Source organism: Thalia democratica, chromosome 4 (genome assembly GCF_965202585.1).
Source record: "Thalia democratica chromosome 4, ktThaDemo2.hap1.1, whole genome shotgun sequence".
In the NCBI taxonomy this organism is placed as follows: domain Eukaryota; kingdom Metazoa; phylum Chordata; class Thaliacea; order Salpida; family Salpidae; genus Thalia; species Thalia democratica.
This window is the reverse complement of record NC_139168.1, coordinates 84,436,607-84,564,562: the sequence shown is the minus strand read 5'-3', so window position 1 is coordinate 84,564,562 and position 127,956 is coordinate 84,436,607. Positions and strand designations below refer to the sequence as shown.

Sequence of the window (127,956 nt, the reverse complement as noted above, 5' to 3'; positions counted from 1 at the left end):
GTTTCAATTTACTCACTACACCACATAGCGACTAAAACTATTTATAATGTTTTATAAAAAGCAATTTGTAAAGAATAGACAAATTTTTAATAAAATCCTTAAAAACGTTTTCAAATACATTTTGTAATCTAAACAGCTTGATCATTTCAGATACTAAATAATCATTTAAGTCTATTCAAGAAGTCAAAACTTTTAATAGGTAGTTGTACATGTTACGTGCAGTAATTACAAAGACACAATCTCTAAAACAGGTCTGTCTTAGCACAACTAATACTTTTTAATATAATTTAGATTTAAGAAATACAAAAACTGCTTAGTGACTAAAATAGTATTTATCTATAGATAAATATTAGAACATTTAGTAATGCATTATAAAAAAAAATATTTTAAATAAATAACTCTTTAGTTTTCCTTTTTTGGTGTTAAGCTTACTAAAAGACAAAAAATTTTGAGGTATATTAAAATAAGCTAGCAAAATTACGATGATAAGTTAGTTATGACAAAACGTAGTAAACATACTGTTTATAGTTTCTTTTTTATTAGTTTCAACACCAAAAAATTAAGAATACTACAATACAAGTTATTATAAACCCATACAGAAATTGTGAAAGTTAAAGGTTGTGATTTGAAGAAAAACACTTTGATAAAATATAGTACATTTATACTACAACAACAATAAAATAACTTATATGATTTTTGCATTTTTACAAAACTTCTAATAGTATTTATGATAAATAGATAAAAGTTTAATAGTTCTTTTAAAACTACAGAGATAATTTTTTTTCATATCTTAAACTTAAATAAATTAAAACTACAAATATAATAAGTGACTGTTTATATTAGAAGTAAATATTTTAGTTTTTCAAATTTTAAAACCAAAAAAGTTCGATACAATACTAAATAACATCTTAGTTACACTTTGCATTTTTAGCTAATTTATTCATTTTTAATAAATAGAAAAAAATTTAAATATATAATATGTATTCTATTTACGATCACGCTCTAAAGTATCAAAAAAATACTAAGACAATGGAAACAGATAGATAGATAAAAATAGCTAAAAGTTATAATTAGTAGCCAGTAAATATTTAGAATTATTATATTATGATTTGTTATCTTATTTTGTATTTTTACTTTAATTTAACTAATTTAGACTTAATAAGTACAAATATTATATAGTTTTATAACAGTCGGATTTAACATTAACTATTTTATCTATTATTAGCCTATAAAAATCTATAGCAATTATTTTTATTTTTATTGGACACGTGTATTTTCCTATTTAAGCTTCTATTCTATCCTTACAGTATTTATTTTTTTCAGAGCTCAATTAAAGTGTTTTGACTCTTTTAACACACAGAAACATATGTCAGTGTAATACAAGAAAGATATTGTATAGTTTGTTATTATTAAAAACAGCTAGTTAAGTTTTAATTATTATTGTTATAACTCTATGAATAAATATTTTTTATTAAAATTAAATTTGTTAAAACTATAAAATTTACTTTAACTAGCTTAGCTGTTAAATTCTATCTTTATATTATGCTTATATATAACTCTTAAGTATAGTTTGTGAAGAATTGCATTTATGTGTAAAATATTTTATACATGTTTACTTAAATCTAGTTTAATTGTCCTTTACAAGACGTTAAAAGGTAGCCAAGTGGTGTGGAAATCGATAATCGAAAGGTTTTTTGTACTCCAGGTCGTAAAACCAAATATTTTGAGCGTCATTTTTTTGTCTGTCAATAAACTACACATAAATATTTATTAAATCAAAAATTTATAGTACTTAAACTAATTTTGTTTTTTAAACAATACTTTCTCTCTCAAAAAATATACTTTTTACAAAATTAGATTGTCATATAATTTTTTATTTATATATAAAAATTTTTTACTTTTCTTTTACGCTTTCTTTAACTTAAGTTTAACGCTTTAGTTTGAAACTTATTAGTTTTGTTAAGTGAATCTATTGTCGAGCTTTGCTAATCCAGTGAAAAATGATATAAAATTAGGCGTTTTGATGTTTATATCAATAAAAGTAGTATGAAATGATTTCAAACTGTTTTTTTGATTATTAAAAAACTTTGCTTTATTTAGCACCTTGAAATTAATTTTTTTAGATAATAAATTTAGATATGTAGCTTAGTTACCGAAAGACTTTTTTGTAATCAGGTTTATTGACCACTTTTATGAGTGTCAGTATTTTTTAAGTTAAATATTTTTATTTGAAAAGTATTTAGAAAAGAACTTTCATTTGAACATATTAATTTTAAGTTTTCTTATTTTAGAAAATTTTGAACCTAAGTTTAGCATTGATGAATGCTGTTTTTTGAAAAAATTTTTAAAAAGCTTATGATTAATATATTTTCAAATTTGTTGTAAATTATCTCTAATCATTGCAGTTTGTAAAAAATGTGCTTATGTTTTGCAATTTAATTTTTATCCACTAGTGCTGCTCACTGTTTTTGCAAACTTGTTTGGAATTTTACAGCATCATCACATAAGTAATTCATTCAAATCAAGGCAACAGTGAAAATAGGCAACTGTGAAAATAGTGAGTCATCCAAATTTAAAAGCTGTAGTAGAATTTACATTTCTTTAATTTATATTTACTAGCAAGCTTCTAGTACTAGTAATATTCAAAAAAAGTGCCCACAATATTTGTATTACTTCATTAAGTTGTTTATCATTAAAATAATTAAGTCCAAGCTGTTTAAAAGTTTGAATTTTAATTAACTTATAAAAATACTTAGTTAAAATTTTTATAGACTCAATTACTTTTTGGTTGTGAACTTAAGTTTGTGGATTTACCAATGTTTTGTGGTTTCAATATTGAAATTTGAAACACTTTAGGTTTTTTAAACTAAATGCCACCAAACTTTTTTGTTTTGATTTTGTTGATAATAAGTTGTTAATTATTATGAATGCAATGGCCTTAAAAGACTTCATAGCAATTTTAAAAGAAATGCAAGTCTTATTGTTATATATATATATATATATATCTAGGTAACTAGTGTTAAAATTGCAAAAGTGTTTATATTTGGAAATAATAAATAATTTTATTTAAGTCAGGTTAAGGCTCTGCACTCCTTTTGTGTAATAATAACATATTTCCAAGTAAACTTGCTGTATACAAACTTCTTTTTGTCTACAGTTGCGGTTCAGTTGTGGACAAAAACATTATTAACGGATAAGTACTGCACATACCAGGGTTGCCATACTCAGGGAACTTACGGAATTCAGGGAAACTCAGGGAATTTTCAAGTTGTAGAAAATCTCAGGAAAACTCAGAGAGACTCAAGCAAACTCTGAAATTTTGATTCTCTTTTTTAACTGTTGAAAAATCAGGGCAGTTTTGGTTTTTTCAAAATATTTCAGGGAGATTTTAATATTTTTTAAAAAATCTCAGGAAATTTTTTTTCTAGATCTAGAATAACGTTTTGTTAATCCAGGTTCAATAATTTGTTCAAAAAAGTTTATTTCATTCATTTTTAAGTGCTTATTTAGAAGTTTTTCAGTCATGTGGCAAGCTGCTCAATATTCTTAGAATTAACATGGTAATTAAAAAAAATGGATTTGAAAAAAACTCAGGGAAACTCAGGGAAGTTTAAGGTTACTCAGGGAAGTTTCTGGTCTATCAGGGAAGATTTTTTGACTCAAAGAGTGGCAACCCTGACATATAGCTAAATTATTTTTATTTCTTATGTTTAAGGCCCCCAATTTTTTTTGACCAAAATAATAATAATGATGTTATAACAAATTTTTTTTATTGAATTGAAAAAAAGACTCAAATGTTTTTATGTTAAGGTCATAAATAGACTAATTAAAAGTATTAGAAAGTGATTTAAAAAAGGTCTGTGACACTTTATTTACAAATTTTCTTATTTGATTTACAAATAGATCACTTAATTATTAATTTTAATTATACCAACATTGTAAATTTAAAATAATATTTGATAAGGTGTTTAAAAAAGGTTTTTAACATTTTTATAAATAATTAAAATTAATTTTATAGTAAAGAACATCATTTGAATTTTTTATTTTTAACCATAGTTTTAAAGTTAATTTATTATGTGCATTTTAAATTGTAATTAGTTTAACTTTATTTGCCTTTTTAATTTTGAAACGCATGTTACTATTATTATTACTATTATTTATTTTAAGCACACAATAGTTTAATTTTTTGTCATTAAAGTCCACATGAGTAATAAATAGGCTTAAGCTTGAACCACTGTTATATTGTTTTAGTAAAAATTGTTTTACCAAGATTAAAGTAACTTAAGTGTATCTTATTGAAGTAAAAAAAAAGTGAAAAGTTTTATCAACCCATTTTATAAAACAGTTACTGTGATAGCATTTTATTCTTTTTAAATTTTGTTAAGGATGTGTAAGTAATATAATAGTTAAAACAAGTTATTTTCTGCCAAATAGATTTCAAAATTTTAGCAAAAGTTATTTATTTTAATACTTAATTTTTCTAAGTTGTATAGGTTTTATATAGCTTTAAACTTTTTGTTGTTAAAAAAACATCAGATTGCTAATATTTTTCTTAGCAAAAATTTGTTAGTTAATTTGGTTAATTTAATTTAAAATAGCTTTTGCTTTAGCAGTTATTTATTTTAAGGTGAATTTGTCTGGTAAGTTTTTCAAGTTTCTATCAGGCTAAATGTTGTTTATTACTTTAGAAGGTCTAGTAAATTTAATAAAGTAGTTTCTTAATAACATAAAAAGTAGTATAAAATTCACCGATATTAATATAATATCATCTTGAACCATTAAGTCCTCATTTTTAATTACTTGATTTATAATAGCCTAAAAATCTAATTGTTTGTATAAACCTTTTTTTTTTGCATAGAAAAGTAATTTAGACTTATTAAGATTTGTAATGAAATAAAGAAAGAAAACAATTAGCTTTTGTATTTTTTTAAGTACATAGACCAGTGGTTCTTAACCTATTTTTGAATTTTTACCCCTATTTTGAAGGTTATTATCAAATTTATAACTTTTTTGAAGGTAGTTACCAAATTTAACCCCAATATACAAAGTAGTGTACAAAAAATTTAATTAAAAAAAACTCTATTTTTTGAACTTTAAATCTGTTAAATATAAAAAAATGGAAAATTAAAAAAGGTTAATTAACTTGGAAAAAAACAGTTAGATAATAACTTATAAACTAAAAATACAATTATTAAACACTAAGTTACTTAATTTGTAATAAAGAAAATTTACCCCTAAAGGCAAATTTACCCCAGGTTAAGAATAGAATTATGGTTGATTATTTTTGTTTTGTATAAGATACTTTCATTAATGAAAAATAATTTTAAGCCTAATAATTTTAATTTAAGTAGTAAATTTACAACTAATAGTTTAATTTTAAACAATAGTTATTATTTATGTAACAAAATTTTCATATAAAATATAGAATACTTATTTTTGATAAAAAATAAAATTCAAATAAAAAAAGTTCATATTACCTTCTTATTTTAAAACTTAACTGTTTGTTTATTTCTAAATAAATAAATAAAAATATAAATTTGTAAACTAGGTTTAGTAACTACAATTAACTTAGTTTTTGATTAAATTTATTTCACTTTTCAGTTTTATGTTTTAAATTTGAATTTGAAATTCATAACTTTAAAATTACTTACAAAGTTGATTTTGTTATATTAATGAACATTGATTTATAGTTACTGAGTTAAACTAATAAATATATACAAAGTTTAACAAAAATATATTCAAAAAAAAAAATTAATATGTATATAAAATTTAACAAAAATGTATATTAAAGTATACTTTTTATTTTATATTTATATGACAAAAATTTTATAAAGAAATATTTTTACATTTTCTAAAATTTATTTAAAGTAGTTATTTAGTACTTGTTTTATTAAACAATGTTGTTTAATCTCAAGTACAGTATTTATCAAATTTAAATAACGACCAATAAGATAATTTAATTTAAACCTACTGTTTAAACTTTTAAGGTTGTTTATAATTTTTTTAAATTTAGTTAAATTTAGCTAATTTTCTTTTTATAGGTAATCAAATTGGAAAAAATTTGCTCAAATTACAATTTTAGTTAACTTTAACTCTCTAGTTGATAATATCAAATCTAGTTAGTTAGATTAATGAACCGTAAAACTGTTTATAAAACAGTATATGTTTTCAAAGTTTTAACTAAAATTTAAGTATTGTGTTTGTATTAATTTGTTATTTACATATTAATGTGAGAGTAATCAGTTTTAAAATTGCTTACAAGCTGTAAAATTTAAGTTATTTTGATGAACTTAATGTAATAAAAGACTGAAACTTAAGTTCAATAGTAATGCTTTATTTGTTTGTTTATTTTAAACTGTTTATAAATTTATTAATTTTTTTTCCTTGTCTTGTTTTAGTTAATCAGAAAGCAAAGTATGTGTGAGTTTACACTCAGCTTAAGACTTAGTCTTAATCATGTCATTTGTATTTGTAGAGTTATGGTCATCACCCATTAAAATCTTTAAATAAAACTGATAGATATTTTTTTGGTTTAAATAAGTTATTTATAGTTTCAAACATAGTAAAAATATAAACTTATAGTTTAGTTAATAGTGTTTATAAATATCAAAGTTTTAGTTATTAGTTAAAAAACTTAAATTAAACATTATATTATTGTTGTTTAAAGTAATTTAACAGTTTATATTTCAAATAAATTTTTATTCAAAAAATATTAGTTTTTAGCGTTATAAAGAAATTAAAAGTAGTAAAATTATTTTTTAAATGTTCATAAACCTTTGATAAATGTATTATAAGCTAATTTATAATAGTACAATAAAAACTTTACACTTAAAAGTTTAAAATTAAATGTTGAAATGTTTTAAACGTTTTTTTAACAGATTACAACCTAATGAGTCTAAAATAAAAAAGTTTATTTAAAAGTATATTTCTACAAAAGTAAAATTTTGTGTTGTATAGTAGCAGTATAATAACAGTTATTTTAGATTAAAATATTTTGTTAGGATTTGTTTATATTCTTAACTTAAAAGCATTTTTATTACAACTTAATTTAATGAATAAAGCTAATAAAGTTTTAAGAAAAGTATTTTGTTTAAAGCATGTTTTTGTTTTTCTACAAGTTTCCATACCATGTAATGAAAATACTTATTTTGATTAAAAAATATTATACACATGCTTACAAACCTAATTTATAAAAAGTTAATAACTATAAATTACTGTCTTAATACAAATTTTTCAGTCAGAAAATTTTCAATATAAAGAAATTTAGGAATATCAGTTATTTTATTTGATTATTTATTTTTGTGTTGTATAAACTTAAAATAGCAAATCAGTGTGAAAAGTTGTTTGTTTTTGTTTTCAGTTTTAATAAATATTTTCTATTTAAAAACAAATAAAAATACTTATTATGTTCTTTAAAAAGTGGTTTAGCCAAGTTTTATGTTTTTTATATTTTTAAGTAAACTGCTGTAAGTTTAAACTAACAAAAGTTATTAGAAAGTTGATTTTCAACTACATCTTGATTTATAACATACAATGATTTAATTTAGATTGTTTCAAAAACAAATGTGTATGTAAATCAGAAGATAGTGATTTCAAGTTTAAACTTTATTTGTTTGTTTTTTAAATAAAATGTTGGATTACATAACTTTTAAGCAATGTTATAATAAAGTGAAGTTTTAGTTTATGCATTTACTTTTATACATGAAAACAAAATATTTTGATTAAATATAGTTATGTTTAAAGTTAGTTTGCTCCAGTAAATTATAAATAAATAAATTTGTCAAGCTTGTATTGACACATGTTTAATATTTTTTCATTTGATTTTGTGACCATTTTTCTATTTTTGGTTTTTCATACTATTAAAGCTACATATACATTAAAAAAGTAGATAGTATGTTATATGAATCTACATAATTTGCCCAATTTTAACTGTTTCAGATTTAGTTTAAAGTAAATGGAAAATAGATTGCATTATAAAAACTTTATACTTTTAATTTTGTTATTTCAGATATAATTAAAAAGTAAATGGAAAACAGATTGCATTGTGTAAAACTTTATAATTATGATTTTATTATTTCAGATATAATTTAAAAGTAAATGGAAAACAGATTGCATTGTGTAAAACTTTATAATTATGATTTTATTATTTCAGATATAATTTAAAAGTAAATGGAAAACAGATTGCATTATATAAGATCCTCTCTGAGAGCTGGGTCAAGATCCCACAATAATCTCACAGGTTAGATTTAAATTATTATATTTTTTTTTAGTAAGTCTTATATAATAAACCATATTTTTTCTTATTATATTCTAATTAACCGAAGATATTTATAAATATAAATATCTGAAACAAATAATATCAAATACTTACTATAACACATGCTACCTTTTGTTCAAAAAATCTTTGAAATTAATTTGTCAGCCTGTAGTTAGGTAAAAATATGTAATAAATGCTTTTTACTTTATTTTACTAGTGTATAATAACACAAATGTTATACTGTTATAAAACATAAACATGAATATTTTATGATACTTACAGGTTTTATTATTTGCTGTATTACAACTCATATAAATTATTAATTTCATGACAGTTTATATGATTTTAAATGTTTATAGGTATTTTGTTATCAGCAGTAACAAGCTGTTTTAATCAGTTTTAAATAATTTATGTGAGAAAATAAAATTTATTATTTTTTTTGAGAAATAAAGTTGAAATTTAAAGTAAAACATGAGTTAAACACAACTCAGAATTAAATATTTATTAGATTTAGTGTAAGTGTGAGAATTTCACATGTTGTTATATGTACTGTTGATAATAAATTATTTTTAATGATATAAATCTAAGACAACATATTTATGAAAATAGGTTAAAGATAGCTTTCCATCAAATATTAATTTTATACAGATTAGTCATAGATATCTCACAATATACAATATGTTAGAATTATTTGTTATATTCATTAGTATAGACATTATTATGTTTGTGATTTATAACATGTCTATAAAATTATTCTTCAAAATACTTTATATAATAAACAAAATTAGAAACTAAACTAAAGTTTTGTTAGCTGAACATTATTTTTAAGAATATTGATTGAGCTTTGTCATATAGTAGTAAAAATTGAGTTTAAACTACTGTAAAGAAAAATTTTAAAGTTATACTCACTTATAAAAAAGTTTTCAATAAAGTTATTAACTCAGCTGGTTTTACCATTTGGTAATTACACAAAATGTTTTTTTCTATAACTTTATAAACTTGTAAAAATATTTGAGTTTATGTTTAACTTAAGTTCATTAACAATAAAGTCAGTTGTAACAAGTGTTGAATTTATGTTGAATAATATTTAAGTATTAAGTTTAAGAAAAAAATTGTTTTAATATAGTATGTATAAAAAGATTAAGAACCATTTAAATATTGATTAAAAACACTAATATTGAAACTTCAGGTTGTAACTGTTTAATATAGTTTATATAAAAGTAAATAAAAAACAAGAAAAACTAATATAATGTTTATATAAAAATATAAATTAAAATTCAGGACGTGTAAGTGCAGCTGAAAGACTAGAAGCAGACAAGAAAAAATATGTCAAAACAAAACAATTGCTTGATACAAAAATACTTCTAAATAGTGGTAAGTTTATACTTGTGTCTTTATTATATTTTTATAAACCATTTAAAATGTTTAGAATATTAAAACAAATTAGTTTTAACTTAAATACCAATTATCAATTAACCAAGAAACTAGTTTACAAATGGTTTTTTAATAAAGTAGATTAATTTTTTTTGTTATATTATAATTAGTTTTCAATTACATACTTTTAAATAAAGTAAGAATAATGTTGTAAATATAATTAAAACAAAAAGTTTTAGATAAGTTTTTATTAGCACGCAAGTACATTAAAGTTTTCAAGTTTTACCAATTTGAAATACAAAAACAAATATGTACATACTTTTTCAGCCACTCCATCAAAGAAAAAGGACCAGGAAAAGTCCCAAAAACCCCCAGTTCCAAAACCCAGGACCAGGTCTAGAATTGACTCCACACAAGACACACCCCAACAACCAGCAAAACACCAGTTACCAGACAACAATGAATTCAAAACACCCCTCAAGCCACCCCATAGCAACCAAAAACCACCCCACAGCAACCGCAAGACCCCTCAAAAATTCCACCCACAAGAAAGCCCAAGGGTGCTTAGGTCTCATACTAGGGAAATCCCGGAACAAAAAGTTCCCAGAATGTCAAGGTCTGCCACCAGGACTGTAAAGAACAGGTTTTTTAAATATGTTTTTTCTTATTTATTAGGAATAACTTCTTATTTACTTTTTAAATCTATTTAGTTTATAATAATTAAAAATCTATAATAATAGTAATAGTTATAAATAAAATAAAATACGATTAGCTATACACTTTACAATTTATATTTTATAATTCATTAAATTTTTAGGTCATCTAGCGTCGGCCCCAGAATATCAGACATGACAGTGGGGTTGACTAGCCCCAGAACCAAACTAAAGAACGCCAGGGCGGGGCTGAAACCCGTTAAAAATACCCCAACCAGGGGAAAGTTCCAGAGGAAGAAGCTTTTCGACAAGGTGCCTGAGAGCCCCAAGAAAAATTCCCTTGACAAAAAGAAGAAGCCATTAACCGTGATTGAGAATGGGTCTGATGTGAGGGAACCTGTCGTGAAGGTTGCCAAGGAGCCGGCTGTTGCCAGGGATAGTTCTGTTACCAGGCAGGGAAAGCTGAATGCTGATGAGGAAGTTGTCATGCTGGCGAGAAAAACTTTCAGCGTGAAACATGTGAATAAAGAAGAAGATATGAGAAGCAAATCTTATTCTGCAGGTTTGTTTAATATAAATTAAATACTATACATAAATAAATAAAATAAATGTATAATATGTATAAATAAAGTACTATACAAATATATAGTGTTGGAAATATATAATATATTAATAAAATAATTTAATGATAGTAATCTTTGTATTATTATGAGAAAGTAAGTTTTTTAACAGTGTATCAAGTAATTCAAACTAAACGTTGTACAAGTCAATATACTTTGGTGTTTTAAACAAATGTTTGCATAACGCTAACATTGTTTAATTTGTAGATAATTATCATAAAAAACAAAACCATGTTAAGTTTATATCAGTCAAAACAAAAGAAAAATGTCCATATAATTAAAAAAACGAAACCAAGATTTTATTGTGAGAAAAACAATCCACAAGTTTTATTATCTTTAGTTTATTTCAGCTGAAGGTATACAATTTTGTTTATTTAAAACATTGAAGTGTACAACTGTCATTGATAATATCTTATATTCTTTTATATTAATTTGTAAGTATTTATAGAAAAAAGGTCAACCCAGTTACAGATAAAAGTTTTGAATACAAAACTTCAACTGTCATAGAAGATAAGATAAACGGATATGTTTTATTTTATATCAGTAAAATTTCTCTTTGATATATCGCCACAGCATTAATATCTTTAACAATGTAATTTATTATTTTGCTTTGTGAGAAAATATAATATTTATCTCGATATTAAAATAATATAGTTCATTGTTAAATTTGATTAAAATCAACGGAGTTATCTTTTGATATCTATTTGTGCAGTATATTTAAACTTAGTTGGCTTGTTTTTATCTTAAAATGATAAGAATTCACAAAAATGGGAGTTAATTATAATGACAGATTTTATTTTTAGATTGTTTAAAATTACTTCTTTGCACGTATTATATTTATAAATGCTAAATTTATAACTGGAAATAAATAATTTATAACTTTTAATTGACCAAATAAAGGTTAATAAACAATGTATCAAATAAGTCAGTTTTTTTCAAATGAAAATAACTGAACAAAAATAAAATAAAGTTGTTTAAAATTTAATACTTACATTGTGAATTTCTTCATTATTAGTTTTATCAAAACAATTACTCATAAGACAATTAAACCACATTTAATTAGATAAGAAATAAAATAATATCTTATTAAAAACTACTTAATTATGATCAATAGATTTAATTGATTTATTCTCAAACCTGCTTGTTTGGTTCTACAAAATACCTTAAGAATGATAAAAGTTTTTAAAGCCAACAAAGAACACTATCTCTAATTTAAAACTAATATTGAAAGTCTTGATATGTATACAATGAATTAAACAGTTTCAAATAAACTTTGATACAGTTTAGAATTTTTATGCTCTACATTTAAATTTAAAAAGAAGTATATTTAGTAATCAATTTAGATTTCAAAATTTTTGTACATGGTAGTCTTAACTTTATTTTATATGAAATTAAAAAAAAAATGTTTTATAAAATTGGTTTAACAAGTAATGATGCTATTTGTTTCAAAATAATCAAAATATAACTTTGTTTGCAATCTATCACGGTATAGTTAAGATAAATTATCTTATCAAAATGATACTGCCAGTAGATTAAAATGTTTATTTATATCTATCAAAAACTTTTGATTAATTCTAACTAACTTTGATTTTTCAATAAAAGTTATTAGTTTAAAGTTTTCTTGTGTTTTTGAGTTGCTACTTGAAAATAATAAAGTAAATATTGAAATAGAATACAATAGCTGTAATAACTTAATTTAAACAACAATAGATAGCACCTGTATTGCGGGTAAAAGTTCCATTTCGTAAAATTTAAACAATAAAAAGTTACAAACTATACTTTCTGAATATTTAAAACTTCTTACTTCTCATAAAGAAATTATCATTTTGGTGATATTGAACATGTATTTGTCCTAAAGTTAGTTCTTTTGTTGTTATCATTAACATGTATACATGGTTTCGCAACTTTTAAATAATATTCTGGCCAACTACATCATACAAACTAATACTGTTTGAATAACTATAGTGTTTTTTAACTTTTTATTTTGTGTACTCATATTTTAAATGTGTTATATTGCCTTATATTTAGCAATTTGTTTTATCAAATTGTGGTTCTACAGCTAAACTGATTATATTAGATGAACTTATTGGTTATTAGTCTATTAATTTTGGTTCTTACTTAAATCTAGCTTAATTTTTGGAATTGATTTTCAAGTAACTAAACATTGATTATGATCAAATGTTAATTTCATGGCGAAATTGTATTTTAATATTTAAAATGAATTCGTTACATAATAGAGAATAATTTTTCTAAATATACGAACATTTTTCTAAATATACATATGGTTTATATAAGAGATCCCTATATTTGACAAAAGTATTATCTTGCATATAACCTTTTTAAGTAATATACCATTCCATTCATTTGCATATTCTGAGAAAATCACAATTTTGTGGAATTTGCTTAATGCCAAGTTTCAAGTTTGGTTTACAGTTGAAAATAACTGTTGAAAAACTTAATGCATCAATGAATATTATCCAGAAAAATATTTTTAGTTTGTATGGATAGTTTGATAAAATTCTGAGTAATTGTATCTTTGGCATTATCTTTGACATTTTAGAAATATAGTTTTATAAAAATGTTTAAAAACTTGATTAAAAATATTTTATGTGTATATTAAATAATACTTCAGTGTTTAACTAATTTCGGTAAAAAGACATCCACAATACCTTTTGAATAATTTATAACTCTATCCTATCATATGACAATATGTTAATAAGTTATTTTTCAAAATTTTTCGTTAGGTGAAACACTCAATAATGCATCCATCATATTCCTTTGAATAATTCATGTATTTCCTTAATGTGCTATATACACTTGATATATGACAATACGATATCACATTTTAAAGAAAAATAATGAACTTGCATATATACACATGTTAATCTTCACGGTGCGTTAGTTTTATTAAACAAACAACAAGAATATTCATTGCATGAGTGGACATTTCCATTTGGAATGCTTGTGGTTTCCTGTTGAGGTATTAGGAATGAATAGTTGGTATTAGAAAGTGCGTGATAAAATTGTTGGGACGGAAATGTTGTGTAATTCACAAGTTTATGTAATGAAAAGCTTTTATAGGTCAATTTTAAGTTAAGTTGTGAATTTTTTTTTGTATTGTCGTTGATTCTTGTATGACAATTGTTAAAGTAAGTGTGAGCTTTACAATGAGTGCTTGAAATTAAATATGTGTTGTTAGAATTGTTATTGAATTATGGAATGACAAAATTGTAGGTTGCTTTTTTGGGTCAATTTAAATTCATTTGAATTACAAGTTATTTTAAACCCTTTAATTCAAGGCGTGATAGAATTTTTGGGATAGTTATTTTAGTTACATGTACAAATTGCTTTAATTTAAAACTTTATCGGTCAACTTTCAGTTATATATGTATGAGATAGAGAACTACTTTTTCTTTAAAACAATTTTTTAATCGTTGGGTTCAAAGTCATATGGTTTTTATTTTTGTATTTTATATTTGTTATTTAAGTTATTTTTATTTTAAAGTTTGTAAACCAGCTCTTAATTATGAATTTCGTTTCAACATAACATTCTGATAGTATATTTATTGTTTTCAAAAGTTTGTTAACTTCCTAAAACAAGCTGTTTCAAAGTATCTGTATAATTTTAAATTAAGTTGCAAAATTGATTTTTTTTTCTTTTCATGTTTGTATTTGTAGCAATTTGTAAAATTTGTTTGAAATGTAAGTGTAATTAGATACGAAGTTAAATAAAAACATATTTTTCAAAAAATAATTTTCCATTCGACATTACAAGCTACCAAACAAGTTTTGAAAACAGGAAAAACTTTACAATTACAAAGTTACACCTATAAATACAAATTGGAATTTTATTTGGCATATTTAAATGTCAATTTCAGTTTAATTTGTTGTCATAATTGTCAAGAAATTTATTGTTTGCCATGGAAGTTGTGATTACAAAAATTCTTTTGCCAGGGCTACATATTCTATTTTTAAATGTTTGTTCAGATTCAGTTCAAACTTGTTGGCTTGTAATAATTTTTGAAAATAATTTGAGTGGAACTTTAAGAAGAATAAAAATAACAAAATAAATAAAAGAAACTGACAGAAGAAGAATGAAACATTTTAAATAAAAGTTTTGATTGTTTAACACATACATTATTTAAGGTTTTACAAGTACAACAAAAAGTACAAGCTTAAATTTCTTATAATGTTTAAATAGCTATAAAAACAAGATTTAAAGAGTATGAAATCATTTATCAGCAGTTCTAGGAAATAATTATAGTTCTGAGAAATTAAAACCATAATGTAAGTTTAAATAGACATAAAAATTTGATGTAAAGTTAATGTTGAATGGTCAGAACTTTGGTTTCTATAAATTTTATCTGCCATTACAAATACTTTTAAATTATTTTAAATTTCAAAACATGCTAACTCTAAGTATGTAAAACTGAGATTGTCATAAATTATAAATCACTTTTTGTTTATTAGGTATGTATAATTTTTATTTAATTTTTAAATTCATTATTAATATAAAAAGAGCACAATTATTATTATGTTCAATATTTTAATGAAAAAGTTTAAAAACAAGAAAAACTTAACAATTTTAAAGTTTCACCTAAAAATGCAAATTGGAATTTTATTTGACGTATTTAAATGTCAATTTAATTTGTTGTCATAAAGTTTTTAGTGTTTGCTTTGAAAAGTTGTGATTACAAGAATTTTTTGGTAAAAATAATAACTACAACTCTTATTTTTGTTTCCTTATGGTTTTTAGTTTAAGAAAATGTTTGTAAAACTTAGATATTCTTAAAAAATGAATAGAATATCTCAAAGAACTAATTGAACACCAATTAGTTTAATTGATTGTTTTGGAAAATTTATAAAACAAATAATTGGAAGTGTTTGAATATCTTTTATTTAATTAACTGCTCAATTAACAGTAGTAATTAAAAAAAACCTCAATAAAAGTTATGCAACTGAAATTTTAACATATATTTTCTGCATTATCAAACCTGAATATCACGGGGCTTGAAGTATTCAAATATTTTCGGCTAGTTACGTAAAACTTTTCAATATATTTTTTTACAAAAGTAAATTTCTATTATTTGAAGTTGACACGTGTTGAAACCACTAATCTTTTAATTGACTGATTTGTATTGAATAAGTACTTAAAATTGCAAAATTTTAAATCGGAAATTCCATATGTATCATGTTTAAATGTCAAAAGTTATACTTTATTGATGTTTAATACATGTTGAAAGTGTGTTAAAAGTATTGGTTTTAAAATTTGTAACTATTATAAATGAATTTTTTGCTTTAAGTAATATAACATTAAATATATAATTTTCTATCCATGAAACAAGTATATATTTTTTATATAGTTGCTGATATTAAACTTAAATACTTTATGAAGCTATACTAATGTAAAATAAAATAATTAATTGTAAACACGTATTTTCATATTTATAAAAATAAATGAAATCACTTTTTTGTACTTATAAGTATATAAATAAAAAATCACAGACGTATTGTTATCTTCTTAAAATAATTTCAAAGTTCAAACCACATTTGAGCCACGTTTTAATACTTATGAACAAACATTTAATTTCATGTAAAACATTTTATTTTATTTGTTCATCAGATAAACATAAAAGGTTACTGACATTTTAAAATTCTTGTTTTTATTTATTCAAAGCATATTTTATTGTTTTTTTTACAAAAATATTTAATCTATTTTTATTGCTTAAAGTAATATACATTTATTAGAATTATTTTCCAACAATATTATTTATCAGTTCACCAAACAATTCAAAATACTTTTGTTTGTTAAATTTGTAATAAATAATTAAGCTAAAGCTTTAAGTTTTATTAATACGGAGTATACTTAGTTTTTAGTTTAAAATCAATAATTGTCTTGTGTCTTTTAAAAGTAAACCCTTTTAAACTTTTTTATATTTGGTAATTGACTTTGTAATTACCATGTTAATTTGTTAAAAGGTACTTATAAATTTATGTGCAATTTATTTATTAGGTAATTATCACCTTTTAAACTTAAATAGTTTAACTTCGTTATAATCAAGTATTTGAACTTTATTACGTTATTTGAGCAATAAACGTATTTTAAGTAAATGTTAATCATTCTAATTAAATTATTACCACATTTTTCACCATAAGTGATGGACATGTTTTTAAAGTATTATTATGCTATTAAGAGCGCTATTATATTTTTAAAGTATGAATTACACTCATAAGTCTTCTATGCAAAGTGAAAAAAGAACCTTAGTTGTGTTATTTTGATTTTTTTACAAAAAGTGTATAAAGTTGTTTAGCATACTGAAGTTATTATTCAATAAAAAATAATGTTGTTTTAAACTAAAAAAAAATTCTGTTTTTAAATGTTGTATCAAAAGTGTTTCAACTCCAACTTAAAAGTTGTGTTAACATTAGATTTTTATCAAACACAAATATTTGATTATGATGATGCAATTTGAAATTATGTGTGTTTGTTTAATAAAATAAATTTCCTTTATAGCTATTAGTAACCATGCTTTTATAAACATAAAGTAATTTTGTTACTACCTTGATTCTATTAATATATATTAAAATAATTATAACTTTCAACAATATATTAATATAACTCAGTTGAAAACTAATAAAAATGTTGATTTGTCAATAAAATGTTTCATATTTATTTGTTTGATAACTATTTGTTCACCAATATTCAGATTTTTACTATTCTTTAAGAAAATTTTCTTATTTGTCCTCTACAATTTAGACTTTAGAAAATATATTAATATAGCTTAGTTGAAAGATTAAAAATTGTAATAATAAAAATTTGATATGTCTTTCAAATATTTAATGTTTATTTGTTTGTTAACTATTTTTTACTATTGTTGAGAGGTTTTGTAATTCTCAAAGAAAAGTTTTGCTCCATAATTCAGACTTATATATTGTCGTTGAAACCATTTGAAATCAGAATTATCCTGAATTAAGTAGAAAAAACACATAACAGAATTACTAAAAAGTTTTTTGATTGATACACTCAAGTTTTTCTTGTTATTATTTTAAATATTTACTGACTCATTTATTTAATCATTTTATGATAGTTATCTTAATTTAAGTAAAAAATGTATAATAGAACTGCTATAGAAATTTTCAGTTAAAGTACTATTAGTTTTCCTATTTTTATTTTAAACTTTTATTAACAGGTCAATCTTCGAAATCTTCAAACTCGAGCGAAACAAAATCTTCAAGCGACGACAAAATGATTGTGACGTCATCGAACAAATCCTCCAATCAGGAGTCGGATGCGTCATCGAAATCACTCAACCATGAAGCGAAACCGACCAATGAGGCAGCTTCAATGAAACCGCCTTCTGGACTGTTGCGTCACAAACAGACCAACAAAAATCAACCAATCACAAACAAAAACAAGGTTTGTTTTAATGTATAAGTTTTACTAAAATATACTTAAATTACTGATTTGATTTAAATTGTGATATAAAAAGTTTGTTTTAGAAAAAAAGTACATAAAATTAGTAATATAATGATAATATTATATAAATACAAATACAAATTGAGTGTTTTATTTCATTATTAAACCTCCTGTTTTTATATTTGTTTTATAAATTGCAACTTATGGTTAAAAAAATATTTAAAATACACTCAATTGGTAAAGTTGTACAAAAAAAACTTTATGTCATTAATTTTAACATAATTATAAAGTAGGCCAAACATTTTAGTCTGAGATAATAAATTTGTTAATAAATAGCTGAATATAGTTTTGCACTTTAAAAATTGCAGCCATATTTCAAGCTTTCGTTTAACGTAATTAAAAATTTCAAGATAGCAATTAAACTATTTCTTCCAGTATGAATAATCTTTGAAAATACCAAGCATTCGTGCATATACATATAAGTGTTGTTATTTTTGTAAGTTGCAGCAAGTTTACTTGTGTAAATAATTTAATTGGTTCAACTAAAATATCATGAACACTTTTTAAAGAGCAAAGTATTTGCTTATACTGATAAGAACACCACTTGTATTAGTTTTGTAAACAAATTATTTCAAGGGTTTTCTATAACACTTGAAATTATTTTCATAAATTATGTTTATACAAGATAAATCTTTGAATGTTTATTATATATAAATATATACTATTTAAACACTTATTGGCTTGAAACATAGACATAAACTTGTTTTATAAACTTTTCACACTTTTAAATACTAGTTTTTTTTTTAAATATTTAATAAAATTGTTGATGTAGATGTTTAAAAAGTACAATAACAAAAATTTTTCAAAGCAGAAGTCAAAAATATTTTCCCCAAAAACAAATAAACTTTTGTATTACAACTCCTTAAATAATAAATAGCAATAAAATACTTTCAAAATACCAAGTTTTTATAAAGTTTTCCTAAAAAACCATAAAAACGTTTTATTGCTTTTGATATGACTTTAATCCAAATAAACAAATTTTTATGGGTAAGCTGTTCATAAATTCATTGTAGTCAAATAAATAAAATAGTATTCATTAATAAGTAAACTTATTTACTTTTTAATCTCAAATAGTTTTAATATAGTTGATATGTGACTTGAAATTAATATGTACATTATACCTAGGTAAGTATAAAAATAAATAAGAAACTTCCCTTTCATTAAAAGTTCTCATAAAGTCAGCAATATTTATAATTTTTTGATGTTTCAATGTGAATTTTTATTATTCAAATCAGAACAATGGTTGTCAGCAAAATAATTTAGTCACAAGGAAATTTTAATTAATTTAAAGCGTAGAAACTTCTGTTTGATTAAATTAAAAGTTGAGTTTTACTCACATTTGAATAATTTGACTCCTTTGTATATAATGACTCTCGTGGGAACTTAATTAGTTTTGTAAAAATTTCAAAAATTTGTTTCCATTGATCAGAAATTGAAAACTAAGTTATATTTTTATCTTATTTCTTAAATATTTATTTGAAGTAATTCAGTTTGAATTAGATTTAAAAGTTATTAAGTATGTATTACACATAAAAGTTACTGAAAAACTTATCTAAACTTTTACTGTCAAATGTCGTTGTTTTTTAAAGTTTGTGTTTTTTTCAAAAACAAGTTGTAAAAAAATAGTCATTGTGATTATGTCACATAACAGATGACAAAATAAAAACAAATTTTCCAATTGTTTTCAAATTTGTCATTCAATTTGATTTTATCACTTCATTCAAGAAGTAAACTCTTTTGAACTGAAAATCTTTCCTATTGAACTGAATAAATCAATACATTTAACCTTACTTTTACTTACTTCTATTAACCACTGTGTGTTTAAGAACTTTTTACTTCAAAGGTTTTTACTTGGTTAACCATTTAATTATTTTTCAAAACAAAAAACACAAGTTTAGTTTTGACTATTTTATTGTTATAAAAATAATTTTAAGTTTTGAAGTCACATAGAAAACAAAACCATATAAAAAATTTAAATTTTAGAAATAAGCACGATTTTAACTTTTAAGTTTAAGCTTAAAACGTAGTTTAAAATAAAGTGATTAATATGTAGTTTAAAGTATATGTTGAAACTTCTAAAACTTAATTAAAATTCACTTTTAATAATTTTTACTGTTTATTTAGTCATATAGTTAAGCAAAAAAAATAAAAGTACATAAACAAACTTTTATATTAATTTTGCCCAAAGGTGTAAAAATTTATTGTATGTTTACTATTTTGCAATTAAATATTTAAAAAATTGTACAAGTTTTGTAGCAAACTTGGTTAAACTTAGGGTTATAAAGCAATTAATGAAAACTGTTTAAATCTGCAACCTAAAAATATCGTGATTATTTAATTTAGATTGCAAATATATTTAGCTTAGCAAAAACCTAAACTATAGAAAATTATTTTACTTTTCTTAAAAATAAAAATGTTGATCAGTTTTTATACTTTTGCTTAATGAAAATTAGAAAAATTTATTAAAATGTACAACGACTTTTTTACAGTTTCAATTTCTGTAGTTTCGATACCAAGCTTGTATAAATCTCTAACAAATAATTTAAAATGAAAATTTTCAAGTATTACTCATTAGCTTTAAGTTTTTATATAAACAAAAAGTTTTTCTTGGTAATAAATCAAACTAAATTAGCTTTAAAAAACATTTCTGAGTTATTTACGTTCTTCTTAAGTCTATTTTATGCAGTTTTGTTTTTAAACAACTTAAGATTCAGTAGTTTTTAATAACTGCATAACAGTAATATTTTTAAAAGATTGAAATAATTTTTGGAACTTTATCAAGTTATTTATAAATATCCATATGTTCAAGTTTTAATTATTTATGTTAAAATACAAGTTTGGCACTTTTCCATAGTAGTTTAAAAAGTAATCAATTTAAATAAATTGACATATTTTTCAATGCTTAAAAATAAGAGAATTTTTTTAGATTGAAAATTAATTTTTTGTTTCTTTAAGCTCGTAACGAGTAGACTTTGATTTGGAAAATATATTTAATTCTCACTATACTTCTCATAGTAGTTAAACAATTAAAATTAAAATTTGTAAAATTAAGCACTTTTAGAATGAACACCACAAAAAACCCTTTATTTAAAAATGTTCAGTTTATCAACTAAACTTTGATATTTTATTAAACTTTCATTGTCGTAAAGTATCTCGAAGTATATAAAAGAGTAATATTATTTCAAATTGTATCAAATTTTTGAAAAATGGAAACACATTTATAAATCTGGAATTATTGAAATTGATAGTTTTAAAGTTCCATTGAATACATTTGAAATTTATCATAGACAACTTATCAATAACACTTGAAAATTTTCCACGCTTTGATTGCTGTAAAGTGTTTTTTGATTAAACATATTTTGTCTGATCTTTAAAAAAACAATACATAATTAGCGACAATCAAGTACGTTGATTTTCATTCATAAATGTTGAAATAAATAAAACTCAATACTAATTGTCTAGTGTTTGTATATTGCTATGTCATAGAGCATTTTACCTTTGTACATATATATATATATATTTGATATGTAAGTTTAAGATAGAGTAAACCATATTAAAAAAAGCGTTAAGAAATACCAGTCTTATTTCAACTAAAGTTTTATATAACTATTAACTATTATTTATAATTAAGTTCAAATTAGATTTCATAAAAATATTTTAAACTTATTAAAAGCAGTTAAACAAATTTGGAAAAATAGATTTAATTGTTTAAGTTTTTGATGAATAATCACGAATAGCTATTTATTAAAATTAAAAATAATTTAACAAACTTGGAAAACTAAATTAGATAACTTTTACAGGATTAAAACGTTCTGACAGTCTTTAACTTAACTTGCAGCTTTAAGCGTGAAAAATTAAATTAATTTAACCAACTGTTAAACTAAAAACTTAACAATTTAAACCTTGAAAAACAAAATTTAACATATGTCTTTGTGAAAGTTAGAAAATTTAATAAAATTAAAACTTATTTTGAACAACTTGAAACAAGCAGTTAATTTAATTTTGCATGTCATCAATAATGGATAGATTCTTTTTTTTTTTGTTTTTGTAAAATCTTCCTCAGAGAACAAATCATAAGGACTTCATAAAACTTATTTCTCCTCTCAAAAGTGTTTTACAAAACTTAATTGTTTTACAAAACTTTATTGTTTTACAAGTACGATATTTTGCGTAAAAATGAATGTTTTTCAGCTGTTTAAGTGCTTTAAATGAAAAAAAAAAACAATGTTATATGAAACTATCGTATTTAAATCAAACTTGAAAACATTATGCGTTCAATTTACTTCTTATCTATTCTTTATTGTTTTAATAGCTGGCTTTTGTTACATTATTGTCTAAAAAAGCTCTTTAAAGGTGTCAAATTGAATCGTTAAATTTTAAATTGTTTATTCTGTTTTATGTATTGTGATAAGAGCATTGCTTATTGTTAAAAAAAGTATAATATGCTTTTTTTATTTATTATAATAGTTTAAAACTAAAATAAATTGTTTAAAACCCTGTCGGTTTCAATTAATTGTATAAAAACACAACCATTATTTTGCAGATAATAGTTTAGGTTTATAAAAGTAAAAAAGTTTAAGAATATATTAAAATAATGATAAAAAAAAAAGATTTCTTTCAAAGTAAACTTTGAAACTCTCAAATGAACTTTTTAAGTGTTGCTCTTTTAGGTTTAAGTTTTTATATAAACAAAAATCAAGATAGGCAGTTTATCTAATTTTTATAAATTGCTTGCAACCTTTTAAAAATCAGTTATCTTATCTTTAAGATGAGTAAAATTTTTATGGTTATATTTACATTAACACTAAAAATAGTAACTTTATTACTTAAGAAATGAATTTTACTACTAATCTGATTTATAAGTAAATCTTGAATACTTTTAATTGTAATAGAGTTTCAGAACTACCAAACACAAATAAATTGAAGTTATATTATCTGTAATTAGTTATTAAAAAACCAAACTTTTTTTAATTTTACTAATAGTTTATACAAGTACTTTCAAGTATTATAATCTTTAAACAGTTGAAACATATTAATTTTAGATAAACTTAGAACACTTATATAAGTAGCATTTCAAGAGTTTCATAATTAGCTTAAGATTTTATATAAACAACAATTAAGCACAAGTAAAATAAACTTTTGAACTGTTTTTAACATAAAAAATATTTTGATTTTAATTGATACAAAAAAAGATATTGCATTACTAAGTTAAAAACAGCAAAGAGATTTATTTAAACTTGGGATATTTCTAAACCTCTAAAGTTTTACTAAACTAAAAAAGTGAATTTAATTTTAGAAGAAGCACTAATGAACTCATTTAAAGTTTTGCTCAATTAGGTTCAATTTATTGTATAAACAAAATTATGATTGGTAATTTATCAAAAAAAAGTTTTTTTTAGCTAATAATAGCCCTCTTTAGAATAATAGGATTATAATTTTTACGAATACTGAATAATGAAACGGATATGTTTGTATTTACAACACATTTTTTAAGAGTAAAGTTAGTAATTATTAGCAGTTTTAAGTTTCATAAATTTGTATTATGTAGTCTTTGAGTTTTATTTATATTTTGCAAAAAAACACTGATTTAAAACAAACAAAGATTAATAATAGTAAATTTTAACGTATAAAGTTTTGCATTAAAGCTTTTGATTTAATAGTATCCAATTAACACTTTAATGGGATTATGTTGTTTTGATAGTATTTAAACTTGAGTGTTTAAATTCCAAACTTTTTTAACAGTAATATGTAAATAGTTTTAAGTTATATGAAACCTAGTTAATTAATTTCTTGCTTCCTAAATTTTTTTAAAGCGTAATATAAAACTATATTAAATTAGTTAATTTTAAAAGTACTTAAAATTAAAATGTATTAAGCTAAATAATTAACTGATAATTATATTTACAGAAACAGTCAAGTGCTCCATACACATCATCACCATACAACGTTCCAAGACAAAGAAAATCCTGGAGCAAAAAGAATTCAAATGTTCTATCCACGAGCCAAGATAACAAATTAGGTTTGTTGTAATTAAAACTTTGTTTAATAACTTAGAAAATATAGAATCAAAATTTATTTAAGTTGAATACAACTTGGTAGTTTATTTATGATAGCGATAGAAATAATTAAGGTAGTTGTTCAAAAGTTTACAACAATTTAAAACTTTAAAGTTAGCTGTTTAAGTAAGGAAAACTTGATAAGTTGTTTAAAACTGTTTAAAATTAGTTTGTGTTGAAAGTTTTGCACGCTATCTTATAATTTGAAGTTATTTATTTCAATTACCTTGTAAAGACCATCCAAAGCTATTATATATCCACATAATATACAAATAATATAAGTTATTCCAACATAATATAAAAATAATAAAAAAATGTTGCAACATAATGAAAAATAAAGTGTTTAAATACGTAACAGCAATTTTGATTTGTCAGTTGATACTTATATCATAAACAGTACAAAAAATTCAACAAGTTGAATTCTGTAGTTTTACAATCATATTTATATACTTATGTGAAGAGTTTTATAAAAAATTCTACTGGAATAATCTTAAATGAAAATCCAGATAATTCCAAGATAAAACTTTTGTATTGTTTTGGAATTTTAATACTTATAATATGGAAATTACAAGATTTTGTGAAATTTTCCTTACAATTTTGACGTATATTACTCAATAAAAAGCTTGTGTTACAAATAGGAAATTTAACGACTTGTTCAACTTGAGTATTTCCAGATTAAAGTATAAGTTGTACACATCCTCAAGTTTTTTATGAACTGAAAAGAGAAAACCCTTAAAAGCTTAAGTTTAATCACAAAATTGCTTTCTTACTTTTGTAAAGTTTAGGTATATACAATGTATCTATTTAAGAAAGTTTTCTTAAAATAGTTTTGAAGTCAATTATGTTTTTTATTTAAGTCTCAAAAATGTTTAAATTTCTAATAATTTGTTCAAAGTTTTTAAAATATTTATATATTAAGTTTGATATATTATGAAACATTTCAATGTAAGTTTTTTTTATAAAGAAATATTCATTGAATTATTTTTATTTATTATTTTCGATAACAATGAAAAATATTATTTTGTTCTGTATTGTAAAGTAGTGAAAAAAAAAAGTTTTATTGTAACTATACGGGAATAGTACTGGACATAATGTTTATTATTTAATTAGCTGTTAACTTTTCATTGTCAAACTATATAATTACAATTTGACCAACATTAATTCATTGGTAATATAAAATTTTAACAATGGCGCCAAATTAAATTGTTAAATATTTATTGAATATATTTCAAGCTTTACAAACATATAAAATTAACACATTATTGGTGTAACTAAAAAGAGGTGATATCAATATTCTAAAAATATCTCACGTAGAATATTAATATGTGGTGAACTGTTAATAAACGTCAATTATAATTAAACTTAATACCTGAACTTTCAAATTGACCAACTGAAACTAAAAGGTTAAGTTTTAAATATTAATGTTTTTATTAATTGATCCGTCCGGATTAGTCTGAAGATATTTATATATATCAAAATATTATAAATTTTATTTTTTATGGCACTTGTTTTGTAAACAAAATAATTGAAATATTTATAATAAAGTTTTAGTAAGAGTTAATAGAATAAAGTATTATTCATAATTATAAAAAGTGCACAAAATAAGACTTAAGTTTTGAAATCAATCATCTAAAGTATATGAAAAAGTTTAGAGTATTACATTTTTTTTATCTTTTTTGAATAATAAGTAAGTATACTATGTAATAATTATATTTAAATAAAAGGTATTTTTATTTACTTTGATTTATTTTAAACTAAGCTAATTACTTGGTATAACTATGCAGTATGGTATGTTGTACTTAGTCTTTAGCACTTGGTTAATTTATTTTCACATTAAAACTTTATTATGGTAGATAAACCTATCCTAAAAATTCATCTTAATTTTATCTCAAACAAAAACAAATATGATATGAGAAAATATTATGTATAAATCAAAGTTTAATTAAATATGTAGGTTTTATAACTTTAAATTAAACAAATATTTATTTAAAAGGCTTGTAAGCTTATATATAAACAGTTGTCAAGAAAATTTATTACATTTTACTGGAATTAGTTAAGTTTTCTAGTATAGTTGGTTTGTATGTGTGTGAAAAAAAAAACATTTTTACAAACTTTACATTTAAACGTGAACTTTAATGCAGCAAAAAAATCAAATCCTTTAAGTACTGTGAGAAAGAAAATCTGAGATTTTTATCAACGTTTTAAAGTTTAATAGCAAGCCATTTATTTTTGAATTAAAATATATAAGAGGTTAAAAAGTTAAGATTCAAATGATAATTTTATACTAACAGTGAACATTAAACAATGTTTAAGTTAATCCCATAAATATTATGTTATTATCAGTTTGATATTATTTTGGTTGAAATTGAGACTTTAATGTTACCACAAATAAATATAAAGTAAATCGTATTAGTTATGGTTCTAAAAAGTTTTAATTAAGTTTTTATGTAAACCGTTTGAAAGGCCTTTAAAAGCTTTTAGTATTTACAGTATAAACAAAATTTGTTTAATTTTCAAGGACAGTTATAAAAAAGAAAAGTTATAAAGTAGTTTAGATTATACCTTAAATACAGAAAATTTATACCGTTCAAAAAGATTTTTGTATACATGCACCAAATATAAAGTAAAATTTAGAATGATTTTTTAGTAACTTAATTAAAAATCATAAATCATAGTGTAAAAAGCGATAACTTTAAATCAATGTTTTAAAATTAACTGTCAGTTCGATATAATGAAATTTTAAGTAAATTTAATCAATATAAAGTATCATATTGAGTCAAGTTTTTGTTAAAGTTTCTCACCAAATTCAAGTTTTTAAGATTAGTATAATTCCCCATTGCATTTATAAGTAGTTCGAATTCTTTGTGACTATTGAAGCGTATCAAAACAAGATAAACTTTTGCATCAATAAGCATCTTTGTTATTTCAAATTTCCCGCTAAGTTACAATGTTGTTTATTCAAATTGTGTGTGAACATTTGGAACTTAAACATCTTTAGGTGTAATTTAAACTGTGTAATTGCAATGCTCAAAATGTTATCAAGTGCATTAGTAGCTTTATTTGCATTTTTTATATTATATTGTGTAAAGATGTGGATGAAAGTGAAAATATATTTTAAGTCACTGACGTAACTCTAAATTGTAATATTTAGAAACAATGGTATTGTTGTATGAATTGTGAAATATGACATTGGTTTGATTGACAGTAAGAATTTATATACATTGTGTATAATTTTAAGTAAAGTTTTAATATTATGTTAATATAATAACTTTACAATATGTTTTTTAACACAATGTATAATATAGTAATTTAGCTTTTAGTTCATTTTGATATAATTTTAAGTGTTATTATAAGTGAAGTACTTTTTAAATTGTAAAAGGTTTTTTATAAAATACTTTTGTTCGAAAGTTAACCAAATTAAGCTTAAAATAAACCTTTTAAGCAAGTTATTTTCAAATTTTAAGATAATTTTACTCAAAAAAGTACTAAATAAATCGTTGTAGTTGTATGAAAAATGATAAGATTTACTATATTTATACTAAAATATCTAGTTTTGCTATAAATAAACTGTTTAAATAAATTTTATCAGTTATGCTTCTTAAAACTCAAATTCAAAATAAAGTAAGTATTAAAGGATTTTATTCAGCGATGTTTTTAACATATATGCAAAATGTAACCTTTTCAACTTGATAGAAAATATTTAAACAGGATTAAAACTTAATTTTTTTAAAACTTCAAAGTTGATGTACTTTCAAGTAAGTAATATTTGACTTATTTTTTTTAAATCTAAAAATAAGATAAATTATTATAATTTTTCCATGATATGTACAAAAAAATAATACATTTTAAAATATTTAACTAAATTTATTTTATATAAAAAGTTAAATATCAAAGTTATGTTATATTTAGTTGAAATAACTAGTCACAGACTATTTAAAGCTGATAAGTTTTATACCTGACATAGATAACAAAAGAGATTAAGCAATAAGTTTATTTTTTATGTTAAATCAATACACGTATTAAAGTTAGACTGTCAACTATAAATTAAAAAAAATACTTAATCCAACCATTTTAACCTAATTTTATAAAAATAACAGATAAAATAAGACAATATTTACTTATACATTTGAACTCTTTGTAAGCAATAAAGCATATCAAAACAATATCAGTTTGGATAAACTGTAACAATAAACATTGATGTTATGATAATTTTCCCGCTTAATTTTGAACTCATGGTTTACCATATGTTGCTAATTTATTGAAATTGAGTGTTAATATGTTCTGTTTGGAGTTCGTTTCTGCTTAGATATTTAAGGTTGTAAATTGAAATGGTTATTTAAAGTTTAAAAATAGTTTTACTGTTTTTGATTTGAATTTTATTTAACTTATTTTTACTGTATAAGTTTTAACAACTTTGGTTGTAGTTAATAATTTAGAATAATTTTATAGTTCAAAGTTTATATTAAGTTAGATTAATATGTAACGTTTTAAGTGGTTTTTCTTACAAAACAATTTAAAAGTAACAAAAAGATATTTTTAACATAATACGAACGAAGCAAACTTATTGTAAATTCTTCAACCATAAACTTTTATTTAAATCGAAAATTTGCTCAGAAAATTATACAGGAAACTTTGGTCACGATTCTCCAAAATAACTGTAATCTTATTCGTAGGAATATTTTAATTTTCGGCAAACTTAAACTTGATATTGTTTTGAAATAATAAAGTGTGAAATTACTAAGTTATCATAATATTATTTTAACTGGTATTGATATATTTTATATTTTGACTTTAAAAAAAATGTTTACAATTTAGTTGTAAATAGTTTTTTGTGAGACTAAAAAAAATACTTATAAGTTTCTCAAATCATTTCTATACTTAAACTTGTTATTGACTAAAATAAATAAAAATTATTACATAACATTTTTAAACTATATATATATATATATATGAGATTATTTAAAAGCCCTTCAAGTGGGCTCAGTAGAAGGTGTTTAAGTTTGAACATTAACCTTATTATATATATATATATATAAGATATAGTTAGCTTGTTTATAAAAAATGCTAAAATATTATCAGTATTACACTTTTATGTAATAAAATCAATAATAATGCAGCCTTCGAAATTCAAGAAAAAATCAATTCTAACTTAACTAGCAGTATACATTTTACTGAAATAAAAAAGTCGATGAAAATATTTATAAACCCGATACAAACTCAATCAAAGCGACATCGAATTGAATAAAGTGTCATCTGCGAACGAAATTTAATTATTACGTCACAATGATACCACCTTGCAGATGATGACTTGTTTAATTATTTATAAAAAAAACTCTTTTGGTGGTAGAATAAATGTTTTTTGTAATTCAAAGCAAAATTGGCAAAGTTTCAAACTTGATCAACTTGAAAAGTGTTTAACGCAAAAAAGGAAGTTAAAAGTAAACAAAGTTGAAGTTGAATAATTTGTTTATTTAGAGAAAAACTTGTTGCTATTAGCTTAATTGTTTCAAAAGTAGGCAGCTTTATAAACTTTTGTGTTTGTTAATACAAGTCAAAGTGTAAATATATTTATTTTAGCTTCAAGTTTAAAGCATATATACAAAATAAAAATTAAATATTTACACATAAAATAAATTTAATTTTCAAATGGAAAAGTTTTATATCAAAGAAACTGTTTCAATATTGTACTATATTATATATATTAAATATACAAATTAAGAAAAGTTTTAAACAATAAAAATTTAACATTTAAAGTTTTAAACCAAAATTATAGCCTACAACAACGTAAAACTTTTAAATCTAAGAAACTTTTTCAACATTGTGTGCTTATAAAAGATTTCAGACGGTTATTTTATATATAACTCTTATTTGTAATATAAAGTGTTTAAGAAGTTGTTTAATAATAACAATAATGGTTATCATTATTAACTGAATCACTCAAAGTATGACTTATTTGTCAATCAACATCAATACAAAGACCAAATGAAACAGTTGAACATATGTATTGTTAAATGATTCAAATAATGTATCAAACGATTCAGATATGAATCAGCAGTATTAACCAATTGAACTAACATTAAACAAATAAGTTCAAACAAATTTACAGAAAATCAAAAGTTGTATAAATCAATTGTATTACTTTGTACATTTTGTCAATTACGAATCTTTAGTATTACTGATTATTAGCAATACGTTTTTGGAACAACATAAGATAAATAGTGATATATTGTATAGTTTAACCCACTTAAAGTACGAATGATTCTTTTTATCAGTTGCCACTTTATAATGCGTAAATCACTGATAACTTATCTTTATTATATCTCCCTAGTGATTCAAATTTTTATGACTACTTGTGTAAGTTGCTTATCTCTACAGTTGTGTAATCATTTTCTTAAGAGTCACTTCATCAAGTTTAATAAATGCAAATGTTTTGGAGGCTTGTCTTAATGATTAAGTTGTTTACGTTGCTGTTTTGAAAATCTAAACAAAAATAATTAATTCTTAAGTATCGTTTTGAGCTCTGTAGTTTAAGATAAATTACTGATAACTGATGAAGTTAAGTATTTTGTCTAAGTTTTACATTTTAACAAAAAATGGTTTATGATACCTTAGCGAACATATGTTGTATAAAACTGAGGTTGTATATGATTATTTACCTTATTACAAATTAACTTATATTTTGTCTTAATCAAATGTATTTCTACTTAACTGAGCTAAATCAAAGTTTATACAAAAGCGCTTACTTCTTATTCAAAATAAAACTAAAAATAAGAAATCAGTCTGAATGTAGTTTTATTTTTTACAGAAAAGTCGAAAGGTGACAAGAACAAGCCGTCAAACTCCCGACATTTGGACAAAATCGGCTCCAGGAAAAGTGTCTCCGAAAGACTGGAGGATCTGCTGAACACTCCGATAACTATAGAAGACGACGAAGTCAACAACAGGCTTCAGAATGACAGCAGCAAAGTCGTTAAACCTTCCAACTCAAACGGCAGGCCTGGCAGTAACGACAATTCAAATAGCCGACCTAGTAGTAACGACACTTCAAATGGTAAGAGTAGTAATGACAAGGTCGAAAGGAGGGTTCCTGATTACGAGCACGTGGTGTTGTTGAAGAAGCAGCAGAGAAAAAACTCGTCCTCAGACCATGAGAGGTAAATGTTTGAATAGATATTTGATTTTATTCATTGTGGTAAATGGTTGGCGGATTTGTTTAAAGATGATATCGTTTAAAAACTGTGAATCTATATTTTAATAATAGCTTCACCTGTCTTAAAAGTTTCTTAATTAAAATTTTTCTTTTTAATAAATTAATTTATTTACAGAAAATCCCGTGAAGAAATCCCATACAGAAGCTCTAGTAACGAAACGATTCAGACGAATAAATCAAGACAGGAAAATGACCCTACCAAACCATTAGTTTGTAAGTAGTATTTAATACATTTTAAAATACAATAAAAATAATAATCCCACCAATATTTTTGTTTGTAGGCTAAAAATAAATCTAATTTAATCTGTTGCATTTCATATAGATGCATGTTTTTTAAAATATCTAAATTAAATTCAATTATGCTAACAGTTTTTGTTTTAAATATAGCTTCTTTGGTATAATTTAAAGTTTAAACTTTTCACACAGCTTTAAATGCAAATGATTTAATCAAACAATAGAATTAATAAATATTTTTGAACAGCATTAACAGCGAACGATTTGTTCAACAAGCCTCAAAACCCTTTGTTACGTCATAACAACCATCACCAGATGATGTTGCAAAATTGCAGGCACCAAATCTACAATCAGCAGCAGGTACAGAATTTTGATTACTAGTTTTATTTGTCAATAACCCTCTAATTAATAAGTCAAATGCTGATGCGTCGTGCTTCATAAGAAAATTCAAGTGATGTAATAGTGTAACAAGAAAATTGTAAATTAAAATATTTTTAAGCTCCTTATGTATTTAATCAACTAAAAAAATTAATTAGTAGTCCTCAGTAAATTTCAAAGTTATTCTAACAATATAAAGCAATACCCACTATTGAGTACTTGTTTAAGCCATTGTTTTGTATATTTAGATTTAGCACGATGTTATTTATTTGTACTTACAATGTATTTTTGTATATTTTGTGTTTAGCTTTTATTGAACCAGCAACACCACAAATTGATCCAATATTGTAGAATGCGAAATCATCAGGTAATAATTTAAGTATAAAAGTTAGGAGTTAACAGTACATAGGGAAGCATTGGAAATGTTCATCTATATATTTTGTCTATGTTAACATTTAATTAATAATTAGAATTAAGCTTCAAGTTATAAAATTATTATTTGTACAATTGTAATAAAGTATAATAAAACTCTTTATATTTATTTTGTTCATGTCTAACAAACAATAAACATTTAAAATTAAGTTTAAAACCATTAAACTATTTTTTGTACAATTGTAATAAAGTATTATAAAAATGTTTATATTTATTTTGTTCATGTCTAACAAACAATAAACATTTAAAATTAAGTTTAAAACCATTAAACTATTTTTTGTACAATTGTAATAAAGTATTATAAAAATGTTTATATTTATTTTGTTCATGTCTAACAAACAATTAACATTTAAAATTAATTTTAAAACCATTAAACTATTTTTGTATAATTGTGTAACATATAATGCAAAGAACATAGTGAAGCATTAGAAATGTTTATCTATATATTTTGTCTATGTTAAATTTGATATTTAGAAAAGAAGCTTCAAGTTATTTATTTACTTTTTTTGTACAATTGTATAGCGTATTAACCATAGAGTCAACCCTTTTAATAGAAGCCTTCCAAATAATAGTTCGGTAAGTAAATAAATTAGTTCTAAAATTCAAAACCATGGTGTAAATATCAAAGATATATATAAGTTTTTATTTTAACTCTAAGTTTATATTTAAAGTGTGAAATTAAAAAGTTGGTGTTCAGGTAGAATAAATAATAATATACTAAAATAGACTTTAAAATATTTAAAATGGTATAAAATTGCTAATAAAAAAATCATCAATCCTAACTTAAAGTTCCTAGTTTACTTAATAAATGTTTTTAAACTGACTTTTCTGAAGAATAAACAAAATTTAAAATATTTTAGTTTTAGTCATACTAGAAAATATCTTTTAAGTTGATGAAACTGTATTATAAAATTTTCAAAATACCTTAAGTTAAAGTTATAAAATATTCATTTATTAAAAATAAAATTGATAATTTTTTTTATATACCATAATTTTTTGAGCATATATAGTGTACCTTCACAATAATATTATTACAAACCAATATAAGTTGTTCATATTAATTAAATAAAGTATTTTATTATTATTTATTGTTTATTTGTAGCAAGAAATGATATACCACCACAATCATCACAATCACATGCACCAATACAGAAGAAATAGTAATTATCAGAACCAATATAATTACTATGGGTCAAATCCTAACATGAATAAGTAAGATCTTTATTTATATATAAGTTTATTATATAAAAAACTAATTATCAAAATGAATGTAATTATTTATGTCTAGCTTTAGCATTAATAAACAAGTTTCAGTATTAAAGCTAAATGTTTCAAAATTTTCATAGCTATTAAACAAGCCAAAACTTACCATATTTAGAAACTTTTGAAACTAAATTTAGTTAATAATTTATTAATATTTAAGTGTGCACAAAAAAGTTAAAGAGATAAATAGAGATAAAAATTTAAAGTTAGTATTGACCTTAAACACATACTTTACAAAATAATTTGTGTATGTTTGTAGATCTAAACTTGAAAAAAAAGTTTTTTTTAAATACCCCAAAAAAAGTTTTGTTAAATTAGTAATAGTCTGAAATTTTGAGCTAGTATTATTTTTGTTTTTTAAATTGAATCAAAATGCTAAAGAATTGAAAAACGTAAAAAAAACTGGTCGTTTTTATAGCATTATTATTTTAAAATAGAAAAATAAAATTTTAATAGTTTTTAAAAAAGACATGTTTTTCGAAAGTAAAATTTTAAGTTGAATATTTTTATGTAAAGACAACAAGTATGAAAACATTGTTCGTTTATTTTTGTTTGTGAACATAACTTTTCATATGTTTCATTTGTTTATAGCCTAAAGAAAAACAATATTTTCATGACAAGTTCTGTTTATTAAATATGCAATTTATTGCAGCATTATTTGCTTTTTAATAAACTACTTTAACTTACAAAATGTACATATAAATAAAATAGTGTGTGTAAAATAGTATTGTTGTTTAGATTAAAAAAATTGTTTAAGATAATAATAAAAATAAATTAATGCTATTATTCTTTATTACAAATAGAAGTTCTTACTTTTTATATATACGAATAAATTATAAAAGTATCAAAGAAACAGTTACACTGTTATGTCTATTGAAAAATAATCAATAATAAAACCGTTTGAAGTACAAATAAACATAATTATAAACCAGACAGACTTTTTGAAATTAATCCAAATAATTGTTTGTTACTAGATGCATACATTAAAATGCTGGCAGTAATCAATCACACGAATAAATCCTGTTTTAAATAAACAAATTGTAATAAACTCCAGACAAAAGTTCAGACTTTGTGGTGTTAATCCAATTTTAGTTGTTAGCAACAAATTGTTGAGATCAAAAAAAATTGACACTTTTCTTTTAAGTTAGTCTGGCTGGAAAACAAAAAACTAAATCCTGTTGCTTCTTATGATTTTTATGTAAAACAGAAAAACAAATACTGTTAGTTTTATATTAAATTTAATAAAATACGGACAAAGCTACAGACATGTTGATTTTCATCCAATAAAATTGTTCCTTTTTGCAAAAGGCTTGTATTGACATATTGGTATTTATATATTTTTCTTATAAAAATTAAAATTCATCATCAAAGGTCATTAAATTATTAGTTGTCTTTTTAAAATAATAGACATCAAGTTTGTAACTTAAGTTGTACTTGGTTGTTATAATACTTTTTTGGTATAATTAAAAAAAAAAATTCAACATTATATTTAAATTAATCAAAAGACAGTTTTGCAAATCTTTGTAGTTTCAATTTTTAAGTTGTTTTAAGTCTGCCCAAATACGATTTTAGTTTTCAAGTTTAATATTAAAAAATAAATAAATGTACTGCCAAAAGTGTGTCAAACTGACTTTAAATCAATGTTTTAGCTTAATACAATTTTGTTTTATTAATTTTTGTTTTTATTTCTGCCAATAGTTAAAAAGTAATAATTCTGAAATGTATTAAAAAACATTTATTTCAAATCAAAATCTTTTTTTACCATTTTTCAATAAAATAATAGACTTTTATCACACTTGGTATCCAAGTTAAAAAAAAAACAGACAGATAACAAACATAAGTTCTTAATCATATTAATTTAAGTATATATGAATATAAATAAACAGTTAGTTTGTTCTAACAGGCAAATAACGAACAGCAATACCAAATTTAGTTTGTTTTAAAAGAATAAACAAAATTTAAATAAACAATATTATTTTTCAGGCAAATAACAAACAGCAACAGCGAATCGTCACTTCAATCAGATTTGTCACGCTTGAACAATTTCTTCCAAACGTTGGGTGGCGCACTACCGTCTCAATCTTCCAATGAGAAACCTTTCAGCTTCACAGACAGCCAATCAAGCTTCTCTGTTTGCGGTGAGTTTGATTTAATGAGTTTTGTAGAATCTCATGTTGTTCATACAGGGTTGACAAGAACCTGCAATCCTTGAAAAACCTGGATTTTGAGAAGTTTTGAAAAAAAACCTAGAATTTTGAACAAAAATCACTAAAAAACCAGAAAAAACCTGGTATTTTAAACAGCTTTTACATGTTTAGTAGTAAACTTCGATTTGACACAAAATTTTTTTTGTAGAAATAATATTTTCGTCATCATCAAAAATAGTTTTATCAAAAAACACATTTGTAATGAAGCTTTAAAATATCTTTTTAAAATAGATTTTTACCTTAAACTTAATTTTAGACGAAAAATAGACCCTAAAACGTGTAATTTTTAAAACCTGGAGAAAATTTGCCAAAAATATTTGGTGACCATGTTGTTTATTATAAGTATTTAGGTGAAATAAATTTTAGTTTCCGTTAAGCGATGTTAATTAAAAATTGAACGACTAATAATAATTATATTTGTACAAATAGTTTTGAATTTTTAGTAAATATTGTTTGATAATACTGAATTGAAATTGTAGGTGGATAAGCAAGCCTGACCACAATAACATTGAATTTTATAATCAAAATTGTTCTTACCTTGATATATGTTTTTTTTTTCTAAATTTTATATAATAGTTTGCATCTAGTGTAGTAACTTAAAATTAAAATCTAAGAACTGTGCCAGAATCCAAGAGGTTAACAATAGTTTTTATTGTGGGTTATTGTTAGAAAATGACAAATAAATTGTAGCTCAAATTTAAGCTTAAACTTCTCAATAAGTTTTTAGAACAGCATTTCCCAAAGTAAGGGAGCGTTACCACCTGCTTTTAGAAACCCTGATTTAGGGTAAATAAGCTATAAATTTGGGTTTATACTTAGAATACATTTAATTAACTTTTAATTATCCATTCTCTAACAGGAGCATCAGAGTACGTTCGTGAGGGAGGCCCCTATGAAGAAGAATCGAAACACCCGAACATCATGGTGAACCCGATTGAGAAGAACGCTCGCATCATCAGGTGGATCATCAACACGAGGAAACACGTTGTTCATCAACATAATCAGGTCAACAAGAACCACCCAGTTACTTTCCTTGTTTAATTTGATTGGCTTCGAGTGTTTGCTTCGTTAATTTAATATGTGAGTGCTGCGAATCATTAGTTTATTAATAAGTTGTAATTTTTTTGTAATTTAGATCTGATTTACTATTTTATTTAATTGACTGACACCATTCATTCAAAAAAACGTTTGTTTTAGAATTTATAAAGTTTGTTAAAGATTATTATAAACATCTTAATTTTTCATAAAATTCATGTTAAGTCTTGTGTCTAGTTGTCTAATTTGCTTCTGTAAACTATGATTTTAAAGTAATAAATCATTAATTTAAAGTTTCAATCATTGTTTAATTATCTATAAAGTAATTAAATGACATACAACAAAACAATTATTTATTTTTTGTTTTGCTTGCTTCATCAGCTTTTCATTTCACGAATCATTCTTAAGATAAAAGAGGTAAGTTTAAATAGTAATTCTTTGGAACTTTTTCATCATTCATTTTTATCAAAATAATTGCCACTATTCATGTTTTAATCATTTAGATCTAATAGCATTTAGATTGAAAACAGATACTGATTTGAAGTTTTAATTAATTAACCTTTTTGGTTATATTGTAGACTATAACTAATGTATGGCTTTTAAAAGCTTTAAGCCAAAAACTTGCATGGATTTGATCATATCTTATTTTATTTGATCATAATTTTTGATTTATTTTATACTTTTTTTGTAGACAATATATTACGTTTTTTAATAACGTTACAAATGCTTTATTGTTATTAATTTATAACTTTAAAAGTTTAGATGTTCTCAAAAAGTTATAAAGTTAAAAAAAACATTTTTTATATGTTCAAAAATCTTATTTTATAACATGTTCAAGTTAAACAGCTTAATTAAATATCATTTTAAATTTTTAGGCTCACCAGTGTAACCTTGGATCTCATCAGAACTTACACCAAAACAGATTAAAAGAGTCTACAGTGTGACGTCATAATACATCTTTGTCGGATAAAGTTACATATTTGTTAACACACAGTGACATCATAGTATATTAGTTACATCATGGAATGACTCTTTAGTTTTTATAAGGAAATAAAGGACTTCTTACATTAGTATATTTTAGTATATTGAACTCTATTTTTATACAGAAACTCTATTCTACCTATTTTTGGCAAATATATATTTTTTATGTTTTCACTGTTAATTAGATGTTTGTCTTTTGAACTAAAATTTTTGGAAATAAATTATATTTTGGCAAAAAAATGAGTTTTAATGAATATGTTTAAAAAATAAATATAAAGAGCTCTCTATTAAGTTTTATATTAAATTTCATTAAACTGGTTTTTAAATTTAAGAGCTTTATTAAACAAACAAAATGTTGAACAAACCGTTTGAATGATTTGTTTGGTGTTAAGTAGTATGTTGCATTAGAACAAAAAACTTTTATTTTTTGTACATTTATTTAAATAAGTTACCATATATGAACTTACAAATTTTTTGTGTTGACACATTTAAATTTTAGCTGCTACAAAATAAATACTCGTTCATTTTTATATATTTTATACATTTATGTATAGTTTCCACAAAAAAAAAGAGTAGTCTTAAGATACGAGTATTTTCGAAAATTTTTGTCAATTTACTAAGATATTTTTGTTATTGTTGCATTTAATAAATTTTTGAAGCTTTTTTTTTCTTGAAACTAACAATTATATTTTCATATATTAAAATTTACATGATTATTTTTCTATTACGTATTTTTCTTTGTGTTTTTTTTTTTCTTTGTCTTTATGATGCTATCCAAAATTTAAGAGATAGTTTAATTTTAATAAAAACCACGACATAATTAGTTTTTTTTTTAACTACTAAAAAATCTGCTTTCAATTTTAATGTTTAAGATAGCAAAATTTTGTTTAAATTGACAAGACAAATATGTGTTTTAATATAAGTTATAAAATTGAATTGATGTGTTATTTTTAACAGCTAATATAACATAAGCAGTATAATGGGTCTGACGAGGTTATTATTTAATTTGATAATTAAAAAAACAAAAGTTGCATATTCACACATCTCAAAAGACACTTAGATGTTCCTGACTTCTTTTGTAGAATAATCAGTATCTACATACTCAAATGCTCAGAAAAAGTAGCAGGTTTATTGAAACTTCTCAACCTTAACACTTTCTGGTATCTGACTCTGTAACCTGTGTATCCTGATACATACTTTCATCTGGTCTAATCTGTTTTCCTCAGTACAAGAAGTTATCTCATCCATACACCGGTGAGTGAATTTGAACATGAGTTTTACTAGGGGTGGGCAACTTTGCTGCTCAGATTGACCAGAAAACTGTTTTTGCCAATATAGAACTCATTTAAAAATGTCTCAGCGAACCATCTAAACTTGAATGTTTTTAATTTTTGAAAACACGTCTGCTTTGGCCGCGAAATTTTGAAAAACTCTACGATAAAAATAAAAAAACCTCTTTAAAAAATCTGATTTAAAATAAAAGTAAACTGGAAATACAGCACATTTGTTTAAAAAATTTTTTTTTTGTTTTCAAACAAAACAAACAGCAAAAAAGGAAAAAAAAACTTAGCAAAATTAATGCTCTACACTGCCCACCCCTAAGTTATATGTAAAGTAAAGTAGTATATAAGTAAATTGTATAAGTATATTTGTAATAAATTTTAGAATCAGTAGTTCATATAAATGATTAATTTAAATAAAAAAAAAAAAATCTTTTTTATGAGTATAATTCCGTACGATAACGAAAAAAAAATGTTGTAAACATTTTATGTAATCAGCAATAGTTTTCTATCAGCAAATTAAAAAATTTGACATGTTATATTGAACGATGAGAAAATATTTGAAATATCTATTTTTTTAAATTTATGTAATTATTTTTCAACTTGAATAACTTTTTTATCTGTAAAAAGATAAATATGTAAAATTTCAAGGAGTTGAAGCTCTTTTTTCTAAAAATAAAACATGAAGTATCTAGAAAAGAACAGTATTTAAAATAAATTTAAAAACACTTTTTATTTTAGAATTAATACATTTTAAAATTAATATTTACTTCGTACTTCTTTGTTTGAATATAAATAAGAATATTTTCTGCAAAATAAGTATATTAAAAATATTTACGAAGTGTAAATTAAAGATATTTATATTATATTTTTAAGTAAACAAAGCATCTTTAATTTAGTGATAAGTCAAAAAAAGTTGTAACAAACTTGTAAATTATGTTTAGTGTTACAGTAATATTTTTAAAATGTTTTATTTAATAGTCTAAGATGTTTAAATTGAAAGTTTGTTATTATTTGCCGAATTGTGATTAAATATACACTTGTTACACAATTTATATAAATAAAAAATGAAAAATAAAAAATTTGCACTCAAATGAACTTATAAGATAATTAAAGTGCTGTAATTAACATACTTGAGTTTTTTTAAGTGCATTTGTAACCTTTAACTATTGCATCTCAGTAAACATATAAATGTAATTTTAAAATATAAATGTTTTTACTTAATTTTTATTGAATAAACAAAACACAGATTTTTTGCGTATAAAATTGTTTGATCTGTTAAAAGTTTGAAGTTTATTTAATCAGCTCAAATCGTTTGTCAGCACATTTTTGGATACAAGATACTTTGTTTTTATTAAGCTATGAGAGTAAAACAATTTATATATCAATTTCAAATTGTTTATAGTTTTCAAACTTACACACATTCTTTATCTATAAAAAATAAGAATTGTGGGTGTTAAATATATTATTAGTTTTAATAAGCACACTAGTCACATGTTATAGTTATCACTTTTAGTATGTGTAACATTTTAATTGGTTAGTTATTGAATTTTTTATGCATATTGCAAACATAAGTATGGATTAAAAAAAAAATTAACTATAGAGATGAAATACTTATTAATAAAAAAACACTAAACATTTTAATACAATTAAAAAAATTGTTAAAAATAACCGTGATAAAGTTTTACTGTTTGAATTTAGTTTAGTCTTTTAATTTATATGAAATATAAAATTCATATGTATACTTGAATTGGGATTACATATTTTTTAGATATTTTTTAAATAAAAGTTTTCGTTATGACATGTAAAAGTATAAGATGACAGATTTGTAGTATAACACAGTTTTACAAAGTCTAAGTCAAAACTTTTAAACTCTTAAAAGCTCAGGGATTTATTTTAACATCTTGGTAAGCTTAAATTTTTTAAAGTTTATTTATTTTTGACTCGTGTCTAAACCACTCATTCTTTTAAATGTAAATAATTATTTAGACACTTAACAAGTACTTGAAAAAAACTTAAGTTTAGCTTTCACACTTAAGAAGAAAAAAAAATTAAAACCGAAATAAACCCAGCTTAATATAATTAACAAGTATCAAAAGATATATGTGGTAAAATTAACTTCTATACTAAAAAAACAATAATTACTAAAATTTTGAATAAAAATGTTCATACAGTTATTTTGTACTAAGTACTGAAAAACACAAAAATAATTTATGAACAAATAAATCATCTTAATAAAAGAACTAAACAAATCTGTTTTTTTTTTCTGAAACTTGTATATGAATTTAAATTTTGTACATGATTTTTTCAAAAGCAATGTTGATATTGACCTAAAAAAGGAATTCTAAATATTTATTTGTGATAAGTACAAAAAATACGTAATTAAACAAGATAAATATTTATTTTACAATTATTACGTAGAATTAATGCTTTTAGGAAATCACATTTATTTTAAAAACCAATAATCGTTAATTTTTTTACTTTGCTTATTTTAAAAAATAATCATTTTGAATACTAAAGTGTGTCAAATAGTATTAGTTCTAAAATTTTAGAAAATATTATTTATCTTGACTAATTAATAAAATTAAAACTAGTTATACTCGTTTAGTGTACATTTAACTATTAGTTAGAGCTTTTTACTTTAAACATTTTAGTCAAACCAAACTGTAACACAAAACAATAAACTTGTTATCAAAACTTTTATAGTTTATTGTTTTGTGTTACAGTTTGGTTTGACTAAAATAAACTATAAAAGTTTTGATAACAAGTTTATTTTATGCACATAACTATTGTTTTCAGCAATTAATATATAAGAAGTAAATATTTTATTACCATTGGCGCCAAATTAAGTATTTAAACATCTAATTAAAGTTATTAAAATTGATGAACAACTTACATGTCACTATTAAAAACAAATTTCTACTATACATAAAATAGTGACACAAAAAATTAAAAATTTAAAGTTTGTTTTTAATTTCCCTATTTTGAAATAAAGTATAAAAATTATTTATTCAGGACTTCTTGAAGAACTTATTTCTTTTTCAAATTTAACTCAAAAAAGCAATATTAGCAAACAGTTTAAAATTTTGTAGATAATATTTGAAGTAATAAAGTTTCTATAAAAATTATTGTTTTGAAGTATTGACATGCTTTAACATATCTAAGAGCATTTTAGAAATTATACAAAACTATTTTAACATAAGTTTAATTAAGTAGCAAAATACTAGTAAAAATTGAAATAAGCTCATATTTATTTAATTAAATCATTTTAATTGGCAAAATTATATGCCTTATTAGTTTCAAAGAATGCAAAACATTTATGGGTGATTAAATCTTCAAATAAACAAAAATAAGTTAAACAATCAACTTAAAATAAGTTATAATACTTACTTGTATTTGATATAAAAGTTCATAACATAAGTATTTATTAAAAACAGTACTTAATTAGAAGCCTATAAAATATTCTAAAAAGAGAGACATTGGCTTTATAGCTGAAATAAACTAAGTCATTTTATTTTTCATTAGTTTGATCTTAGCTGTACAAAAATGTTAAAAACTTTTTTTATGTTCTAATAAATACCGTAAAGAATTTTGTTGTATACTTAACAGAAAACTTGACATTGAAAATACAAAGTTTCAACAACAACTTACTTTTACTTAAACTTTATTTGTTTAACTAAGAGTTGTGCTAAAGTTTATTTTGTCAATCTTTACCAAATATCTGATATTTTAATTAAAAAATTATTATCAACTAACTTCTACTTTGAGGTAAATAACTTATTATATTCTTTATTACTTCAAAAAGTGATAATAGTATTTAAATAAAATGATGTACTCTAAGACGCTTTAAAAACTACTAATCCACTTTAATATGCGTTTTTTTTTTGTGAATCATAAAGACATTATCTATATTTTTAGACTCTGTTAACCAAATAGATTAATATTTTAATACTGTTTTTAAATAATATTTTTTCTAATAAACTTCATAGTCGAGTTTTGCTAATTGTATGTCGGTATTAAAACTATTTTAAATTGATTATTTAACTTATTATTTATTTAACCTCTTAATCATGCATAAATGATTTGCATTCTTTAAAACTAGTAAAGCATATAATTCGATTAATTAAAATGGTTGATTTCATAAACTTGTTTTAGCAAAAATGTTTACCACTTAATTTAATCAAAAACTTACTTTTAATATAATGACGGAAAATGTATTTTTAGGTTTGTTTTAATTATGCATGCCAATTGTTTTAGAACAATGGTGGTTTTGTAGAAATTTTCTTAATAAAAAACTGTACTTAAGTTCTCCTAACAGTAAACGTTTTTTTAATATGCGTTTATGTAAAATTAGTAACAATATTTCTAATAAGTTTTTAAAGTAAGTGTTGAAGTATTTTTTTCATTAAATATGGTCACTTTGTAAAATAAAAGATCAATTTTATTTCAAGCTTTGGTCACTATTTAAAAACCTCAGTTTAGAATGGACTTTAAAAGTTGTTTATCAATTTGTAAAAAGTTTAATGGATATTTAACAATTCAATTTGGCGCCAATGTTAATAAAATATTTACTCCTTGTTTATTAACTGATGAAAAACAAAAACTTGAAGTTTTTCTGCGGATATAACAACTTGTTATTAAAACTCGTATAAGCTAAGTTTTTTTTAATTGTTTGATTAAGGCAAAAATTGTAGGTAATTAAAAACAAAATTTTGACTTAACAATTAAACTTTTTACTCAATAATAAAATGTGAAAGATTTTTTTTGTTACAAAATTAAGAATAAGCAGTTATTTGAAAATTTTATAACTAATACCATTTGACACACTTTACTGTTCAGTATGTTTGTTTTGTAAAATAAACAAAGTAAAAGTATTAATGCATTTTTTTAGTTTTTAGAATTAATGTGGTTTCCTAAAAGCATTAGTTCTACGTAATAACTGTAAAACAAATATTTATTTTGTCTAATTACGTGTAAATTTTTTATCAATAAAAAATGTAGGAAATTGTTTAGTTCTAACGTTATTCTATTGGACAAAAAATAATTTATACAACCTTTAGTTAAAATTAACCAAAAAATATTAGAGTTTTTAACGTTCAATGCATGTTTGTATATCTATCTTGAGAATATTAAAGATACATTTTTATAAAAATTACTTCGGTTTGGCAGTGCTTAAAATAATTTTCAATATTTTGTTAGTGTTTTAGTATATATACTGATTAACAGCTTAAGTTTATAGTAAACTCAAGTTGTTTTATTTCTCAATTGTAAAATAATTTTTACTATAACTTTTATTTATGTATGTTAATTAGATTATGCTATGATTACTTCAGTTTTTTTCTGTTTTTATTTCCAGTATTTATTATCAAAACATTAAGTTGCTTTTCAAGTGCTTGTTAAGTATCCGAATAATTCTTTAGATTAAAAGAAAAATAATATTTTTGAAGCCTGTCGAATAACGAATTAAAATTTAAGTATATTAAAATATTAATTAAGACTTTCAAAATACAATTCTGAGCTTTTAATTACTACAAAGTATTGAAAAAGGTATTGTAATTCTTAATTATGCTATAAAACTGTCTTATAAATCTCATAAAAACTGTCTATAAAATATTTTACTTTTACATTTCGTAAGAAAAAAAAGTTAAAGCTCATTTATACAAGTACGGAACCCCTATCTAAGTAAAAAACTTTCGTTTTTATTAAAATACTAAATCCAAAACAAACAATAAAAATTTCTGTCATTGTTGCTAAAAGTTTTTGTTTAAATTTTTAATATATATTTTGTTAAACTTCCAAACGGAATGTTGCTTTATATTTTATTGCTTTATTACTTTTTTTTTAACAACACTTGTATCTGCAATATGGAAAAAAATCAATAAATAACCACGTAAAGTTGACACATACTGAAAGCTAAACGTTAAACCACTGACATTTGATGTAAGGTTTTCAAATATGTAGTTTGCTATTGTAAGTTTATTATTTATTTGCAGTGTTTATACAACACAATCAATCACAGTATTAAGTATTATTAAAAATGTTAATTTTACATTGATAATCTTCATTTTAACTTATAAAGCTTTCAGTGTCATATAAGGTTTTTGTAGAAACCACACTAAATTAATATTAAACTATGTAATACATGTAAAATAAGTATTTATTTTGTTTAAAATAATCTAGTAAGTGAGTTTGATAATTACTAAGTTTGTAAATAAGTTTTTGTCATTTTAAAGATTTAACTATTTTCATTGCATGCCAGCCTTCAATGTTTAATGTTGGTAGTTTTTATAATAATTAAACAAATAATATAATTATTTCTAAAACTAGCATTAAGTTTATACTTGTGCTCTTTCTAATTATTTTTACAGTATCTCTAAAAGTACGTGTGTTTTTACAGCTGTAGTTCATTGATAAAAATCATTTAATGTTCTTAATAGGCTACGTTGTTTAAAATATTTTAAAGTTCCCTTTTTATGTACTTGTTTCAAATATTTCAAGTACTTAAAAGATTTGTGGTTTTAGCTTATGTCAGAGTTCAACCGTAAAAATTGATGTTTTGTTTGGTAAATATCAAAATCTTTTATGTAATTCACCAAAAGTATTCAAGTTCTATTGTGAAATTTCAAGTTATTTAATGTCTGTCAACTTTTTATTACATCGTAAATCCGTTATCTGTTAGTTTCGTTAAGTCAATTTTTAATTCGTAAATTTTATGATAAGGAAATACTAAAATATTTTAAACAAATAAAAAGATGACACTTATCTCAAAATGCAAGTTTTTAAATATATGTCAAATTTAATTGTATGTTTAAATTGCCAACGGAAATATTTACTTTAAAGTGTTTCCGATTTGTTGTTTTGTTAAGGATATAATAACTAGTGTTCTCAGCATTTATATAGCACACTTAACATGATGTTAATAATTAAAAACTGCATTTAAAGTTTGTAAAGTTGTAATTAACAACTTCTTTAAAAAATTCAATAACTTATAGAATAAAGTATATAAATTTGATACCTTTAGTAATGAAACTTTGTTTAAGAAAAACTGTTATTTAGTTTTCTAAACAATTTTTAAGATACTAAACTTATTATATGTTTTGGTTTTAAGAAAACAAATAGAGAGATCTCAACTGCTGGAGGAGAAGTAATATATTTATTCTTTCAAAAATTTATTTTGCAAACTAAGTTTCGGTCAAAGACTCGTTAGTGCTTAAATAAATCTTATTCAAATAGAATTTGAATAAGATTTCTATTTGAATAATTCTATTTGAATAAGATTTATTTAACAACTGACGAGGTCTTTGACCGAAACATAGTTTGTAAAATAAATATTTGAAAGAAAAAATACTAAACTTATAATAAATACTTACATTTTCTTTTTCAAACAGTTGCTTGTTACTTTAGGTGTATATTTCTATAATTTTATAATTATTTTGAATTGTTATTGATAGCAAATTTGATTGTTTGAATTCGATATAAATTCGATTCTGCAATTATAATAACTGTTTGCAACACCACAAGAGTTCTTTAATGTTTTAACTTAAAATAGATTAACTAATCAAATAAGATTTTATAAAATGTTTTGTTAAGCTACAAAATGCATAACATATGATCTTTTTTAGAATTTAAGTTTTTATTTTCCTTAAAATAAGATGATTTTAAGTAAAGGTCATGGTAAATATAAAAAGCAAAAGCTTTCAAAATTCAGAAAAATCCCGTTTATGTAATGTAAAAAAATCCAGACGTTTTTATATTTATGTTATAACCATATACAGTTCAATGTGTACTCGACATGATTTTTTATAATTATATACAAAGTTCAAAACTGTTTTACGCTTATATGTTTCATTACCTAAAATAAAATTGGTGTACTTTGCTTGTCAAGATAGGGTATAGTTTTATTCCTCTAACTAACAATTTGTAAACATTTTAAACATTAGAAATAAATAAATTATATTTTACATAGTTGTAAATATTTTATTTTAATCTAGTAAGTTAGTTTTTAGATTACCTCGTATTTATTTTAAACCTTAATTTGTAAGATATGCAAATAAAGTTGGTTTTAATTATCTTACTTTTAGTATATAGTTTTTAAATGTCTTTGGTTTTTAAGAAAATTTTGTTAAAAATTAAAAAACTAAGTTCTATAAAATACAGTTTAATAGTATAAATAGTTATTTTAAATTAAAATAAGGTAGAAATAACTATTATTAAAAAAATTATGAACAAAACTTTTATCTTTCTCAAAATCAAAGTGTTGTAATTGAACTTATCCAAAACTAATTTATCAATTTAGTTACTTGCTATCAATTACCTATTTTGATTTATTTTGTTTGTTTTACTCATTAATTAACATTTTTACAAACATATTTTGTAGTTTTTGAGCCGTTACATAGTATGAACTTAAATATCAAAAGTAAACTACTACCAAAATAGATTTAATTCAGTTTTTAAACCTTACATATATTACATCTACAAATCACTATATAACTATTTTTGATAAACAAATAATTATTATATTAAATTTAAATATATTAAGTTCAAGCTAATTTAATACTTAAGTTTATCATGTATTGCTTGAAAATAATTTTTTTTTCTAAAAAATTAAAAAAAAATTATTAGATAAAAAATGAAAACAATGTCACTTTAGCTAACCTTAGTTGAACTTATTCTTTCAAATTAAAGTTTCCATGTTTATGTGACTCACACTTACTCGCTACAGTTCAATCAAAATCATGTGATGAAAAAGTCATCAAAAAAATTACCAATTCTTTTTATCTGTTTTAAAATAAAAACTCTTATCGAAGTTTTATGTCAAAACATTTATACATGACCTTAATTTTTTCAGTGCGTCAGTTTGTAAAAGCGTTATAAATCCTAAACTAAATTTTGACAGCTTTTGATACTTTAGTATCTAGATAAGAAATTATTTCTAAAAACTATTATATATTATAAATATTAAATTTAAATTATTGTCAATCTAAAAAGTTTTAAAATTAACTTCATTAAAATTATAATGAATTTCATTTTTATTTTACATTTTTAGTCTACTACTAAAGAAACTGGTGTCATATTACAGTTAAATTAATAACTAAGTTTAGGCTGCTTTAGCAATATAGTTTTGATATAATTTTTCTACTTAACTTGATCATAAGTTTGCAGTTTAATCAAACAAAACTCTCAAAACCATGTGATAAATATGACCTCGTTTTAGTTGTCAACCATTAAAAAATCATAAATCCTTTTTGTACTTTTTAAACACCAATCAAAATGTTCACTTTTAAATTATAAACTTAAGTTTCCAAGTTTATATTACTCATTAATATTTCCTACATCTCAATCAGTTTTTAATGACGTCAAATAGTGACAAAAATATGACCTAATTTTCCTACTAAGAGATAATCTGCTATAACATAAAGCTCTTATCTATATGACGTCAATAATATCAATAAAATATTTTCTGATGCTTTTTTAAATTCTGTTAGTTCTTTTTTTTTTTGTTTGTTAGTTACTTTAGTTATTAGAATTGCGTATTTTAGATAATTTGTTCAAAATTGACTTTTATTTATTTTATTTAGTTATAAAGATACATGTTTATTTTTAATATTTTTACAAATTGTTTAAAAGGTTTGCATCTGTTTTAGAGCAACCAGTAACCTTTAAAAGCTTTAAAATTATGCAATAAAAATATTTGCATAAATATTTTAGTAATCTTTATAAAACTGCTTCAAAAGACTGCATGTATATAAGTGCCGTTATTTTTATAAATTACAGAAAAATTACTCGCGTAAGTAATTTAATTGGCTCAACTAAAATACCATGAACACTTTTTAAAGTGCATATATTTTGTTTTTATTGATAGGAACACCACTTGAATTAGTCTTGTAAACAAAATAATTTCAAGGATTTTTTTAAATACTTAAAATTAAATATTATTAAGTTTGTCATTTAAGATTTGCATTTCTGTAAAACGAGATGTTTGTTATATTATTTTGGCTGATTTTCAATGACTTTATTTTTTTTAAACAAACTTAAAATCATCCGGGATTTTATTAGTCACCTCTGGTTGATACACTTCAATCTCAAATGACGTAAGCCGCCATATGACAATAATTATGAGGTCATAAAAACAATTATTTAATCTTCAAATAAAATTACAGTCTCTAAGTAAATTTTCACCTATAACACCTTTAATTAATCTTAGCTGTATCAATTGTTTTTGCTAAACATTTCCACCTTATTATTCCAATTAGATAACACCTTATTACCTTTTACCAGATAAAAATAAAAGTTTTATGAAAATATACCACAAGAAACATTAGTTGTAAACTAGTTCAAATTGAAAAAGTGAAACAAGTTTGTTTTATTCTAATAAAAACTAAAGAGCCCGATAATAGTTTGCAAACCCTTTCAAGCCTTTCAAAACAAGTATAATTTTCCAAGTTTGTAATACTCATTAGTGTTTTCTACAGTTTAATCACTTTTTGATGACCTTAAAAGTGACGAAAATAGTGACTTAGTTTTCCTAAAAAAATATAATCTTTCTCACAATGATCGGTCTTATCTCTTTATTACGTCATTTACGTCAATCGAACTTGACTCGGTGTAATTATTACAAAATCAGTTAGATTACAGACCGTATATAGATATAATGCATATGAAGTATATTGCTAGAAACTTTGGTTGTAAACAATTTAGGTTTATAAAGAGTAAAACTTTTACTTTACTCTTAACTATTGAATTTTATAATATTGTTGTTAGCTGAAAAGTTTCTCGCGGGCCGCAGTTTGCCATAGTTTGTACACTAAGCACTTAATTGTCGTAAATAATACTAATGCACTGTAAGTTATCAAAAAATTTCAAAATTTTTACGCTCTCTTATCAACTTAGTGACGTCAGCAATAAAAATTCAATGAAAAAAGTGGAACTGTTTTTTATATAATTCTAAATTTTTTGAATAAAGGTAGTTAAATTAGAAATGCTATTGCTTATGTTATATTTTGTGGCTCGTACTGTGCGAGTTTTATAATAAATATTTTACAAATGACGATAGGTATGAGGTCATATAAATAATCACTAAATCAGTACATAAAATAAAAAGACTTTTTAATCTAGTTTAACAATGAACTAACATTAATCTTAGACTGTCTTTATAATTTATTCTAAAAATTTCTGTTAGATTATAGACCATATAAACAAATACTGCATATGAAATCTTTGCTCAAAACCTTAGTTATAAACTAATTTTATAACAAAAAATAGAAATATTTTTTAGTTGAATAAAAACTAAAGAAACCGGCTATAGTTTGCCAACCCCTGTTTTACCTTTTCACTTTTAACTACAAGTAAAACTGTTCAAGTTTTAGTTACTATTCAATGTATTCAACATTTAATTCCAACAAATTTCTCAAAACCATGTTATGAAATATGACCTTAGTTTTTGTTATCAGCCTTGAAAAAAACTTATGTACGTTATAAACATCAATCAAAAACCAGTTGACAATAAATTTTTATCTCAAATTTCAAATTTATCCTTAAATGATATTATTATTTTGAACAACTTAAAATCTTCTGAAATTGTATTAGTCACCTCTGGTTGATACAACCTAATCTTAAATGAAGTAAACCGCCATGTGACAATAATTATGAGGTCATAAAAACAATCACTAAATCTCCAAATAAAACTAAAATCTCTGAGTAAACTTTCACCTATAACACCTTTAATCTTAGATGTGTCAATTATTTATTTAAACAGTTCCAGTTAGATCCACCTTATTACCTTAAACCCAGAAGTAAAAATAAAAGTTTTAAATGAAATATATTACTCAAAACATTAGTTGTAAATAAGTTTGAATTTAAAAAGTAATAACAGTTTGCCTTAGTTTATTCAAAACTAAAGAGTAGTTTGCTAACCCATACAAGCTTTCTCACTTTTAACAACAAGTATAATTTTTCAAGTTTAAATTACTCATTTATGTTTACTAAAGTTCAATCGTTTTTGTTGACGTCAAATGTGACAAAGATTGTGACCTAATTTTCCTACTAAAATTAGTGATGTACCGGACTCACTATCCGAGTCCGGCCAGATATTGCCATTTTTGTCTGATATCCGGATCCGGCCGGATTCTAATTTGAAAAAAAAAGTCCGGATCCGGTTCCGGCCGGATTCTAATTTGAAAAAAAAAGTCCGGTTCCGGTTCCGGCCGGATTCTAACTTGAAAAAAAAGTCCGGGTCCGGCCGGACCCGAAATTGTTGGTCCGGTACATCACTAACTAAAATATGATCTGTCTCATGATGATAATAACGTCATTTACATTAATCAAAGTTGACTTGATGTTTTTGTTAAACTTTTTGTTTACTTTTAATTATTAAATGTTAAAGTATTGTTCTTGTTAATTATTTTATTTGTTTTTTATAGTATATTTAAAGTATTGTTCTCTTAACTATTGAACTTTGTAGTACTGTTAGCCGAAAAGTTTCTGGCGGGCCGCAGTTTGTCATAGTTTGTTTACTAAGCACTTTTAAATTAACGTAAATTATCAAATTAGTTCAAAAAATTAGATCAATATAGTGACGTCAGCAGTTAAAATTCGATAAATTTTTTTTTTGATGTACGAATAAATAGTTTCAGTAATGGTAGTAACTTTAGATAAGTTGCAATAAACTGACTATTTTGTGGCTTGTCGCTGCACAAGCTTTATGGTTATAATATGAATAGTGACGATAAGTAGTAGATCGTGAAAATAATCACCAAATTTGTATATAAAATTAAGACTTTCTAATCTAGCTTAACAATGAACAAACATTGATCTTAGACTGTCTTTATAATTTATTCTGAAAAAAATCAGTTAGATTGCAGACCGTATATAGAGATAATGCATATGAAGTATGTTGCTAGAAACTTTGGTTGTAAACAATTTAGGTTTAAAAAGAGTAAAACTAGTTTGTTTTAGTTGAATCAAACAAATAATTTTTGAGGACTACAGTTTTCTAACCCTTCAAACTTTTTTACTTATAACTATTCAAGTTTTAGTTACTCATAAATGTATCCTAAAATTAAATTAAACAAAACTGTCTCAAAACCATTTGACAAAAATATGACCTCATTTTGATATTAGCCTTTGAAAAAACATTTAGCTTTTTGTACACTATAAACATCAATCAAAAAATTCATTTAACAATAAATTATAATCTTAAATTTCCAAGTTTAACTTAGTCATTGATGTTTCCTACGGTTCAATCACATTTGAATGATGTAAAAAATAGGACAATATTTGTGACCTAATTTCTTACTCAGAGAAAATCGTCTTTAATATAAAAACTCTTATATATGGCGTCATGAGCATTACCTGTGGTTTGTTTTTAATTATTAAGAACCCTTTTAGTAAAATCCGTAGTTCAAATTAGTTTTTTTTTAAACTATTTTCTATTTGTGCAGTTACAGGCTGCAGCATTCTTCCTTGGTTTTTAAAGAGCCCATATTTCTGAGCTTTGTAAAAAAGTTGAAAATTTTTGAAATTAGAAAATAACCTTGAAGAGTTTTAAATTTATGCAATAAAATACTTGCACCAATTTTAGTAATCTTCATAAATGCTTTTTCAAAAGACTGCATGCATTCAAGTGCCATTATTTTTATAAATAATAGAAAAATTATTTGTTTAACTAACTTAATTGGCTTATCTATAATGCCATGAAGACATTTTAAATTTCAATACATTTTATTTTATTTTATTGATAAGAACACCACTTGTATTAGTTTTGTAAACACAATTATTTCAAGGGTTATTTGAACACTTAAATACTAATACTCTAGAGGTTGTTATTTGAGACTTATTTAAGTTATATTTTAATATTATTGTCTATGGTTAATCATATTTAAATTTGAGTTATTTTTAGTCTCTAATAGTAATTATAATATTTTGGGTTTACAATAACTTTTAACTGTTTGAAGTTATTTTATGCAATACTTTATTTAATTGAAATTTGTAAAATTTTCTTTAAATCCACAAACAAAATGAAGTTTTGTATAAACAAACAATTTTGTAACTTTAAATTTGCTTTAAAAAACAATTTTATTTCAAAATCTTATATGTGGATAAACTCTCTTAAACTTTAATTCCTTTTGATGTCAATTTCTAAAGTTTTGCAAATTTTAAGTTTTTGTATAAACTTAGATAACCTTTGTAGTACCTTAAATGTTACTCAATTAATTTTGAAAATAAGCTTTTAAATGCATGATAAAAATATAAAAAAGTTAGACATTTTTATTAAGCTTTGTATAAGAAACCGTTTAAGTTGTTTAAACTGTATGTATATTAAAACCCTATTAGTTTTATAATTAATAAAATTGGGCTACTTTTTTTACATCGCAAAGTAAAAGCTATTAAATTCATGAAAAGAAAATTTTAATTAACTATATATTTGTAAAAATATTATTTGGTAATTAGGGTTTTTTTTAGTTTTGAAGCATATTAGACATTTGTATAACTAAATTGAGAAGAAAAAACAAACTCAGAATTAAAATAGTTTCGAGCTAAAATCACACTATATTTATAGTATTTGTTTTTCAAATATAGTCCAAATAATATTTTAAAGTTCAAAGTTTTAAATATTATTTTTATCAAAGTTACAACATACATACTGTTTCTTACACATTAAAAAGTTGACATCTTTTTTATGATAATATTTACTCTTACATGTATAAAACTGACAAAGTATGTGTACAACGCTAAAGTACGATAAATCTAAATTTATCTCTTACGTCAAATACACATCTTTAAATGGTTTAAAGAATCTAATAATATAAAAATTTCTTATTATATTGTCAACTGAAACAGACAGACATTGTTATAAGTACTTGAACATTTTAAGTTATCTAGTTTATAATAATTAAATTAAACGAGTAAAAACCCAAGAAAATTTTAAACAAAGATACTAATACGCTACGTTACTTTTAATTTAAGTGGTAAGTTTAAAAAACAAATAAGTGTGTATTGTTGAAATGGTTTCGTTTTGATATGCTTTATTAGTTAACAAAGATGTTATATGTTTGATTTAATGAAACCTTGACTTGTTTTCCTTTTTTAAAACTAGAGGCAAAATATATAATTTAAATAACTCAGTTTAAAAATTAATTTTAATAAAATTGTTTTTATTTGCTAACGTTTTTGAAATCTAGCTAAATAACTTTCAAACCTTAACTATATTTTTAAGAGGTTAGGTATAAGACAACGTATTGAAAAACTTTATTTAAAATAAGTACCAATTAATGAAGTTTTTATTGTTAAAACGGTACTTTCAACTAATGTTATTTTAATTATATCCTACAGTTCAAACACTGTTTTGTTGGTCAACTGAACTTTACAAGTGGCTATAGAAAACTATCCGGTCATGAAATCAGATGAATAGATGATTTGACATTGTAAAGTGTCAGTCTAATCAAAAATAAAATCAAGGTTTTTAGTTACATTGTTTCAAGTCATATTTTAAAGTTGTACTCTATTTCTGATTGATAATTATTTAGATAATTTGTTTTCTGTATCTTATTTTTATTATTTTTTGCAAGCCTTGGTAGTTACCATATTTTGATAATCGATAATAATTTTGAACGTGGATTTGACTTCTTTTCATTCTTTTGTTAGTATGTTAAGTATTTTATAATTAAACTAATTTAAAGGTTATGTAAAGCAGTAAGAGCACATAGGTTTAAGTGGTGTAATTTTATATATTGTAGAAAAATTTACTCGTGTAAATAATTTAATTAGCTTAAATAAAGTACCATGAAAACTTTTTAATGTGCAAAATATTTTGTTTTTATTAATAATAACACCACTTGAATTAGTTTTGTAAATAAAATAATTTCAACTAATGTTTAAACACTTAAACATAGATATTTCAAAGGTTTTTATTTGAGATTCATATTTTAATTTTTTACTCAATATCTAAAAGTATTTCTAAATGTTTTTTCTTTTGCTTTTCAAGTATTTAGGGTTTTAAACTATCTATATACTTGCCCATCAAATAATTAATTATTGTTATAAACCTTTTTTAAGAAAGGATTTTACAGATATATGTAAAACAAGACTTTTGATTTATCATTTTGGCAAAATTTAAATTGACTTATTTTTTTAAACAAACTTAAAATCTTCTGAGATTGTATTAGTCACCTCTGGTCGCTACTTTCAATCTCAAATGACGTAAATCGCCATGTGACAATAATTATGAAGTCATAAAAATAATCTTTAAGTCTTCAAATACTTCGCAATATAAAATCTGGTTTTACATTGAAAAATCATCAATTTTGCAAAATAACATTTATTTTTGCCATAAAGTTCCAGTTAGATTTCATACCTTAATTCCATACATCCAAATAATGCATATTAAATGAAATATATCAAATCATTGGTTATAAGGGAATTAATTTGAAAAAGCAAATTTGTATTTTTTTATTCCAATCACGTATAAAAACTCCAGCTGCAGTTTTTTAAACCGTGTCATAATGTTTCTTTTTTGAGAGCAAGTAAAACTTTCCAAGTATAATAAACATTTTTTTCAGTTTAATCAAACAAACGTCGTCAAAACCATGTGACAAAATATGCCCTCATTTTGCTATTAGCCTTGAAAAAAATCATTTAGCTTTTTGTACGTTATAACCACCAATCAGAACTATTTCCTTATTAATTGTAATCTTAAATTAATAAGTAACTCATAAACATTTCCTACAACTCAATCATTTTTAAATGACGTAGAAAATGTGACAAAAGTTGTGACCTAAATTTCCTACTTAGCGATAATCATCAGCTTTAAAATAGAAGCTCTCATCTCTACATGACGTCATAAACTTCAGTCAAACATAACTTGATGGTTTTTAATTTATATGTTGTGATCTCTTGATTAACAAATACTAATATTTATTTACTCTTTTTGTTTTCGCCATTTTAGTCACAGTTTATATTTAATGTTTCTTTCCTTATGAAGCCTCGAAGTCCATACTTTTAACATTTAAATTAAATAAAGTAACATAAAATTCAAACATTTATTTTGGCAACAAAAATATTTGCACCAATATAAGTAATCTTTATAAATACTATAACAAAAGACTGCATGTATATAAGTGCCCTTATTTGTAATAAAAATTTTAAAAACACTAGTGTAAATAATTTAATTGGCTCAACTAAAATGCCATGAACACTTTTTAAAGTGCAAAATATTTTGTTTTCATTGATAAGAACACCACTTGAACCAGTTTTGTAAACTAAATTATTTCAAGCTTTATTTGAACACTTAAATACTAATACTCTAGAGGTTGTTATTTGAGACTTATTTAAGTTATATTTTAATATTATTGTCTATGGTTAATCATATTTAAATTTGAGTTATTTTTAGTCTCTAATAGTAATTTAAATATTTTGGGTTTAAAATAACTTTTAACTTTTAAAATTCAAAGTTTTAAATATTATTTTTATCAAAGTTACAACATACATACTGTTATTTACATATAAAAAGTTGACATCTTTTTTATGATAATATTTACTCTTACATGTATAAAACTGACAAAATATATGTACAACGCTAAAATATGATGATTAAGTCTAAATTTATCTTTTAAGTCAAATACACATCTTTAAATGGTTTAAAGTATCTGTTAATATAAAAATGTCTTATTATATTGTCAACTGAAACAGACAGACATCATTATAAGTACTTGAATAATTTAAGTTATCTAATTTATAATAATTAAATTAACCGAGTAAAATACATCCAAGAAAATTTTAAACAAAGAAACTAATACGCAACATTACTTACAGCTTTTTGAATTTAAGTGGTAAGTTTAAAAACAAATAAAAGTGTGTATTGTTGAAATTGTTTTGTTTTGATATGCTTTATTAGTTAACAAAGATGCTATCTGTTTGATTTAATGAAACATTGACTTGTTTTCCTTTTTTAAACTAAAGGAAAATAACTCACTTTAAAAAATAATTTTAATAAAGTTGTTTTTATTTGCCATGTTTTTGATAACAAGCATAATAATTTTCAAACCTTAAATCTATTTTTTAATTGGTTCAAGTATAAGATTACATATTGAAAAACTTTATTTAAAGTATTTATAGCAATTAATGAAGTTTTTATTTTGTTAAAACTATACTTTCAACTAATTTATTTTTAAACATTTCTTACAGCTCAAACGTTGTTCAACTTAACCTTGCAAATGGCTATTGAAAACCATCCGATCATTAAATAAAATGAATATTATTTGACGTTGTAAAGCGTCAGTCTAATCAAAAATAAGATCAAGGTTTTTAGTTTTATTGTTTCTAATTGTATTTTAAAATTGTTTTACATTTTTGATGGATAATTATTTTGATAATTTGTTTTTTGTATCTTATTTTTATTATTTACTGTAAGCCTTAATAGTTTTCATATTTTAGAAATGTTGATAATTTAATCGATAATAATTTTGAACGTTGATTTGACTTCTTTTCATTCTTTTGTTAGAATGTAAAGTATTTTATATTAAATAAAACTTAAGGCTATGTAAAGCAGTAAGAGCACATAAATTTAAGTGGTGTAATTTTTATAAACTGTAGAAAAAATTACTTGTGTAAATAATTTGATTGGTTCAACTAAAATGCCACGAACGCTTTTTTTTAGTGCAAAATGTTTATAGATAATAACAGTACTTGAATTAGTTTTGTAAACAAAATAATTTCAATATTGTTTAAACACTTAAACATAAATATTTCAAAGGTTTTTATTTGAGATTAATATTTTAATTAATCAATGTCTAAGAGTATTTCTGAATGTTTTTCTTTTCTTTTCAAGTATTTAGGGTTTTTAACTATCTGTATACTTGCCCATTAAATAATGAAATAATGTTACTTTTTTCAAAGAAAGAGACTTTACAGATATCTGTAAAACGAGATGTTTGTATAATGATTTTGGCTGAGCTTAAGTGACCTTATTTTTTTAAACAAACTTAATATCATCTGAGTTTTTAAAAGTCAAATCTGGTTGCTACACTTCAATCTCAAATGACGTAAACCACCATGTAACAATAATTATGACATCACCAAAATAATCTTTATGTCTTCAAATACTTCGCAAAATAAAATCTATTTTTACATTGAAAAATCATCAATGTTTCAAAATTTTATTCATTTTGCTAAAAAGTTCCAGTTAGATTACGGATCTTAATTCTATGCATACAAATTATGCATATTAAATGAAGTATATCAAAACATTGGTTATAAAGGAATTAATTTGAAAAATTAAATTTTCTTTTTTAGTCGAATCATGTATAAAAAATTTCAGCTGCAATTTTCTAAACCGTATCACAATGTTTCTTTTTTAAGAGCAATAAAACTTCATAATAAAAAAATTCTACAGTTTAATCAAACAAACCTCTCAAAACCATGTGACAAAAGATGACCTCATTTTGCTATTAGCCTTTTAAAAAAATCATTTAGCGACTTTTTAACTTTAAAAATATCAATCAAAATCCAGTTTACCATAAGTTAAAACCTTAAATTTCCAAGTTTAACTCATTATTGTTTCCTACAACTGAATCATTTTTAAATGACGTAGAAGATGTGACAAAAGTTGTGACCTAAATTACCTACTTAGTGATAATCATCAGCTTTAAAATGAAAGCTCTTATCTCTATATGACGTCATAACCTTCAATCAAACATAACTTGATGGTTTTTTATTTATATGTTTTGATGTCTTGATTAAAAAGTACTGTATTTTTTTTACTCTTTTTGTTTTTGCCCTTTTAATCACATGTTATATTTAATGTTTCTTTTCTTATGAAGCCTCGAAGTCCATACTTTTAACATTTGAATTAAATAAAGTAAACATAAAATTCAAATATATTTATTTTGGCAACAAAAGTACTTGCACCAATATAAGTAATCTTTATAAATACTATTACAAAAGACTGCATGTATATAAGTGCCCTTATTTTTAATAAAAATAAAAAAATTACTAGTGTAAATAACTTAAATGGTTCAACTAAAATTCCATGAACGCTTTTTAAAGTGCAAATTATTTTGTTTTCATTGATAAGCACACCACTTGAATTAGTTTTGTAAACTAATTTATTTCAAGGGTTTATTTAAACTCTGAATACTATTATTATAAAGGTTGTCTTTTGAGATTTATTTAATTTGTATATTAATATTATTGTCTATGGTTGATCATATTTCAAATTAAATTGTTGTTAGTCTTTAATAGTAATTTAAATATTTTGGGTTTTAATGACATTTAACTGTTTGCAGTTATTTTAGTTATTTTTAGTGTTTTACATTATTTATTTTTAATTTAAGTTTGTAAAATGTTCTTAAAATCCACTAACAGAATAAACTTAGGGATAAACAAACAATTTTGTTATTTTGAATTTGCTTTAAGAAAAAAACAACGTTTAGTTCAACATCGTAAGTGTGAATAAACTCTCTTAAACTTGATATTTCTTTTTTGTCAATTTCTAAAATTTTGCAAGTTTCAAGTTTTTGTATAAACTTATATAACCTTTGTAGTATCTTAATTGCTACTCAACTAATTTTCAAAACTTTTTCTAAATAAGCTTTTAAATGCATGATATAAAGTTAAGAATTTATTAAGTTTTGTATAAGAAAAAGTTTAAGTTGTTTAAACTGTATATATTTTAAGTCCCTTTTAGTTTTACAATTTATAAAATTGTGCTATTTGTTGTTACATTGCAAAGTAAAAGCTAATCAGTTCATGAACTTAAAGTTTTTAGTAATTTTTTGTAAAACTATTTATTCTTTATATATTATTTTTTTTTGTTATTGGTTTTGAACTTTGAAAGATGTTGGACGTTACTTTGATTAATTTGAGAGAAAAAAGTTTAAGTTACAAATTAAAATAATTTTAAGCTTGAATCACACTATATTTATAGAATTTAATTTCCAAATATAGTCAAACTGATATTTTAAAGTTCAAAGTTTTGAATAATGTTTTTTTTAAGTTACAACATACTGTTTCTTACACATTAAAAAGTTCACATCTTTTTTATAATAATGTTTACTCTTACATGTATAAAACTGACAAAATATATGTACAACGCTAAAGTACGATAACAAACATCTAAGTATATCTTTTAAGTCAAGTACACACATCTTTAAATGGTTTAAAGTATTTGTAAGTATATATATTGACAACTGAAATAGACAGACTTAAACAGTATTATATGTACTTGAATAAACTTAATCAATAATTATAAATAACTTGAATAAACTTACCAGATTAATTATTGGTTAAATTAACCAAGTAATTTCAGGTAAAATTATAAACCTAAAACTCACATGCTACAACGTAACAATATAATTTAAGCTTTAAATTTAAAAAACAAGGTTGTATATTGTTGACATGATTTTGTTTTATTTTGATTATGCTTTATTAGTTACAAAAGATGCAATCTGTTTCTTTAAACATTCAAAAATTTGTACCTACTTTTTATAAGTTTAAGGTTTAAAAATTACTTTTGTACTTGGTATTGAAAATGTTTTCTTAATTTAAAAGCTAAGTCGGTATTTTGAGGAAGTATTTATTAATTTTTAATCTGCAAATATCTATGTTTTTATAATAGTTGAATAATTCTAGATTTTCTATGCTAAATTTTTTTTTTTTTTGAAAACCATTAGCAACAACTCAATTTTTTCCTTAAATTAATTGTTTTACATGTTTAACTGTGACATATATCCAAATTTTATATAAAAGTATTTTGCATTACTTAACTTATACAGGAATGATAAAACAAAATTTATTGTAAAAGTAAGTATCATTTACTTTCTTTAATTTATATCAAGTTTAAATATTTGATTATATAATAAAGTATTCATTTCTAACTTTCTGTTTATTTTACATACTGATTAAGTTTTTACAGTTCCTAACATTTTTCTACCTTAGTAATGCAACTTTAAAACTATAGCTACTTTATAAAAGGATCACTGCTGAAAAAAATATATATAAAACCCAATTCAGACTTTTCTACATTATCAACATGATGTTCTAAATTTATTATAAATTAAAATATTTTTTACAGCTCAAAAACTACATCAAAACATTATATTGTTTGATTCGTCAACTAAAACGTAGTAAGCGCCTACTCAAAACTACCCGACCATAAAACTAGAAGAATAAACTGTTAAGCAATAATATCCGATCACAAATAAAACCAAGGTTTATAGTTTTATCAATTTAAGATATTAATTCAAATGCAATAAAATACTTATAGCTGATATTTAAATAATATTTTCCTTGCATTTTGTTTCTTCAACAATTAAAACAAGCCTTAAACTCTAACTTAAAATTATACATAAAAGATAAAGATAGTTTTATGACCTACTTTTAATGTTGTTTTAAATACTTTTTATTGTTTTGTTAATTTGTTAAGTGTTCCGAATGTAAAAAAGTTAGGGAAAGCAATAAAAGGGTTATGAATAGTTTAAGAATTTAAATATGATATATAAGAGCACTTACATTTAAGTTATGTTATTATTATAAATAATAGAAAAATTACTTGTGTAATTAATTTAATTGGCTCAACTTAAATGTCATGAATGCTTTTAAAGTACAAAATATTTTGTTTTTATTGATAAGAACACCACTTGAATTAGTTTTGTAAACAAAATTATTTCAAAGGTTTATTTGAACACTTGAGCACAAATATTTTTATGAATTATTTTACTAGATGAGATTTCTTGAACTATTTAACAATTTAATTAGAATAAAAGTGTAAGGTTTATTTTTTTACTTAGTTCTAAAACTAAATTGAGTCTTACATTGGAGATAAGTAGGATATATTCTTTAAAGTTTTGATAATTTAGTGTCATGAATTAAAAATCAATATATTATTTAACAAATGACTTTTAAATGAATAAATACAAGTTTTACTTAAACCATGTCAGACAAATTTATTAAATTTGAAATTTTGTTATAAGTAAAACATTGTACTTACGTATAAGTTGATTTTGAATTTTTTATTTTTTTAGACGTGAAAATATTTTATGTTATAAAAATGAATTGAATTAAAAATCAGCGAATAACTGGATAATCCTTATAAAAACAAACAAAACTCTTTAACTTTTTAGTATTGTTGAAAGAAAGATAAAATTCAAATTTGATCAAAGCTTCAAAATAACTCATTTATAAAACATCTATTGAACCTAATGTATTAGCAATTAAAAACATGTTTTAATATTTTTTTGATAAGTTTAATTTAATCTGTAAGGTAAAGTCAATAAAAATTGTGTATGTGTTTGCTAAGTTTGTGATTTTACAATAAACAATATTTAGATAAAATTATTTGTACTGTAAACGTTTTTCAACTATAAGTAGGTTTTTTTTACAAAAATAAGTTTTAACTGACCAACTATTTCAAATTGAACACAATTATTGTGTTTCATTATTTAATTCATTCACAAATATGTTTAATTGAATTTATCAAAATTAATTATAAAACTTAAAGCTTTTTTTTTTTCCTTATAACTTTTAGCTAAATAAAAACATGCAAACTACTTTTTGAAAAGTATTTAGTTTTACTTTTTAATTAAATTTCTTTTTTTTGACAAGTTTAGTATAATGGTTTTTTAAAAGTTTAAATTCCAATTTGAAGTTTAACGACTATAAGTTCAAAGGGTTATATTTTATTTAAACTATAAAGTTAATATTTTAAGAAGTTTATTGTGTTCTTAATCTGAAGTTTGATAAATTTTGATTTTTAAAGCGTAACTGATGAGATTTGTCTAAATTTTATCTTGTAACTAGTTTCACATTTTTATTTATTTCAAAATGCATTAAAGTTCTCATGCAAATATTATTGAGTTAAGTTCAAATTTGTGTTACAAATTAATCTTTAAACCAGTAACATAAATTTAATATTTTAAAAAGAGGACTTATTTTTAATCTTGTTGATTTTAATAAGAATATTCGTATAATTTCTCACACTCTTAATTTTTATAGTTCGGTTTTTTTATTTTACGTTTTACACTTAATCTTAAAAAAAGCTTTTATACAGATATTATGTTTTTAAATTTCTTAAACCACTGGTATATCTTAAAACTTGCAACCATTAAAAATTGATAAGTATCTCAAATAAAATTCGTTTATAATATACTTAATTATGGCTTATTTTTATTTTTAAAACAGCTGAATTTATTTTTAAAAAGATTTAGGTTAGGTCAGTTTGTCACAATTAAATGTTAATTTAAAAATACAGAAAAAAAAAGTTTGATATATTTTGAAAAGATTAAAATGTCACTTAGATATATAGTGCTACAACTTAATATGATACCAATTTTATCCATATTGGATTAATTTATTAAGTTCAAATGTAAAATGTTAACCTTTTAGTTTCAAATGGTCAAAAGTTGAAAGATCATTTAATATAAGTATGATTGACTTTATTAACACAATAAAACCATATTTACTTCACATTATTTGAATATAATTTCATCTTTAAATGAATGTTCAATATTAATATAAAACTTTTATTTACTTTCGAATTTTTAAGTAAATAATTGAATTTTTTACATTTTTTACGGCGCCGAAGTTATAATGTTGGTTTCAATAAATAAAGGTAAGGACATGCATTTTAAAAAACAGTTAAGTTTTTTTGAAATAAGCACTTTTTGTAATTCACAATTTATTAAAGTACTTTATTTAGTTTATAATAAACTTAATAAATAAGTTTAACTCGAAAATAAAATATGTTTACATAAAGTTTTTTTTTTATAACTTTTTTTTTCCTTTGAAAAGAGGTTTTTGGAAGTTTATAAAAAACATAACTTTTAAAGTCAAATGTTAAACTTAGGCAAAAAGCAACAAGCTTTGTGTTTTTTTTCAAAACAAGTATTTGCAGTTCAATAGAGTTTAATAAACAAAGTAATAAGATTATTTTGAGTGACATTTTCAAAAGAGATGTTTACTGTTTTTATATAGTTCTTCTTATTTGTTTGTATTACTTGGTGAACTGTGATAAACTAACATTTTTTAGTTTATTTTTTAAACAAATATTAATTACTTTTAACCGTAATGTTTGTATTATGTTGTATTTATAAAGTTTTAGGATATCCTGTTTGAATGAGATTTATAAGTACTGACGAGGTCTTTGACCGAAACTTAGTTTACTAATAAAAGTCTTGAAAATATAAACTATATAAAGTTTTAGGTTTTAAATTAAAAAAAACTTTATAATTGTTTTGTAATTCAATTTAGCAATTTTATAAAACTTTTACAAAATCAAATAAAAATTATAAAAAGTTTATTATTAGAAACTGTAATTTTGTTTATTCTTAGCTGTACAATAACGTTTAAAAAAAGTATAAATAATTCATAGTTTTAATTTACTTAAAAATTCTCAGGTTCTGAAAAAAATGAACAAATAATTTAATAAAACATAAATTTTATAACGGTATAAATTGATTAAATTGGGTCTTGTGATAAAAACAATAATTTCTTTGTTTGATTAAATTAAATATTAAAAGGAAAATTAAATTACTGACGTTTTGCAAAATCTTATGCTGTACTATATAAATAAATTCTTTGTTTTAGATTAAAATTTCATATGAGATCTAAAATAAAAAAGGTAAATTCCATAGAAAGAATACATTTGTTTTAAAAATAATTTTTTAAATTAAATTGAGCTTATCGTTTTAGTGACAAAAGTATTTGTAGATGACAACAATAGTTCTGAAAATTATAATGTGATTTTAATTAAATTAAATATATTTAAAGACTCAATTTGTGTAGAACAAATAAAAGTTTCTTTTGTTCTTTATAATATTTAATTTAATATAAAGGGAAAATGAACGCTTATACATCTAAAATTTTCTTTTATTTAATAAATATTATTAAATACTTCTAAGAATTGTTTAAAAATAGTTGTTTAGCTGTTATTTAATTTCTTTACTTAAAACTTCAAGTAAAGTATCAAAATGTTTCATAAACTATTTACAACAAAATAAATTCTGCTATTTTCATTGCTTTTCTGAGTTTAGGAATTAGTACAAAAGTAAATTGTTTACTTTTGGGAAAAAAATTGGTCTTTTTGTACTTTTATTTTAAAATGCTTACAGTATTTGTTGAAATATCTTCAATTTAAATCTGTTCAGGCAGAGTTATTAGATTTATTTATACTCAAGTGTTTAAGTAAGCCCTTAAATTTAATTGTGTTTACAAAACTAATTCAAGTGGTGTTCTTATCAACAAAAATAAAATAATTTGTCTTTTAAAAGGTCTTCATGGCATTTTAGTTGAGCCAATTAAGTTATTTAAACAAGTATTTATCTTTAGTTTTTAAAAATAAGAGAACTTATATGTTTATTGTATACAAATTTATTTAAATTAGAATAAGTACTAGCTTTTTTATTATTATTTTAGCATTTCAAAGGTATCAAATAGATCTAGCTTTGAAATAAAGTATATTTTTGGAATTTTTCTAGTCTTGAAACTTAATTATTTTAATTTTTTTTTATAACAATAATCTTTGTTTGACTATTTAATTTATATGATAGTTTTTTTTATTTTGCAATAGTTTTCTGTTAAAATTTTTGAACTTTAAAGTTGAACATTCACTATAATATTACATTTTAAAACTTCACATTTAAAGGTCAAATTAAAACATCTTACACTTTAACTTTGTCAAGTTTAACATAAAAAACAAAGTTCTTTAAAAAATGTTGTAATCCCAAACAAAACTATTTAATCCAGTCAAATATTTTTTACTAAGGCGTAAGTTTTTGTATTCTAAAGATAAAAATAATTTTGGCACTTGTTAACTTTTTACAATTTATAATCCATTAAATCAAACAATTGCTTTTAAAAGTTTAAACTTGACAATAAAATGAAATTTTGTCACATTATTTTAATCCCAAACTGAATAATTTAATCCTTTTTGTTCAAGTTTGACCGAAAGAAAAGTTTGGAAAAATTCCATAAAATTTGTAGCGACAGAATACTTAAAATTTCCTATAAATGCATGAAAAAAACCACTTCAAAATTGATATGTGTATCGCAAATGTACTTAAGTGTTGATAATTAGTTATTAGATCAGACAAAATAATTTTATTTGTTGTACTTGAGGGTAATAATTTGAAATCATAAGAGTTGTAAGTAGTTTTCCAATTTTCGTTTAGGAATAATTACTGGAATTTCGGCTGGTTATTGTAAAAGCTCTCAATTAGTATTATCAATAATTGCTTACTAAATTTTAAGTGTTTGTTTTGAACATTTTTATACATTCATTTTAAACACAGTGAAAAATAACTTGACTTTTTTAATTAAAAAATCACCGTTAAAAAGTATAAATGTTTTTATAAACTACAATAAAACTACTCTTTTTTTTCAAATATGGATAAGTAAAATAAAAAAATTGGTTTAAGTATTAGTATATACAACAAATAATTTTTTATTACTACTTGTAAAACGGATCTAGTACTACTTAGTATAAATACATCAACCACATGCTTTTAAACTTTTTAATGTCCTATATACCATGTGCACAAAATTTTATATTCGATAAATGTTCTATATATCAAACTTATTGTCTTATAAGTATCATTTATGACTTATAAGTATTATAAAAGCTTAAAGCTATTCAAGTGCTGTATTCGTTTTATAAAACTTACAATCTTATTTTATTTTCTGTCATCTATAAAATTTGTATTTTATGTATTTATACGAACTATGGTTTCAATTTACTTTTTTTTTTAATATATTTGCTTCTTCAAATAAGATTCCATTGAAAAGCTTTTAACTGGTTTTACAAACTTGTTTAATTTTTGAAAGCTTGTATTTGCTTACTTTTATATACAAGTTTTTATAATATACTTAAATTAAACTTAAATGACTGTATTTAGTGTTACTGGATTGCAATAAATTTTTATATCAATAAAGTCAAATCTAATTTAAAACGTTTCAATACTAGAACAGATTATTTGTACACGAAATGATTAAATAAAGTTTTTATTTTAATATTATTATACTAGATTATTTAACTTATTCAAATAAAAGTTCTTCACAAATAATTCATATTTTATAACTAGATGATTATTTTTTTACAGATATCCTGAAGTTTTGGAAGATAATGAAAAGCTACAGATAGAAAATTTTAATTCTTTAATCAAGAAAAGAAACACAAAGGTTTGTTTGATTATGAATTTAATATTTTTTATTAATTTTTAGGGTGAACAGTAAGACTGCATAAATAAATTTATAATACAGTATTTTATATTTAATAAAACTACAAGTAAATCTTAAATATAAATGAGACTGAAAATACTTTTGTCGTCTACTTTTACGAAATTCTTATTATTCAGTTTTTTCAGAAAAGTATTTTATTTCCAATAGGTTCAAAACTTAAAAAGTGCAAATAGGATATGTCATTTAATATATTTTGTACGTATTAGATGTTTTGTGATATAATGTGATACATAGAAGCTAAACATTTAGATACATTATGAAAAATTTTTTCCAATTTAGAGTGTTTTTGGTCAATAAAAATATTACATTACACATACAAATTTACAAAATAAAGTATTGTGCGTTTATGTTATGTATAAAGCTTATGATTTATAATAAACTTACCCATTGTTTTATTTTAGTTATTTATTAATTTAAAATAGTTTTCGCCTTAGCATAATTATAATTATTTTGATTTACGCTATGGTTCAATTCTTTTTATTGATTTAAAAACAAAAATTATTTATCAAGTTTTTAAAGAAAACTTTAATAGTATTTACTTAATTAACGATTTCAAGTTATTTTTGTTTATGATATTATTTATAATATAGTCAAAGTACTAGACAAAAAAAAGTTTTAAGTCTATTATAGTTTTAAAATTTTAAGTACAACTTAGGAAGTGTATTAAAATTTACGAGGCATGTAATTTATATCGGAAATTTTGTGGCATTTATTAGCATTATTAGGAGTAAAGTTTTATTGACAAATTTTTGGCGCCTAAAATAGTTGTTAAATGTCTACAACATTAAATGTATTAAAAGTATATAAAGTTGTTGAAAAAAAATGCTGGTTTTGAATAGATACTAAAAATAGACATCAAAATTAAAAGATTTATAATTAAGTTACAGTACTTTTTGATACATAAAAAAGTAAATAAAAACTTTTTACATTTTTAAGTATTAAAAGTATCTTATACTTTGTTTTTTTTAAATAATTTTTTTTTTCTTAAATTTGGTGAAAAGTTGAAAGTTTTCCCAACAACACTTTTGAATATGATAAATTAACATAATCTCATAACGATTGAGTCTTTAAATAAATAGTTTTCAAAACATATATATTTATTTTAATAAGTTACTTAACTTACCTGATAGTTTTATTTTAATAAAGAAAGATGAGTTTATATTTTAAAATGAAATGAATGATAATTTGTACTTAAGTTTTCGGTTTAGTTTTCATTAAAAATCAAGTAAATAAGAAATATTACAATAACATTCAAAAGCTTACAAAAGTTTGTTTTTGTTAAATTCGATGTATTGTTACTAACTTATTCCCACGTTTTTTTTATTATGATAAATCTTTTATCAATTATCACCTAATCTTAAAATAACAGTAACTTATTGAGAATTTACAAATAGTTTAACTAGGTCAAACTAAAGTTTTATTATTTGATGAAAACAAACACTAATGAGAAATTTTAAATAATTTCTAATGTAAATAATTAGTTTCGACCGCAAGTTCAACTTTTTGATTTGAAATAAAACAAATATTTAGTTTTTAGGTTTGTAAGTTTACTGTATACAATTGTCATGAATGTTAGAAAACAAACTAGCAATTTTTGAAAACTGCTATTTAAAACTTTGAAATTTCATAGTGTTTTTACCATGAGTTTTTCTTTAAAACGGTAGTAAAATAAGTTTTGTAAGTTGACATCAACAAATCGTATTGTTTTTTTCTAAGAATAATAGGAATGTAAAAATAAGTTAACTATAAAGATTTAAACAAAAGTTTTTTAACATCACATTAATTAACAATCAACTTACTTATTGTAGAATAATTACAGACTTTTTTAAGACTTTAAAAAAAAGACAATTTTGTTTACTAATTTTTATAATCTAATATACTTTTTGAAGTGTAAAAATATAAAAGTTTTCAAAACTTCTTCAGATACTAATACTAAAAATGATCAATTTGAAATATCGATTGTTATTAAGTCAAGGTTTTAGTGAGTCATTATTATGCAAATATTTCATTCAAAAAGGATTTAATCTGTTTATTTATTTGTTCAAATACTTCTGAGTATTTGTAAATATTTTGAATTTTTAACCTCAAGTCAAGTATATCAATAAGTACTTATAAGATAATCATTTCAATATGTTTAAATTAGTACTTTACTTATACTTAAAAAACGATGTAAACGTTTTAAAAATTTTCTGGTTAATTTTTTTGTAGTTGAGATTTTTGATTATGAATCTTTAAAAATTAGAAAACTGAAGCAAATAAAACTTTTAATGAAAAAGTCGAAACCTAAATAGTACTTTTTAAAAAATATTTTCGGTATCAAATTATTCAAGAAACTTTAGTAACGACTTTTAAAAATACTATTGTAATTTAATATTCGTAGGAATATTTTAATTTTCTGCAAATTTAAACTTGATATTGCTATAAAATAATAAAGTGTAAAATTGCAAAAGTGTTGTTTTGTTTTTTACAATACTGTTATTCTAACTTGATATTGTTTTTGCTTTGTTGTAGCTTTTATAGTATTAAATTAAACACTTTAAATAGGAAGTTCAAAACAAACAATAATTATATAAGAATTCTAATCGATAATGTTAAAATTAATAAGTTATTTTGATGTGTTGTTTTAAGTAAAAGGTTAATGTGTTATTAAGTAGGCACTTATAAATAGTTTTCTTTATAAAAACAATACAATAGTCGGTGATTTTTATACTTTTAATAACATTTTAGCAATATAATTAAAACTATAGTAACTTTAAGCAATGTGAAATGCCTTATTAAAGTGTGTAATATATTTGTTGTAAGTAGACCAATAAAGCTATATAGGTTCAGTATTTAATTAACTGTAACAACTAGTATCTATTTTAAACGTCAAAATAAACGGAATATTTAAACACATTAAACCTGTTAATACAGTTTTTGTTTTTTTAACACAAAAACTGAAACATGGTTTTATTGGATATTTTTATTACATCTACAGACAACCAAAAAGTTCATTTACGTAGGATGACCACCTAAAATACAAAAATTAAAACCATAAATTTACTTGTACACATTAAACTTAAAAAATACATTGTTTAATTGCAGTATATCTGCAATCTTGATTCTTTGTTTACAAAATAAACATTTAAATGTGTATTTTCTAAGTATACAAAGTTTATGTATAAGTTTTTTATACCAAGTGTTTTGTATAAACAAAAGTATGAAAATATGTAAAAAAAGATAAAAATATTAAGAATTTTACCTTCTAAATATTTTAAATAAAAAGGTCTGTTTTTATAATAATCACAATATCAATACTTTCTTTATACTTTTAAAGCATTAATTTTTTTTTAATGTTATGTACTTAGGATGTAAAGTTTGTTTTTTCTTAACTTTTAATTTAAAACAATTTTTACACTATAACAGTTCACTTGAATCAAGGAATTATTGGTTTCTACGCGTGCCAAAATCAAAAGCATAAAATTAAATCCTTGGAAAGATATTATGAAACTAACCAAAAATATTTTAGTACTTTTTGTGTAGTTGGTAGTATCTGTTTTGGAAACAAAAAGTTGTACGTATTTTCAAAACATTTAACTTAAATTTATTTATTTTAACCTCAGTATTGGTTTTTGCCTAATGCCTTAAAAGTTTTGTTTGTTTGAATAATTTTCATTGTAGGTCTTTGAACTTCAATATGTTAACGAAATGAAGTCAGAAACTTTGCAACAAAATTTAAGAAGTTCTATAAGGTTGGTTTTTAAAATGAACAAGTAAAATAGAGTAATTACTGCACTCAATCTATGTTTTAGTTTAGATAAACAAATTATGTTATAAAATATATTTTAAAAGAGTAAAGTGTCGTTACAACGTGAATTAATTTTAAAAGTTAGTTTATCTTTAATTATTAGCTAAATTATTTTGTAATACTTAAAAGTTTTATACAATACTTTACATTTTATTAGCTTTCATTTACAAACATTTGTATTATTAAATCAAAAAAAAAATATATATTTTACTTTAGTACAGTTTACAATATTTTAAATATAAAAAACACAGCAATATTTTTTGTTCTTTGATAGAAAACCTCAGAAAAAGTTCGTTGGCCAAAAAAAAGTTCATATTAGCCAATAAACCACTGAAATCTATTCACAGTAAAATTTATTAAGTTTAATTCAAGTCTGCAATTAATGCAGTATCTACCGAATAAAAACATAAACAGTCCAAAAACTCTTTGATGAAAGCATAAATTTATTCTAATAAATTTTATTTTAGCCATAATAAATACTTTGCCAGGAATTAAATTTGAATATAGTTTTTTTTTACAGTAATTCTGTATCATATTTAAAGATTTAACTGCTAATATATTTAATGTTGCTAGTTATTCATTAGAAAAACATTTTTTTAAACTTAATACTTTCGTATATTCAAAAGCTTTATTAATCTTTTAACTTAATCTAAACTGTCTCAAAAACATGTAAGTTTTTATTTTTTAACAACATTTTCTAATTTCTTTAAGTAAATATGACATTTCGCTTTGAGTCAAATGTGGTTTACGGTAAACTTTTAAATTATAATTGTAAATTTTGTAATTATTTTTACCAAATTTACTTTTTAAACATCTGTAAAACTTGGATTAGGTCCTATTTGTAAATTTAATCTTTTAAAAATAAAGAAACTTTTAAGCTTTGCTCTTTTAATTTACTATTTGCTTTTTAAATAATTCTATCAAGTTAAAAGATTAGTGGTATACACATGAATACACAAAAATTACATTTTTTTTTGTAAAAATATAAACTTTTTTATGTAACTGACCAAAAATATGTGAATATTTTAAAACTACTATGATATATTGATTTTTTTTATAAAATTAACTTTCTACTATGTCAATACATATGTACACATATAAATAAGTTGCTAATGATAATTTGACCTAGCATTTATTCTTACAATTTATTTACAAATAGGGTGTTGAAAATGATATAAAAGAAACCTTATGTTAAAATTTGTAAATATCTTAAAATACATTTAACCCAAACTGAATGATTGGCTACAGCTTTTAAAATGTTAAACAATTTTACAGAAATCAAAAACTCAATTTATATAACTTTTTTAGTTCAACAAATACTTTGACAACAAATGACAACAAAAATTTATGTCAAATTTTTGACAATAATTTACAAGTTTTCAATATTATTTAAAATCGATTGCCAACTACTAAACATTAACGATCATAAAATGGTTTTAAAATATTTAAAGTCAAGTTTTAAGTTATTTATAAAACTTATTGACTGCTCAAATTTAAAAAATATTAAAGTATTTTTTACAGTTTTTCATTAAAACCTTAATTTATCATAAATTTGTTAAATTATGTCAACTACTTTTAGAAATAAAATCTGTGTTTAAAATGATTTAAAAGGTTATAAAAAGTTACAGTCCGTAGTTTTAACGTATAAAGTATTACTATTTAGTTTTATTTATTACCACTTTTAAGTAAGCAATCAATTAACTAAAAGACAAGTATACACACCTTTAATTAAGTATTTAAAAATAGCTCATACCAACTATTTTAATTGAACTCAATTAGTTTTAAGTATTATATTTACAAAACTTTTTCAAAAGCCATTTTTCATTTGTTATTAGTTATTGAGCAACTCGTTTTAACTTTAAATATTCTAATCTATAAAATTTGAGTAAAAACAAAAAAAAAATGTACAAAAACATTTTTGTAATCGCAATTTTAAAAGCAAACAATAAAAACTGTATGACAACAAATTAATTTGATATTCAAGTACGTCAAACAAAATTCCAATTTTTATTTTTTGGTGTAACTTTGAAATTGTAAAATTTTTCCTGTTTTAAGTTTGTGAAATTAGTTTTTATTAAAATTGTTTTCATAAAAATATTAAATCAATCATAATAGTATAAAAATTTATACGTGTTAAAAAAATTGTTTATGTATTAATTTAAGTTAAACATTCTTCAAACTACAACTTTTTTTAGTATTACTAACTGAGTATTTTTTTACAAACTCACATAAAATGAATCACAATATTTTTATTGTTTGTATGAAACTAAAACATTATGTTATATTCTAAAAACAAGTCATTACTTAATGATAAATTAAAACAGATCTGTAAGGATTAATTTTCATAAACATGCATTGGTAGGGTGTAAAACATATTAGTTTATTTGTCTGAAAGATTAGTTTTAAAGCAGAACACTTTTTAACTATTTAATGTAGCTGACTTCATGTTTTATTAGAATATTTTGTTTTTTAACAACACATGCAAAATGAAATTATTATGAAATTAAACTTTTCTAATTTCAACAATAAACTTCTTTTTTTTAATTTTAATTAAATGAAATTTCTTATCATCCAAAAGTTTGCATATTTGCATTTTAGTCGTAAAACATAGATTTGACTCTTCTAAAGTATACAAGTACAAATGTTATTCTAATTGAAACTTTTGTGATTGTTTGCTCACAAATTTGAATTTTTTTTCAGTTTTAGTTAATTTTGTAACCATAAACCATTTCACACAAAACACCAAAAAAGTTTTATTTTTATCATATTACAAACTGTATTAATCTAAAACTATCAGTTTTGTATTGAAATAATTTGTTTGCACTACTCATTATTTTTACCTCTTTTCAGGTAAAAAATTGAATGAATTTCAAGTCGTCCGAAGACACATTATGACGTCATACGGGGACTGACGTCATCAATATCAATCAACCATTCTTGAGATGTAATAATTCTTTCTATATTGTTACATCATAAGACGCCACCAATCATTGTCATGTTCAACGAAGGTTTATAATTACTGGTTTTATTAATATTTTTTTAAGTTTTAAAAAACTCATATTTTCCAATAGATAGTTGAAAAGTAGAGTATATAACAGTTTTATTATTTTATAGATCTAAGTATTTATTTCTGGTAATAATACTATAATTCTGTTTACTAAAGCTGACGTTATTATTTTTTTAAAGTACATTGTACTACAGTATGTGAATTATATATAAAAAAGATCAGTTTTAAAAATTATACTTATTGTTACATAGCATAACATATGAAAATTAACATCATTTTAAAAAAACAGACAATTTAAGTATCAAAAAAACTTATTCTTTTCAAATAAAAGTTGAATCACTTCATAAAAACAAACAAAAACTTCATTTTTTCCAAATTGTCTTTTTATTTTAAATTTATCTCTTCATTGAAGAAGTAAACTCTACTGAACTTAAAACCTCTGTATCTAACTCAATAAATCAATACAAATTTTATAAAATACTATAAATCAATATATATAACCTTATGCATACTTGAGTATGTAGTTTTTATTTTATTAGATTTCTTTTATTAAATTGGAATAGAATTTGAATCATCCAAAAAAAGTTAATTTTGTTTTTGGCAATAAGATATAGCGCTTATTTGCTTATACAAATATGCTATTAGATTTTTAAAGATATTTGATATTTTATAGTATGTAAATTTACAAAGTTGTTGAAATGTATGGTATTTTATAAAAATCTTTCAAACTTTGTATTAAAAATTTTTATAGGCTTAAATTGTAACACCTTGTAAAACTAATATTTTAATTTAATATGTTTATGTGAATTTTTCAAAAGTATTATACAGGGTGAGAAAATAAATCGTTTTCTTATTTTTAATTTTTATCTTATCACTTGGTACCTTATAAATTTGAATAGTATATGTTGTACATTTTAAATCTAAGTCTAAACTTGATATGATATTTAAAAAACTTAAGTTGCTTAATTTAAATAGTTCTTAAATTTTTTTTTGTATGAAAAAGAGTTTTTTACTATACAATTACTATATTATTTGTAAATATATAATTATATAATAAACTTTTTTTTTCAAGAGTTAGACAATAAAATACTAGAGAGCTTCACTTTTAAGGACCTGTGTTATTTAATATTAAATTAAATTTACTATATAAATATTAATTTTACAAATAGTCTGTATTAAGATTTAACTATTAAATTACATTAGTTGCTAATTAACTAATACTATTAAAACAGCTTCACCTAAGTTTGTTGAAAAAAAAGATTAAGAATAAACATTTAAGTTATTTTTAATTCCAATACTTTTGATTAGTTGAAAGTTAATATTTAATACTCAAAATTACAAGAGTATAGTCCTTAAAACTGAATTAGAACTATAATATAAACAATAGAAAAAAAATTATATATCTATAGAGCCTAAAGATTAAACTTTATTTGTTTTTTCTTTTGATTATAAAAAGTATTACCTCAGCTGAGTATGTTTAAACATTTATTTTTATCAAAACAATAAAAGTTGAAGTTTGGAAATATTCAAAATCATAAGGAGAAACGTTTAGTATACAACAATATTTAATTTTCACTCAAGATATTGTTAAAGAATAGACTTCAAGTGTTGAGATATAAAAACTTTAGGGTTAAATATTTTTGTCATTATGAATTACAACTTATATTTTTTTTAGTGAATATTCTGACTTATCAATTCATTTTGGTTTATACATTTCTATGTTAAACTTAATTTTTACAGCATAAAGTATTTTGTATGTATAGTTATCTAATAAAAAAAGCTGTTTTTTAAGTTTTTATTTAACACTATTTTAAACAAAAACATACTAGCATTATAAATTTGTGCTATTTCAATTAGTTTAAAATTTAAAGTTAACAAAGTTGTATGATACTTTTTAAAGTACATAATAAAATTTGAAATATTTTAGCATTTATGTGTTCCCATTTATAATACTTTCATGTTAATTCTCAAAAGTGCTTTGTGAGAAAATAATTGTACGTCTGTACTATGACGTAATTAAGCTTTAAGTTTCTTAGACGCTCGCTTTATAGTGGATTAGAAAAATTTGTCACATGGAAAATTGTAATTGAAAAACTGGGTCAAATAGGAAAAAGGGGATAAAATAGAATTAAAAATTTGTTTTTATGTCAAGTTTGTTCAATTAAGCTTTTTACTTACTACTAGTTTGTTAGGAAGCTAGAGATTATGAAACGATAATCTGTTACTTTTAGCCGACTTGTCAAAGAGATTAAGTAAGATTAGAAAGTAAGATTTTCTTTCAACTTACCTGACCTATTTACTTAACACTTTTTATATAATTGATTATAATGATTACAAAATAGTCAATTTGTTTTTTTTTAATTAAATACCATTAGGACTCTATCTAGTTTTCATACGAAAGTTTTAAAATATCTATTAATATTTTTTTTTACATTTATGTTTTCTATAAAGAGTAATTTTAAGTGTTTCGCCTTAAGAAATGCATAATAGCTTATAAGTTAGATGTTTTCATTTTTTTATATGTCTTAAGTATTCTAACATAATTTTGATAAAAGTAGTGACATTAGTAAATGTCTCAAAGTTGAAAATCTACAAAACTTTGTATATTTTTTGTTTTATAACAAGTACAATGTTTTATATACAAATGTTTAAATTGGGAGAAAAAGTATGAAAATGTAATATAAGTGTTCTTTTTTCTCTATATTTTTAATGTTATGGTAAATATATTGTCAACATGCAAAATTTGTATCTTAATTTAAATCAATTTTACTGTCGTTATTAAAAATCGATTTCGACAAAGATATTTAAGACTGTTACATTCAGAAAATGTTTTCCTTTTAAATATTTAATTAGGTTGTTGTTTTAGCGGTAAATTTACTAACGGTTTTGGATTTTTTTACAAGATTGTTATTCTTTCGAAAAGAAACATAAGTTAAATATGTTTAACCCTAAGTTTAATGAAACTATTTTAGATTTACTTTAGATTTTAACATTTAAAACGTGGTTAGAACTATTTTACGATTATAATAAATTTATAAACATTTTTATATCAAGTAACTGTTAACTCTATAAGTTCTGTTTAACTATTTTTAAATAAAATAGTGTTATTGATTACTTAAAGATTATAACAACTATATTGAAAAGGAATAGTTTTTAAATGTCCAAGTTTAAACTCAAAATAACTTGGTCCTTCAAATTTAAACTTTTTTTTATGAAGTTTAAACAAATATGTATTTAGAAAATTGTTTAACCGTAAAGTAATGTTACTAAAAATTAGTTATTCAAATTGAATTATTAGTGAAAAATATCTCGAAAGTTATTTTTTACCGTTAGATATAACTTTCAATTAAAGAGAAAATCTTTTTTGTATCTAAAGTTTGCTTTAGTATTAGTTTAGTAATAAAGTATCTTATGAAGTTTTAGAAATTATATTTTTTTACAGATCAAGTTTATTTGAGTTTACGAATTCACATCCCTAAAGAAAGAGAAACTTTGATTTTTACCGTTTCAAATAGGTATGGTTTGATTTTTTATATAGAATAATTTTAAGTTGCTTTTTATTTTTTAGTTTATAAATTAAATCTTAGTTTACGTGATTATCTTGAACATCAAATTAATGTTTGATTTTTTTTAATAACAAAGTTTATACTTCGGAAGTTGTAAAACATTGACTGTTTAAAGTTTATTAATGAACTTAAAAGTATTTATACAAATAGTTGCTTAGCATTTAAAATGACCTATTTTTGTATAAAAATTTTGTTACAATGATATTTTTTTAATAAATACAAAAAAAATACTTATATTTTTAAAGATTTTGAAAATATTTGAACATTTATAAATTCTTTGCACGCCATACCAAAATAATAAAAAGTTTATTCAGGGTTAATTTACTTTAAAATGCATAAAAGTAACCAAAATGTATCTATTTGACGCATAATGGCATGTATCTTTTTACCAATTAAATGTTAATTTTTTTATTGAGTATAGTCAAAGTTTGTAAATGTCATTAATTTTGATTGGTTTTGAATGTTTTAAAAACTAAATGAATAGTTTTGATAAATAAAGGTAGTATAATTTTATTCACTAGTTGTTTAACTTTTTTTATTATAACAAAGTTACACAAACTTATGATTTATTTTTGTATTTATTAAATGTAAAAACAGCTGACATATATTCAATTAAAACATATTAATTAACCTCTAAACTTTTGATGACCAATATAATTTAGACAATGTTTTACTAATTAAACTTTTATTAAATAATCATTGACCTTTTTTTCGTACAGAAAATAATATTATACTAATTATTTTTTTATTGAATAATCCTTGACCTATTTTTCGTACATAAAATAAATCTTTGTTAAGTAATCCATATGTATTGACCTAATAAATATATTCAAACCATAAGAATCTGTTTAGCTATTTTCTATAATTTTTAAGCAAAACATATGTTTTATTTTCTTGGAGCCACATTTAAATTTATAATTATTTTTCAGTTTTTTTTACAATTTAGTGTACAAATGGTTAGTTATTTTATGTAATGTGTACATTGTAATCAAAATTCATTTTTTTTTGTTACTTACGAAATTATTGACATAATGGGTGTAATATATATATGCCAATCAAAATAATACTTATTCATGAGTTATACAACATTAATTTACATAGTTTAGTTAGTTTAATATCAGAAAGAAAATAACTGTGTTTAGATTGAAATGTATAACATTAGTTTATAATTTAATTAACTGTAAAAAAATATTCAAATCTAAATATATGAGAAAGCTGTTTTTAAAAATACTAACTAAGCATATTTTAAACTTAAGTAAACTTCAAAGCATTAAGTGAAATGTTTAAATGTTAGAAAAAATATAACATAATCCTAATGTTTTAAGTTAAACAAGTTTAAAATACTATCAAAGAAAATCTGAAGATAAAAGTAAGCACTTTGAAATACCTTGATAAATAAATTATTTAAAATTTTAATCCTGTTTTTCATTATGATATATTTATTAGTAGTTATAAATAAGGTATATAGCAGATATAAAAATTTCAAGTAATTTTGGATGAAAATTGAATAAATAGTTTATTATTTAATTATATTTCACGTATACTTAAAGTTGATTCATACAAAGCCTTTAATAATTTGTTATTATAATTTTTTTTTTCACTAAGTCTTTTTAATTTTTTTAATACTGTCGATATAGTTTACTAATAAAATTAACTAGAACCACAGTCCATTTCTTGATTTTATGTTAAATTTATAGGTAAAGATATTTTAAGCAAAATATAACTTATCAATAATTAAAATGTATTTTCCTGATATATTTTGACTAATTAAACATAAAATCTTTTTAATCTTAGTTTTACGCAATATTTCAAAAAATAAAAGTTTTTTGATTAATTCAGTTAATATGCGTGACAAGTGTTTATAAAAAACGTAAAAACCTTTAAAATAAATATTAGTTTTTTTTTCAAATCAAAAATTTACCATTGAGGTTAAAAATAATTGTTTACATAAAAAGTTAATGAGTTTACTCACATAGTTTTATTTCTAATATTTATTTTAAAAATTATTTTACATTATAACTTGGATAAAACATAACATAAGTAAAATTTTGTTATAAAAGTTAAATATTAAAAAGATTTATTTGAATAAATAAATTAGTTTTTGTTGTGTTAATAACTTTTAGGAATAATTTTAAATAAAAACTATACTACTGCATTTGTATAAATTTTTGCAAAGTTTAATGCTTTTATTGTTGTTTTTGTAGCACAAATAAAGTTTTAATATATACTTATTTGTTTAAACTCTTGTCCTCTATAAATTTATACGAATTTCCGTAATTTTTTATTAATTCTGTTTTTTTTTATATAATATGTACTCAAGTTCTTTGTAAAAAATTTTAGCAATAATTTTAACTTAAAAGATATAGTTTGTTTATCACCAACAAATGTTTAAGTTTTTTAGGTTTTTTCAATGTTTGATTTGAATTGAATCCAAAAAATCCAAATCATTAATAAAATATGAATCACAATTTATGGTGTTACAACATCAAATAGTTTTGTAAAACACATCCTAATGTTCAAACACAAATTGAATCATTTTGTTTTATCAGTTTATTTTAATAATTTTACAATTGCAATTAAATTATTATTTTGTTAATTCACTTTATTGTCGCTTCTTTGTAACTCAACTAATAAATAAATCTTCTTAAATATTTATACTAAATGGCTAGGTATTTCAAATAAAATTTAATTTTTTCTTTCTTATTAAAAAGTCATTTATGGAACTTTTTTATTATAAATTTTTTTTTTTTATAATTTGCTGTATTATACTTATTTTCCTAATTCGAATACTAAAAGTTGTAAAATTTTAGTAGTTTTTAGGCTTAAAACTCATATATTGTAATTAGTTTTCATAATTTAAGTGTATTGTTTAGTATTAGAGTTACCAGTGTTGATCTAGTTTATAATAATATTTTTTATAACAGGAATTAAACCAGTTCCAGTCAACGAAAAATTTATTCCAATGCAATCGTACAACATTTTTGAAAGATGTTTTTTTAATATGAATTGGTTCTTTTCTTTAAAACGTCCTTTTTCTTTTTTTTCATATGTATCTGTGACAAAGAGTTTAAAGTTTTTGATATACAGTTCTGTTTTCTAAGTACAAATCAAGATTTGTATTTGTAAATAACATTTAATTATCACTTAGTGTCTTTGATATATGATCTTCATTTTTAAATGTTGTACTACTATTTAAATATATGTTTATAGATTTTTAAATTTAATTCCTGCAGCATAAATTACTAAAAATGATACGACATTAATTAAAATAATATAGGTTATGTATTTTGTAAGAAGATAAAGTTCCATCGTTGCTCAGCCAAGACCTTATGGTTACCAAATAATGATATCTGAAGTTATATTAATATTATACTCAGAAGCTTATACTTAAAATTTTATAAGAAAATAAAACATATATCAGCGGTTAAAATTGTTTAAGTAATCTCTACGAACAAATTTAAACTCTTTTTTTATGAAATTTAAGCTAGTTTTTTTTTGATAACTTAAATGTCAACAAATAAAAGTTATAAAGTCACTTAGTTGAAACACCCAAACTATTGTTAAAACATATTTAGTAAAAAAAAATATTAGGTAAACATATGCTTTAAATTAAAAAAAAAACTTAACAAAGTTTAACCTCCTGTTTTAAATTTTAAGTGTCATTGTAAGAACCAAATAGATGACTACTTGTTTTAAACCGCGGAGTATAAATCGTCATAATCCTTTATTTGAAATGTCGCATTACAAGATAAATGTACCGAATAATAGTTGATAAAACATACTGTTTACTTGTAGAGAGACAACTGGTTTTTAAGAAACTTTTTTTCCAGTTTTTTTAAATTAAAAGTTTTCATGTTTTTTTTTAGTATAAACTATAAAATAAGGTAACAATAATACCTTTAACAGTTAAAAACTACTAAATGTACAATTTAGTTCTACTTAAATTGTGTTCTATACTAATAGTTAGTACAAACTTAATAAACCCTAAATTTATGCATATAAAATTTTCTCAAAATTCTTATTTTTTATAACTTTTGCACAAAGTACCAGGTTTTTTGTATAAATTATAAAATTCTAGGTAAAATAGCTACCTTGTACTTAGTTGCTACCGTATTTTATTATCAAAATAAGGTTATTATAAAGTCTAAATTGCTAACCAAGTAGATTATATTTGACCCTTAATAATATCACTTAAAGATGCTTCTTCGTAATGTTTGTCATAAGGCTTAAAAAACAAAAGTTACTACATAAAATGGTAAAGTATTCAGATATTAATCTAAGCTAAGGTTTAAATAATTAAAAGTTATCACATTTAAATTTTCAATGTCAAATTAGTATGGTAACATTTTATAGGTATCTTGTAGCAATATTCGTTGTTTGCTAATTCTAATCACAATTTTTAGCTTATATATAACTTTAAATGACAGATTTTTTTTCTTAGTATACTCTTATAATACTAAAAGAAACTGAGCTCTTGACTTTTTTCTAAGTTTTGTATCATAAAGTTCTCTTAAGTTTATTTAAGATTCAAGAAAATTATATTAACTTTTATACATAAAGATAAAATTATCTTTAAGCCTCATATATTATTATATTGCACATTGAACGAAAAAGAAATGCTCAAAACTATTGGTTTACACAAGGACACAGTTTAATGTCTTGTCCAGGACAGTATATGTTATAAACTTAAAAGCAAGTTCTTAACATTTTTAACTCTATCAAACTGATAATGCATATAGTTTATATATAGAGTACTATAAAAAGTATGCCTAAACATAAAATACAATGTTTACTATGTAAAGTATGCCTTCGGCGCTAGATCTTTAAATTTTTTTTTTTTAATTTGTAAATGTTATGTATTATACAGAGTCCGTACACTTGCATATTAAATAATTAATTTGTACTTTGCATTTATAATACCATTTTCCCAAAAGTCAACCAACTTATTAAACTTTCTTGGACAAGACGTTAGAAGGTATCCATGGTGTGCGACTCGATAAGTGAAAGGTTTTTAGTGCATCAGATCCTGGGATCAAGTATTTTTATCGTTTATTTTTGTCGTGCAATAAACTATAACTTTATTTTTCCAAACCAAGTGATAAACAAAAGTAATAGTTGTGAACTCTTTATTTTAGATTCTAATTACAAAATAATGTTTCTACCTGTAGGGCTCCTCAGTTATAAATAAAATTTGAAAAATATTTTAAGAGTCAGTAAAAAGAAATAATAGTTAAAAACAAAACATAAGGCTATTGAACTAATTCTAAAGAAACCGAAATTCAGTTAATTTACATTGTATTTAATATTAAATACTTTTTGAATATATAAAGCTAATAAATTCTACTAGTATAATAAAAAACAGTTTTGTTATCGTATTAATGGCTACATAAAACAATATAAAAAAAACTTTATATAAAAAACTACTTGTTGAATCATACAAACTAGAACAAATGGTAAGATTTTTTGCAGCCAGAATAAAAAAAGCAGTACCATTGTACCTAAAACTTAAATTGTACAGACGATATTTAGCTGAACTATTTTTTTGAGAAAGTTATTACACATTTCTTATAAAATTTTTTATTCATTTTAAATATAACAAACGCTTTAACTGTATTAATAAAGGATTTTTATACAAAATTTTTCACACAACATCAAAAAATGGTTTATATAAAAGTTTGAGACAACAATTTATTTTGCAGTATATTTTATTTTTTGTTAACTAAAAATTTTTTAATCTACCCTTTTCAATAGTTTTTGTAGATAACTAAATAGATTTTTCCAAAATAGTAAAAATGATTAGAACACAATTTGTAGTTGTGAAATATTCTAATGACGAAAGAACTTTTAGACAACTTTCTATGGCTGCAACTAAACATTTAAATAAACAGGTACAACTTTTACTTCGAATTAACTAATATAATAAAATTTAACTACCCTTAACAGAGGGTAAACTACCTTTAAAAAAAAAAGGAAGTTTAAAGAAAAGTTACAAAGTCTTCTTGAGCTAACTTGAAGTTTAAACACCTCAGTGACGTAATAATCTATTAAAAATAAACAGTATCATTTTCAAAATATATAAAATGAAGTTCACTTTTCACTTAGATCAAGTATTCACGTTGACCAAACGTGAACACCTGATAGTCACCCATGGGTTGCTTTTATACTAAGACACACAAAATTAAAATCATACAATAAATGTATGTCGTTAATTACTGTTTATAACAATCTTGAAATCTTGATTTAAAGTTGTTCCTTCGTGTTGAAGATACTTTTAGAGGGTAATGGAGGATTGCTTATCCCACCCACACCACCCTAAGTTGTTTCATTTTATTATTCTTTTTGTTTAAACTAACATTTGTCATGCTAACTAAGCTTCGTCATTCAGTGTCTAATATTTAACTTTGTTTGACGAAAAATAATTTTACTTTGTGAAAGTTCTTGTGCAAATCAGTAGCAGTTACTTTAAACTGAGTCAGTTTAAATTTGTTAGTCATCAAGATTACTTTATTAGGTTTGTACAGCAAACTTGTTGGTAGATCAATTTTTTATTGACTTATATATATACTAACTTTTTTAGTAGTTATTGTGAGTGTTCTTATTAAACGTCATAAATTTTGATAGCTGATATGTAAAACATATCTTACGAAAACTTGTCTCTAACAAATGTTAATCAGTATAAAGTTAAGTTAAGTCTTCTGAAAATTTTACAATTTATACTATTACTTCTAATCTTCATAGTTAGATTTTTCTGTTACTGTTAAACTTACTAACAATTAAGCAAATTTTTCATTTAGATTTTTTCTTTTTTTCCTTAAAAATGTTTGTTGGAGTTTAGTTTCCTATACCCTAGAAATACCATTTTAATTATCAACTGTAATAAAAGAACTTTAAATTGTTTAAGTCAATAGAAACTTTATTTTTATAAGTTTCATATGTTTGGTTGTTTTTTTATACTATGTAAATTTAATATGTATATATGAACTTAAAACTTACTCTTGGTCAATTATAAACAATGAACTTCACCGCAAGATCAACAACAACAGTTGAGTCCTAATAAGGACGAAACCAGTCGTAGGATTGTCTCGGATGCTGTTGTTGATCTTGCGGTAAAGTTCATTGTTTATTATCGATGGCATAAAACATCTCAAGTTCGTTGATGATGGCCGAAATAAATACTGACTAAAACTGATCAAACGAGTGCAGACTATAATCTCACAACAAGCTGACAATGTCTAGACGTTGGGCTGTGAATGATTTAGCTGTGTCATTTTTTCAATTTTACCCACAAACAGTCGCTTCAGTACTTAGTACTTAAGCCCGCTTGTTTAAGATCATAATAGCGGTATCTCGCGACTATTACTGCCTGATGAGTCCTAATAAGGACGAAACCGGTCGTAGGATTGTCTCTGATGCTGTTGTTGTTGATCTTGCGGTTAAGTTCATTGTTTATTATCTTGGTCAATTAGAAATGCATTATATCTAATTTTTCTTCTTGTTGTTGTTACCTTATAGTATTTTTAATAAGTTATAAGACAAGTTTATGAAAAAGGTTAATTGTGATAGTATATAGCAGACGATTTTCAAAGTAATTTTAGACATATTTTCAATAAACTTTACTTCGAAACTTAGTATTTACCATTCAAAGAAAATTAAAACTGTTGTGTCTCAGAGAAGACAGGATTTATACAAAACGTTGAAGCAAACCTTATCAATCATAAATATCTTAGGGTTCAACTGTCTATGCATTAACAATAAACAATCAATTTTTCAGTTTAAATCAAATAAAGTTAAGTTTCTGATGCAAGTCTGTATCCACGTTGACGTAACGTGATTTCCTAATAGTCATCTAGATGAATTTTGAACTGGTTACATTTTTACTCTGCAACAAAAAATTTAAATAAAAGAATCAGCATAACTTGATATCTTCAAATCCGTGATGATCTTGAATGCTCTATTTAAAATTATTTGTTTGTGTTGAAGAGACTTTACAGTAACTTAGTATTCACTTGTCTTTAATATATTTTATTTTTCAACTAATATTTGTTGTGTCATCTAAGATACGTCATTTAGTGTCAAACGTTTACCTTAGTTAGAAAAAAACTTTGCTAAAGTTGGACTGTATGTAAGTCGTAAAAACTTTTAAATTGAGTAGTTCTTGGTACAAATGCACTGCCCTATCGTCAGCTATTACGACAACTTTACTAGTTTTATAAAGCTAACTTGTTGGTAAAGCAGCTGTTTCCTAGTTTTTGTATTTATTATTGTGAACTGTTTTTATTTAAGGTCATAAAATTTGTAAGCTTTAATAAGAAAATGTTTTAAGCAAACTTGGCTCTAACGAATGAAAATCGGTATTAAATGTCAATAAAAACTGCTGTTATTTTTAAAAATTTGTTGTGTATTTGAATTTCGGTGTTAAACCTTCTCTGCCTATACGTTTTAAATTACTATCTACAAAAATCATTATTAGTAATTATTACTACTTTGATTCCTTAAGATGTTTGTTGAAGTGTATTTTGATACGCCCAAAAAATATATATATAACAGCTGACTTAAAACAAATGTTTTGTTGAAGTGTTAAGACTTTTTAAAATGGCTTATATTACTACTTGAGATTTTTTGCTAAAATTTAGAAGTCATTTAGAAGTTTTTCAAGTCTAGTTTTCAAAACTTTTGTTACCTTATAGGTTTTTTAAAAACCAGTTCTTAAAAAAGTTGCTTGCATACAAGAGACAATTAGTAGCTAGTTCAATAGTTCTGACCTTACTTTTAATAAATTATAGTTTACTTTCTACAACAACTTAAATTAGTATGATTTAGCTCCAGACAACTTGTATATTCAATTCAAATCACTTTACTAAAGGTAATATGTAAGTCATTTAGTTTATTTACTTACTTCAAGCTGATTGTATTTTTTAACTTAGTAGTTTTATGTTCAATACCTAAATTAAAGTTTTCAATTTATTAAGTAATTCTAGTACATAAAATATAAATGTTAAGACTCGAAACTTTCTAAACATCATAAGTTACAAATTCTAATTCACTTGTTTAGTTTTACTTTTTAGTATCTTCCATGTTTTATTTACTTTTATTTTTCAGATTCAAATTGTAACTGAAGGATCCCTTAAAGGGTGAAACTGAGTTTTGCAAATAAAATATTGATTAATTAATGTTGTACAAACTTAAAACTGTTGTTCTTGTTAAATTACTTTAGATAACAAAAGTAGTTTAACACATTATGACTTAATAAACTACATCCAAAGTTCCTAATATAATAAAGTAAACTACTCTTAGTAATAAAAGCTACAATTAAAAAATGTCATAAATAGTCTGTAGATACAATCGTAAACTTATTAACGGAGATTTTAAACTTTTTAAGTGCTAGTAAGAACATCGCACCTTGAACCCAAATAAAAGTGTATACCATAAAGTTTAAGAAAATTTGATTTTTCACACAATATTTAAAACTTGAAGCTAACTTGAAGTTTAAACACCTCAGTGACGTAATAATCTATTAAAAATAAACAGTATCATTTTCAAAATATATAAAATGAAGTTCACTTTTCACTTAGATCAAGTATTCACGTTGACCAAACGTGAACACCTGATAGTCACCCATGGGTTGCTTTTATACTAAGACACACAAAATTAAAATCATACAATAAATGTATGTCGTTAATTACTGTTTATAACAATCTTGAAATCTTGATTTAAAGTTGTTCCTTCGTGTTGAAGATACTTTTAGAGGGTAATGGAGGATTGCTTATCCCACCCACACCACCCTAAGTTGTTTCATTTTATTATTCTTTTTGTTTAAACTAACATTTGTCATGCTAACTAAGCTTCGTCATTCAGTGTCTAATATTTAACTTTGTTTGACGAAAAATAATTTTACTTTGTGAAAGTTCTTGTGCAAATCAGTAGCAGTTACTTTAAACTGAGTCAGTTTAAATTTGTTAGTCATCAAGATTACTTTATTAGGTTTGTACAGCAAACTTGTTGGTAGATCAATTTTTTATTGACTTATATATATACTAACTTTTTTAGTAGTTATTGTGAGTGTTCTTATTAAACGTCATAAATTTTGATAGCTGATATGTAAAACATATCTTACGAAAACTTGTCTCTAACAAATGTTAATCAGTATAAAGTTAAGTTAAGTCTTCTGAAAATTTTACAATTTATACTATTACTTCTAATCTTCATAGTTAGATTTTTCTGTTACTGTTAAACTTACTAACAATTAAGCAAATTTTTCATTTAGATTTTTTCTTTTTTTCCTTAAAAATGTTTGTTGGAGTTTAGTTTCCTATACCCTAGAAATACCATTTTAATTATCAACTGTAATAAAAGAACTTTAAATTGTTTAAGTCAATAGAAACTTTATTTTTATAAGTTTCATATGTTTGGTTGTTTTTTTATACTATGTAAATTTAATATGTATATATGAACTTAAAACTTACTCTTGGTCAATTATAAACAATGAACTTCACCGCAAGATCAACAACAACAGTTGAGTCCTAATAAGGACGAAACCAGTCGTAGGATTGTCTCGGATGCTGTTGTTGATCTTGCGGTAAAGTTCATTGTTTATTATCGATGGCATAAAACATCTCAAGTTCGTTGATGATGGCCGAAATAAATACTGACTAAAACTGATCAAACGAGTGCAGACTATAATCTCACAACAAGCTGACAATGTCTAGACGTTGGGCTGTGAATGATTTAGCTGTGTCATTTTTTCAATTTTACCCACAAACAGTCGCTTCAGTACTTAGTACTTAAGCCCGCTTGTTTAAGATCATAATAGCGGTATCTCGCGACTATTACTGCCTGATGAGTCCTAATAAGGACGAAACCGGTCGTAGGATTGTCTCTGATGCTGTTGTTGTTGATCTTGCGGTTAAGTTCATTGTTTATTATCTTGGTCAATTAGAAATGCATTATATCTAATTTTTCTTCTTGTTGTTGTTACCTTATAGTATTTTTAATAAGTTATAAGACAAGTTTATGAAAAAGGTTAATTGTGATAGTATATAGCAGACGATTTTCAAAGTAATTTTAGACATATTTTCAATAAACTTTACTTCGAAACTTAGTATTTACCATTCAAAGAAAATTAAAACTGTTGTGTCTCAGAGAAGACAGGATTTATACAAAACGTTGAAGCAAACCTTATCAATCATAAATATCTTAGGGTTCAACTGTCTATGCATTAACAATAAACAATCAATTTTTCAGTTTAAATCAAATAAAGTTAAGTTTCTGATGCAAGTCTGTATCCACGTTGACGTAACGTGATTTCCTAATAGTCATCTAGATGAATTTTGAACTGGTTACATTTTTACTCTGCAACAAAAAATTTAAATAAAAGAATCAGCATAACTTGATATCTTCAAATCCGTGATGATCTTGAATGCTCTATTTAAAATTATTTGTTTGTGTTGAAGAGACTTTACAGTAACTTAGTATTCACTTGTCTTTAATATATTTTATTTTTCAACTAATATTTGTTGTGTCATCTAAGATACGTCATTTAGTGTCAAACGTTTACCTTAGTTAGAAAAAAACTTTGCTAAAGTTGGACTGTATGTAAGTCGTAAAAACTTTTAAATTGAGTAGTTCTTGGTACAAATGCACTGCCCTATCGTCAGCTATTACGACAACTTTACTAGTTTTATAAAGCTAACTTGTTGGTAAAGCAGCTGTTTCCTAGTTTTTGTATTTATTATTGTGAACTGTTTTTATTTAAGGTCATAAAATTTGTAAGCTTTAATAAGAAAATGTTTTAAGCAAACTTGGCTCTAACGAATGAAAATCGGTATTAAATGTCAATAAAAACTGCTGTTATTTTTAAAAATTTGTTGTGTATTTGAATTTCGGTGTTAAACCTTCTCTGCCTATACGTTTTAAATTACTATCTACAAAAATCATTATTAGTAATTATTACTACTTTGATTCCTTAAGATGTTTGTTGAAGTGTATTTTGATACGCCCAAAAAATATATATATAACAGCTGACTTAAAACAAATGTTTTGTTGAAGTGTTAAGACTTTTTAAAATGGCTTATATTACTACTTGAGATTTTTTGCTAAAATTTAGAAGTCATTTAGAAGTTTTTCAAGTCTAGTTTTCAAAACTTTTGTTACCTTATAGGTTTTTTAAAAACCAGTTCTTAAAAAAGTTGCTTGCATACAAGAGACAATTAGTAGCTAGTTCAATAGTTCTGACCTTACTTTTAATAAATTATAGTTTACTTTCTACAACAACTTAAATTAGTATGATTTAGCTCCAGACAACTTGTATATTCAATTCAAATCACTTTACTAAAGGTAATATGTAAGTCATTTAGTTTATTTACTTACTTCAAGCTGATTGTATTTTTTAACTTAGTAGTTTTATGTTCAATACCTAAATTAAAGTTTTCAATTTATTAAGTAATTCTAGTACATAAAATATAAATGTTAAGACTCGAAACTTTCTAAACATCATAAGTTACAAATTCTAATTCACTTGTTTAGTTTTACTTTTTAGTATCTTCCATGTTTTATTTACTTTTATTTTTCAGATTCAAATTGTAACTGAAGGATCCCTTAAAGGGTGAAACTGAGTTTTGCAAATAAAATATTGATTAATTAATGTTGTACAAACTTAAAACTGTTGTTCTTGTTAAATTACTTTAGATAACAAAAGTAGTTTAACACATTATGACTTAATAAACTACATCCAAAGTTCCTAATATAATAAAGTAAACTACTCTTAGTAATAAAAGCTACAATTAAAAAATGTCATAAATAGTCTGTAGATACAATCGTAAACTTATTAACGGAGATTTTAAACTTTTTAAGTGCTAGTAAGAACATCGCACCTTGAACCCAAATAAAAGTGTATACCATAAAGTTTAAGAAAATTTGATTTTTCACACAATATTTAAAAATTAAAATTGCTTTAAATTCTTAGTAACATAATTTTTTTAATTACAAGCTGAAAATCTCGTTTGATGTTAATTGAGCTTCGTTTGTGTAGTCAATATTTTTCAAAATGAGATTTCTTAAAAAGCAATATCAAGACACTTGTTTTACTATCCAATTTTAAAACAATTGTTCAAAGATAAAGTTGATCCAGATTTTTAAAAGCATACAACTAAGGTTTTTATAGCAATAAATTATTAAACTTCAGTTAATCAAAAACTATTTTAGTATAGTCATTGAATTTTCCGGTCATTAAATTTTTTCAACACCTGTATCGTATAAACCAGGACAACAATATCTGCTTATCATGACTACATATTATTTTTCTTGAAAGAAAACACCAAAGTTTAACGTTAATTATAGTAATACAGAATAGAGTATTTATTATTTTAGTAATAATCAATTTTTTCTTGGCGTCGCTAACCATTTAAAAACTGTAAGTACTTACTATTACTGTCCTTTGTTCTTGAACCATTTTGGTTTTTTACTACATGAGAACTAAGGTTAATACATTTGATAGAGCAAATGCAATTCACCAAAGTCTTCTGCGGGCGGCGTAATGTAGAAATTAATTAATCAAGAAAAATTTATAAGCGTTATTGAGCACTTAAGTCAACTAAAAACAAAATCTTATCTATTCATTTTTCTGGAACTTAGTCTGAATATACATCGCAAAAAATTTTTAGCTGGGACCTTTTATTATATGATCCTACTTTAATATTTTTGTAAAAACACTTTGTCTATTAACTTAATTGTTTTATATATTACAGGAACTAGAATAAAACTATATTTACAAAATAGTTATTCCCATTTGAAAATGTTTGAACCTCAATGATTTTATCGTATCCCTTTATGGATAGTTTAATTTAGAACTAAGAATGGGCTACTTATAGTATGACAAGCAGATTTATCCGAACAAAACTTACTTTTTAGTTGTAATCAAATTAGGGAAATGATTATTCTCAATAAGAAACAGGATTCATTGAATCAAACCAACACTATTTAATCAGTGACAATCTAAACCTTTACCCACTTCTACCTTATCATTAACTTTACTTTTTCTGTTGCTTAACTTACTTTGTGAATTTCTGATTAACTCCTACTAAAAAATAAAACACAAGCGATAAAAGAAACGATAAAAACACACAGAAAAAATTTAAGTTATTAAAAGTTTTTACACCAAGAAGCTATTAACAGTCTTACATAAACTATACCGCTTTAGCAAACAACTATTTATAAACTATATGTTACTTTATACTTTTAAAAAAAGTAATATACTACTACTACTCTTTTGTTGGTGTATAATAAACGTAGTAATAATAAACTTAATTTTATTAATAATCTAATAGTCTTTTTTTATGTAATTAACAAGAATTTTAAATCAAAATAAGTTGGGTTTATCATAAATCCTTAGGATTTTAACTAAGTATTAATTATATTTGACATGAAAAAGTTATTATAAATAAACTGTTGCTAAAAATAATTTACCATAATATACATATAATATTATTCATAAAATAGGTTAATTTTTTTTTATTTAAATAGTCTTTCAAACTTAATAGCATATTAAAATCTCATAGGCAAAAGACCCACGGTTTAAAAACTTGTCTTAATATTTATCAGAAACCAGCTGCAAAATGAACTATTTAAAGAAAGATTTCCTTAAAATTTGTTTGCCTATTTCAAAACCTTGTGAACACATAACATACAAATCTTTAAATCACTACTAATCTTAGTGCTAAGAAAGTCTTTCCTTGAATAATCACTTATCTTGAGCTGATTGTTGTAAGGTAGTGTTTACTTATAATTGATTTTTTAGTGATGATATAGAAACATGCTACAGTTTGAAAAAAAATCTTAAAAAAAAAGTAAATAAAGTCTTTTCATCAGTAAAAATATTCAGCATTAAAACTTCACTTGTTTAAAAACTTTATATATTCTACAAGCATACACTCAACTGTATTCATTTAACTTATTCTTAAAGAATATATAAAGTTTTAAACAAGTGAAGTTTTAATACTGGTTATTCAAAATAAAATAGCTGAAAATTTTTTTCATACTATTGAAGTAATAAACAAAACAGTTTGCAAATACTGTAAAATAACAATTAAGTAGTCTTTGCTTTATTAATATTACATATAAAAATATAATTGTTATTTCGTTTACTCTAGTAACTTTTTGAGTGCAAATATTTTTTGTTTTGTTTAAGATAAAACCAATTATATTTCGACAACTTATAAAATTCTTTTTTTCTCAATTAATTTTAAAGAGTTTAATCAATGTTCAAGCAAACTTTTTTTGAAAAATTTTATGATTTGTTGAAAAAAAAAGGGGTTTATCTTCTATAAAATACTTAAAACTTTTTACAAGAAAAAATTACTAGTATAACCGAAATAACAATTAAATTATGGTTCTTAATATTTTAGTTAAAAATATTTGTTATAGATACTGAGAAGCTGATATTATCTTTAAACTTTTTCATTATAACTCATCTATTGAGAAACATGCTCTAAATGTTTTTAGTTGCTCTAAGTTTTATACAAAAAACTTGAATGTAAACAAACTTTTGGCTACAAAAACAATTTAAACCATATTTTCAAGTAATTTGATGAAAGTGTACATGCACTGTTTTCGTATAAAGTCAAACTTAAAAACAGACAGAATTTTCTAAATATACTTGATTTTAAAAATTTAGTTACGGATGGAACTTACAACAACAAAACATACAATATATAAAAGTTGTAAATAAAATCTAAGAAATAGATGAGCTAATGATAGATAAAAAAAAATCTTATGGAAACATCAACAACAGTTATAAAAACTAACTCTGAGTCAAAATACCGTAACACTAGGGCTAAATTAAAAATATTAGAAATTTTCAATTTCTACATACTAACATTAGAGGCTATATCAAAATTTTTTAAACATCCTTATATTTTGAAAATATATTAGCTATTTTTTTTTCATTATAAGAAAGGTTACTTTATAATATAAAAGTTTATGCTTACAATTTACAGTTACATTTAAGAGTTGTTGTTATAAAAATAACAACTCAAAAGCTTTTTTATAAATTTGCTTCTAATATATTATCTAAAATAGATTAAAACACTACAATTATTTTACTGTCCTTTTTTATAGTCCTACAATATTTTAGATTCTATGATAAATAGCTCGGTTCTTTATAAATTAGTTAAGCTTCTTGGTGAAAAAATTAAAACAACTTAACAAAAGAGGCAAAATTTATGTATAGGTTTTCATTGTTGTCTTCAGATCACTCCAACACCTTCCATCTGTAGCTGATGTCTGTCCGAAGTTCGCGAACTGATTTTTCTGCTCAACTTCATGGCAAGACGTCTGTTAGAAAATATAAACATTAAAAAAAAATAAAATAAATACATTATAAACTGATATAAAAGATAGGAAAATAATTGGTTTCTTAAAGAACTTAAAACAGTTAAATACAATAGAGTTTAAAGAAAAAGAATATAATAAACAAAGTCATTAAACAAACTTTTAATACAGTTAAAAATTACACTTTTTTTTTAACATTACTAACTTCAAACAACATTGTACAAAACAAGTACCACATAAAAAGAAAACAAAAATGATCAAATCACAATACCTTAAAGATAAAACACAGTGAAACTACAAAGTCCATAGGGGGGTCCACTTTGTTTTTTACAACTTTATCTTATTTTGTAGAATTTAATCTGAGCTATCAGACACTTTAAACGCTTAAAAAAACTCAAAGTAATTTTAGAGATATAAGCGATCAAAGAAAGGGCGTTCAATAGGTTCCTTATGGAAGGCGAAAACTAAAAATGCAAAAAAAGACTATTTCACTAAAAATCTATCTCCTCCTTCATTTTTAGAGTAATCTTTCTGAAATTTTTACAGAATGTGTATCATTAAACTTTTTAGAGATCTATTGTAGAATTTTTTTTAATTTTGAGTAAAAAAAAATTATTGTCAAAAAATTACCCTTTTTTTTAGTTTTTTTGTGGATAAAATTTTTATTTTTCAAAATTTCAAAAATTCCAACATACAGATTCTTCAAAATATTAAAAGGAACATTTCCTGAAAATTTAAAGAAGATTGCTTGAAAAATGAAGGAGGAGATAGATTTTTAGTGAATTTTTAAATTTCAGAGAAAATTGACCCCGAAAAGTTTGCGGTCCATACGTTTATATTGGAAAATTTTTACAAAAACTTAAATATCTCAAAACTTAAATGATATTTTTGAATTCTATAAAAACTGGCTTGTAGTTTGAACTTAAAGCTTTCATATAAAAGCCAAAGTTAATTTTTGTAAAAAAAAATGTTGGACCGCCCCCTATGGCCAATGTCTAATGTGTTTACGTTGTTATATTATTGATGTAATGGTCATATGGTAAATTTTTCTCTCAAAGGTTAGCATTGGCCCTATATTTAAAAGTAGTAGTTAATACAAAAAGATTTTTTTTATTATATATATAAATATATACTGATTATAAATAATAAAAAGATTGGTTTAGGACCTGGTGAACAAAAACACCTTTAAATTATTGAGTTATACACTACATGCTTTTACATACAATATAAATACTTCAATTAACTTATAAGGTTTATGTGGTTTTAAAAATAAATTAAAATACAAAACATGGAAGAATTTTTTTTTGGCAAAGTTTATCAAATTTAAAAAAAATACTAGAAATTTGTCTACTTTCAATGTTTTCAAAACAATTTACTAAAAGTCTTCAAGGAGTGTTATTTGCAAAATTAAGAGCAAATTGTAGGAACCAACTTTTAAAAATAAAAAGTTTGTGACCAAAAATAAGTTTGGAAAAAAATATTTTTTTATTTAGAAATTTCTTTCCTACAAATGATTTATTAATTTATAAAGATTAGACTAAGAAATTTGCTAAATATGTTCAAAAGGTTAGTTATTATTGTAAAATTTTGAAAAACTTTTCTAAAGTGACTTACTTTTTTCAAAAGCCTTACAGTTTTTCTATTACTCTAAAGTTCAAGTGGTCAACATACATTTACCAAAACTAATTATGTGCCAAAATATAAAAACTTACTTAAATATGATTCATTACACTACAAGCAAACCTCACAACTTTATAAATTAAGTAGTTGTAATAACTCAACTGAAAGTTTTTTATGAAAAATAACAAAAGAACTTATAACACTTTATATGTTTTTTACCCTACTTCATTTTTAAACACTTTTAAAATATCTATATGAAAAAATATAGCATTAACAACTAAAATATACAGAAACTTGAAATAGCATAAAAACTAAATACTGGAAAAAGTTTAGCACAGAGGTATTTAACCTTTTATCAACCAACCACATTTCAAACATAAATATCTAAGAGAGCCACAAAACTTTCTCTTGTTTAAGGGCATAGGGGGGGGGGGGGGGGGGTTGGGTAAACACTCTTTTTTGGTTTTTAATCTTATTTTATATAATTTTTACTAAGCTACAAGATGCTTTTTACAGATTTTAAAAATTTAAAATAATTTTTGAGATATTGCCGGTCAAAGTTGGATCCAACAATAGGTTCCTTATGGGAGGCGCAAACTAAAACAGCAAAAATAGACTATTTTACTAAAAATCTATCTTCTCCTACGTTTTTTGAGATAACTACCTCAAACTTTTAGGAAATGTTCCTTGATATATTTAGAAAATTCTGTCGGAAGGAATTTTGAAAAAAATAAAAATTTTATATAAAAAATAAACAAAAAAAACAGTTTTTTTTTTTTTGTTTTTTTGTTATAAAATTTTTATTTTTTTGTTTTTTAAAATTCTGTTCCGACAGAATTTTCTAAATACTGCAAGGAACATTTCCTGAAAATTTAAGGTAGTTATCTCAAAAAACGTAGGAGGAGATAGAATTTTAGTGATTTCTAGTTATTTGCTGTTTTAGTTTGCGCCTCTTATAAGGATCCTATTGTTGCCTCCGACTTTGACCGGCTATATCTTAAAAATTATTTTGAATTTTTTAAATCTGTAAAAAGCATCTTGTAGCTTAGTAAAAACTATATATAATAAGATCAAAAACCAAAAAAGGGTGTTTACCCCCCCCCCCCCCCCCCTATGCCCTTAACTCAATGCAACTTGTCATTTGTAAAAGATACTAATAAGAACAAAGTTTATTTGTTATTAAAAAACATTGTAAAATCATTCAAAATTAACAGAGTGAAAAAATATATAGCAATGACACTAGCTAAAAAACTTGAAAATTAGATTAGTTAGTCTACATGGGCAAATTCAAAATATTTAAATGTCCATTTGATATGAACATTGTTATTAATTAATATATTTTTATACTAATAACAAATTATAAAGTATTTTTTCTTTTTTACACTAACACATGTTTATGTGTGTTAACAAATTAACAACTTCAACAAAGCTCTGTAAAAAATACTTTGAAAATCTGTTAATACAACATAGAAACGTGTGTTAGTGTATTAAAAAAAGGATACTGAATAATTTATTATTATATATATTCCTGTGAACTTGTTTTGCTAGGATCTTTTATCAACAAACGCTGAAGTTTATATTCATGAATAGTTTTATTTTTATACTATTTTAAAAATACTATCACTAGATTATTTTTCAACTATTTCAACAAAAATTTCTAAAAACATGAGTCTCTGCAAGTGAAAAAAGGGAATAGATATTTAGTAATATTTAAACCTCTGGGGAAATTGACATTGAAAAACATTAGCCAAAAACTGGAATTTTTTACAAAAAATATGTATCTCAAAATTGAATTACAATACTTAATAATAAAAAACTATTAGCTTAAACTTCAAGCTGTCATATGGAAGCCAAAAAAAATAATTTAGAAAAAATTTCTTGATACCTTATTCATGACCTCAAATAATAAATGTAAAATATTTTTTTTTTAATTTGAATATGTGTGGCGTGATGGCACAGGGGTCCTAATGACAAGTTTAAAAATTCATAGAGTGTAGTAGCAAGATTTAAACTCAAAGGTTTCCACATATACAAAAATAATTAAGCTGCTAGTTACTTGCAGCAGTTTTTAAATTTCAAATTAATTTTAAATATATGAGCACTCACACTCTGAGAATTTAATTGGTTCTTTATGTAAGGTTAAATTTTTTTTTTTTTTTTTAATTTATGTCTTCAACTTATGAGCAATCAGTTTTCAACTTTCTCAGTCTTATATCTAAATATCTAATTTTCAAAAGGATTTCTAATTCTTCATTAAAAATTACTTGCTTCAAAAAATAACAAAACAAAAGACTTTTTCTCTCATTTTTTGGCCATTAAGCTTTTATGTTTCAAATTTTAGAAACTTTTTTTTACATAATTTAATAAATATTGCAAAAAATAATTTCTGGAAAATTGAGGTTTCTAGCACTTAAAATAAAAAATATATTTTTAATGAATTTGAAAAGTTATCAGAAAATTGATGATTAAAAAACTGTGGTTTGTAAGTTTTTGCCAGAAAGTTTTTACAAAACTACTACATTTCAAAAATTTAATGATATTTTTCTATTGAATAAAAAATGATTTATATATTAAAATTAAGCTTTCATTTAAGACCTAAAGTTAATTTTGGTAAAAACATTTTAAAGCCCTTATGGCCTTAAAAATCAAGATTAGATACCAAGAATTTTTATAATTCAGTTATCTGTTAATCACACATCAAAAGCTTTAAATCATGATGCTATTAAGATCATAAATATTTATTTACAATTCTGACTATTATAATGCTTTGAGTAGAGTAATCATTTGTAATTCTTAGTTATTAAATTAAACAACAATTTTCATTAACACACAGAAACATATGTTGGTACAATAAAGAAGGATTACTGTATAATTTGTTTTTACAAATAGAGTAATAATTTGTAATTCTAAGTTATCGATTATTAAACAACTTATTTACTTTGATATTGCATTAATAGCCAAATGTTTGTAGAATAATTAAATTTCAGTAACAAATAGCTAAGAGCTTTAAAAGTAAAAATAAATTGACTTACCACATCTGAAACATTTCCATTTCATTGCTTGCTTCATTCACAAGTGGTTAGGTAACTGGTAGCTAAGTAAAATACAAAACAAAGATGTTTGAATTTTAAGCTCCCAACAAAGTTTTTTAAACATACAGTTGTTGAGTATCAGGTCCACAAAATCAGTTTTGACGTTCAAAATAATCTTTTTGATGTTACAGGAAAAATATTAGTTTAGTGTCAGTAAAAGAAAAATGAACAACTAAAAGTTTAAATCAATAATTTCTATGAACTTATGCGATTACTTTTTTATATCCTGAAGACCTAACGGTTCAATAATATTTCAATAAAACCAGTCAAAACTAGTTCTTTTAATTTTTCTATCCTGAAATTAGATTTTAAACTTAAAAAAACAAAAGTAGCATTTATCAAAACGTGTTTTTTAACGTAGCACAATATATAAGTTTAAAAACTTTTAATATTTAAGCTAAAATGCTACATTTTTGTAAAAAATTACACAAAATCTTAAAAGAAGCTTTTTAGTTAAATAAATAAATTGATAGTAAAGGAAGCAGTAAAAAAGGTATAAACTTATTAATTGTATATTAAATTCAATATTTAAAAAAATGTTATATTCTGTTTATTTAACGAAAATAACTAACATAACTAATTAAGTCCGAATACCCGATGATTATACATAAATATAAAAGGCGTAAAAGTATAAAATAAAGTTTTGATAAATTGAAATAATAAACAGTGCAATTGTAATTCACATACCCAATTATTAAAGTATATATGTTAAAGACTTATAGGTATTATACTGTGTATGTATTTAAAGAGTAAAGTTTCTTAGGTACTCATATTCAGTTGGATACACACTTTTGAGCTGTGTACAAAGTACGTACCTAAACGACAGTTTACTTTATTTGTCAAATACGCCTTTCTTTGTGAAGTACAGTTACAGAATTTTTAGTTTCAGATATGTTATTTTCCTTCTTTATGATATTAGTTGTTTGTTTTTTGACATATTATTGACAAAACTTGTTGCATTAATATGTATTTTCATCAGCGAATACTTTGAAATAAGTAATGCCAGTTTCTAACATTATCAAATCTTTAAACGATTTAAATATATAAACCAATATTTTGACAAGATTTTATTTTCTATTTATAGTCATAACTTTTTTGTTTTACTACGGATTTTCATAAAATCTTTTGCAACATAATATACTTTATCAGCGATCGTTTTGATTTAACTTATGACATCAATTTCTGATACGGACCGTTCAGGCCCTCCAGCGGTGAAAACGATATTTAGCAAAACTGGACATTTTTATTAACAATTTATGTTGTAAACTTAACTTTTTAAGATTATTTTGGAACATATATTAGTACTCCGTTAGATCTGACAAAAACTATGAGTTTTTAAGTGTACAGTAATTTTAAAGTTTATATTATTCACGCTTTTTACTAGTATTTTTAGGTTCATATCAAAGTCGCTCATACACATAAACTTGTTATTATTAATCAAAAAGTTGCTCTATTTTTGCCAATCACAATGTTCTTCTAAACTACTGAAAAAATACCTTATTTATTATCGCTAATGTTATTTTTTGTTTCACAAGTACTAATATTCAAAACTTAAATTAGTAGAACCACTTAAAATTTTGTTCGGAAAAAGGGTCTTTCTTTTAGTTGCTTGTTTAAAAACAGCTATTTTTTTATAAACTGTCTTAATTTATAAATTTTTCTAGTTTATAAAGCTCAAAACAAAACAACTATTTCCATAAAATTAAAAGCATATTATATTTTGTTAACATATGGTTTTATGGCTTTGAAACAGTTTTACTATAAAAAGCATAAATTTAGAAAAAAAAGACTTATATAACTATAGTTCTTTATTATATTTTGCAAGGTAAGACTGCTTTTATATTACTTATCTACAAAAAAAGGATTTTTTATTTATTAAATTTTTCTAATGAAAATATTAAACATGTGTAGTGTTTAACATGTTATTTAATATTGATGGTTTTCAATAAAAAATTTTAAAAAATAATTTGACTTGGATGCAAAAACTATTTTTTAATTATTTGTATTAAAAAACTAGTTAGCTTATCTATGTTTAAATAATGATTTTTTAAAAGTTAGTAACTAAGTATGATAGTTAGTAATTTAAACAGAAATTTATTAATTTTAGCAGCACAAACATTGATTTAGTTAATAATTTGAAAGCAAAGTTTTACTCATTATTTTATTAAAAAGTGCGTATATAAAGTACATATTAAGTACTAGAACTATGTAACACAGTTTATCTAAATAATTATAATATTACAGATTGTAAATTAACATAAACAAAAACTGCTTTGTTTGTGTTTAAAGTTCGCTTATTTTAATTTTAAAAAGCAAATTCACAACACTAAGAAAAAATTAACATAACAAAAACAAACCTTGTAGGAATAAAAAAAAATTAAAACAAACTTGTATAAACCAAAACGTGTTCAAAACAGGAAATGAAAAAACAAAACAAACCAGCGAATTTCACTGTTTACTTGTCAAAAAACTCAATTCAACCGAGATATCCATTCGTTGGCGTCAAAATTTGCAACTTCACATTCTTGTTTAAAAGCAAACAGCTTACAATATATTTACATTTATATCAACAAGCAAAATATGAAGCTGGTTATCATCTTAGTTCTCCTTTCAATTTCATCTGTGTTGTGCTCAAAGAATGGTTTGTTTGAATTTTTCAAAGTTTTATATTAAATATTAAGCAACTATTCAGTATTTGTTAATATGGAATCATATAAATAAGTACAAGAAATATGAATTCATGTTTGTAAGTATTTTAATCTGGTGTTAATTGAAACTTATCAAATATGTTTTGCAACTGTAAAAATTTTGTTAAAACTTCTCGATTATTTTACATTTAAAATATTTATTTCTTAAACTAACTTTCAAATTTCCACTAAAACAAATCATCTGATTATTTTGTTTGTATTTTAAGTGTATCAGTTTTTGTTTATTTAGTATGCAAGTACAACATTCAAAATTGTTGTTTGATTCTCATACACAAGGCAATAATCATTAAATATATAGGATGTTTTGATTTTGAGAAGATAAATAAAGAGATCTCAACTACTAGAGGAGAAATAAAAGTTTATTTTTTCAAGACTTTATTTTACTAACTATCATAATCTTAGTTTCATACCTTTTTAGATTTATTTAAGCACTGAAAAGGTCTTTGACTGAAAATTAGTTTGTAAAATAAAGTCTTGAAAGATTGAATTCAGTTTATTAATTGTATGATAATTAAGTGTTAAGACACCATAAATGTTATTTTTTTAATTTAATAAGTTAAATATCTATTAGACAGTATTTAAAAATTATAGTAACAAGAAAAAAAGTTTATAAAAACTTTATCATATAAATTAAAACTTCATTATTAACATCAAGTTATATACCGATTAAAAATATAAAAAAAATCAATTTTTGTTGGTTTGACTTTAGTTTATTGATAATCAACAAATACTAAAACTTATTATATTTTAATAATAAGATTTAATAATATTAATTACTACCGCTTAAAATAAAATTATAAAAAAAATTCTTATAATCACTTGCTCAGAAACTTTGAGATCAGTAAAAACACTTTCAAACAAAATTATTATGGAAACAAGTATGATAACTAAAAGTTTAAATTAAAACTACTTGAAATAATATTAAAAAAAATTGTTACAGAAAACCCGGAATATTTGAAATGTTTGGGTAAGGAATTTTATACTGATGAAATTAGTTGTTTATTGGATGAATGTTTTAAACACAAAGATAGTGATGCATTCAGTAGGAAATATAGTTCCGGTTGTAAGAAGTTCAAAAACGTTTTGAATTATTTTTATAACCAATTAAAAATAAGTAATAACTCAATCTACCAACAAATAATAAATAAAGATAAAACTTATTAACAATTTAGATTATTGTTTATAATAAATACTAATTTATTCGTCTATCGAAAATTATTAAAATATTTTTTACAGAGTTTGTATGCTGTTAAGCTCTTTTTTGTTTTTAAATTGCATAATTTAATCTTATTTATTGAAACTATAAATATTTTATTTTAAATTTTTACCAAGCTAAGTTAGATTTGTTATGAAGTTTTTTTCAGATGAAATAAAACAATTTTAGTTATCTAAAAGCTATTGCTATTCCAAATATCATATTTATTCAAGATTGCTCATTTTTATTATTATCTATTAGTCTATTTTATACTTGTACTGTATATTATCAATAAAGTTTGTTTGTTACACAAAACAGTTGCTTTTTTATAACCAACTTTTTGTATTCAGGTTATAAACTAACAGTAAACTAAATTTTTAATTTGCGAAACTATTATATAAAATACTTCTTTATACTTTTGAAGTTGTAGTAATTTTATTTTATTCACTTTATACTTATAGAGACGCTTTATAGTTTTTAAACAAATGTGGAACATAAAGTTAGACAATTTTTTGTGTAACTTTAATTAACTAGTCTTGGTTTTTGATGTATAAACTGATTAAAAAATTTTGAGTAGTTCTTTTTAATAAAAAAGGCTTTATCATTTAAAAATATATAAGCATATACTAAAAACCATTGATATTTAGAAAATACTTTGAAATTAATACTACTATCATATTAATACTTCTCAATACATAGAAATTAATATTTTATGAATTTAGATGATAAGAATAAAGTTAATAAAATAAAATAAAAAAACTTTCGAATAAAAAACAATTAATAATTAAAAAGGTTATATACGCCAGGTCCTTATACCAAATTATTTGAGCGTAGTTTTTGTCGTTAAACAAACAATAGTGTAAATAAAAAAGATTTTTAAGTAAAAGCTTACAACAAGGCCTTAATCTAATAACTACACATTAAAGGCTCTGATAATGCTAATTTAACTTTTGATTTACCATAAAGGTTTGTTCTAAAACCAATTCAATCATCAGACCACAAGTATATTTAAAATTTTATGCAAACTTGAGCTTGTCTCACGGTATACGAAAGTCCATCCTCTCTAGACTTTTGCAGATGTTTTCTTCGATATTTCATTTATTGATAAATATTATACTTTGAAAACACTTTTTTTTCCTCGATAAAAAAATATGGCTATCCAAATATTTTTATTGATGGTGCACTATATTTTAACGCTTTTACGTGATCTTTTATATATTAGCAAAATGTTCTATACATTTTAAACTACTCTAATATGTTTTCGTTTTTAACAAGTGTACTAATAACTATGTATTCGGTTATAAGTGTTTATAATTTTTGTTGTAAATACAGTATACATGCTTCTATTTGCAAAAGACAAAAAATAGCAATTTTTATAAGTAATTTCTATACCTTTTTAATTTTTAAGCTAAGAGTTTGTTTATTTTTCAACTTTATAATGACTGTCACAAATGTTTATTTTCCAAATTTTAGTCATAAAAGTTTTAAATAATAATACTAAACTTAATGAAAATAAAGAAATAAAAAAATTATACGGTCAAACTCGAACCTCAAAAAAAGACATACGTGAATAAAACATTATTTTTTTATGTTTTACATTAACTTTTTTATTTTTAACGGATTTTAACTAATTTTTTGCAAAATAATACCTATTTATTAGCAATCATTTTAATATAAGTCATGATATCATTTTCTGATATGTACCATATAAGCCATCTAGCGGTTATAATATAAATTCGTTCTGCAAATAAAATATAAGAAACGTTTCGGATAATATAATAAACTAGAGTAACACATTTATTCTAAGCACAGTTTTTGGTATCAAATTTGTTATAACTAAACATCAAAATGTGTACTTTTAGATTTTTATTGCAATTTGCTTTAAATAAATACAAAAATTTTTTGTATACTTTCTTTGTACATTAACTGAAAAAACTTTTTTAAGCTTATTTTTCATACACTATTGCTTTTAAATTTAACTTCATTACATAGAAAAAACTTATGCTTTTGCCTTTTACATTATTGGACAAGCTACTTTATATTACAAAAGCTACATTTCAAGTAGTAAAACATTTATGTATATAGATTTTAGCATTTAAAAAAAAAGTTTATTGATGTAAAATCACTTTGATATTACTAAATTTTATAATTAAAATTAAAAATTTAAGAAATTCAAAGCTTTAATAAATTTTTATATTCAAAGATTGTTTTCAACAGACTAAATTCTTTCTTCAACTATTACTACTATTATTTGTGATTATACTTTTCAACAACATTTTACTAAAAGCCCTAAAATTTTGATTTTACTTTAAATTCATACATTTAAAAAAGACTTAAAAGCTTAAGTAAACTGCGGCCTGCGGGCAAAATGCGGCCCTCAAAGTCAAAGTTTGCGACCCGTGAGGTACTTTTCAGTTCTAAACGAACCTTTTTAAACGCATTAATACTGGGCATGACATTTAACTGTTCTGGTGTACGACTCGATAACCAAAAAGTTTTTTTTGTACACCAGGTCGTTGGACCAAATTTTTTGAGCGTATTTTTAGTCTTTAAATAAACAATACTATTAATAAGAAAGATTTTTTAAGTAAAAGCTTATAAGAAGGCTCTTAATCTAAAAACTACACATTACTAAGGCTCTGCTAATGTTTTTGTGTCACATTTTTGGTTTACCATAAGGGATTGATTATATCAGTTCGATAATCAGATCAAACATTAATGTTAACTTGAACTTGTCTCACGGCATACTAAAGTACAGGTTCTTAGATTTTTTATTTGGTATTCAAGTTATTGGTAACTATTTAAAATAGTATTTTTTCCTGTATAAAAACAAATATCGCTGTCCAAATAATTTTATAATTAGTGTTCTCTTTTGGGTGGTCTTTTATATAATAGCAAAAAGTTCAAAACATTTTATTTTAAACAACTCTAAAATGTTTTTTGTTTTTATCATGTGTACTAGAAAATATGACTTTATTTAAAAGTGTTTATAACTTTAGTTGTAAATACAATATACATGCTTTCTATTTGCAAAAGACTAATAAATAGCAAATTTTTAAGTAATTTCTATACCTTATTAACTTTTAAGCTATAAGTTTGTTTATTTTTCTAGTTTAAATGCTTCTTAATATATTACAAATATTGGTTCTTCAACTTTTGCTCATTAAAGTTTTAAAGAACAAAACTAAGCTTAATCAAAATAAAGAAGTAAAACAAATTATACGATCAAACTCAGACTTGTAAATGACATACGTGAAAAAACATTATTTTTTATGATTTATAGTTTAACTTTCTTATTTCTTAACGGATTTTTATAATCTTTTCGTAAAATAATGCCTAATAATCAGCAATCACATTAATATAAATCATGACGTCAATTTCTAATACAGGCCATTTAAGCCAACTAGCGGTTATAGTTTAAATTCGTTCTGCAAATAAGATATAAGGAACGTTTCGGATAATGTAATAAACTAGAGTAACAAAACTATTCTAAGCATAGTTTTAGGTTTTAATTTTGTTGAAATTTACAACGAAATATGTACTTTAAACATTTTTATTTTAAGTAACATAATTTTTTTGTATAATTCTTCTTACATTAACTGAAAAAACACTTTCAACTTTATTCTTATATACTATCGCTTACAAAATTTAATTTCATTACATAAAAAACAACTATGTTTTTAACTCTACATTATTGGAAAAGCCGTTTTGTATAACATAAGCTTTTTTTACTAAAAGTAAAGTATTTTTGTATATAGGTTTTAACAAAAAAACTGTTTATTGATGTAAAAAACCTTTGACATTACTAATTTTTAAAATTTTAACATTTTAATTTTTTGAGCTATTTTAATATTTCTATGTGTAAAACATAGCAACTGTGAAACAATGTAAAACTTTACATTAAGAAAAAAAGTTTTATTTTTAAAATTTTAAAGATGAAAAAATCTCGTCTAGCCAAAACTTTTAAATTAAAACGAAACATATCGATTTAAACAAGTTTTAGGAATACATTTCAACGCATATGTTAAATAAAATATTTTTAAAACGTAGAATAATTGATGACTTTTTTATAAGTTTTATAGATATATCACGTTAACTTTTTATCGATAAATTATAAAAACATCGTCGGAAAATCTGTCAAAAGATTTAATTTTATTTTAGACATATTGATTTAAAAATAGATTCAAAAGTTTTTGCAGATAGAAAAAAATAGCGAGTTTTGAGTTTTATAAAAAAACAGATTACTTAAAATTAAAATTTAATTGTATTACAAAATAAGATATGAATTGTATGATATAATTAATTTTAGTATTATAAGTAAATTTAAACATGAAGTCACTGAACTTTCATAGTTCAAATTTGTAAAAAAAGGTTATGAAAAATTAATGAATAACTTAAAGCTTCAAGTTTTGATATCATGTCAAAAAAATTAATAAGTTTTACTATTTAAAGACGAAATGGAAGCTGAATTTTTAAAACAAGACATAAAATAAATGCAGTTATTTACTATGAACTTTACCAAATCAGGTTAAATTAATCAATATGATTTATTAAGCATAATCTGTTTATGAAAATTACTTATAAAAAGTTAAAAAAAATATTTAAAATAAACAAAACTAAAAAAACTTTTAAGAAATAGTCATACAAATGTCTATAAAGTTATAAAATAAAATTGTGTACAGCTTTAGAAAAAAAAAAGGTTGTTAATGTACTTTAAAAAAAAACTTTGACTTTGATTTGGAACACTAAATATACAAATATTTTATTGTGAAAGTTTGAAGTCTTAACAAAGTTTTTAAACATGACTTAAAACAAAATTGTATAAACAAATTTATGAAAAAAAAAAATTTTGCCAAGTATAGAGAACTTTTTTTATCAAAAGTAAAGCATTTAAAAATGATGTAAAAGACGTACAAAGTAGTCACATTAATAATAGTAACAACACAGATTTTAATTGTACTAAACTGTTATTCAAAATAGATAGTAATAATTTCTAAAAAAGACGTTTTTAATTTTATTTTGAAATTTAACTAATTCTCAATTAAAATTTTACTTTTATTCCTTACGTATTTTTTATCAGTTGAAAATGTTTTTAATAAGCCAAAAGCTAAAAATTTATAAACACATATGTTTAAAAATTAAACAATAATCTTTCATTAAAACAAACAATGTCTTACACGCTAAGTTTTTAATATTTCAGGTTAAATTTTTTACCCACAAACGGATGTTCTATGTTCTTAACTTGGAATTACTTATTCAACAATTTATGGCGACTATTTCTGTCTGATGAGCGCTAATAAGGACGAAATCAGGTCGTAGAATGTCAGGAGTAGTGTTGATGCTTGTGCAGTATATCTACAAAATAAAAGTATTTTATTAAAAACAACAAAAACAATGTCATAGGAGACACATACAGGCAAGATATACTTAAAAACATTAGTCGTTCAATTGACAGTCTTAAAAAATCAATTCTAATTTGTAAATAAAATCTTAAAGGTCTATGTAAATCTTTTTTAAATATTTTCTTGCATATTTATAAACAAAATAAAAAAATTAAACCAAGTAAAAAATTGTTACCAGTATTTTCAAATAGTTCTTTTTAAATAAGACATTTATTAGAATTTAGGTTGTTATTTACATAACTTATCAATAGAGTGAAACCTATTTTATAAATAAATTGAAAAACAAACTAATTTTTAAATAAATTTTCATTGAAACAAACTATAATTTAATAAGATATTCAATAGGAAAACTATAGATTTAGTTTGCCTTTTTTTTTACCTTTATCAAGTATTTTTCACCAATTACAAAATATTTTACAAGTGCAAGACTAAAAGTATATAGTTTTTAGCTGAAAACATTATATGTTTTGTTAATTTTTTAGCGAAAGATTTAAACATAAACAGGGTTGCCACTCGTTTTTTCAAGTTTTTTTCCAGGTTTTTAAAAGTAAACATCTTTGGGTCTATTTTAGTTTAAAGTTATGTTTAAGATATGAAACTGTGTTAAATAGTATAAAAACATTGAAAAGATACTGTAAAGCTACTTAAAATATGTATTTTAATAAAAAAAATTTTTGATGATGACAAAAAATGTTTATTTATATGATATATTTTTTAAGTCAAATCAAAAGTTTACTACTGAACATGTGAAAGCTGTTAGAACTCCAGGTTTTTTTACTGATTTTAGTTCAAAATTCCAGGTTTTTTCAAAGTTTCTCAAATTCCAGGTTTTTTTTTTGCCTAAATTGTCAAATTCCAGATTTTTCCAGGTTTCCAGGTAAAGTGGCAACCCTGCATAAAGCTAAGCGTTTTTACAATACTAATTTTAAAAAATCTCAGTTCTCAATAACATAATTTATCTTATTTTTCTGCTAATTTATTATTTACTGGTTACTTAAAACTACAGCCACTAAAAATGATATTGCCCACTTTAGAACTTGCAATAAACAAATATATATCAAATATAACAAATGACTAAATCAGTTTACAAAGTTGCAATTTAAAATTTTTTAACCAGTAAACTTCAAAGTATAAACTTCTACCAACATTTTTAAGGTCATGTTTTTAAATTGTAACAAAAAGTTAATGTGTAATGCAAAACTAAATATTAATTACAGGCAACTCTCAACAATTGGTTTATTTTAATCTTAAAATATATATTTATACCTTATTACACAACAGTTAATTATTAAATATTCATAAACTCAAAATGAAATTTGTAATATTAAATATACTTTCTGTCTTTTTAAAACTAAACGGAAATACGTTTTCATTTATTAACATCTGCATTTAAGTTTATAAAAGTTAAGTGTATCACGTTCAAACATAAAATAAACTAAACTTTTATATGGTTTTTTACTTATGTAAAATGCATAATGCATGCTAGATGCAAAGAATGACATTGTGAATTTTTGAAGGTAAAAAATTAGAAAACAACTCAAACTCATTAAAATGAATTTTTTGCAGGTTTTTTTTATATATTTGACAAATGCTTGACTTAAAAACTATAGATAAAAAATATTTTTTTGAATTCTATTTTTTGTAAAAAATGTTGTGTTAGAATTCAATAAAGCTTTAAACCAATAAATATAATTATGTTAAAACTTTTTCACAACATACCTCATAATTTGTTGAAATCAGTTCCAGAACTTTTTACTTCATACAGGAAAGTTTGTTGTGTTGGTTACATTAATTAGAGTTTGAAGAAATTCTTAATTTGGTTTTGATTCATGGTTTTAATTTATTTTTAAAAGTCTGGAAAAACGACATGTAGTTATTTACAACGAATTATTTATTTTCAGACAAATCTACAACGACATTTAATTCAAAGTTGAATTCAGTGGTAAAATTTACAATAACAGCAATATTCAACAACAATTTTTACAACAGCCAGTGTAGTATCATAGATTTAAAACAAAGGTCACCAAGTTTGCTATAACATAAAAAATAAAATAAACAAAAATATTGCACATTTAAAGTATATTGCATTGTTATCTTATACTAAAAGAGCTGATAAAATTAAATACAGTGGTAATTTTTATGATCAAAATTTGAGTAAATTAGTTATTAAAAAATTCATGATTGGAAATTGTAAAAACAAATTGTTTGATTTTAAAATCAGTACTTAGTTAATTGATACCACAACTTGTTCATGATAGAAGTTAGGCGTTAGGGTAACAACTAATATACTAATTGAAATTAAAAAGTTGTAGCTTAATGCACAAAAAAGAATACTTCAATAGTCTCTGAAACAAAATACTGCTGATTGACATGATGACTGTGCAAACAGAAGACAAAATTTAAGAAACTGTTTTACCAAATTATCTTCTTTAAAAATGCATGGATTTATCGGAAACTGTTAGTTGGTAGGATTGCTGATGTATTTTTAGTTTGTAAATGACAAAGCAAATTCCAATTGTCTGTTTCTGGAGATTGTAGCAAACTTTTTAATTCAGTCATATTTTGTTTGACCAAATAAATATGTAAAAATGAAGACATGCACAAATGTTGTAGACAACTAGCATGCAAACAAAAACATGCAACCAGTTTTTTTTTAGTAACTGATAGTTAAAACTTGCTCACTGCAAGTCCACAATCTTTAGAGTCATTTTCTCCTGTCACTGCAAGTCCACAATCTTTAGAGTCATTGTCTTCTGTCACTGCGAGTCCACAATCTTTAGAGTCATTTTCATTTGTCACTGTGAGTCCACAATCTTTAGAGTCATTTTCATTTGCCACTGTAAGTCCACAATCTTTAGAGTCATTTTCATTTGCCACTGTAAGTCCACAATCTTTAGAGTCATTGTCTTCTGTCACTGCGAGTCCACAATCTTTAGAGTCATTTTCATTTGTCACTGTAAGTCCACAATCTTTGGAGTCATTTTCTCCTGTCACTTCAACTTTAACCTCAGCAACTTTACAAGCTTTTTTCTCAGAACCTTGAACTACAGGGGTTGACTCTAAACTTGGGGGAAACATAAACCTGGTGACTTTATGAGTTTCAACTGAAGATTTTCTACTCTCACATTCAAGAGGAGTAAACAACGTTTCCATGCTATCACAACTTTCTTCCTCAACAACTTTTTCTTCAGCTTGATAACTTTTTTCTTTGGGTGAGCCACATGAATTAAAACACCAGCAAACACTAAAAGATGAATCTATTTCAACATAAACATCACTTTTACTTTTAACTTTAACATCAGAACTTGTATTTTTGCCAACAACCTTTTTTTTAATCCTTGCAGTTTTTATGGAATTCCTAATTTTTGAAGGTTTTAAAACCTTTTGACTTGTTTCACTGGCACCAAATCTTCTTGGTGATTTAGAAGCAGGTTGTGCTGAAACAACCAAACTCTGTTTTTCCAAGAAACTTTCAGATGCTTGCTTGATTTTGCTCATTTTGATTTATACAAGTTTTTTTATCTTCAACAATAATTTAGTTTAATTCAAAACATTAAGGATCACAATAAGAATGGTTAGGGTAAAATGATAATTAATAAAACTCATTTGAAGTTGAGTTGATTGTACTAAGTTAACATTTATTTTTTTAATGAATAAATGAACAATCAAATTTTTTATTTCTAATACATTTCGTCAAATTCTCTTCAGAGAAATTACAATTGAAACAATACAACAAAACACAACAAGTATATATACAAACATTTTTACAAATTAATTAACTAATAGATTAAGTAAAAGTAAATGTAATCAACAAAAATTTAATCAACAAAAACCTTAAAAATCAACACAAAATGGTCTTAACTAAATAAGGTTAAAGTGTAGACAAATTCTTTCTTTTTACATAAATTTAGTTTATTTAAATGTATTAAAATGGCTTCAAGTCTAACTACTCCAATGTATTTGAACATTGTAGCATTACACTGAAACTAGATAATGCAAACTTTTTTCCACAACTTTGATTATCCACAAGGTGTTCTGCTATTGCAGATTTTTTTATTGTATTTTTGACTGCAACACTTTTTTCGCTTCAATATACGAAATGATACACTTGGGAACATGTTCCTTTATTCTAGTTGTGAGGTGTTGAGAAGTTTGACCAATGTAGCTACTGTCACAGCAGCATTTAAACTTGTAAACTACAAGATTTTTTTCTTCTGTTTTCATAAGGTATTTTCTCAAACGTTGAAGTATTGGTTTGGACATGAATAGAACTCTAGGATTCACCGCATGATATGCTTTACTTGTTATATCTACTATTTTCTTCTCAATTAATTTCGATTCAGTACCAATATATGGAAGTTTCAATAATATTGAGCGTTTATCTGGTCCATAAGGTTTGGCTATACTTGAATTGGTAGATTGTGACTTTAAATAAACCAAACTTATGTAAAAAGAAAGAATTTGACTACACTTTAGCCTTATTTTAGTTAAGACCATTTTGTGTTGATTTTTAAGGTTTTTGTTGATTACATTTTTGTTGATTACATTTACGTTTACTTAATGATTAGTTAATTAATTTGTAAAAACTTTTGTATATATACTTGTTGTGTTTTATTGTATTGTTTCAATTGTAATTTCCCTAAAGAGAATTTGACAAAATATATTGGAAAGAAAAAAATTGAGTGTTCATTTATTCATTAAAAATTTATAAAATAAAGTCTGATGTTTAAATTACTAAAAACATTAATTTGTAAACAAAGTTTAAAAATTTTTTGCAAATTTATTTTATTGTTAAAAACATTTTATTTAGCATAAGACTACTACTTATTAGACTGTATTAGTAATAATGCTAGTTTATATCATACAGTGTGCAGAGCAACATAAACTATATGTATATATATAAATATAATACTATAAAATTAGCATCTCATAGTTTAGTTGTCCATTTTATTTTTATTGGGGTGTTATATTTACTTCATAATTTTAATAAAACAAACTAACATACAAGCATTCTAATTTTTTCACCCTACCTATGACTACATCAAGCATCAACTATTTATGAAATATACATAAATTTCATTATATACATAAAATTTGCATAAATAAAAGAGTTTTTATGCTGGAGTGATTAGGAGTAACTGTAGCATGGTAAAGTGATAATGAAAACTGACTCCATGAATTTATGTGCATGTTGTCAGAGATTTGATGTTTGTAATTTAATATTCAGCTAAAAACAAGCTTTTTTGAGGCAATAAAAAAAGCTTTTGTGATTAAAACAAAAATTTGGCACTTAACATTTAATTATAAATAGCTTTTATGAATGCTCTTTTCATCACATGTTTTGTTTGTATAGAAATTTTAAAGATAACTACGATTATTTCAGGGTGGCTATTAGTCTTTTATAAATTTCTTCAGGTTTTCTGAATCACTTTCAGGTTCATAAAGGACACGTTTTTGGGTCTATTGTAAGTTTAAAATCAAGTTTAAAGTAAAAAAACTGTGGTAAATGGTATAACAACATTGAAAAGATACAGTAAAGCTACTCTAAATGTGTTTATTAATAAAACAATTGTTGATAATGACAAACATTTTATCTTTATGATAACTTTTTTGTAAATCAAAACTTTACTATTTAAGATGTAAAAATTGTTTAAATTTATAGGTTTTTCCAAGTTTTTAGTGATTTTTGTACAAAATTTTAGGTTTTTTGGTGAAAATTTTTCAAAATCCAGATCTTTTCCAGGTTTAGTTTATATAATTTACATTGTTAAATTTATATGTTTTTCAACGTTTTTAGTGACTATTCTTGTTCAAAATTCCAGGTGTTTTAGTCTAAATAGTTAAATTCCAGGTTTTTAGTCTATATTGTCAACATTCAGGTTTTTTTCCAGGATTCCATGTTTAGTGGCCACCCTGTTATTTTAAATTTTTGTTGAGGTGGTTGAAGACTTTTTAATTCAGTGCCACCATAGAAACTTTCTCTAAAAAATTTACTCTCACTTAGAAATTTACTCTCACTTTACCTCACCTCTGTTGAATATTTATTGAAAAAGCTGGAATGTGTGTTAAATACAGAAGAAATTATGAAGAAAAATAAAAAGTTATTCATATTTTTTCACTATATATACTGCTTTAAAATTACTTAAAGTTTTTCAGTTCAATTACTTTTTAAGTTGTCTTGTATTGGGTTGTATACTTAACTATGCAATGTTAAGAACTGCAAAAAGTTAGAGCTATACAACTTACATATTAAAAAATTATAAGAAAATACTGAATGATTTTGCTTTTTTGTACTTAGCACATAGATCTGTAGATCTTAATAGAACTGGTTATGATCTATAGTTAATGCTTATATTCATGTTTGTTTTTACATATAATTGCAATTTCACCACTTCTACTTTTTTATTGCATTTTTCAAGGCTGCTCTTGTAGAGAGGGCAACAAGAAAAATGTGAAGGTACATGATCATAAAAACCGAAATCTTTTGGAAGAGACGCTGTGGTGCCCATAGTAGACTATGGTTTTCATTGTTAATATTGGCAGTAATGGGTATAAAAAAGAATTCATACCATTTTTTTTTAAATTAATTTCTTTATTTAGTTTAATTAAAAATTACATTGATCTTAAAGTTTTATATTATTAAAGCTCTAAATAAAGCTTATAAAGCTATTTACAAATATGTGATGTGAGGCTCAATGACCAAAAGGTCTTTCTCCACACCAATCCATTGACCATAGTTGTGAGTGCTCACATTTTTCTTTCTTTTTTATTAACTAAATTTTTTATTAGTAAGTTAAAGTGTGATTGTTTATGTTAGTAAACTAAATCTGCAATTCTTAATGACTTGACTTTTTTTTAAACGGGTCTATATACATTTTTTCAAAACATAAAAACAGGTTTCAATGTTTTAAAAGTCTGTAATAACCACGTTTGATATTTTTATATTAAATATCAAGACAATTTATTACAAAATAAACAAAAACAACAAACATTGCGCAAAGTTGTTTTCATGTTTGAGTTATTAGACTATACAAGTGATTATAAAAGCGAAATTGGCTTGATTTCTGATAAAAAACAAAACACCTTCAAAAGATTATTCTATGAATCATAACCTATGAAGACATTATAAGTTCAATTAACCACCTAAAAGATAAAATCATAAGAACGTCAGAAAACATTCACCCTATTATATCAAGCATGTTATCCAATCAATAATTTTTCCACTATCATTAATATTTAATTGCTCTCTAGAACTATCTGATGTTCCTAAACAATGGAAAACATCTTTTATTATTCCTGTGCTCAAGAAAGGTAATATACACGATGCGTTAAATTATAGACCAATATCTCTAACAAGTTGCTTTTCAAAAATTTATGAACATATTGTATCTGTAAAAATTCTCAATCACCTCTTTGATACAAATTATTAACTAACAAACAGTTTGGTTTTGTCCCAAACCGCTCATCAACCATTCAACTGTTAACATGCTTACATTCTTGGTTAGTTCCTTATCTCAAAAATAAATTTACTAAAATAGTTTATACGGATATTCAAAAAGCCTTTGATTCAGTATCACACAAAAGATTATTAAAAATTTTAAATCAGTATGGGCTACATGAAAACTTAATTGATTGGTTTGATAACTTTTTAAATAATAGATCACAAAGAGTACTCATCAATAGTACGCTTTCTGACTCTTTAACAATCTACAGTGGAGTACCACAAAGTGGTGTAGTTGGTCCCCTTCTCTTTATAATTTATATTAATGATATTTGTTCAAACATTGATATTTAAAATGAGTTAAGCTTATTTGCAGATGATGCCAAAATCTTTAGTCAGTCAAATACTTCATTACAACTATCTTTAGATAATATTTACATATGGTTAAAAACAAGTAAGCTAAATTTAAATCCTAGCAAATGTAAAATTCTAACCATTAACAAAAAAAAATCTTCTCCAACTGACCTCTTAATCAATAACATCAAGTTACTAGAAATTAAAGTTTTTAAAAATTTGGGAATTTTTTATTTTGAAAGATTTAAAATGGAATGAACATATCAACTACTTATATAAGGTTGCACAAACTACATGTTAAAAAATATTAAAAATTTTTAAAACTAGTTCTGCTTCAATTCTGACAAAACTATTTAAAACATACGTTTGCCCTAAACTTGAGTTTAGCACCCAAGTTTGGTCCCCCCATTTAATAAAGAATATTAATAAAATTGAATCTGTGCAAAGAAGTTTTACCTGTCATATTTGTAGTCGTTGCAACATATCTCACACATCATATAATGATAGAATGATTAAATTTGGCTTGGAATCAATGAAATATAGAAGATGGGCATTTGATCTATTACCTCTTTACAAAATTATCAATGGCAAATATAAAAGTTTTTTTAACCAGTTTTTTAGCTTTTCACAAAATAAATATCAACTAAGAGGAAATAGTTTGAAAATAAAATGTAAACATGATTTTCAAAACAGTCAGTGGCAAGACACATTTTTTCACAGAGCAAAAGCTATGTGGAACAGACTACCTCAGGATATAGTATCTTGTGAGGGGGTAGAACTATTTTGTTTAAAGCTAAAAAGATTTGATTTAAATACGATAAATACCAGTAAAATTTATTAATTTTCCACTATAAACAAAAGAAAATAATATTCTTTTCCCTACGCCTCTCCCCTACAAACTTGAGTTTACTTATTTATTTTGTAATTATGAACTTTGTTTTATAAGCAAAGATTTTAGACAAACTTCTTTATTGTGTATACTAAGTAATATATAAGTTTGAATTTTTTGAGTTGAATTTTCAATTTAGTTCATTTGTTTATCATGTTGTGTTTAACTTTGTGTTTTCATTTAAATTATGTTTATATATATATATATATATAATTTATCTTAAAGTTTTGAATATAAGTTTATTTTCTTTTTTTGTGTGTCCTGTTTAAGTGGCTCAAGTTTTGATGCCTGAGTCCAACATTGCACAATAAACAATATAATAATAATAATAATCATGTTTATTAACTGTATTTACCAATTTATCTAAAAACAGTGTTCACTCAAGATTTCCTCAACAGATTAACATAAATGCATTTCAATACTACTTCTTATACAAAAATACAAGTAGTATTATGCAACTTGTAATAATTTTGAATTTACTACCAAGGAAATATTGGACTTTTAAAGTTTTCAGTGTAGGGTTTTTTTAAAACGATCAAGTGTAAAATAATGAATAATTTATAATTATGGCTGAATTATTGTCAGTAGAAATTTTTAGAAAATCAGTTTAATTGATATTTAAAACTTAAAAAACTTTAATAATATAAAAAAAAAAGATTCTTTTTTACAGACTATGTCTGTAACCATGATCTAAATAGTGTGACATATTTTAGTGATTTAGGTAAAACAGAGTTATAAACTTTCGTAACTTCTTATTCATTTTGTTTTTAAGTCCTTTAAAGTTGATCTAAGACTGATTTTGTTGCTTAAATTTTATTTAACACACAAGTATGAAGTTTTTGTGAAATCACAATAAGAATTTATATTAACTTTTAACATATTATTTTTACTTTGATCCACATAAACATCAACAAAACATGTATGACGATCTTTCTATGACTTATTAGGCATGCGAAAGGTCATGATAAACCGTAATACTAATTAAAGGAAAGTAAACTCTAAGCGCAGTGGGTTTCAGGTTAGGTAAACTCCCTGTTCATATTGTTTACATAATTTTGGTATTGATATCCAATTTACGAGTGTTAAGTTAGCATGATGACGTCATCCAAGAATTTTCAAAAAATGTCCAAACTTTAATTATTTTCTTTATCTTAATAGCTAAAAAAAACTTTTTTTTTATTCTAGAGAGCAATCCTTTGTCTTTAAGTAAAAATAAAAACTTGTTTGGTTTGGTTTTTAGAGAAGGTCCCCTTAGAGAAAATTTTTTTTTTTTTTTTAACTGGAATAGAATTTTATAAAAAAAGTAAGGAATTTTTTTCTTTTTTAATAGTCATATTTATTAGTAAATTAATATCAGACAATATTACAAACCTATAATCAAATTGTTTTGTTACCAGGGCCTAAATTTGAAATAAAAATTTACAATAATATAGTTTCTGAACGACAAAAAGAACGCTGAAAATATTTGATCATAATACCTGGTGTACGATACGAAGAACCTTTCGGTTATTCAGTCATACACCATGGATACCTTTTATAATATATGTTTATTATTATATAAATATGTTTATTATATATCATAATAATATGTAAAACAAATAGACAACTTTAATTTTGCATATATAATATTAAAATGCACGTATTTTTTTATAACCTATTGCAATTCAATCACTTTAATAAAACAAAAACTAAGTTTATAATTAAATTAGTTATATTAAAATGTTAGCTGCATAAAACATTATAAGTTAAAATAAATTAGAATATTGCAGTTTAAACTCAATATACTAACAATATAATATTAAATTTAAAATAACTATACAATTTTAAGTAAGTGTAATGAAAATTTAATTGCAAATGTTTTATAGTCGTATTAAAATTAAAAATTGTAATAAACTAAATTTTGCAATTTAAATTTAATATAGAAATAATATAAAGCTAATTTACAATGATTATTAAACTTATTGTATTAATTATTTAATAAACAAACAGTGTATATCAATCTACGTTAAATTATCCTTTAAACAACCTTTGAAATCAAAAATCACCTACTTTAATTGATGTATAAGTTTTACTCAAATTTTCTAATTTTATTAACAAAAAAAAAAATTTACAGGTTTGAACTCAAACAAACGAGATCATCAGTTAAAAAAATTATGTAGTTTTTTAATATACACATGCATGAATACATTTGGCTAAATTACCCAAAATTAATTACAGTAGATTACACTGTATTATGTACACAATATAAAATTATTTTGGAACACCAAGTTTTAATAAAACTTTAATACATAATCTTTTTATTTAAAAATAAGTAATCTTTATGTTACGGTAAACACATATTTAGAAATCATTTGAATCCATATAAAATATTAATCGTTAACCTTTGGTACAATATACTTTAACCAACCTATATTTTATTCAAGTACGTGATAACATATACAAAGTACAATCGTTATTATCTAAAAAATAAAGCTTAAATTATGTTTAAAAAAAAAAAAGTTCATAAAAGTTCTTACATTGAAAAAGATCACTTGAATTAAAGTTAAACAACATTAGCAAAAGAATGTTTTAATCTGATTTATTTACAGTAAATACATATTTACAATTTATTTACAATTATACGTATTGTACAATTTAAACTCACATAAGTCTTTAACCTTGGCTACACTATGTTTTGACCAAACTATATTTTATTCAAGTTCTATAAACATGACCACATTTATAAAACCAGTTAATATTATCAAAATTTTTGCTGTTGATGTTTCAGATAATTTTAAGTGTTTTTCAATGTGATCACTACTTATAAACTTAGTAAAATTTCAAATATTTTATAAAAGTTTTATCTTTTAAAGTTTTATTTAAACTTCATGTTTCACAGCGAATTCATATTTATTAATTAAAACAAAGCATTATTGATTTCGAAAATTGTTCACCCAATGATAGTTAAATATGCACTAACTATTATTATTTGTATATCTAATAAAATTTACTCATTTAAACTGCCTTATATAAAAAAATTTATTGCAATACATCATAAAACATATTCAATTAAATTATAATCAACAAAATTTATAAATTTGAGTTAAATATATGTTTATTAAAATAAGTCATTAATGATATCAAAAATTATTTACAAAATGATACGCTTATTAAACAAAATGATTATTTTGTTTATCAAATTAAAATTGTATGTTTAATATTCGTTCCATAATAATATCATATTGTTTGTATATTGAACTTAAATTGCAATATTTAGTTTCATTGCAATATGTGAATTGCAATACGATTATAAAATATTTGCTTAAAATTGTAAAGTTCTTTTATATATTTATACTTTATATTAGTATATTAAGTTTAAATAGCAATGTTCTAATTTAGTTTAACGTATAATGTTTTAGGCAGCTAACATTTTAATATAATTCATTAAATTAAAAAACTTAATTTTTGTTATATTTAAGTGATTGAGTTGCAATATGTTATAAAATATACGTGCAATTTTATTTTTAATATAAGAACTTAAAATTGTATAAACATTTAAATGTTAATATAAAATAAATTTTACTAATATGTAAACTTTTACTTTAAATTTATGATTGGTTTATATATAATTTGAATATAAATTTGATAATTGAATATCAATATTAAAACTGAATATGTAACTAGAAATTCTCCTTTGAAAAGGTTTTGATAATGAAAAAGCAATGATCACTCAAGAAGGCTATAGGAAAGGGGGTGGGGGGAAAGCTAATTTCAGCTTGATATTGGTCAAAAAATATTATTAATTCAAAAATATTACTAATATTTTTAATATAATGTAAGAAAATTGTCTATTATAGGCTAAGTTGATAGTTTAATTCCCACATGTGATGATGTGACAAAACAGAGTGCTTGTATTCAAAAAATGTTTTATATAAAAAACTAAGTTATGAACACAACGCAGCCTGAATTATCTTGTAATAGAAATAGTGTAATGGTAATCTAAACAAAAGTTCCCTAGGATTAATTTTATTTTTGTACTTACAAAATATAATTTTCTGCCTTAACTTAAATCATTGTTGAAAATAAATCAAATATAATTTTAACTTGGTATTGGTTTGACATCATCCTAGGTAATTTATTTATAAAAAAATTAAAATGTTGGTAGTTACCTAGGATGATGTCAAACCAATAACAAGCTAAATTAATTCTTCTTATGTAATTATACAGTTTTTTTAAAACAAAGTAAATTTGCATATAAAAAATCTTAGGCTAAAATCATTGATTTTTAGCTTGAAATTATGCTTAAATAGACATTGAATATTATTTAATTTTAGTTTGATATTGGTGCAACATAATGCTAGTTAAATACCTGAACATTTCATAAAAAATGACCTGTTACAAAACACTCAGGAAATAGTTAAAACTGATCTGGAACAGTGTTACAAAAGTTTCTGTGAAAATTGTTATTTTTGTGTGGTCTGATGGCATAGGGGCCCTAATGACAGCTTCAAAACTCTCTGAGTTGACCTGCAAGATTAAAACCTAGTGGTTGTTACATATCCAAAAAAAAATTGTAGTATCTTAATTAGAAAGTTGAATTAATTTTGCTCATAACAGTTTTAAAAATACATCGACTATAAATTAAGTTCTACTTATAAAACTATTATGATGAAACTCAATATCTATTCAGAGCATAATAGTGATTTCCAACTAATATTAATAAAAGATTGATATAACTTTTTTTAAATTATTAAACAATTATTATAAGGTATATATTTGAAATAAAACAATGAAATAAATAAACTTTTGTTATTTGCTTATTTTTAATACTTCACAGTATAACACTTACAAACAACTTGCAGCAGGGGTCGGCAGGTCAAAAAGGAACGTTTTTTTATGTGCTTTAAATAACATATTTAAAGACAATTTTTTTGAACGAAAAAAATTAGGCGATAGAATATCCTTTAAATATAACACTAAAATTTTATTTTTGTGTTTTGATAAATACTAGTATATTAAACTAGTTGAATAAAAATTTTAATGTGGCCCGCGGACCGCAGTTCGCCGACCCCTGACTTAAAGTAACATAAAAGTCACATTCACAATAAACATCACCATAAAAGTTACAAAAGATGGTAAAAACTAAATTCAAAAACTCTTGTGTGTAGCTGAACTTTTGAATATTTTAAACTATTTGACTAATGAGTACATTACTCTAGCTTGCATTTTTTCAAATGAAAGGGCAGTGAAAAAAATGACTAAAACTAAAAACAGATTGCAGGTAGACTTAAATGGCCCTAATTAAATAGATGTCTGTTAAAGATCTTATCATTTTAGTTGGTACTAACGAAATCAAGCGACTGTTTCGCAAACTTAAAAAAAGTTAAACGAGTTTTAAATACTTTAGCTCAGTATTTAAATTAGTACAAGTAAAAATGAGTACCATTATTTTTACCCCAAAAAATATGTTTTATGTAAAAGTACATTGTTTCGTCGATTAGGGAGAAACAGAAACCATAGAAACTATAGTAGAATTAAGAAAAACAGCAAAATATTAAAAATGAAATAATGAAAATCCTTTCACAAGTCAGAAAGAAAGTTTAACGAAACTTAGAAAAACTTAAAATAATAAGTTTTATAGATTCTTTCATTAGTTTAACTTTTATCATTAAAACTTAAATTCAGATTATCACATGGTTTCATTATAAATAAAGTTAGTTCCAAAAGCTTTAGAAAAAAAAAGTAATTTTCAGTTGAAATTGGTATATAATCTGTCGAAAGCAGTTCTATTACGTTTGGTTTTAAACAAACAAATTTGTTTTAATTTCAGCATAACTTAAGACAGATTTTTAATGGAAAATATCTTAAATATGAAAAAAATTGTCTAAAAAATATTTGATTAAGTAATTACTATTATTTTTCATAGAAACACACTCTAAGACATAATGTACAAGTTTTAATCATACTATGTAAGCTAAAGTGGTATTATATTTTAAACAGTGTTGGATTAACAGCTTAAGTTTTGAAAGTAATAAGAAATAATTATTTAAATTGTATAAGTAAAGATTAGTTTAATCTTTGTTATTGTATGTTCATCACTTCCCTTTAAAACTAATTAAAAGTGGTTAATTAACTGCTAAGAATTATTAAGCAGTAACTAAAACACAAACAATATAAAATCAACAAGTTAACTAAACAACACTTGAATTTTAAGCCATGAAATAAACTTATCAAAAATACAAAATTTAAGTTCTTAGAACAAAACCAATTCGTAAAAAAATAAAACTTTTTTAAAGATATTTGAAAGAATTCATTTATTAAACTATTTAGCAATACAAAAAATTTGAATAAATTAGTCATTTTTTATTGTAACGCATAGATTTATTTACTTTTAAATGCAGCTTAATGTTAACATTTTTTTGTAAATCTATGTTTTTCAGAAGAACTTTTTGTATGAAAAAACAACACTATTTAAAAACTTTGAAACTATGACTTTTAGTAAATTTTTAAACATAAAAACTTCTTTACTGCTTAATTAATTTTATTTAATCTTCAAGGTTTTTAAGAAGAAATAAAAGTAAAACATTATGAAATAATAGTTTGTAAACTACTAGTTTTTTACTTAAACTACAAGTTTTACACGTTCTATTAAAAAAAAATAATAAATATGCAAAACTTTATTAGAATCATTTGAAACTTTAAAGTAAATATTTTTTAGATTGTACTGAATAACTTTTTTATACATTAATTATTTTCACTGAAAAATATGTTAAAATAATAGTTTTTTTTACAGCGTTTTATACAACAAAATTTTTCCCATCCTTTCGCTAAATAGGAGAAAACTTGTAATTGGTAACTGTCTTTTTTTTTTTGCGAAAAAACTACAAACTGGAGTGGCTTTTACCTGTTTTTTTTTTAATTTACAATAAAAAATGGGCTTAGACGTACTTTACTTTATATAAAAATAAATTTAGAGTTGTAACTAAATAGCACTTTTAAGTTATTAAAAATGTAAAAACTTTTAAATCCATAATTGCTTATCTTAATATGGTTTATACTAAAAGTTGTTAGTAATTTAAACAGAAAGGTACTTACAAAGTTGCTCACTATTTTTTTGATAGCTCTACAGGAAATATATTAATAACCAATTAGAAAATTAGATTTCAATGTAATAAAGTTTATCAATACCTAGTTTTAATTTACATTGTGTTTATATCTTAATAAAAAGAATACTTTAACAGTATAATAAATTATTTTTAATCTATAATCCTTTAAACTTATAATGCATCAAGCATTGTATTATTGTGCACTGTTTTTTGAATTATTAGTATATATGATACAAAAATGTCTAACTACTTAAGATACTTTAGTTTACTTAAATTAAAATTATCTATTTTATTTAGTTTCTTAACTCAACAAAAAAAGGGCTAAAATTAGACTATTGAACTAAAGCTGTTTTTCAAAGGTTTTAATAACATAAAACATTGACTATTATTATTTTTTTTAATACTGTATAAAAGCATTGTTGTTACTGTAAAATGAAATATTTCTTAAAAAACATAAACTATATTTATAGACATATAAATTTAGTACTTTTCGAAACAGTTTGGTTTGACATTAAACATATTTTTATCGAACTGTCCATCGAGGCTTTAAAAAAATATTTTGATTCTTCGGTACAACCCTTTTAAAGTACACTGTCAAAATAAACTATTTACTTGATAATTAAGTTCAGCTTTAAGCTGTTTTAACAATCTTAATAAATTTTCAAAAGTTTTTAAACTTTTTTTTTAAAGTATTTCCTACAACCAAAAAAAAAAAAGCAATGTGTTTTTCAATTTAAGTTTAGTGAATTTAGTATACAAAAATATTATAACAACAATAAACTATATTAATGAAAACCATTTAAGCTATGAATTTGGTATGATAAATATGCTTTTAAGTACATAGAAAAAATTGTATGATTTTTTTTTTATTCATCAAATGAAATTCTTCTATTGCAAAAATCATATAGCTTTGTTGTGAACCTCATTTCATGATAACCTATCGGCAGCATAATCAAATAAGTTGTTAGATTCAGATGTTAGGTAAATATCTATTAGTTAAGTTTATACCTTTAGTTACACAATACTTTATTATTAAAAAAACGTTAAGTATGATTTTCATTAAAACAGTTTCATGAACCAACCTCTTTCATTTCCAGTATTACTTATTCTCTTGTTTGATAAAATCTTCTTTTTGTTTGTTAAGTTTACTTTTTGATTCAACATTCAACCTCTTCTGTCTTCACTATATATGCCTATATTGTAATAATATTATTTTATTTTATTCACATTAGGTTCTTATTTCACACTGTTATCATCAATAAAACTTACTTATTTAATATAAATTTCAAAAAACAGTAAAAACAGTTAAACAAAAACCTCTTAAAAACAATTTGTTACGTAAAATCATGTTTAGTTTTAATTTATTTTTGTAATTTTTAAACAAAAGCAGTCCTGTACATAACTAACATTCATAATGTTCTAATTTTCTCTGCTTTTCGAGCTGAAGTAGTTATGACATCACAATTGCTACGGTTTTCAGTATTCTTATTTTACTGACTTTTAGTTGCTAACTGTGACATAAATTATTATTTTTTCAAAATGGTAAAAAAAAAACTATGTCTGTTATAAGAAAATTAATCAACTCATTGCATCATTGTAAAAAGTTTTAAGTAAAAAAATTTTATAAATCAATAAGAATTTAAGTTCATAAATTTTTTACTTTAAGTAGTTTGAATTTTTTTGGATATGATCCAATAAGTTGTTTACTGATAAAAATGTGCTTTTTTAATTTTTTTTATGATTATAAATTAAATAAAAGTTATGATAATCTATATTCATTAATCCTTTAAACTATTTATGTATAACTTTTTGTTGTTGTCTAACAATAACAGTGTTCTTGTTATAAGAAAAAGCATAAAAGTTTGCTTTAACTTTTTGTAAAAGGTTCAAGTTATTACCTTTTCACACTTTTGGTAGTCTGAGATCAAAATCATTCAAAAACATTTGCTACTGGTCTCTAATTTCGTCTTTCATTTGTTTTACCATTTTCATTCAAACTTAGTTTATTTTATATCTGCAAAACTATTATATTATTACATTATTAATCACAAAACATCTAAAATTATCTAAATATTAGTTAATTCATAATTAACTTTTATCAAAAAATTTAAATAAAAATTTTGATGAATAGAATTAAATGATGCTAAAATTGCCTAGATTGAATTTAATGTAAAAAGTATTTAACTTTTATTCAACTCATTGTAATTTCCGTTAAAAAATTAAGACCATTAATTGATAAAAAAGAATTAAGAGATACTAAAATTGCCTTGATCTTAAAATAGTTTAAAATTAAAAAATAATCCCACCAGTAACTAAATTTAGATAACATGATTATATAAATTAATTCATCAACAGTAGAAACATACGAACTACTTCATAAAAATAATCTCAAAATGGTCAAAATAAATACTTTTCTAAAATATTAAAAAAATCAATTTTTAAATCTCATTATGAACAATTTATAGTTTTTCTCTAAGTTTCAAGTAGAGCTGACAAAATTTTGGCTGTAAACAGTTGGGATGAGTTTTACTTATTCATCATCTTCAATCTCAGGAAAGCCGAGCTCGCTTATGTCAGTAGTTTCTACTATTTCTTCTCGTTCAAACCCATGAAGAGCAAAATCAAATCCACTTTCGTCCAATTGACGTACAAATTCCTCGTTTGAAACATCAAGATCATCTTCCACAGTTGTTTTCGCCTGCTTGGGAGAAACATCACTTTCAGACGAAGATGTCTTTCTCTTCCTGGAAGCTGATAAATCCCCAAAAAAATCCCCAACGTCGAAATCGCCCATTTCAGCAGCTTTGCTTTCTACTTCCTGTCCGCACAACTGCAGTTCGTTTCTTTCTGCTGGCCTGCTTTTCTTGGCTGAAACATTGGTTGCTGACGGCATCTTCCTCTTTTCAGGAGGTGACAAATCCACGTAGTCACCGACCCAACCCATCGTTGCAGTGTCTTCTTCGATCAACTTCTGGTAGTCGTCAAAGTGATCATCACCATTCACGCTGATTGTCTTCTCCTCGCTGTCAATGAAGTCGAAGTAATCCTCAACGGTTGTTTCAACTTCCACACCAGTGTTTTTCTCTTCTTCATTGCTAGACGCCTCATGTGGGATTGCAACTGGGTTTTCACCTATATTTGCATCACTTGAGTATTCCTCAGTTGAATCACATGACTGAAGTGCTTCTGAAGATAGATCCTCGTTATTCTTAACATCTTGGGATCCTGTACTTTGCACTAACGACGCTGGTTTTTCTTCAGCTGAGGTAACCCTCTCACCCTCTAAACACCCATCATCAGCTGAGATGTCACCAACTTGAGCTTTATTAGAGTCTCCATTATTTGGGCCACAAAAAACTTGGACTGCTTTGTTGATTATTACTATCCACTTTGACGCCAAAAGTTTGTTATCTTTGTGCTGCAAAGAAACGTCATTCTTCATCAACACGTCATGGGATTTTGAAACATCGGTACAGATTGGTTTCTTACCAGCGGAACTGCTCAACAAATCTTCTTGAGAGTTGCCCTCATCTTTGAAATCCAGTAAGTCGGACTTTTGAGAGCCTGAAGCACTCAGACCTGACCTGGCTTCACCTTGTAAAGATCTCTCATAAACTGTCTGGGAATCAATTTGATCAGATGGATTAGTGACAGTTGATACCAAACCACAGTCTTCTCGTCCAGTTTCTTCTATGGCCAAAGCTGGTGGATCTGCTTGGTTAGTCTCGTTCATGGAATTGTTAGCGTCACTTTCACCTGGGTTATATTAAGTTTAGTTTAACATAAAAAAAATTGAATGTATATAA

General features: G+C 23.2%; 1 protein-coding gene and 2 long non-coding RNA genes across 4 annotated transcripts; all 3 read left to right on the top strand.

Moving 5' to 3' along the window:
- Window positions 1-8,154: 8,154 nt before the first annotated feature.
- LOC145834304 (uncharacterized) lies at window positions 8,155-38,730 on the top strand. Of its 2 annotated transcripts, none has more exons than XM_082941700.1 (13): window positions 8,155-8,239; window positions 9,539-9,631; window positions 9,959-10,274; window positions 10,449-10,846; window positions 18,095-18,321; window positions 24,289-24,400; window positions 31,243-31,591; window positions 31,763-31,860; window positions 32,129-32,241; window positions 33,794-33,903; window positions 35,938-36,092; window positions 37,021-37,166; window positions 38,072-38,730. In XM_082941700.1, exons 1-13 carry the CDS (start codon window positions 8,170-8,172, stop codon window positions 38,138-38,140), a joined length of 2,256 nt encoding a protein of 751 aa, XP_082797826.1. In that variant the 5' UTR covers window positions 8,155-8,169; the 3' UTR covers window positions 38,141-38,730. The 2 variants fall into 2 exon arrangements, with proteins under 2 accessions (XP_082797826.1, XP_082797827.1); XM_082941701.1 differs by having other exon boundaries at window positions 37,021-37,241.
- Window positions 38,731-39,172: 442 nt separating this feature from the next.
- LOC145835094 (uncharacterized) lies at window positions 39,173-61,618 on the top strand. Its single transcript, XR_014369823.1, has 4 exons — window positions 39,173-39,431; window positions 54,788-54,913; window positions 57,638-57,753; window positions 61,524-61,618. It is a non-coding gene; the product is annotated as an uncharacterized LOC145835094 (long non-coding RNA).
- A 9,516-nt stretch (window positions 61,619-71,134) lies between these two features.
- Window positions 71,135-81,108, top strand: LOC145835046 (uncharacterized). Its single transcript, XR_014369812.1, has 5 exons — window positions 71,135-71,234; window positions 71,342-71,412; window positions 74,319-74,476; window positions 77,918-77,990; window positions 80,966-81,108. It is a non-coding gene; the product is annotated as an uncharacterized LOC145835046 (long non-coding RNA).
- The last annotated feature ends 46,848 nt before the right edge of the window (window positions 81,109-127,956 follow it).

Bases quoted from the DNA above. Each gene is read 5' to 3' on its own strand.
- LOC145834304 (XM_082941700.1), top strand. From the start codon at position 8,170: ATGGAAAACAGATTGCATTATATAAGATCCTCTCTGAGAGCTGGGTCA. The intron at 8,240-9,538 runs GTTAGATTTAAA...ATTAAAATTCAG, and splicing joins ATCCCACAATAATCTCACAG to GACGTGTAAGTGCAGCTGAA. The intron at 32,242-33,793 runs GTACAGAATTTT...GTTTATTTGTAG, and splicing joins AAATCTACAATCAGCAGCAG to CAAGAAATGATATACCACCA.